This window comes from Mastigoproctus giganteus, chromosome 2 (assembly GCF_048544385.1).
Source record: "Mastigoproctus giganteus isolate SK-2022 chromosome 2, ASM4854438v1, whole genome shotgun sequence".
NCBI classification, from domain to species: Eukaryota; Metazoa; Arthropoda; class Arachnida; order Uropygi; family Thelyphonidae; genus Mastigoproctus; species Mastigoproctus giganteus.
In genome coordinates, this window is record NC_143576.1 from 230,352,156 (window position 1) to 230,496,334 (window position 144,179).

The following is a 144,179-nucleotide window of genomic DNA, read 5'->3' on the forward strand; positions in this document are numbered from 1 at the left end:
GTTATGAACAATGTTCTCAGTGGAATTATTAAGCTTCCTAGTAAGCGAAACAAACTGCCCCTTGTTGATGAATAAGTCTCTGTCATGTATGAAGAGTACCTTTGTATATCATCTAGAATAGGAAGAAGCTTCTTTTTTCGTCCAAGTCCCAATAATTCTAGGGAGGTGACTGGAATGTTACTTCTGGGCAGGTATTTACAGATTTCACAGGTGGTGGTAATCTGAGTGGGAGTCTCTTGTTTCAATTGGGCACCTGCTGTTTGGAAGGATGTCAGAGAGAAACGTGATGAAATTTCCATGTCAACTCAGTCTTGTAGCTATGTAGGCACATCAACAGCCATGAGAGCTTCTTCCGTAAAATGCAGAAGCTTAGTAACAGATGTGAATGTGGGTTTTAGCAGTTTCTTTATAAAGACCGACAAGCATGCTCAAACGACCCAGAAATACTTGTGATGCTAAATGAGAAATTGTTGGGAATCTCTGTGATTTTTGAAAATGACTGAATGCTGAGAATTAAGTCTGATGGTTCGGTATTGAGTTCCTAGACAGAACAAATTTTGAGAGGGAAGACGCATACACACACACACAGACATTGATCTTTCTGTGATGGTTCCCTTTATTGAATATATCGTCAATTTTAAAACTGTCTTTTGTCTAGTGAATGAGATCATATATTATGAACAGGGTTTGAAGCCCATATCGAATTCAGGCAGAGGTAAAACTTTTAGAAATTCAACGTGGGGAAACTGCAGAAACCTATATTTCTTTTCCGAACAGCAGTAAACTATCGTTTCTATGGGCGGTGAGATCAGTCGCCTGCTATTATTTATAAGAAACAAGACAAACGTATTTTTATGGACTGAGTACCGCCCGAGATTAGACACGAAGGGATGGAAGAACATGTTCAAATTGACGGGAACATTTATTGTTTTTCACAGAAATATCTGAAAGGAAAAGTATGGGAATCTTCCCCAACTACGTGTTTCTTAAATGTGTACCTGAATCTTTTTGTTACTGATGATTCTGGAAGACAGCGAGTCCATTCCTCGAAATTGACTGAAAATGGTACTGGAACAGTGACACCAACGGCTTTACCCTTTAAAGCCAAAGTCATCATCATCATCATCATCATCAGCCATTTTCAATCCACTGCAGGATGAAGGCCTCTCCAGCAACTTTCCAGTTGCTTCTGTTTTGAGCACTGGACATCTATTTACTACCCACAAACTCATGAATTTCATCTATCCATCTCCGCCTTTGTCTTCCAGGTTTTCTTCTAGCTCCTCTTGGATACATTCTGTTATTTTCTTAGTCCATCTGTCATCATGTCTTCGAGCTATGTGTCCTGCCCAAGACCATTTTAGTTCTTTAGTTTTGATAAGAATGTCCTTTACTTGAGTTTGTTGTCTAATCCATGTGTTTCTCTTCTTATCTAACAGTCTTATTCCCAATATGATTCGTTCCATTCTTCGCTGTGTGGTTCTCAGCTTCTCTTCCATTCTTTTGGTGAGTGCCCAAGTTTCACTTCCATAAGTCATGGTGGGGAGTATACATTGGTCCATTATTTTACGTTTCAGACAAACTGGGATATTGCTCTTCAGTATGTGACTATATTTCCTGAATGCTATCCATCCAAAATTTATTCTTCTCTTGACTTCCAGCCATTTATCATTATTACAGCTAATAACTTGTCCCAGATAAGTATATGACTCCACCTTTTCAATTACTGCTCCTTCAATCATTATGTCTCTTTCTGTGGCATACTTGTTCATCATTACTTTTGTTTTAGCCATATTCATCTTTAGTCCAAAATCCTTACTAGCTGTGCATAACTGATTAAGATTTTCCTCTAATTCTTTGGGATCGTGGCTTATGACCACAATGTCATCTGCAAACCGTAAATGGTTTAGGTACTCTCCGTTCACATTGACTCATTTCTGCGACCAGTCTAATCTTCTGAAAGCTTCCTCAAGGGCAGCAGTAAACAGCTTCGGAGATATTGTGTCTCCTTGTCGAACTCCTTTCTCAATTTTAAATTTCCTACTGTCTTTGTCTAGTCTAATAAAGGAGGTAGCACTATCGTATATTTTATTCAAAATCATAATATATGGGGTATCAATGCCTTGTCTTTCCAGTGCCCGAAACATTGCCTTATGCTGTATGGAGTCAAATGCCTTGTCATAATCCACAAATGCCAGGCATAATGGTGTTTTATATTCATTTGCTTTCTCCATTAGCTGTGATATTACATGAAGGTGATCCATAGTTGAGAATCCTGTCCTAAAGCCAGCTTGCTCTTTCGGTTGATTCTCATCCAGTATTTTTTGTAATCTGTTAGTAATGACCCTTGTGAACAACTTGTAGATGTGGGATAACAAGCTAATTGGTCTATAATTTCCAATTTCTGATTTATCTCCTTTCTTATGCAGCAAAACTATGATTGCATTATTCCACTGCTTAGGCATCACACCTTTTCTAATGCACTTTGTGAAGAGTCTTGCCAGTTTTTGTGTTATGTCTCTTCCTCCCAATTTTAACAACTCTACAGTAACTTCATCTTCCCCCGGAGCTTTCTGATTCTTCGTTTTCTTCAATGCATGTTCTACCTCATCAGGAAGAATATCGGGTATGTCGTATGTGTTGCTACTTTGCAATCCATCTTCCCCACTGCTGGTATCATTCCCTCGCTCCTTGTATAATTCTCTATAGTAGTCTTCTGCTATTTGAATTATGCCTTCTCTGCTGTTTATAAGTACACCATCGCTATTCTTCAGTTTCAGTATCATTTGTCTTTCTGTATTACTGCTCATGGCTGCTGATTTAAATCCTTTGTTTTCCCTTAATGCTTGTTCTACTTTTCTTGTGTTAAATCTTCTTATGTCCTCTCTGAGTCTCTTTCTAATGGCTTTGCATAACTCAGTATACTCAATTTTCTCCCTGTCAGTGTTTTTCTTGCTTTTCATTTGTCGTCTTCGGTTCATCATGACAAGTGTTTCTTGACTAATTTTTTCTTCTTTGGATTTCTTTTTCCCTATAGGTTTCTTGGGCTTTATCACTTTCAAAAAGTTGTAATATTCCTCGTCGATATCTTGGTCCTCAGCAGTCTGCAGAAGCTCATACTTGTTCTTAAGTTCCAGTACATACTGCTTTTTCTCCTCTTCTGTTATCTCAAAGACCTTTGTATTATTTACTCGAGTCAGTTTTTTCCTTTCCTTTCCTACATCTATATCAAGTGTACATCTTACCATTCTGTGATCACTTCCAACATTTACCTTATTCAGGACGGTGACATCATTCACAATATATCTTCTATTAGTGAGGATGAAGTCGATTTCATTAGTAGTTAATCCATTTGGACTCTTCCATGTCCACTTTCTGTTCACCCTTTTCTTGAAAAAAGTGTTCATTACTGACAGTCCTTGAGATTCTGCAAATTCCACAAGTCTTTCACCTCTTTCATTTCTTTCACCAATTCCAAAATTTCCTATAGTTCCCCTTTCTGTGCTGTTTTGTCTTTTTCCAACCTTAGCATTGAAGTCTCCCATAATAATAGTGTAGTGGGTTTTCTGCTCATCTAGAAGACTCTCAATTTCAGTGTACATTTCTTCAACCTCTTCATCATCATGGCTCGATGTTGGTGCATAAATCATTATAATCTTTAGCTTGTATCTCTTAGATATCTTTAGTATTAGTCTTGACACTCTTGGTGATGTACTTTTGAATTCCAAAATGTTGTTTTTAAAATCTTTATGGACCAGAAACCCAACTCCACCTTCACTCCTTTCACTGTTTCCATTGGTGTACAGCAGATTTCCACTTGATAAACTTATAAGTGATTCATTTCTTCTTCTTGTTTCAGCCAAACCGATGATATTCCAATTCACATTTTCTAATTCCTTTTCCAGCTCTAATATCCTGTCTTCACCGATGAGTGTTCTTACGTTATAACAGGCCAAGTTCAGTTTCCGTGCATGGCAGCCTGGCCGTACCCAGAGATTTTTAGCACCCTCTGCTTCCACTCTAATCCTCTCGCTGCCGTAAGAGGGAGAGTGAAAGCTGCTGGGGACTGAGGGCCATTTGTTTCGTCGTGCTTTCATATTGCTGGAGGGGTTGGTCTTTTCCTCTTCATGCTGACCAGGCATCTTGAAGAGAACCACTCTACACGTTCGTTGCCACCTAAGTGACGTAACAGGGCTTACCATCGAGAAGGTGTGCATGAGTGGATTTTAGGGAGGCAGGCCAACCGGACTTCTCCTAAATCTTCTGTAATAGAGAGATATTGGATCCATCAGTGTTTTAGGCTGAGTGTCTGATAACACACAGGATACCTGTTCCCCTCTAAGCCCCAAGCCAAAGTCATTACATCCAAATTTACTAATGAGTTTTTGTTGACATATAAAGTTGTGCCATTGCATTTTGTCACTGTTTTTCCTCTTCTGGTCCTGTAGGAATATGATTTGGAGCCCGAAGTTGCCAATTTAATAATAACGTGCGATGGAATTATAGAATTCCATTCTCCCATAGGATGCAACGAAGGAGCCAATGATGGCATTTCCTTTCCTGTAGAGAGGTTCTGTTTTGTCCACAGCACTAGGTTCTTAATATTTTGGTTTCTGTGACCAGTCTTGCCTCATGAATAATTTCGGTTTTATCAAGGAAAAGTTTCACAACACCCCGTATGTCAAACAGACTATGGTGTTCATGCCGTTCGTTAACATAGCCAGGCACCCCACAAGGAGTTTAAATTTGGTTTGGCCAATACACGTTTTGATAGATTTTTCCTGATTTGGCTAATATATAATGTGACCTCCATTGTGCCGAAACTCTTCGATGTAAGTCTCGGGGTCAAGATTCTGGGGCCAGCCTGAAGCCTTTTGTTTCATTTCCAATAAGGCATCGATGTAACGACAAAATAAAGATTTATGCTTTTCTTCAAAGTGTCAAACTTGGAAATCTTCAACAACTTTGTATCTGTGGTCAAGACTAACTCCAGGGTACATCATACTGCCCTGAAATTCGTGTCCTTGCGATTGCACAGAAGTGACTGCTCGTGAGCACAGGCTCTGCGCAGTGAAAAAATTAATTTGCCATTGCATGTTATTGGCAGAATGGGCAGAAATAACTTCTTGGAAGCCCACACATCACCAAATTCAAATTTTTACACTACACGTGCCCGTTTATATATGGTGTCCTAAATTGCGTGTGTTCTCTGGTCGATTTGCCTGTTTTGCTAGAGGAAAAAACCCCAGTGTCTGTGGAAAACCTTGCTATCTATGCCTGAGACCGACGAACTCAGCCTCAGACTCTCTACGAGAAACTTACAAAAGCAAAGAGATGAGAGAAGCAAAGATTTTTCGATTCATTATTGCCAGATTTTTGAATTCCAGGTTTTTGGTTGTAAAAAAATATTTCGAATTAAAGATGAAGCGAAGCAACTGTTACAAGATTTAAATGCTTTTAATAAATTCCGTTAAGTTTTAAATATTTTTGTAGTTAATAATGCATTTTTACTGCGTTTCCTGAATATGCTCATATTTACCCTAAGCAGACATTCACGAGGTACTATAAACGACTTTTGGCCATTTTGAACAGCCTCCAATCGACTAAGTAACATGATCGCTACAATGCAGAGTCACTATTTATCATCAAAATATGTATTAAAGAGATGAATAATGGCAAAATAGACAGGCAAAAGGCAAGGTCACTGTGTTTGATTACATATATTATTAAGAGACGCGTATCGTTTTGCTTTTCGTAAGAAGACAGCGTGGAGCACTACCGTTTTCGCATTTCTGGTGTAGCCTGTCTGCTGTGGTGAGCTTAAAGATGGGAGAGACAAAGATCTCTAAGTGTTTGATGGTTACGGCGTGTTTTCTTATTATGTTCTTCTGTATTGGATTAATAAGAACGGGTGCAGTCCTGTTTGTAGCAACTATGGGAGTTTTCAATGAATCCAGAGAAAAATCAGTCTGGCCATTTAGTCTTTATATGGTGATGTTTCATATAACATGTAAGTGGTTCTCTTTTCGAAACATTTTATCACAATCTTTCAGTGCTCTCCTAAACCGTGTGTTTGTGGAACCAATATTGGTGACCGCTGATTCATATTTATTCTTTCATAAAATCGTACAAAAATAGGTTTACAAAATCCGGAAAAGATTCACGTGCACAAGATATGAGAAAAACAACGAGCGTAAAATTTCAGATATCGATTGTAAAATTGCTTGCCTCTAGACTCTTGATTTTCCAATGTTAAATTGTTTTCAGTTCTGAAGACATTTTATAACTTGGTGTGCGATATTATAGATCTAAATGTTTACAAGTGCCCCGGTGGGTAGCACAACTGATAGACTCGCCTTCCTCCCACCACCCGGTGAATTTTCGTGGACCATTTCCACAACGTGGTTGAATTAATCATGTCTCAGGCGAGGGTAACGTGGTTTTTTCTCCCGGAAACTCGAGTTCTTCATTCGGCAGAGAGAAAATTGATCACAGAACACACGAAATTTACAGACAGTGTACACGGTGCAATATGGCCTTAGTCGCTGATTCTCCTAAAACCCTACAACATAACAACCACCGTGAACTTGGTACCAGTACCCAACACGGGGTGGAACCACCATCAGGGAGAAATAATATGTAAGAACAATAATAACAATAAGACCGAGTGTAAATAGTAATAATAAATGAATGACGAATCATGTTTTGAATGATGTTTTCTACATTTTCAATGAATGCAGTGGAAATTCTTTATTCTTACAGGTTTGCTCGGAGGAATGTTGACGCATAACTTCGGTACTCGAAAGGTAGCATTGGCTGGCAGTTTTACTTCAGTGATTGGACTAACAGCGTGTGCCCTGGCGAAAAGCATATTGTGGTTGACGATATTATACGGATTCGCCCTTGGTAAGTTTAAATGTTTATTGCGGTCCAATAATACGAAATTTTATTGCCTGATAGCCAGGGGTTTTATATCAAAAACTGATTTAAGTTTAGAGGGCAGACATCGAAATCTTGAGTCTTTTGGTGTCAAAATTTGTCAAAATATTAGGTAAATTAGAGATAGACAATTAACAGATTAATTATTACCGTAATTATACTACTACTACATAAGTAAAAATTAAGATAAAATTATAGAAATTTAGAAAGAGTTGTCAGCAGTTAGTAGCCAAGTGAGCGGGAGTGCAGTAGCACACGCTCTTTAGTATTAGTAATGGCCACATGGGGTAAGAAAGCCTATGGCTTATGCTGCACCATAAGCCAAAAAAAAAAACGAACAAAATAATGATAAAAACAAAATAAATAAATAATAATAATTAATAAAAGAAAAGGATATTAAACTTATCATCCTATGCGCTTCCCTCATCCGAAGGTGCTATCCAGATGACCTTTGAATTTCCAAAAACTGTCAGCCTCTGCCACCCATGTAGGCAACTTATTCCAGTTATTTATAACTCGTTGGCTAAAATAAAACTTCCTGCAATCCAATCTAAACATTTCTCCCCGTAACTTGAATTCATGTCCCCTAGTTCTAGCATCATTTATAATCTTGAAAATTTCGTCCTCATTCATTTTACTGATGCCTCTCAGAGCCTTAAACACCTCAATCAAATCTCCTCCAAGGTGCTAGTTTCCAAACTCTGCAACCCACATATTCCAAGTCTTTCTTCATAAGGACGCCCTTTTGCCGATCTCACCAAGCAAGTTACCCGTTTTTGCCCCCTTTCAAGAAGCTCGATGTCTTTCTTTAGGTGCGGTCTCCATACTTGACACAGTATTCCAAGTGTGGTCTAACAAAAGCCTTATATAATGGGATTATCACATCCCTATCTCTACTTGCAAAGGTTCGATAGATCATCGATAGGACACCATGGGCCTTCCTTGCAACCTGTTTACAATGCTCAGAGAATTTCATGTCTGACCGTATCGTAACACCCAAGTCCCTTTCCTCCAGTACTGGGTTTAGTTGAACTCCACCAAGTGAATAAATTATTTGGGGATTACTGTTTCCCAGGGGTAATACCTCACACTTTGTTGGATTAAAGCATAGCTACCATTTTTCTGACCATTCCTGAAGTCTATCTAGGTCTCTCTGAAGAAGTTCAGCTTCACAGTGATCATTAACTACTCTACCAATTTTAACATCATCTGAAAATTTAGACATCACGCCCTCTATCCCTCCATCGATGTCGTTTATGAAAATTAAACACAACAGTGGTCCTAATACTGATCCTTGGGGAACCCCACTTCTTACATCAACCCAATCTGAGGAATAGCCATTTATCACAACCCTCTGCCTCCTGCCCTGAAGCCATCCTTCTATCCATCTAAGGATTTTCCCAGTGATTCCAACCTGTTCCAGCTTATAAAGCAACCGTTCATGTGGGACTGAGTCAAAAGCTTTGCTGAAATCTAAATAAACAATGTCGAAATTATTCCCTAAATCCAGTTCGTGAGTGACCCTTTCAAAAAAACCAGATTTGTTAAACATGATTTTCCCTTTACAAAACCATGCTGAGTATCCTCGAGAATTTCAATTCGATCGAAATGATCCTGAATAACACCCTTTATCATTGCCTCAATGATTTTCTCTACCACTGAAGTCAGACTGACAGGTCGATAATTTCCCACTTCACTCTTAGAGCCACTCTTATGTATAGGAGATATATTTGCACTTTTTAAATCCAAGGGAATCTTTCCAGAGTCTAGTGATGCTCGCATAATTAGCCTCAATGGTTCAATGCACTCACTTGCCGCCTCCCTAAAGATTATAGGGTATATTCCATCAACTGCAGAAGCCTTACTGGCCTATAGGCTCGAAAGTTTTTCATTAAATAATTTTGCGAAATTTCCATATCATTAATTACATGTTTTTCAACTTCGTTCCCCCAATTTCCCATTGTCACAAAAGGTTTTTCATCTGTAAATATCGATGCAAAATAACTGTTGAGTTCATCTGCAATGGCAACTGGTGTATTTAATACTATCCCCTTTCCCTTAAGTAAAGATCCGATCTGGTTTGTCCTGCTCTTCTTGGCATTTATATATGTGAAGAATTCCTTGTCCCCCGTCTTTGCTCTGTTTGCTAGTGATTTCTCATAAACTGCCTTTGCCTGTCGAACCTTTTCTATGGCTCTATTACAGATCATCTAGGGCTGTTATATGCTTCAGTAGGCGCCTCCGTAGCCAGGTGGGCAGAAGCAGCAGTGCGTAGCACATGCTTCTTGATTAGACCGGGGTTCGAGCCCGTGATCTACCAAATACGGAAGATGCGGAAAGGTCAGGGAATGACCACCGCATATCCCCGGAGCAATATGGACTTAGTTGCTAATGCTCCTAAAAAAACAACAACAACAATAGGCTTCAGTACTTTTTATTTCTCTGTAACTTTTCCATGCCACATTTTTCTGCTCAAGTAATGTGGCAACTTCAGTATTCATCCAACATGGAACCCTCCTCGTGGAGTATTTTTTTAATGGTATATACGCATTCAAGGCATCTGTGATTAATGTTTTAAAGGTATACCATACTTCAATTGTATTCGTTCTCTATGAGGTATCTACCCAGTTAATAGAGGCCATGTAGTACTTTCCCTGACATGTTGATACAAATAACTGTCATCTAGTTGATTTAAAGATTTTGTTTCCCATGTCGTGTTTCCTTCCCATTTACTCCAATCAATTACAAGCAAATTGAAATCACCCATAATAAGACATTGACGCTTGCTTGCCCATTCCATTTGCATGTAGAGGCTTTTGTCATAATCTTCACAATCACCTGGTCTGTAGATTACTCCTACTCGCATTATACATTTGTTTCCAACTACCTCACACCATACAGATTCTGTACTAACATGTGAAATGTCGGAATCCGGGAAAGCTATCGTCGCACTCAGGCTGCTTCTGATAAGAAGCATTACCCCACCACCCCTTCTATCTAACCTATCCTTCCTAAATACATTATACAAGCCGTACTGAAACTCATCATCCCCAATTTCCGGGTGGCACCACGTCTCTGTAAGCCCTATTATGTCCGCGTTACTTGTTTTAACCAGCAGTTCGAATTCGCTCATTTTATTGACGACACTTCTAACATTACTGTATAAACAATTAAGATTTACTGTTCTTGTATATTTAACAACCCTAACACAACCCTTGAAGTTTTTTAGGCTCTCTTCCCTGGCATTAGCTACCCACTCACTTGAAACCTTTCTGCCTCCAGAACACCAGATAATACGTCCAGTTGGGGTAACAGATAAGAACTCTTAAGGTATGTGCAAGAGTTACTTTGACCAATATTATCAGATAAACGCGTGTCAGTATTACCCACATCCCCCCTAACTAGCAGTTTCCCTGAGCCTTTAAGGTATCCTCAATAATACTGGCAAAAACGTTTGCACCACCTTTGTTTAAGTGTATCCCGTCTCTACAAAACAAATTCCTTCTACCTACAAGTGTGGGCCATGGTGATAGAAATTTACCCCCTAAAGACTTGCAGAGTCCTTCAAGTCTTGAGTTAATCCACAAGGCTTTTAGCCGACCGGGCTAGCCGAGTGGGTAAAGTACCTGCCCGGCAACCCAAAGGTCGCGGGTTCGATTCTCGCCTCGGGCTTGGATCAAAGTACTGCAAAAACCTTGGGAGGTGCAATATGGCCACAGAAGCCGATGCGCCAACAACTACCAAATCAAAAAAAAAAAAAAAACAAGGCTTTTAACATATAATCCCTCCTATCGTGTCTGGGCAGAATTGCAGACACATAGACATTGTGGCCTCGCTTGCGGCATATTCTCAGCATGGTCCTGTATTTTTCCAACAAATCGTCAGATCGTGTAAGTTTAATGTCATTAGTCCCCACGTGAATAATAATATTCTCTCAACCCCCGTTAAAATCTGACAATCTGTTGGTGACATCATTAATAGTTGCTCCCGGCAGACACACCCTGGTTCTACTCCACCTATCCTTATTATAAAAAATATTCCCCGTTTACCTGACAATGGAGTCTCCTAATAAAACAATGTCCTTTTGAACCAGAATAATTTGCACTTGATTTTATTGTTTGGGGGCCGGAATCGGGTGTGCATCGCTTGGTAGATTGCTGGGGTCTTCAGCCCCTGACGAGCTCCCAGATGCATTATTCTCGAGGGTAAGCACCAGTTTTTTCAGTGACTCAAATTGTTCCATCAGTGCACCAAATTGTAATTTAAGATCGGTGCACTCCTTACATCCATCACAAAGAACAGAATACCCAGGTGAGCTATGGTTAGTCACCAGGTCGACCTTGGAAAACATTCCACAGATTCGTCAATGGATTAAAAATGACTCACCCGTAAATCGGCATCGGCAATTTCCGTGTGAGTCACGATACCCTGTGAAGTGTTTAAGGCAGATCTTGTAACTACCATTATAAAATTAAATAAATATCAATGAAAGTAACTTTAAAAAATTATATCTATAATATTATTAAAATCAATCTGTTACAGGAAAACCTATAACAAAATAATCCAACAATATCTAAATAAATCAAATATTGAAAAGCGCTAATCATCAGTAATCCAATCCACTTAACTGAGGAGCCCTGACGAAGCGCGTCCGCTCATCTCGAATGCCAAAACTGGCATTCTTTGAGAAGACCGAAGTTCAAGCCACTGACTGGTAAATACGGTCGATCTGTCAACCAGCACTGAACCAGAGTGGTAGATAATGGTCCATTTCCCTCGACATGAATGGTTGAGGAGACTTTCATCCTACAGTGGATTGATAATGGCTTCGAGTTTTTTACTTTTTGTTGTTTTTTGACTTAGGAATTTCCCAAACACGGCCTAATACACGGCCAAACACGGCCAAAGAAGGCCTAATAACATATAGTGATTAACAACGTGCATGATTTGGAGACAGAAGACATTTGTTGACACTACACTTGAATTTCTGTAGATTGAAAGTTTCAGGAAATATACGCGAACGAAATTTGCCTCAAAGAACAGAAGTAGAAGGAATAAATGAAAAATGGAAAAAGTTGTTTCTGCGAGTTTCAATTCGGACCGTGTATGGTTGCTTGACTGGTTATTAGTATTAGTATTAGTAATGGCCACATGGTCAAAGAAGACTATGGCGTATGCTGCACCAGCCAAAAAAAAAAAAAAAATAATATATATATATATATATATATAATAAATAAATAAAAATAAAAATAATAAAAAAAACAAAAAAAATAATAAAAAAAACAAAAAAAAATAAAATAATAATAATAATAAAAAATAAATAAATAACAATAATAATAAAATAAATAAAATAATTAGAATAAAAAATTAATAATAATAATAATAAAAAAAATAAATAAGAGAAAAGGAAATAAACAACCTATGCGTTTTCCTCCTCCCGTAGGTAACTATGCAGATGATCTTCGAATTTCGCCAGACTGTCAGTCTCAACAACCCATTTAAGTAACTTATTCCAGTAATTTATAACTCTCTGGCTAAAATAAAACTTCCTGCAATCCAGTCTAAACTTCTCCCCCCGTAACTTGAAATTATGCTCCCTTGTTCTAGAATCTTTTATGACCGTGAAAATTTCGTCCTCATTCATTTTACTGATGCCTCTCAGAGTCTTAAACGCCTCAATCAAGTCACCTCTAAGGTGTCTAGTTTCCAAGCTCTGCAACCCACATAATTGAAGTCTTTCCTCATATAGACGCCCTTTTGCCGATGTCACCAGGCGAGTTACTCGTCTCTGGACCCTTTCAAGAAGAAGAATGTCTTTCTTTAGGTGCGGTCTCCATATTTGAACATATTATTCCAAGTGTGGTCTAACAATAGCCTTATACAACGGGATTATAACGTCCTTAACTCTACTAGCAATTATTCGATACATCATCGACAGGACACCATGGGCCTTCCTTGCAACCTGTCTACAATGCTCGGAGAGCTTAAAGTCTAACCGTATCGTAAAACCCAAGTCCATTTCGTCCACTTCTGGCTTTAGTTCATCTCCGCCAAGTGCATAAGTTACTTTGGGGGTTACTGTTCAACAGGTGTAATACCTTACTTTTTTCTGGATTAAAAACATAGCTGTCATTTTTCTGACCATCCCTGACGTCTATCTAGGTTATTCGGAAGAAAGTCTGCTTGGCGGCGATCATTAACTCCTCTACCAATCTTTACATCATCTGCAAATTTATACATCACGCCCTCTATTCCTTCATCGATGTCATTTATGAAAATCAAAAACAACAGTGATCCTAATACTGATCCTTGGGGAACCCCACTTCTTACATAAACCCAATCTAAGGTAATAACCATTTATCACAACCCTCTGCCTCCTGCCTTGACGCCATCCATCTAAGGATTTTCCCTGTGATTCCAACTTGCTCCAGCTAATAAAGTAACCGCTCACGGGGGACCGAGTCAAATGCTTTGCTAAAATCCAAATTAATAATATCGAAATTATTCCCAAAGTCCAGCTCTTGAGTGACCCTATCAAAATAGCTAACCAAATTACTTCAACGAGATTTTCCCTTTACAAAACCATGCTGAGTATCCTTCAGAATTCCATTTCCATCTAAATCAGGGGTGTGCAACTTTTTTTCGTCAGCGGGCCGAATGAAATTTTCGTATCATGATGCGGGCCGAATGAAATTTTCGCATCATGATGCGGGCCGGAATAGATCAAACGATTTAATAAAAAAAATCAGAACCTAAAAAATGTTGTATTACTTGAATTACCAAATTATTATTGTATTTTTAAAAAAAATATATCTGAATGTCCAATTATCATTGAAAATGCGGCATTCTGCATCAATTTTCTTTTTTTTTTAATTGGCTTATTTTATGGGCTATAAATTATATTAAATTAAAAATTGTAATAATTAGAAAAGGCATAAAACATAAAATATCTCGCACCAATATTATTTTTATCAATAAGAAGTCAAACCCAAAGGAACTTCGTTCGATCGATGCTACAATAATAATTAGGAAATAACTCTTTGACGCTGCGTAGAATCACTTGGTTACTGTTGTACTGGCCGCGATTCCCGATTGAACCGAATTAAGCCGAACGTTTACGGCGAGTGTAGTCAGGTATGGATTTTCTATATTTATGCATTTACCGAGGGGGCCGGATTCAACATCGTCGCGGGCCGGCTGTTGCCCACCCCTGATCTAAATGATTCTGAATTCCAACTTTGATCATTGTTTCCATGATTTTCCCTACTGCTGAAGTTAGACTAACCGGCCGGTAATTTCCCACTTTACTCTTAGAACCGCCCTTATATATTGGAGACACATTGGCACTTTTCCAATCCAACTGAATCATTCCCGAGTCCAGTGATGCTCGCATAATTACCCTCAATGATTCAATTCACTCACTTGCTGCTTCCCTAAAGATATTAGGGTATATGCCATCAACCGCAGGAGCCTTACTGGCCTGTAGACTCGAACGTTTTTTATTAAATAAACAAGTCAAATTTCAACATCATTAATTACATTTTTTGCAATTTTACTCCAAGAAATTCTCATTGACGTGAATGGTTTTGCTTCGGTAAATATCGAAGGAAAGTAACTGTTGAGTTTATCTGCAAGGGAGCGTTGGAATTACGGATGCGGATTATGGAAGTATCTATAGAAAAAGGCATCCAACCCTTTTCTGTAGATTTGGTGATTTGGAACGCTGGGTAGTCGCTAACAGAAAGATGGGGTCTTGTCTAGAAATTTGATAAAGAGGAATGTCGTCTAAGGTGACCATAGAAACAATTGAAAATTTTGCGATTATTAAGACAGGACTGGGTCTCATAAAACAGAAATAAGAGACGATTTTAGAAGGATTGAACTTAACTAAGCTTTCTTCTTCCCATTGGAGAATAACCAGGAGAGCGAAATTTAAGGAATTGATGGTGAATATTCGAGAAGAGCAAGCTGTTTGTGCAAGGAAAGGTTTCTTAAACTGGAAGGTGGAATGAAAGGTACTGTCATCAGCAATCTATGGATAAATTTGACACTCAAGGAAAAAGTCATTAGTATACAAGAGGAAAAGAGTTGTAAGAAGGTCTGAATATTGAATAACACCAGCATTAGTGAATATGTTAGAAGAGAGAGAGCCATCTCTCTCTTAAAACTAGACATCCAATTGGAAAAAAAAACCGTTGGCAGCCCATAAGGCAACCTTGTTTGACCATTTTGTTGGATTCAAAAAGTGGTCACAATGGTATTGGATGCAAAAAATTAATTTGACATCATCATCTCGGATTTCAGGAAAGGTTTTGATCCTGTTGCACATAACTGACTGCTGTACAAATTGGAGCAGTGCGGCATTAATGGTAAGTTACTGCTGTGGATAAAGGGATGGTTGAATAGGAGAAGACAGAGAATTGTTATCAATGGGCTCTTCTCATGTTGGACTGATGTTATCAGTGGAGTCTCCCAGGGTTCGGTGCTGAGCTCATTTTTTGTTTTCTCTATTTATTAATGATATTGATGAAAGGTATATAGGCTTAATATCTAAGTTTGCAAATAATTCGAAGGTTGGAAGGATGGATAATAGCTGTAATGACTGTACCAATAAGTAGATTGCAACAATAAGTAGAAAAATTAGGTGGGATGAGAACTGGTAGTTGAGGTTTTAACATTGATAATTGAAAGCATATCATAACGGCTAACGTTCCAACAGTGTGGTTTTTCATTTGACCCTCAAGGAAGTGGAAAATGAAAAAGACTTAAGGGTAATTGGGGTAGTCAGATTTGAAGTTCTTTTAGCAATGCAGACAGACTGTAAAAATAAGTCATGGGATTTTGTCTATGATATACGAAGTTTGCTAGTAGGGATAAGGAGAATTATTCTGTTGTTTATGGCAAAGGTCAGGCTTCACCTTCAGTACTGCGTGCAGGTCTGGTGGCCTCATTTTAGGAAGCATATAGAGCTACTGGAATGAGTACAGAGAAGGGAAGCGAGGTTGGTGAATGGAACAAAGAGGAGCTCTTACCAAGAAATGTTTCAGTTCTGCTTATTGCAGTGTCTGGATGCTAGGCACTTGCGAGGCGACATGATTGCGATGTTTAAAGCCGTGAATGGACAGGTCAAGCTGAGTGGTGATGGAATTCTCCATAAATGCACAAATTCACACTGACCGAGGATGGTTGCAGCCTTCAGCCAATGGGTAATTCATTGCAGCAACAGGTTTCCATCCGGGGATGGATAGGTGAACGAGAAGGGTTTTTTTTTTGGATGATGCTGTGTAAGCCTGTTTTCTTGCACCAGTTGTATTTTGTACGTTAATATTAGTAATCCTAATACAAACGTCAGAAATAAAACATTGACAATTTATCTTTTGTATTATTATTAAGTAAATACTGTTGGTTCACTGACAGAGTTCTTTGCTTAGTTAACGTAATAATTATTAGCTTTAGTTATCTTTTAGACTTTGAAAGAAGTTATGAAGCTGTAACTTCCCAACTTCTTTCCTTAGGTCACATCTTCTTGATGTTCATTCAGGATATCCTAGATTTCCCCAAATTTCATTACACAATTTTTTATATTTCTTTAAGAATATTACTTTTCTACCCTTCCTCTTTATCAAATTTTCTTTAACTGGTTTATTGAACCTAACTCTGTTTGCAGGGAACATTCTCTCTAGATTATTCATTAATTTAATTTAATTTCAGTTTCTTTTCTGCATCTCGTGTTTCTTTCTCTGGACATATGATTCTTTGCTAATTGACATATGCCACCTAGGTCTGGTGCGCCAATATATAAATTGTTTTGCTAGGGTAAAAAAAAGGTAAACTGCAGCCATTATCAACCCACTGCAGGATGGAAGCTTCCTCAACGATTAATGTTGAGGGAACGGACCATAATCTGCCACGCTGCTCCAGTGCGGGTTGGCAGATCGACGGTATTTAGCAGTGAGAGGCTTGAACCCCGGTCTACTCAAAGAGTGTGTACTACTGCACTCCTGCTAATGAACAATCGGCTACGGAGGTTCTTATCTTTATTTCTTGTAATCTATATTTCCACGGTTAAAGGTTGAGGTTAATGCACAACATCGGTCTCGACCTTGTGTTTGGTTTGTGTGTCACTTTGTTCAGCCATTTGAATGCCATCTGGACCACATAAATCTGTCCATGTTCACCCGATGTCCATATACATGATCCATAAATAGCAACTGGATAAAGGCATTTCTGTATGGAACTGTTAATTGAGGTATCGTGTGACTTGTTGCTCCTTGTTCGACAACCACCAGAATTTCTGTAAATTTCGCTTTAATTTCTCTAGAGTCTATATGATTGCTGAAAGAAGGTTTAGGGTTCCAGTTAAGCTCAGATCCTTATAGTATTGAATTCTGTTAAAAAGTTTTCCATTGACTGCTATTTGAAGGTGTGCTTGCTTCTTAATTTGTGTAAATGTTAATAAGACCAACTTTCGTGAGTTGATTTTTAGATTTAATAATCTTAGGTAGATTTCGTCGCTTTGGATAGAATTGCATGCTCCTTTCTTCTTCCACTCCCTATGCTTTTGAACTGATTGCTTTCAACACATTAGTGGTTTCCTGTATTTTCTCAATTGTGTCCTGTACGATTCGTGTCCCAGCAATAACAGCTTTTGTAAATCGGAAAGATCACCTGTTTATGGAGCCCCAGGAAAGCGTACAGTTTTTATCCTGTACCAAATAACTGATCATACCATGTGGCAAACTTGCATTTACATATTGTAGTTTTAATTAAGTGTTGACACCAATTGATAAAGATTTCTAATTTTTTTTAGCAGTCAGTGTATATTTAACAGTAAACGTCGAATGAAAGAAACTGCTTCAGTTTAAATGGAATATATTTTATGATTTGTACAATAATATGTATTGTATAATAATATACAATAAGGATTTTGTTTTAATTTACGTAATAGACGTGAGAGAACGGTCTGTCAATCGAAAACATGTTTAGAATGGGCATTACCCTGCCTAGATTGATTTTTGATTAAAAGAAATTCAGTTTCTTCTTTTATGTCATTAAACTGTGTTTGGGAGTCTTTCTGTACGCACAATCCTCTGGTGTAACTTTCTTGTGTAAACGTGTAACTCTTGAATCGATTATACTGTCTAAACATGTAATGCTAAAAATAAAAACAACAAAAAATAATACCTAAATAAATACTGTTTAATGTGTAATGAGAGTTGCTGTAGTAGGGTTTAGGAGCATCGGCAACTAAGGCCATATTGGTCCATGTATACTGTCTGTAAATTGGGTGTGTTATGAGGTCGATTTTCTGTTTGCTGGACGGAAAACCAGAGTTTCCAGGTTAAAAAAAAACAGATGTAAGTTTTCAGTTTCCAGGTGTAAGGACCAGATTATTTATGCAGCAGTAGTAGTTGTTGTAGTAGAACAATAGCAATCAATGAAGCTTATATTCCATCGGCCAAAACAAACAAACAAAAAACCTACTACACATTTCACTCATCCGTCTCTCCAAGAATTTGTCTAGTTCTTCCATGACATTCATTCAACCGACCCCCTTCCACTAGAACAAGAACAGATGGAAGCCTTTTCCGACAATCCATCACCCGCTGACTGAAGGAAACTTCCGTCATCTATGATGCAACCATCCTTCCTCAACTTGAATTTATGTCCTCTCATGTGTGCATCTCAGCAAATGGAAAAATATCATTAATATTCAGCTTGCTCGATCCATTCACGGCTTTAAGCATTTAATTCATATCTCTCTGCATGGTCACGAAACACTGCAATGTGCAGAATTGAAGTCTTTCTAGGTGAGAGCACCCTTTTGTTCCAATCTGGTTGCCCTTCTCTGCACCCGTTCTAGAAGATCTAGGTCATTCCTAAAGTGAGGCCTCCAAGCCTATATACAGTACTCAAGATAAACCCTAACCATGGCCTTACACATAGCAATGATCACCTCCTCATCCCCGGTAGCAAAGTTTCTGTATATCATTGACCCTTAGAGCTGTTCTGGAAGCATATCTCCACTGCCCAGAGAATTTCATGTCTGACTGCACAATTACCCACAGGATTTTTTTTCATCTCCACTACACTCCAACTCTAGCTTTTCATCTAGGAAACAGATACACAGACATAGCATAGACACAATTTAGAGAGAGGGCCAAATGCTACTGAGGCCAAATGCTTTTAGTTGTCTTACCGCAAAATTAAAGACACCAAACAACAACAAATAAATCTATTCCAGCTGATTTTACATATTACGATTACGAACCTGATATATACTTTTTTTTTCTTTTCACAGGTCTTGGAATGGGTTTGCTGTATCCGACAGTTTCTGTCACAATCAGCCAACACTTCAAAACTACGAAATCTGTGGTATTTGGGATCGTTTTCTCGGCAAATGGGTTCGGAGGTCTAATTTTACCGGCTATTACGGAAAGATTGATTGAATTTTATGGATTGCGTGGGTCGTTTATAATTCTAGGTGCTCTTCTGATGAACATTATTATTTCTGGAATCGTAATGGGAGAGCCTTCTGTTAAATCTCCAAAAATTCATCATGATAACAGTGATCGAAAAGAAACTTCTTCACGTGCCCAGTGTCATGATTCTAAATCATATGGAACGCCAGAAATTACTCAAAATATGAATGTGTTATCCATAGAAACACCATCTAGTTCCAAAGAAAAAACATCGCATCGGGAAGTAATTGACAAAGAAGAAAATTACTCTTTTAAGTTCTTTAATGGTACTTTGTCTACGATAAAAATAACAGCATCTTTGTTGGCGACTCCAATATTTTTGGTAATTACCTTTGGATTAGTTGTATTTACCATTTCTGGCCTTATTTTTCACACTATTATAATAGATTTTGTCATTGACAATGGAGTCAGTATGACGGACAGTGTTTATATTGTAATTTGTATTGCTGTGTCAGGTATTATCTTCCAGAACGTTGGTGGATGGGTCACCAATAAGGGATTTATAACAAAGCAAATTGTCGTTATAATTCTCATGTTAACGATGGGCCTTAACATGGCTTGCATTCCTTCAGCTCGAAGTTATATTCCACTGATGATAAACTCCGTTGTTTCAGGATTATGCTCATGTCTTCACCCCTTCTATCAAGTTTTATTCGAAGAGTATCTGGGACTGGAAATCTTCGCACTGTCAACTGGATTGTCAAGGTTTATTGTTGGATGTTTTAGTATTCTTATACCAGTTATTATTGGTAAGTTTTATCACTTGTTATTCTTTACTTTCGCATTGGATTTTTTATGTGATTAGTATTAGACAAAATATATAACAAACCAAGCTAATACAGAATCGGCCAAAAAAAAAAAAAAACTTCCCCCTTCACTTGTCCATCCCTTCCAGTAGATTTTCTTGGTCTTCCTTGAATTGTTTCAAACATATTATTTCCCCAACAACACATGTAAGGGTTTTACATCAATCAACCTCCAGTTGGCTAATGGAAAACTTCCACACATCTATTCTGTAACCATTCTTTCACAATTTGAATTTATGTTCCACCCATAGTGCAATCCATTGCCTTATAAAATGGGACAATCATCTTCCAATCTCTGTTAGCAAAATTCCCGTATATTAGTGAAAATATCCCATGAGCTGTTCTGGCATCCTGTTAGCACTGCTCAGAGAAATTAATATCTCATTGCACATTTACTCCAGGTATTTTTTTATTTGCCAACCCCTGAGTGTAGTACCACACAGTTGGTACAATAATCTGGGATTATTGCAACTAATATGCAATACCCAATATTTGTGTATGCTAAACCTCATCTGCCATTTCTCAAATAATCTGCAATTTTTTTTATATTTGCAGTAGGTTACAATGATTACTGCCATTAACAAACCAAACTATTATTTTTAGGCCACTCGAATAATAAAATTCATCGGCCGTGCTGTGTGTGGTGTTATGTCTGTTAATTGCTTGTCTATTTGTCTGTTTTGCTGGACGAAAAATCCCAGTTTCTGGGGCAGACCATTGCTATCTTCGCCTGAGACCGACTAAGTGAGCCACAGAGTGAAAAAAAAGCCCATTTCCGGTTCCTCGCGTCATCGACGGGATTCGAACCTGGGCCTTTTCCACCCGGTGTGGGGAAGACCGTGTCGGTACCACTGTGCTACCCGCGCAGAGTCATTAGCCAACCAGCCAACCTTTATATCATCTGAAAATTTAAATAAGCCTGATATGCCTTCATCAATACCATTAATAAATACAGAAAACAACATTGGCGTCGCACGAAATCGTTGGGAAATTCCCTAATAACATTAGTCCATGAAGAGCGGTGTCCATTAATAACCAATCCCTGTCTTCTCCACTCAACCATCCCTTTATCTAGAGTAGCAACTTGCCGTCAATGCCACACTGTTCCAATTTATACAGCAGTCTTTTATCTGAAGGTATGAAAAGTATTCCTGAAATCCAAGTACATGATATCAAAATGTTTTTTTTAATCTATGTCCTTTGTTACTGCATCATATTATCCAATCAAATTAGTCAGAAAGGTGAGCCTGCAGTAAAACTGTATTAATCAATACAGTATGACATAAGCACAGAAAAATAATAACATAAGCACACAAATAACGTGAGCACTGAATCTTGCATTATTTCTTAAACCAGTGACTTCATTAACTTCCTTGCAATAGACGCTAAACTAAAAGGTCTGTAATCACATTTTGATTCCATTTAGTGAATTGGAGATACTGTCCCAAATCTCCAGTCCACTGAATCTAAAGATACTCTCATAATTATGGCTCAGTGTTTGGTTACCTCCTTTGATGCTTTGTTTAATGCAACTGGATAGATCCTATCTAACCCATCATGTTTACTTTCAACAATTTCTCTTCCACTCTTAGTTATTGCAATGGGACGATAATTGGATGGGAGGGATTTGTCACCCTTTTTAGGAACTGGCTGTATATAAGCAAATTTACAAGCAGTACTCCACCAATGAATTTTTCAAGAGTGTATCGGGAATATGCTATTTCCGGAAGTCTGTGTCATCAATATTTAATGAACCCGCACTTACTGCTACAATAAAAGGAAACAAAGAAATTCAATACCGGGCTCATTGCCTTCAAGATTTATATAGAACCTCCACAAGCATCGGTCCTGAATGCTTTGGCGCTAAACTCCTTGGTAGACATATTTTCCCACTGCATTACTCCAACCTCGCTAACCCTAGGACCCCCCGTCATCCCTGGCGAAAACTTCACAGTGCCTGCTATACGTAGTGAGATAATCATCATCATCCACGGACCCTCTCTGTGGAAGATGATGATGCTATTTTGCTCGTGACAGTGCCCTTCTCGATCGTGGGTCAGTTGAAGTGCTATTAATCCGTCTTCTTTATTTTTTGTCACTCTCTTCTGGGAGAGAAAGCGTCCTACTCTTTCCCCTATCTTTAAATTCTACATCCCTCCCACTAGCCCAGCTATGTTTATAGCTTTCCTCTCCTCCAGCTTTCTCAGAATCCACTCTGTAACTTATGTCTTTTACATCACTTTTCTTGCTTCTAAATGTAAATGAAATGCTTTAATATTTTAATCATTCTGCTAAATTGAATAGTTCAGGAATAGACACCGAGCATTAATTAACTCAGAAAATCGCTATTCCATCTTTCGATATGTACTCTAACACAATTTATGCAGTGCTCTGGAATGACATCGATTATTATATAGGTATTCTCCATATCAGGTGATGATATGTGAAATCAGTGTAGAGCTTAAACTATTCTTAAAATTATCACAACTTGTTAAGTGTCTGGACAGCTTTTCAAATATTTTGATATCGCAAACAATAAATATTAAATAATTCGGATTTGGATGGCGAACTGCCCAGTATTTTAACCGATACATGCCACAGTACAATGGATATTCACCAAAGACCACATTTCAAGGTATTGGCAGTTACAAGGAGTAACGAGAGACCTTTTGTGTATTAGGAAAATCACTGTAGATTTTGATGTTACTTGTGGAAACATTTTCTAAAGTTCATTTCTTATTTTATTATTTTTTTCAGGTTACTTCCGAGATACCCTGCAGAGTTACGATGGTCTTTTCTATTCACTTAGTGCCAGTCTCTTTGTTGGAGGACTGTCGATCATTTGTCTAAAGAAATTGAAGAAGGATAAAGAAATACAGTAAATCAATTATTGCTCGTATCACGAGTAGAAATAATTGTGCATATCGTAGGGATATTTAAAAATTGTCACTACCTATATTTAAGTAATAGATTATCAATCTCATAAGACGATAATTTTTCTTTTATTTTGGTAATTGTATTATAGATTAATTTAGTAATAGTAATAGAAGTAGTAATGATAACAGTATTCGTTATATAGTATAGGAAAGCCACAGGCTTTTGCTTCAGCAGAAAAGGGAAAAAAAAAACAACCAAGTAGATAACAAAACACAAATTAAATTCCTCCTTCCTCAAACACGTAAGTATCCAGTTGACCTTTGAATTTATACAAACCGTCAGCCTCAACTAGCTGCGAGTGCAATTCGTTCCAACAATAAACGACTCGCTGTCTAAAAGAAATCTCGCCATTAGAGTTATCCGTCTTTGGGTCCTTTTAAGAAGCTCGATGTCTTTTTACAGATGAGGTCTCCATATTTGAACCCAGTATTCACAACTGGGTTCACAACCTAACCTGTCCAAGCTTATTCAGTAACTTCTCATTACGGACCGAGTAATGTTTCCCAATAGCCTTTTAAGTTAGTTAAGCATAATGTACCCCTAAAAAGCCGTGTTATGTGTCCTTCAGAATGCCATATCTATCAAAATGTCTCTGGATTGAACGCTTAAGTGCTGCCTCTTAAGATTTTTTCTACTACTGAAGTCAGACTAACTGGCTTGTAGTTACAAACTTCCTTCATACAACCTCATTTATGTGCTGGAGATCTCCCCTGAATCCAAAGATGCCCATAATTAACCTCAATGATTTAATACACTCCCTCGCGCTCACCTTTAATCTATTAATCTTCTTAATAATTTAATATGCTTTAAAAATTACACACAATACAAATATACCCTGGATTTTGGCATGCTTCAACGAGACAAACCCAACAATGCACTCTGTAATGAAAGGTAAAACCTTTCATGGAATACAGAAGATTGATTTTCCAGTAGCTGAATGAGCTGTTCATTCAGCCCATATTGCTAGTTGTAGAGCTGCGTGAAAACTAGGATTCACAGAGCTGACCATCTTCAGAGACCAATTTACAATAAAGAAGCTATTTCTAAAGTAAATAGTAGTATCAAATGGATATAGGCTCTTCGTTCCTCAACTATGTAGTATTTATATAGTTGATACTTTCGGCCTATTTTCAGTGAAATCCTTCCTATCGAGGATCCTGCAGAAATTTTGACGTCATATCCCTTGCGACCTATATTAACGTAAGTATCCCAAGAGACCAAAGAACTTCAGGCCCAACCCCATTAAATGCGGCATCCCGAAATCTTTTGAGGTCACTCAATGATGGTAACTTCAACGACAGGCCTCTACAGCTAATGAATGTATTAAAAGTTAGGTCTACCAAAACCAGCCTTCTGGACCAATCATCCAGCAGATGGCTCAAAAGAAATGTTTCGGCATGGGTAATTCTAGTCCACGATTTCCAGTCTGTAAATGGTAGACTGAATTCGCCCTCAATCAGACAACCACACGCGCGTGCCTATTCGGATTACTTAGAGATTTCTCTATCAGTGGTTGTCATCAACTGTAGTTAGAAAACCGTCAGATCGACATCAACATGACTGCAGGCCATCAAGATTTACAAAAGTTAAAGAGACGCTGGAAATCGTAAAGCAAAGTGAAGTTGCTTTTATTGAAGACACAATCCGATTATATCCGAAAAATGGTAATACATTTAAGGGTAGTTGAAAGGTTTTGTGAAGCTTCGATGAAGAGAACCTCGCTCCCAACATGGTTTCCTTGCAACTCAATCTAAGGTGAATGAAAATGAAAGGAGTGTTTTAAAGAAGAGAAATGATTTGGGCTATTTCGTTCATTGCATAGATAAGATTGGTGCAGGCCTCCGTAGCCGAGTGGGCAGGAGCGGGAGTGCAGTAGCACACGCTCTTTGAGTAGACCGGGGTTCAAGCCCCTGCCTGCTGAATACGGTCGATCTGCCAACCCGCACTGGACCAGCGTGGCAGATTATGGTCCATTTCCCTCAGCATGAATTGTTGAGGAGGCTTCCACCCTGCAGTGGGTTGATAATGGCTGCACTTTACTTTTACTTTTTTTTTTTTATTTCATGCAATGCGACCTACCAAAATGGTGAGGTACTACAGAAGGATCTAAAAAGAAAAAGATGAATAAAAAAGTACTGAAGAGGCATTTAGGCAAGAACTAGGTTAATTTCTTGATATGAGAGAGAAAGGATGACCAGACGACCCCATTTTCCGAGATTTTTTCCCCCTATTTTCAAAATTTTGTTCAAGTGTCCGGAAAGTTTTTTCGGAAGGCATAAAGGACCTGGAGTTTCGAAATTTTAAACGTAATGGTTTACCAAAGAAGTTTTTATCATCTTAATTTGCAGGCATTTATTTTCAGTCTCAAATAGATTTACTATACAAGACTTAAAAAAGGCATTCACATTTCTACTGCAGGAAAATATATTTAGGCACGCATGTTCACCAAAAGGTGATTCTAAGACATTTAGGATGTTAACTCGTTGTCTATAATGTTTCCCTTCTATTTGTTGTACCTTAATGGTCTTAACAGTGGAGATTTTGAATAGTTGAATTGTTTTATCTTGCAGATAATCCTCCTCTGAACAAAAAGGCAAAATTCCAATAGATAGTAGACAGAAATCTGTCTTTCAACCACCACTGATCTTGCCCAAGGAGGAGCTGTTATTCGCCGATGCTCATAAACCCTACTAAAGCAACTCTCATTACACAATAAAGAGTATTTATTTATTATATTATTATACAATACATATTATTGAACATATCATAAAATATATTCAATTTAAACCGAAGCAGCTTCTTTCATTCGCCGTTTACTGATAAATATACACTGACTGCTAAAAAAATTAGAAATCTTTAGCAATTGGTGTCAACACTTAATTAAAACTACGATATGTAAAATACAAGTTTGCCACATGGTATGATCAGTTATTTGGTACAGAATAAATACTGTACGCTTTCCTGGGGCTCCTTAGACAGGTGATCTGTCCGATTTTCAAAAGCTGTTATTGTTGGGACACGAATCGTAGAGGACACAATTGAGAAAATACAGGAACCCACTAGTGTGTTGAAAGCAATCATCTGAAAAGCATAGAGAGTGGAAGACGAAAGGAGCATGCAATTCTATCCAAAGCGACGAAATCTACCTAAGATTATTAAATCTAAAAATCAACTCACAAAAGTCGGTGTTATTAACATTTACACAAATTAAGAAGCAAGCACTCCTTCAAGTAGCAGTCAATGGAGAAAATTTTAATAGGATTCAATACTATAAGGATCTGAGCTTAACTGAAACCCTAAACCTTCTTTCAGAAATCATATAGACTCTAGAGGAATTAAAGAGAAATTTACAGAAATCCTGTGCGTTGTCGACAAGGAGCAACAAGTCACACGATACCTCAATTAACAGCTCCATACAGAGATGTCTTTATTCAGTTGCTATTTATGGATCAGGTATATGGACATCGGGTGAACATGGACAGATTTATGTGGGCCAGATGGCATTCAAATGGTTGAACAAAGTGACACACAAACCAAACACAAGGTCGAGACTGACGTTGTGCATTAACCTCAACCTTTAACCGTGGAAATATAGATTACAAGAAATAAAGATAAGTGCCTCCGTAGCCGATTGTTCATTAGCAGGAGTGCAGTAGCACGTACTCTTTGAGTAGACCGGGGCTCAAGCCTCTGACTGCTAAATACCGTCGATCTGCCAACCCACACTGGAGCAGCGTGGCAGATTATGGTCCGTTCCCTCAACATGAATCGTTGAGGAAGCTTCTATCTTGCAGTGGGTTGATAATGGCTGCAGTTTACCTTTTTTTGTTTTTTTTTACATTAGCAAAACAATTTACGTATTGGCGCACCAGACCTAAGTGGCAGAAGTCAATTAACAAAGAATCACATGTCCAGAGAAAGAAACACGAGATGCAGAAAACAAACTGAAATTAAATTAAAGGAATGAATGATGTAGGGAGAATGTTCCTCTGCAAATACAGTTAGGTTCAATAAACAAATTAAAGAAAATTTGGTAAAGAGGAAGGGTAGAAAAGGAATATGCTTAAAGAAATATACAAAGTTATATAATGAAATTTGGGGAACTCTAGGATATCCTGAATGAACATCAAGAAGATGTGACCTAAGGAAAGAATTTGGGAAGTTACAGCTTCATAACTTCTTTCCTTCATAATCTTGGAAAGTCCTTCTATTTAAAGGGTTTTCAAAGTTTAAAAGATAATTAAGCTAATAATTATTATGTTAACTAAGCAAAGAACTCTGTCACTGAACCAACAGTATTCACATAATAATAATGCAAAAGATAAATTGTCTATGTTTTATTTCTGACGTTAGTATTAGAATTACTAATTACTAATTACTTATTAGAATTACTAATACTAACGTAAAAAATACAACTGGTGCAAGAAAACAGGCTTCTTCTCCTTCACCTATCCATTCCCAAATGGAAAGATGTTCCAGCAATGAACTACCCATTGGCTGAAGGCTGCAACCATCCTCGCTCAGTGTGAATTTGTGCCTTTATGGCCACTCTAATGCATAGTCTGAGCAAGAGGAAGAATTCCACCACCACTGAGCTTGATCTGTCCATTCAAGGCCTTAAACACCGCAATCAGGTCGCCTCGCAAGTGTCTTGTATCCAGACACTGCAATACGTAGAACTGAAACTTTTCTGGGTAAGAGCTCCCCTTTGTTCCGCTCACCAACCTCGCTTCCCTTCTCTGTACTCATTCCAGTAGCTCTACAACCTTCCTAAAATGAGGCCACCAGACTTGCACGCAGTACTCATGGTGAAGCCTGATATTTGCCATATACAACAGAATAATTCTCCTTATCCCGACTAGCAAAATTCCTATATCATAGACAAAATCCCATGACTTATTTTTACAGTCTGTCTGCATTGCTCAGAGAACTTCAAATCTGACTGTCCCAATTACCCCTAAGTCTTTTTCATTTTCCACTTTTTTGTGTGGAAAATGAAAAGCCACAAAGTTAGTATCTCCCTTCCTTGAGGGTCAAATGAAAAACCACACTGTTGGAACGTTAACCGTTATTCTATACTTTGAATTATCAATGTTAAAACCTGAACTACCAGTTCTCACCTTAACTAATTTTTCTACTTATTGTGGCAATAGAGTATAGTCATTACAGCTATTATCCATCCTTCCAACCTTCGAATTATCTGCAAACATAGATATTAAGCCTATATACCTTTCATCAATATCATTAATAAATAGAGAAAACAAAAATGAGCTCAGCACCGAACCCTGGGAAACTCCAATGATAACATCAGTCCAACATGAGAAGAGCCCATTGATAACAATTCTCTGTCTTCTCCTATTCAACCATCCCTTTATCCACAGCAGTAACCTACCCTTAATGCCACACTGCTCCAATTTGTACAGCAGTCAGTTATGTGCAGCAACAGTATCAAAACCTTTCCTGAAATCCGAGATTATGATATCAAAATAATTTTTTGCATCCAATACCATTGTGACCACAGTTTGCATCCTATAAAGGTGGTCACAAAAAGGTTGCCCTATGGGCTGCCAACGGTTTTTTTTTCCAATTGAATGTCTAGTTTTATCTCCGACGGCTCACGGCGAGTAATGGCAGATAGCTCTCTCTCTTCTAACTTCTTCACTAATGCTGGTCTTCTCCAATATTCAGACCTTTCTTCAACTATTTTCCTCTTGTATACTATTGACTTTTTCCTTGAGTGTTAAACTTATCCATAGATTGCTGGTGACAGTACATTTCATTCCACCTTCCAGTTTAAGAAACCTTTCCCTACACAAACAGCTTGTCCCTCTCGAATATTCACCATCAATTCCTTAAATTTCGCTCTCCTGGTAATTCTCCGATGGGACGAAGAAAGCTTAGTTAAGTTCAATCCTTCTAAAATCATCTCTTATTTCTGCTTTATAAGACCCAGTCCTGTCTTAATAATCGCAAAATTTTCAATTGTTTCTATGGTCATCCTCGACGACATTCCTCTTTATCAAATTTCTAGACAAGACCACATCTTTCTGTTAGCGACTACCCAGCGTTACAAATCCCCAAATTTACAGAAAAGGGTTGGATGCCTTTTTCTGTAGATACGTTCTGAACCGCATCCGTAATTCCAACGGTCCCGTGCAAATGAACTCAACAGTTACTTTGCCTCGATATTTACCGAAGAAAAACCCTTCACGTCAATGAGAAATTCTTGGAGTGAAATTGAAAAAAAATGTAATTAATGATGTTGAAATTTCACATGTTTATTTAATAAAAAAACTTTCGAGTCTACAGGCCAGTAAGGCTCCTGCTGTTGATGGCATATTCCCTATAATCTTAAGGGAAGCAGCAAGTGAGTGAATTGAATCATTAAGGGTAATTATGCGAGCATCACTGGACTCGGGAATGATTTCATTGGATTGGAAAAGTGCCAATGTGTCTCCAATACATAAGGGCAGTTCTAAGAGTGAAGTGGGAAATTATCGGCCGGTTAATCTAACTTCAGCAGTAGGGAAAATCGTGGAGACAATGATCCAAGTTGGAATTCAGAATCATTTAGATAGAAATGGAATTCTGAAGGATACTCAGCATGGTTTTGTAAAGGAAAAATCATGTTTAACTAATTTGGTTAGCTATTTTGACAGGGTTACTCAAAAGCTGAACTTTGGGAATGATTTCGATATTATTAATTTGGATTTCCGCAAAGCATTTGACACGGTCCCACGTGAGCGGTTACTTTATTAGCTGGAGCAGGTTGGAATCACAGGGAAAATCCTTTGATGGATGGCTTCAAGGCCGGAGGCAGAGGGTTGTGATAAATGGTTATTACCTTAGATTGGGTTCATGTAAGAAGTGAGGTTCCCCAAGGATCAGTATTAGGATCACTGTTGTTTTTGATTTTTAAAAATGACATCGATGAAGGGATAGAGGGCGTGATGTCTAAATTTGCAGATGATATAAAGATTGGTAGAATAGTTAATGATTGCCGCCAAGCAGAGTTTATTCAGAATAACCTAGATAGACTTGAGGGATGTTCAGAAAAATGACAGCTATAATTTTAATCCAGTAAAGAGTAAGGTATTACACCTGTTGAACAGTAACCCCCAAGTAACTTATACACTTGGCGGAGTTGAACTAAAGCCGGTAGTGGACGAAATGGACTTGGGTTTTGCGATACGGTTAGACTTTAAGTTCTGTGAGCATTGTAGACAGGTTGCAAGGAAGGCCCATAGTGTCCTGTCGATGATGTATCGAATAATTGCTAGTAGAGATAAGGATGTTATAATTCCATTGTATAAGGCTATTGTTAGACCACACTTGGAATAATATGTTCAAATATGGAGACGGCACCTAAAGAAAGAATTATTATTCTTGAAAGGGTCCAGAGATGAGTAACTCGCCTAGTGAGATCGGCAAAAGGGTGTCCATATGAGGAAATACTTCGAATATTTGGGTTGTAGAGCTTGGAAACTAGGCACCTTAGAGGAGATTTGATTGAGGGGTTTAAGGCTCTGAGAGGCAAAAGTAAAATTAATGAGGACGAAATTTTCACGGGTATAAAAGATTATAGAACAAGGGACCATAATTTCAAGTTACGGGGGAGTTGTTTATACTGGATTGCAGGAAGGTGTATTTTAGCCGGACAGTTATAAATTATTGGAATAAGTTACCTGCATAAGTGGTTGAGGCTGACAGTCTGTGAAAATTCAAAAGGTCCTATAGATATATCACAAACCAAATGTCATGAACGAAGTAAAAATAAAGGAGAGACACAGAAGAATCAAAGTAAGAGCAAAAGAATAAAATCTCAGCATGAAGAAATAGACATGCCATTTGAAACTGAAGAGATCTGCGCAGAGCTATTCCTCCTGGGAGAGACCAAAGCAAGAATCCTGCGGCCAATCATCTCTGACTTGATACAAACGCGCCACAACGAAATTCCTGAAAATGATGAAAACTGGAATGACATCAGAACTAGAGTGCCATCTGGCTATCAAATCTCGCACCTGCGAGATTTCTTTAAAACCCTAATCCCTGGTGGGGGGAGACACACGCTCCCTTCCACCTTGCCAACCCTATTTCCCTCTGGTGGGGCATGGGCCCACTGAAAAATTGGGGGGTCACCTTCCCTATCGACCCCTCTGCTTCCTATTTCACCCCCCTAGGCTTTTGTCTCCCCACCCAAACTGTCATCTCATACAGCGATTAGCCCTACATCAAAATTCTAAGCCACACCAAAATTCCTGCCCGGCCCAATTAGCCTTTTATCAAGACTTTCAGCGTAAAACCCCAAACAGTGCTCCTAAAGCAAAACCCCAAATTTGCAATAAAACATCCTCGCGACTATTTATTTTTCTAATTTTTATTTTATTTATTTTGGTCCTAGCCACTGAAATCCCACGTAAGTAGGTGGCAGGACCTGCCAGAGTACTGATTCAATCACCTGTAACACCCGATCGGCCTCCCCGAGGTTGGTATTGGTAACGTCGGGCCCCACTAGGGGCCCGGCAGCTAACAGGCCGGATGAACAATGGGCACAACATACTACATATCCCACACACTTTTAAATCTCTGGCTTGACCGATACAGAGAACATACGCGGAGATGGGAGAAATCCCAGGAACAGTTAGACCCTCAACATACCAAATACCTACGGGAGGAGGGAAACGCATAGGTTGTCTATTTCCTTTTCTCTTATTTATTATTATTATTAATTTGTTTTATTCTAATCATTTTATTTATTTTATTATTTTATTTATTATTTTTATTTTTATTTAATTAATTTATTATTATTATTATTTTTTTGGCTGGTGCAGCATACGCCATAGTCTTCTTTGACCATGTGGCCATTACTAATACTAATAACAAGTCAAGCAACCATTCACTGTCCGAATTGAAACTCGCAGAACCAACTTTTTCCATTTTTCATTTATTCCTTGTACTTCTGTTCTTTGAGGTTCGCGTATATTTCCTGAAACTTTCAATCTACAGAAATTCAAGTGTGGTGTCAAGAACTGTCTTCTGTCTTCAAGTCATGTACATTACTAATCACTATAGGTTATTAGGCCTTTCGTGTTTGGGAAATTCCTAACTCAAAAAACGAAAAAAAATAAAAACCTCGAAGCCGTTATCAATCCACTGCAGGATGGAAGTTTCCTCAACGATTCATGTCGAGGGAAATGGACCATAATCTGCCACTCTGGTTCTCAGATCGACCGTATTTAGCAGTCAGTGGCTTGAACCTCTGTCTACTCAAAGAGCGTGTGCTACTGCACTCCCGCTCACTTGGCTGCTACCTGCTGATACCTCTTTCTAAATTTCTATAATTTTATCTTAATTTATACTTATGTAGTAGTATAATTAATCTTTTAATAGTCTATCTCTAATTTACCTAATGTTTTGACACTTAAAGCCAAAAGAATCAAGATTTCGATGTCTGTCCCCTAAACTTAATTCAGTTTTTGATATAAAACCCCTGGCTATTAGCCAATAAAATTTCGTATTATTGGACCGCAATAAACATTTAAACTTACCAAGGACGAATCCGTATAATATCGTCAACCACAGTATGCTTTTCGCCAGGGCACACGCTGTTAGTCCAATCACCGAAGTAAAACTGCCAGCCAATGCTACCTTTCGAGTACCGAAGTTATGCGTCAACATTCCTCCAAGCAAACCTGTAAGAATAAAGAATTTCCACTGCATTCATTGAAAATGTAGAAAACATCATTCGAAACATGATTCGTCATTCATTTATTATTTTTATTTACACTCAGTCTTGTTGTTATTATCGTTCTTACATATTATTTCTCCCTGATGGTGGTTCCACCCCGTGTTGGGTACTGATACGAAATTCACTGGGTGGTTGTTATGGTGTTGTAGGGTTTTATGAGAATCAGCGACAAAGGCCATATTGCGCCGTGTACACTGTCTGTAAATTTCGTGTGTTTTGTGATCAATTTTCTCTCTGATGGATGAAGAACTGCAGTTTCCGGGAGAAAAAACCACGTTACCCTCGCCTGAGACGTGATTAATTCAGCCACGTTGTGGAAATGGTCCACGAAAATTCACCGGGTGTGGGGTGGACGGCGAGTCTATCAGTTGTGCTACCCACCGGGGCACTTGTAAACATTTACATCTATATTATCACACAGCAAGTTATAAAATATCTTCAGAACTGAAAACAGTTTAACATTGGAAAATCAAGAGTCTAGAGGCAAGCAATTTTACAATCGATATCTGAAATTTTACGCTCGTTGTTATATCGCTCATACCTTGTGAACGTGAATCTTTTCGGGATTTTGTAAACCTATTTTTGTACGATTTTATGAAAGAATAAATATGAATCAGGGGTCACCAATATTGGTTCTACAAACACACGGTTTACGAGAGCACTGAGAGATTGTGATCAAATGTTTCTAAAAGAGAACCACATACATGTTATATGAAACATCGCCACATAAAGAATAAATGGCCAGACTTAATTTTTCTGTGGCTTCATTAAAAATCCCACAGTTGCTACAAACAGAACTGCACCCGTTCTTATTAATGATAACAATGAAATGACCAAAGTGTCAGTTTATTTTTATTATTATTATTGTTTTTTCGCAGAAAAGGCTGAAATTCAGCATACGGCACCCCTCGTGGTACGCTACGTAACGAACAGAAGGTTGCGCAAAGGTGTGAACTGAGGAAAAAAAAAACACACTTATTAGAGGGTAATGTTTTTAATCGATTTTTATTTTTGTTTAGGGAAAAAAGGTTTGGTTTTTTTCTGAGATATAATAATAATTCATACTTCCTTTAACAATAAAAACAATAGAAATTAAACACATTTGATCTTACACAGTTCTTGGCGCCGGCTACTATAAGAGGTCAAGCCTAATATTCCATAACCTACCAGGCATCCAGCTCCAGCCTAGCAATTTCCAATTCCAATCGGATCACCTGCCAATTGCACGTCAATTATTCATACACAATTATTCCCTGAGTTACCAGATGAGTACGCCGCTGAACTGCCTGGATTTGCCTTCTGTACTAAATATCTGAAGCAGGACATCGTTTAAGAGTGTTGAACGGATTTGACTGGGGACACCTATATTCTGAGTCCACAGATGATATCATCACTGTTATCCGAGCAATTAAAGTTAATTGCACTCCGTGGTGCAACCAAGATGGTCACAATTTGTAGCAGATCGAATCAGTGTTTTAATAAGAAAACTAAGCAGGCCTTCATCAGGAAGCAGAAGGCCTACCGGAAATGAAGAAATGACAATTTTCCCCAGACCCTACCATCTTTAAGAAAGAAAGAGATTACTTTCTGAAAAAGAAAAGGCAAGTTCTAAACCAAGTTATTTTCGATCAGTTGAAGACGGGTAGAAGGATTCTTTCACATCATACAAATCATCATGTCATTGATCAAAAGCTAGTAGAGGAATGGACATAGTGCAGCTTCCTGCACGCAGATTGTTCCGATCCAGTTTCCTCTCTCTCACAGGAGGACTTGGTTACTTGGGCGCGGATGAATGACACAGAAATATCTAGAGATACCCCGATTGATGTCATTAACAAATTACCCAATAAAGCTACTGGGACCAGATGGTTTCCCACTATTCATAGTAAAAATGTGTAGCACATACATAGTTGACCTTATACTTCACATTTTCAAACGAATCCTACAATATGGAATCGTTCCATCAGTTTGGAGATCGTACCATGTCAAGCCCATTCTAAAGATTAGGAAACCTAAATCTCCGAAAGATCTGCGACCAATTGCCATCAGTTCTCTTTATTTCAAATCTTTGAAAAAGCGATTCAGCCAGCAATTGACCAGCACTGCTTGGTCACAAGCCCTAGTACCTTCATACCATTTTGCAAAAGTGATCAATAACCACACATCTTCTAGATACTCTCTTCAGAATCGAACAAGCCCTCAGAAGCAAATCTCAGACCGATATCATCTTCCTGGACATTAAATCGGCATATGACAGAATATACCTACCAGGACTGTTTACCATACTTAAGCACTACTTCGGTCTGGCAGATACCTTGCTACAAATCTTGAAGTCAATTCTACTACCCAGACATCTGTCATTTACCGTGAACGACATCCAGGTAACTTTCGATGTCACAAGAAGAATCCTTCAGGGGAGTGTGTTTCAATTGTCCTCTTCGCAGCTGTTTTGGAACCTTTCCTAGAATGTAACTCTAACTTTTTTTCTTATGTCGACGATCTGAAGTTCTAGGTTAGTTCAAATCGTCCTCATCAGATTTTTCATTATCAACCACCATGCCTTTACACAGAAAACGATACTGGAAAACTGTCTAGCCGCAGCTGAACCCTTTCAAATCTCCTCAAGCTGATAACCAAAAAAAAAAAAAAAAAAAAAAAGAGTCAAAAATGACGTTCAAATCTTTTAGCGGTGAAAGGGTGCAAAGGGTAACTTCCCACACAGACCTAGGCCTCACCTTGGATGTTCGACTCATCTTTCAACCTCATTTTGCCAGGATGAGACAGAAGACGTACGCGATACTTTGAGCAGTGCGTCAGAAGCTCGTTAGTGTGCATCAGCCAGCGCTATTTGCTATTTGTTCGGCACATCGTTAGGTGCATTACCCCTATCTCTCTCAACGCATCTGAAATTTGGTCATCTGCTCCTGCCTCCAACCTAAAAAAGTACCTCAGTCTGGAATATTGGTTGCTTAGATGGATGAACAAGGTGGTGTGTTATCCTTTTACTATCTCCAGATCCATCCTCCAAGCTAATCTAGGGACCACTCCCTGGAGAATTCTCATTACAAAAAGAAATATACTCACGCTAGCTCGGCTTATCACAGGTTAAATTAATGCTCCATCTATATCTCCATTAATCTCTGGGTCAAAGAAGACAAGAGGAGAACATCGCGATTCCTGCCTCTCTCTGCGGCTTACAAACATTGATCCCTTGGGACATATTCCCGGCCAATTGCCTTCAGATCTACAATAAATTAGGCATCCACCCTGATGAGTTCTATGAGGACAAGTTGTACAGAAAGGAAATACTTAAGAATTGTTACAAGCTATTGAATCTATGACGTTCACCCACACCTGAACGTTTTTGACTGCTGCATTTATCTTGCTGTTTATTACAAACTTTGCTTTTATTTCGAACTCTTGTAAGTTCATCTCTGTAAATATGTCAGGTCGAGTACCACGTGCTGTTGTACATTATACGTGTGATTCCTCGCCCCTTATTATGTGAATTTCGCACTCTCCTGGCACATTGCTGTCGAGGGGTGGCCCACAATTTCCTGGGGTAATAAATTGATAATAATAATAAATAAAATAATTAAATATATTTTTCTGCTGAGTGAATTTTTCTTAATAATTCTTCCTTATTTGCTATTTCTTCGTAAAAGTCTTCACAAGAATTAGCAAAATTGCACTTAACTTGTTATATTGCTTTCAGCGTTTCTACGGTCAGCTGTGTTGTTTTTGTTGACGTCCTCAGCGTATTTACTATCGAATAAACTCTTTCCGTTGTACTACTCGTTCCTGGCAAACATAATGCAAATCATTTGCATTATGTTTGCCAGTACATATGGAGGTTACAAGTCCAATCCGCGACATTTTCCGGGACAGTTTGTAATGCGGGGAAAATGACTGAAATCCGGGACGTCTGGTCACTTTAATCATATGCTTCCACTTTGAAACAGTCTTCTCCATTCCCGCCTCCCTGGGCCCCAGGCACATTGCAATTATCAAAACATGTCAGGGTAGCATGCTGGGCAGCAGTGAAGAAGCTAAATCGAAGTCACCAAACTACGATTAACTAACATTAAGGTAAAAGCAATTGGGACAATCAGTAACAGGGGCATTGTTATGAAAGTCGCATCCAGGGAGAATACTCCACAGGAAAGATAGTATATTCATGGGTTGGAATCTCCCACAAATTCATGGAATTTTCCTCCATGTACAAGTGCCATGGTTACCGCTACACATCTGCCAAATGCATTCGCAAACAACCAGTTTTTTGCACACTTCATGGAGGAAGAGGAAGATCACATCTATAGAGAGTGCCAAAATAGTCCCATACTCGCTAAATATGCCAACGGTAAATTTTTCAATAGACCAAGTGAACACTCAGTCAGGTATGGTCAAGCCATCAAACAAGCGTCCCATGGTGGACTCCGGAACTCACCTCTCTCCGGAAACAATTAAGTACTCAAGAAAACGACTTAAAAGAGTCCGTCTAGCGGGCAGGCACAAACTACGGATCACTACCTCTCTCGAAGAATTTAAATCCCTTGAAAGAGTGTAGGTAAACAGAATTGCTCGTGAGAAGCGGAAAGATTGGCACCATACTAGTACAAACTAAGGATAACAGAGATCCTGCGACCTTATAATATGGCCTTAGTCGCTGATGCTCCTAAAATATTACTCTAACTACATTGTTTCTGCTACTTAACACAACTCACACTCATTTGGCTTTGCAGATTCTTAAACATTCACAGCGCCAACTTTTTATGGAAAAACAACTGGCGTCGCCCGAAAAGCCCACTGTCTGCTATGATAAGAGAAGGAGATAATTTCCAAAATTTACTTATTTATTATGTACGTGTGACACTTTATTGTTTATTGGCAACTATATAACTTAAATGCCTACAACTGTTTTCATTTTTTCTGGTCTCTGTTGAAACTGATTAATGATACACGCATTATCTTCACCAAAATTAATATACAAAGTTCAAAAAGCTTAATTGAATTCTCTTAAAAAACGTATTTTATTTACACAATTTTGACATCCGAACATAACTAATTTCGACATCCAAACATTACCTAGTTAAGTTGTGTTAATTGCAACTGAATAGCAGGTTAAAATTATAAGAGTGAAATAAATTTAAATTTTTAAAAAGATGCTAAATTTTAGGTCCGGAGAGAAGGTTATTATTATTTTTTTTTGTGTGGAAGGATCAATAAAAATTAGAATCAACTAGAAAGATAATGGAGATGAAGAATGGAGTTTTTAAGTTTAATAATTTACAAAAAAGTTTAAGAAATGTTTAAATTTCATATTTTATTTGAAAATCGAGAATATCTATAGTAACAAATATGTACATTGAGACACACAATGTACATATTTGTACATATAACTGGGTCATTTTAAGCGAACGCTTCGCAGTAGTTCTTGATAAACTGTTTTTTGAGTTGCCTTTTTAAAGGACAATCCTTACTAGAAGACGCACCCTTGAATTCTTCTGCTTCTGATGCTTGAAAAGATCCATCGCTTTCACCCACTTTACTAGCGTCAACTACATCGATATGAGAAGGTGCAAGATCATTATGTCACTTATAATTAATTTACAGAACAGTTTGTTTATTTAAAAAATCTCCCAAAGAAGGAAACTGTACAGTTTACATATTTTTTGCATTATTTATTAATAATATTACAATATATCAAAGATACGTTAATAGTTATTACACCACCATAATTCTGTTTGTGTGTGTTTGGTGGTATATACATTTAAATGTGTACACTTATATGGCTTTGCATTGGAAACAACCTCTTGTTTAGAAATGGACTTATGCAGCTGCCAGTATCTCGGCCACATTCAACATGGTTAAGCGCTCCCATTCTGTGATGGCACGAGTCCACCATGACTGACACAGCAGCGGACGAAGTAACATCACACATGGAACAGTCATATGTGTCGAGGGTAGTGATGAGCATTGCATGTCTCTGGTAACATTGCAGTGACGAAATACAGTGGCACAGCTATGCACCCAGTACAAATTTGGAAAGCAAGACCAATATCCATATGGACTTCATGCCGGACATTTGCTCATAGGCTGTGGCAATCGACGGTCATCACGAATACCGATGCTCTCTGCAAGATAAAAGAATCTGCGCCTTATATGGGTGGAATCGCGTTTCCAACTCTGAGAATATCTACATTTAGAGAATTTAAAATAAGGCTATTACATTCGGAGCATTATTGGTTCTGTAGGCTGCAGATGGTGGTGTAAGGACCGTTTTCAATGCATGCCATGGGTTCTCTGATTACTGTTAATTAAAGGCTCCATGCCTGCCTTTCTGTCGTCGCCGACAAAGTGCACCTCTTAATGATGACAATGCATCCAGAAAACTACGGCATCTGTCAACAAGATAACGCGCCATACCACAAGGTTCTTGAGGTTGCTTGCTGAGGCTTATTTTATGCTCGTTTCATGTCGTTTTTCGTGGCTGACTCAAAGCCACTCAACTCATTTGATCTCAATCCAATTAAGCAAGTTTTGGACGTACTGGAAAAGAACTCTCGATGCTATAACCAAGCACTAACAATGTTGTGTGTAACTAGACACACTATACAATGTATGGGTTGGACTTTGCAACAAGTGGTGGATTCCACGCCAGGTGTTGCTAATGCAAAGCCAATTGGGTATTTCTCTAAGCCGTCTTAAAATGTTTAAGGCAAAGCAGTAACAGCCCTGCGATAAACAAAAAGACACTTGTGCTATAGAAAAGTCCATCGTAGCTCTTTAAGGTATCACGGAAGTAACCTGTGAAAATATAATATAGATGGAAGTTAGCAAATCTTTCTACAAATAACGAAAATCAATCACAGTAGTTTCAGCAAGAGAAAGCACTACGGGTATAGTTATATTCTAATTTAATCTGGTAATGTTAATTTAACTGAATTTAATTAGCTGTGATGTATTCAATTTCCGTTACTCTATAAACAATTTTTATGGCAGCGCAATTTCATCGATAACAAGTCTGTTTGGCTGCATTAGAATTGTGCAGTTAAGAGGTAGAAACATTGATACAACGCCAGTGCTCATCCCTTTGCTATTCATTTACGTTTGCAGGACTTGGAGCTTTTTTCAAAATTGTCAGAACCTTTTCTGTCATCTTCATTTCTTTGCAGATAGAAAAAAATTCTGAGTGAAACTATTCAGCGAACAATTTTCTATTTCCGCTACATTTCTGTGTTCTGTGTAGATTAATTGATTGGTTTATGTAGTATTTTAAGCACAAGAACAACAACCTAAGTGCACGGAAGAGTGCAAGGAAGCATAGGGTTTTTCTGAACCAGCCAACAAAGTGCAAAAAGGAGATAAACAAAAAAGAATTACGCGCTTCATTCTCTCATCTAGGTAACTAACCAGTTGATTTGAATTCCTTAAAATAGTCAGCTTCTGCTACTTGCAGAAGCCACTTGTTCCAATAATCAGCAACTCTCTGGGTGAAATAAAATTTCTACAATCTATTCGAAGTATTTTCCTCTGTAATGTGAATTTATTGCCCCTGGTTACAGGAATCTTTGTTACAGTGGAAATTCCCTTCATTCATTTTATTAACCTTTCTCAGAGCCTTATAACCCTCACTTAGGTTCCCCTCTAATCTGTTTGGTTGTCAATGTCTTTAGCATTTTGCTCAAAATGTCAGAAGCATTTCAATAACCTGCAATCACTCTTGTTCATCGAGGAATTTGGGATTATTTGTCTTACAGAAACCTGGATGTCTTCCAATATACAGCTTGATACCCCCTAATGAGTACCTCATCTTATCACGCAGCTACCAATGATCGTACGGGAAGAGGAGGAGGTGTTATAATTATTTAACATCGTAAGTGTTCACTTTCCTGCCTAAAATCAGCAGTTCAGAACACTTTGAAGTTTTATATGCCAATGTTACATATAGAAATCGCCTAATCTAAATTTGTCTAATTTATATTCCACCTGATCATACACAAGACTCCAAGGATGAAGTGTAGTCACGGCGTGCGACCCATTTTACCCCTGATAAACCAACCTTTCTTACAGGGGACTTCAATATGCCTACCACAAAAGACTCTGAAACTAGACGAGACTTCATTATCTTCATCGAGAATTTGTGGCTGGATTTCCTTGAATCACAGCCTACAAGAGACAACCAGGCTTTAGACCTAGTATTTCATCGTACTGAAGATTTGACGCCCACAATTCCGACCTTTGCATTTAATTCTGACCACAAATCACTAACCTTTGACTTTACGTTCCCGTCGATGCATTCGGATGATGATGTCCTCACCACAACCATTATTTCAGTTAATTTCATCACGCAAGATGTCATTATGAGTTTTCTCAGCTCAACCAACTGGGATGCTCTTTCCACCGATGAAGCCCCTAATGGCCTTGCTTCTAACCTGACAGCAATAGTTATTCAAGGAGTTTCAAAAACTATCAAAATCTCCAAATGGACAAAACCATGGGTCTCAAGAAACCTGAAGCCCGCCTTTCTAGATAAGCAGTGTGCCTTCAGAAAATGGAAGAGTTCAGGAACCACACACGATTTTATTAACTTTAAAAAGAAACGTGTATCTTTTCTGAAGCAAAAACGACAAGCCAACTATAGCTATATAGCTAACAGATGTTCGAGGGGCCATATGCAAAGCACTGCAAGAATTTTAAGATGGATGAGAGCTTCTTCATAGAATGGGCAGACAGTACTTTTGGTGACGGTTGCGTAAAGGAATAATCTAACCGTCTCTTTTCCATCCCCTTACGCGGTCTGTCTCCCCTGTCTACACTTAATATCACAAAGGGAAATTTGTTGAAAGTAATAAACGAGTTACCGAACAAAGCTGCCGTCCGGTCTGATAGATTTCCTTTGTTCATCATTGAAACATCCTGTGTCTTCATTGTGGATGTTCTTTCATATATCGTTAATGAATTTTGCGAACACCTTCGGTGCCTCAAGTTTGAACACTCTACTTTGTGAAACCCATTGCGAAGAATTCGAGGCCTAAAACTGCGAAGGATTTTCGTCCGAATTCAGTGGGCTCTTCGCTCCTTAAAGTTTTTGAAAAGACAATCCTAGCGCAACTTATTGAGCACTGTTTTCAGCACAGGCCATGTCACCTTCACAATGTTGTCCCTGGAAGATCTACTACTACCACCAATCTTCTTCAAACGCTGTTTCACATACAGGAAGCTTTGAATTCTCGAACGCAGCTCGACTTAATTTTGCTTGACGTTTAATCTGCATATGATAGGATTTCCATCACATATTTGCTTAACATCTTGAAGAACTACTTGAGCGTCTCCGATAAGCTCCTCAGTGTACTCAAAAAATATTTCAGGAAAGACGGCTCCAACGGTCTCTCACGATCCTTTGCTGTCTTCAGAGGGGTTCCACAAGGTGGCATTTTGTCAGCAGCGCTGTTCGCAGCAGCTTTCGAACCTCTGATAGCAAATTTCCAAAACATGATATCGTACGCTGACGATCTGAAGCTCTTCATTCATTGAGATCAGCCGGAGCAAGCGCTCTCTGTCCAAAGAACAGCAACAAAACAAATCTCTCAAATAAGCACATTTCTTCAGTACATTGGTCTTCAGCTAAATGCCGAAAAATCTGCCCAGATGACGTTTGCAAAGAGAAGAATAAATCCAATGCGCATTTCTATTAAAGACATCAAATTAAACTTGTCAACTCTCACAAGCACCTAGGTTTGGTCTGGGGTTTGAACCTGTCTTTTCTGGAGCACTTGAAGGAAGCAAGAAAAATTCTTCGCAGCCCTTTGGTCTGATCGACAGGAATTGGTTGGTTACGGATATAAGAAGCTAGTAACTAGGTTTATCCGAACTTGTGTGGTACCGATGGCACTCTACGCATCGGAAATCTGGTCCTCTGCCCTACTTGCGACAGTTCTTGAGGATCGAGTATTGGCTTCTGCGATCCGTCAATACGACTTTGGGATATCGCCTTACTATCTCTAGGGGGATACCACATTCGCTACATGGAATGACCCCTCAGAAGCAAATCATCACCACCCGCAACTTAATTAACCTCTCCAAATTCATTTCGGATAGATTAGATGCTCCTAACATCGATAGCCTTATCATCCTGCCCACGAAGAGCACCCGAATAAGTAACCGGCAAGCATCTTTGATCAGACTTTCCATCAACCAAATCAATTCGCTGAGCCAGATGTCCCCCAGAAAACACGATGGGACTCCTAATGAGCTGAATGTCAACCCTCAGACGATTTGCTTTGACAAAGCCTACAGATCAAAAGTTTTAGCTGATACACACAATCCTGCAATTTTAAATCTTTCATGTCACCATCGCTTTACGTGGGTACTGTGTTGAAGGATGATATGCGCTCCTTCTCCTCTTCCTGGCAGCATCTTGTCGGCAACCCCGCACTTTTCTTGGACAGACGCTGAATGTATTTAGAGTGTTATGTCGAACCTAATGTGTCTTAACTTCTGTAATTAATTCGGTAATTGTAGATTTCTTAAAATACCATTTATAGTTGACTCAATGTGATAGCATAGCTTAATTTATTATGGTACTCACCTTTTTTTTTATAATCTGCAATTGATGTTTGAATAGGGTGGATGATAATTTTAATTGGGAGTAAATAAGTTGGGGTTTTAAAAACAGAAGTTAAAATATGCGCAAGGAAGTAGAAGTGCACGTCTTCGTCCTTGGTTGCCATTATTAAAGTTGAAAACAAATGGTTAACACTGGAGGCCAATAGCATAACAAGTGGCTTTCGTTATCCACCTCTTCAGTTGGCAATGATGAGTTGAGAGTAAACGCGTGTATTTAAGAAAGCTAAATTCCCGTGATGCTCCTGGTTACGTATGGAAATCTCAGGTGCATGAGATTCCAAGCCAGTGCAATGTTGTAAGGTAGTTTGGTTTTTAAGACTTGGAGATTGGAATGGCGGCGGCGGCGGATCCATTCTATGAGAGGCTTTCATATTGGAAAATTTTAAAACTGCATTTTAATTTGATAATGGGAATGGCTGAGTCTACTAAGGGGGTAGATATGGTTTTAAGAGAAATAGTTCAACAGAGGATACCCCAGATATGTCAACAGATGATACTTTGAGATTTAATTATAAAAATATTAAGTGGGATAAATTTAAAGGTGCTGTGTTGGATAGTTTTTCAATTTATACTAGTGAAAATTTAAATTCATTAACTGCTTCTGAATATGCATTTTTTGTTCAATCCTCTATTTTTAATGCTTTAAATTTGGCTGCTAAGAGAAGAAAACAGAGAGGTTATAAAGTACCTTGGTGGTCTTTGGAGCTATCAGTATTAAGGAGGGAAGTGTTTAGAATGAGGAAGCTTTTTCAGAGGGTTAGGAGTAGAAGTAATAATGAAGCACTAAGGTATAAAGAAATGTATAAAATTAAGAGGAGAGAATACCATAAGGCAATCTCTGAACACAAATTTAATGCATGGAAAGAATTGGTTTGTACTGCTAGAAATAGTGAGCCATGGGGATTGTTGTTTAAGTTAACTAGAAACAAGTTGAATGTTAATAATTTAATTAATACTGTGTATTCAAATGATGCTGAGTCTACTGATTGGTATTCTACAATTGCTACTGTTACTAGCACTTTATTTTTGAATGACAATTGTGGGGAAGATAGTGTACAGCAGCGACAAATTAGACAGGGGAATGAACAATACACTGGATCATCTGAGATGGAATTCTTTAATATTGATGAAGTGAAATTTGTATGTTCTAAGGTTGGGGATACTAAAACACCAGGTTTAGACTTGATTGAAAATAATTGTGTTAAAAGTTGTGTCCAGAAATAATGGTTAATACGTATAATAAGTGTTTATTGAAAGGAGTTTTTCCAGGATTTTGGAAAATTGCTCTGTTAAAATTATTACAAAAACCTGGCAAATTGTTGACTGATCCTAGGGGTTATAGACCCATTTCTTTGTTAGCAAATTTGGGTAAAATATTGGAAAGATTGTTGTTGTTAAGGCTAGAGAAATTGTTCAATGAAGAAAATCTTCATTTTAAATATCAATATGGTTTTAAGAGAAATAGTTCAACAGAGGATGCCCTACACGATTTGATTAATTTTAGTGTAAATTCTGGTGAGAAATATGTGTTAGCATTATTTATAGATTTTGAAGGAGCATTTGATACTGTATGGTATCAAAGTGTGCTTTTTTCATTAAGAGAATTAAATTGTCCCAATTTGTTATCCCAAATTATTAAAAGTTATTTAATGGATAGACAGATTATTATAAGATCCCAACATTTAACTTTTAATAGAATTATTGATCGCGGTTGTCCACAAGGATCTGTGTTGGGTCCTATTTTATGGAATCTGGTCTTAAACCAGTGGTTAATTAGAACAGTCCCTAATTGTTATAAGGTGGCTTATGCTGATGATTTGGTTTTGTGCGTGACAGGAAGAGCTAGAGCAGTATTAGAAAGTAGAATGGAGGTTATTGTTCAGGATTTGACTGATTGGGCTACATTAAATAAACTAAAAATTTCATCTTCTGAAACTGTCATCATGTTATTAAAAGGAAAATTAGACTACAACAGACCACCTCGATTATTAGTAAACAGTAAACAAATTCCTCTTGTTTCCCAGGTAAAATATTTAGGGGTTATCTTGGATGACAAGTTATTATTTTTCCAACATTTGAATTATTTAAGTAGGAAAATAAAAAATTACACTGCTTCTATAGTTAGGGTTACCAGAAAAGATTGGGGATTAGGTAAACGCATTTTGTATCTATATTATAAAGCTATTTTTATTCCGATTGTGTCGTATGCTGCATCAATTTGGTATGTTCGAACTGTCAATGTAAAATTTAAACAAAAACTATTATCAATACAAAGAATAATGTTGTTAACTATTTTTCGTGTTTGTAAGACTGTTTCGACTCATGCTCTACAGGTGATTGCGGGGGTATTGCCTTTGGATTTAACAGTCGTGTATAGAGCTTTTTGTTATTTTATAAGAAAAGGAATACAAATTACATTTCTGGGGATTACTAATGAAGTTTCTTCTGCAGTCAGCAAACAGAAGAAAGAAATTTTGGTGAAATTAATTAAATTATGGCAGGACCGTTGGGATTCCAGTAGTACTGGTAGAGTAACTTATTTATTTATACCTAGTGTTGAATTTAATTTTAATAACAAATTGCATCGCTGGTTTTATCCAATTATGGAATGCTCATATTTGATTACGGTTTAAAAAGTAAGTTGCATCAGTTTAGTTTAGTGGAAGATCCTTACTGCGTTTGTGAAAGGTTGGAAACATGGGATCATATCTTATATGAATGCAATTTGTATGATGAATTTAGATTAGACTTATTTAATTTGGTACCTAATTTTATTAGGGGTTCTGAATTAATTTGGCTGTCTAATGAAAGGAATTTTGTAGAATTTCAACGGTTTTGCAGGTTGACATTTAATAAAAGGAGGAGTATACATGTTGTTACTAATACTGACTAAAGACCTGGTTTTTTTTTTTTTTTTTCCCTCCTCTGGATGGATAGGCATTCTGTCTTGGAGGCAGGGATAAATTTTAATTTTTTTTTTTTTTTTTTTTTTTTGGCTGGCCTTGTGGAATGACCATGAGGCGGGATTGTTGCACTCACTAGTAAGATGTATTCTCCTAGTTGGTGCATTTTTTTTTTTTTTTTATTTATTTATTTTATTTTATTATTATTATTATTATTATTTTTTTTGCTGGCTCTTGGGTGTGGGCACCCCAGGAGCGGGACTGCTGGCACCCACCAGTCTTGCACCCTTACTGGTGGGTGCGGGATTTAGGTGCAATATGCACAGCCAGAGTTAATAGATCCAGGCATAGCTCCTCGTGCCAGGGATGGGCACCAGGTGGTAATTGCCCAATGGACTATCACCTGGTGGCAGAGTAGCCTGTTTGACTTATAACACATTACACACACGTGTACACACACTTACACTAACAGGCCATTATGAGAATATGATATTAGATGATAAATTGGTGGAGATGGATATATGTCCGGGTGCCACCCTTCGACAGTTAAATACATACATACATACATACATACATCTACTAAGGGGGTGTGATTGTGAGATTGAACTGTGATGCTAGTTCTGTGTTAGTTTGGCCTGTCCTAAAACTATTGTAGTGGTAGTAGCCGCGTGTGTTTGATGTTTTAATAGAACCATATTTTGAAGTTGTGCTACCAATGTAACATGCATTGCTGTTAGGTTGACATTTTGTTAGGTGAATAATATTGTTCATATCGCTGATATGATATTTTGTGTGTCTTTGTATGAATTAAATGATGAGCTAAGTTTATTACAAGTTGCGAATGTGAGGGTGATGTCAGTACCTTTGAATATGCTGCCGAACTGATCGCAAAAATTACTATGGTAAGGTAGGATAATACGTAAATTATTATTAGAGGTGTGTTTGAGTGGGTTGTTAATATTATTTTGGACGGTGAAAATGGTTTGTTGAAATAATTGAGTGGGGTACCTTCTAGTTATGACTTTTGTTGTAAGATATTGAAGTTCATGGTTAAGATCGTTTTGTGTAGAACTGTATTTTATAGCATTGTAAATTTGATTATAAAGAACGGCTTTTTTATGTTAAGGGGCGGTGCGAATCAAAATGTAGGTACTTTCCAGTATGGGTATTTTTTCTAAAAATTCTGCTTCCTAGTTTGGTATCATTCCTTTGTATGGTGAAGTTCAGAAAATTAATTTGTCCGCTTTCTTCGAGTTCTAGGGTGTATTTTAATTTATTGTGTACTGAGTTAAATTTGATGAAAAGTTCGTCTATTGTGGATTTTGGTCCTATTAAAAGGATGTCATCTGCATATCTTATAAATAATTTTACATCTGGGGGGGGAGGGTATGGTTGCAGTACATAGTTTTCTATTGAAACTAGGTAAATTTCAGAGAGGTGGGGCTGAGATCCCTAATCCCATAGGTAATCCGTATGCTTGCTGGTATATCTGATTGAGAAATAGAAAATATCTAGCATCTAATAAAATGTTTCTAAGTTCTAGTATTCTATTAATTGAAAGGGAAGTGCGATTTGGTAAGGTATTGTCATCAGTTAAGAAATTACGTAGAGTTTGTAATGTTGAAGGTAAATGTACATTAGTGTACAATGGGACTACATCGAAAGATGCTATTATGTCATTTTTTTTAGAGATTATAATGGTTCCGCCGCCATTCCAATCTCCAAGTATTAAATACCAAACTACCTTACAACATCGCACCGGCTTGGAATCTCATGCACCTGAGATTTCCACATTTAACCAGGAGCATTACGGGAACTTAGCTTTCTTAAATACACGCGTTTACTCTCAACCCATCATTGCCAACTGAAGATGTGGATAACGAAAGCCACTTGTTATGGCTATTGGCCTCCAGTGTTAACCATTTGTTTTCAACTTTAATATTGGCAACCAAGGACGAAGACTTGCACTTCTACTTCCTTGCGCATATTTTAACGTCTGTTTTTTTTTAAACCCCAACTTACTTACTCCCAGTTTAAATTATCATCCACCCTATTCAAACATCAATTGCAGAATATAAAAAAAAGGTGAGTACCATAATAAATTAAGCTATGCTATCATATTGACTTCTGTAATTAATTATTGACTTGATCTCTGTATGTTTTATTCATTTCTATAATTCTGTTTAACCTCCTAGCATTTGATTGCTGTCAAGGGATTGATGTAATTTACTTTTCTTTAGCTGATTAAATAAATAAATAATAATCGAAATCATTCCGGAATGGTCGGCTTTTTCCTATCTCAACCTGTGATTTGCCCATCCTTCGATCCTTTCACGAAGCTCAATGTCTTTTTTTCAGCTGAGCCTCCATACTTAAGCACAGTAATCCAAATGCAGTCTTAGAATACCTTACAGAGTGAAAGAATGAGTGGTCATTCTCTCTGAAGAATACATTCATTATTTAAAAGAATTAGTGAACTAGCTGAATCCTAAATAAAACAATATTATTACTCATGAAAGCAAACGCAGGAATTTTGCAATCGCTGTAAAGACTCAACAACGTAAAGACCTGAAACATACTGTACATTGGTTTAAGGATCGCATTACTATACCACTTGAATAGTCAAGTAATGACTATAGGAGCAGCAGTTTTCCAAGGAAGCAATTTTAAGTAAAATCAATGAAATAAGAATCCCTTTCCCTTGAGATTGGTAGGAAACAAGAAGAAATCACACGAGGCTAAGTCCGATGAATAAGGGGAATGTGGTATGGTTCACTGCCTGCATAATATTAGACGTATGGAGCCTGGCATTGTCTTGATAAGGAAACAACTTCACACCAGAATATGGCCGTCCTACCAAGACACTCATTACCATACGCTTCATTCATCTCTTTAACTGTTTCCGATGCATTTAAGTCCCTTCTGACCCAATACCGAATTACATATAGCTGTTCAATCTGTTTCTCCGACATGATACTTGCTTTAAAACGATCGCCAGTGGCACGCGACTAGAAAAAAAAAAAAAACAAATCTTCATGCAACAGTGGCTCGACAAGTACATTGCAAGTTTCACGATAAGCTGCGAACATTACTCAGCCTTGAAACTGTCGTTCTTGGATGCAGAATTCGAGAGGAGGATAACTGACAACATTTTATGCAAACAAACGTTACACTTTCTCATACTGGCACATGAAAATTTTATGCGAAAATAAAGGATAATAAATATGGAATACTTACCAATAAGAGTTGGGATAAAAATACAGAAACATCCAGCAATAAACCTTGACAAACCAGTTGAGAGTGCGAGTAAATTCAGTCCGACATACTCTTCATACAACAGTTGGTAGAATGGTTGAAGACACATGGATAATCCCACAACAATGGCGTTAACTATTAGGGCTACAAATTTGTTAGCCGAAGGAAGGCAAGCCATGTTCACTCCACTTGTTACCATGAGGACTATAACAACGGTTTGTTTTTTTATTAATCCCTTATCGACCACCCACCCCACAATCAGCTGGAAGAAAAAAGCTGACAGAGAAGCAGAAAATAAGAGAAAAACACTGTCCGCCAGACTGACTCCTTGATCAATAGCGAAATCTACTATAGTGAGGTGAAAGATGGTATTATGATACACAAATACACATAAGCCAAAGGTAATTACAATGAATTTTGGAGTAACTAACAAAACTGCTGTAAGCTTTAGTGTAGACAAAATAGCTTTGTAGGGGTGAGAGGGGTCGTTTCTTTCTTTTTCAATTTCTCCAAGAGGCGATCTTCTTTCTTGGGGATCTAACACTGTGTCTTGAAAATCCTCATTGACTTTTGGAGTCTTACCTGCGTCTCCATCGGACGTATTATGATGACATTGTGCGATTGCAGAAAAAGTAGCTTTTTGTTTATCATTATCAAGACGAATTGCTGAAGACTTAAAGGAAGGCTGTCCCATTACAATTACTGAAATAAAAAGGTTCATCAGAATTGCCCCAAGAATTAGAAAGGAACCCCGTAATCCATAAACCTCGATCAATCTTTCCGTAATGGGTGGGAAAACCATTCCTCCGAACGCACCTGCAGAGAATACGATTCCAAATATCGTAGATTTCATGGTTTTGAAGTGTTGACTGATTGTGACGGAAACTGTCGGAAAGAGCAGACCTGATCCAAGACCTAAAGAAAGAAAATCCATAATAAATACGTAATCATAATAATAAAGCGAAAAAATCAAATGAAACTGATTTATTGTTGTTGTTTTTGTTTAGAATTTTCTCCAGAACAAGAAAGGCCATGAGGCGTTACTGTTGTTGTCACACATAGTGATAATGGCACGTAGTAGTAGCCGTACGGTACTAGGAAGCCAGAACTTTTTTCTGCATTGGCCGAAAATAAATGAGTAGATAAGGAAATACAAATTATTTGCCTCCAAACTCACAGAGAACCCTCCAGTTCAGCTGTGAATTTGTTGGAACTATCAGCGGCAACTACCCCTGAACACAACAATTTCCAGCAATCAAAGACTTCCACCAATGTAGTATAACATCTTCCTATGTAATTTCAATTTATGCTGAAGAGATATGGAATTCTCTATAGCAGCGAAAATTCCGCCTTGCTTCATTTTACCAACCCCATCTGAGAGTCTTGTAAACCTCAGTCACTTTTGAAATGGCTGATTACAAGATGTGTAGCCACATATTCGGAGACTTTCCTCGTATGTTTGTCAATTTCAAGAAGCGCAGTGTCTTCTTTGAGGTCTCTATACTTGAACTCAGCATTCCAAATGTGGTCTTACAATTGCCTTATACGGTGCGACTATAACCTCCATATCTCTACAAGTAAAGTTTGATAAATCATCAATAGAAAACCATGAACTTCCTGGTTGCCAGTTTAGACTGCTCAGAAAAGTTGATATCTGGCCGTATTGTAGCTCCCAGATTCCTTTTTTCTCGACAGTTTTTAATTCAACCCCGCCAAGTGTAAAATTTATTTTGGGTTTCTGTTTCAACGAGTGTAAGACCTTTAATTTGTTGCATTTAGCTGCTACATTTCTGAATATTCTTGAAGCCTGTTCAAATCATCCTGAAGAAGCTGGACTAATCATTAACTACTCTACCAATTTTTAAGTCATCGACGATGGGATTGAAGGTTTGACATGAAACCTTCTATCCCATCGTTGATGTCGTTTATGAAAATCTGAAAGAGTGATCCAAGAACCGATTCCTGGGAGATCCTATTAACACCACTGACTTAACACCACTCTGAAGAATATTTTTTCCTATTTCAAACTAACCGGTCTGTAGTCGCTTATTTTGCTCGTAAAGCCGCCTTTGTCTATTGGTGATACGTTGAGACGTCTCCAGTCCAAAGGATTCTCTCCATAATCCAAAGATGCCCTCATAATTAACACCTTGTTTCAATATACTCTTTGACGACCTCCCTCAAAATTACTGGGCATATGCCATCAATTCCAGCAACTTTAATTGGCTTTATGTTCGAAATTCGAAAGGCTTTCTAATACACAGTCATCTGTAATTTCGAAATCACTAATTTAATATGACTCAGGCTCACTTGCAGAGCCTCTTCTCACTATGAAGGGTCTTTCTTCAGTAAAAACAGATGCAAGTTACCCGTTCAATTCATGTGCAACATCAGCTGGGCTGTCTAAGACTTTCCTACACCCAGTGCATAAGGGATCAATTTGATTCGATATTTCTCAGTATTTACATAAATTCCTTCTTCCCATTCTTTGCTCTTTTTGGTCAGTTCTTTCTCATACGCAGCCTTGTCCTTTCTAACTTTATCTGTGCTCTTATACTGTTCCAAATCAACTTGTAGTAGGCTCCAGCGCTATGTAACTGTCCCATGCTATCCTATCTCTTTCTGCTCTATATGAGTGGCCAGCTCTGCATTCATCCATTTTGGGATCCGCCTGCTGCAATATTTTCTAGTTAGTATGTATGCGTTCATTGCAATTTCCCTGGACCCTTGAGGTATCCTCGGTGATACTGGCAAAAGTTCTTGCTTCACCTTTGTTCAAATGAATACCATCTTTACAAAGATTCTTTCTGCCTACAAGTGCTGGTCACGCTGATATAAATTTCCACCGTAGAATCTTACAGATTCCCTCACGTCTTCAGTAATACACTAGGCTTTTAGCATATAATACCTCTGGTAAGTGTCAGTCTCCGATGTAAACAATAATCACACCAATTTGTTCCATATGATATACTGTATATACGTATAATCCAAGTTTGTAATACATGCGTAAAAAAATATTATACATTCTCTATAATTATCTGATTTAATTCCGAAACGATTAAAGTAAATCATAGCGAAATAGTTATATTTAAATGATATATAGTCAGCATACCTGTAATTGTCCTTAAAAATGTTTGCTACTAAGGGATTTTCTCTTGTATTTCTGCTTACTCTCCCTCACAAGGAACCAGCAGTAATTCCCCATCATTACATGATCCCAGAGACCTTGTTAGACCTCGTGAACATATCTTGATGAAACCACTCCCCTTGTTCATCACTCACGTCTCCCAGGTAAGGTTTCGGAAGAAAATTGGAGATGGGAATGGTGAAAATGAATTTTCAACGACATTCGACAGCCCGCGTTTTTGCAGCACTCGAGTAAATTAGACACCAACATTTCATAGAGTTTTCTTCTTTCGTATAACCCAAACAAAACCATGTGCATAACCACATAACCCAAACAAAACCTTTAACTGGCTTTCCAATACATCGTCTTTCAGGAGTTTCTTAATTTGGGGTCCTACGGAAATTCCTTGCTTAAGTTTGGCATATATTAAATTACGAAACACATTTCTAAATCCATTACCTTCTTTATCTAGTCCCTTCACGAAATTTCTCATCAATCCAGTCTTGATGTCCGGGATTGGAAGAAGAACTTTGATTGCAATAAAGGAATATTTTACCTTACATTGCCCTGGTATGAACTCGTCCCGCTTGTCCTAATGTTGCACAACATAATGTCCTTATGTCGCCTAGCTGTCCCCTCAATACAAAAAGCAAACATTTTGTGACCCCCCCCCTGAAAACCAACGAACAGGCCAATGATGTTAAGATCGCTGCATATGTTCCAACCATAATCCTGGTATTTTAGAGCATGTAGAACCTTAGACATGCTTTCATAACTTTCTTCAAGTCCAGCTGAATAAAACGCAGGAACTGATGGTGGAAATTCGTTGCCATTATGAAGCAAAACTGCTTTTAAACTTAATTTTGAGGCATCTGAGAATAAACGCCATTCATCTGAGTTATGCACGACACCTAGTTGTTCTTTCAGAAGTCCAATAATGTCTTTTCAAAAACACACGCTGTCCTCCGTAGCAAAATATTTCAAAACGTTTTCATGTCTTTTTCGTAAACTGAAATCTTTCTTACTGCTGCGAGTAAATTCCACTGCTGTAACTTAGAACATAACAGTTCAGCTTGTTCTTTGGGCAAGTTAAAAATGCCTTATCCAAGATGTCCCAGGTGATGGACAGTTTAGCGGCCGCATATACTGTTGCCATTTTTTATTTTCAAACGGGCATTCGATACTGGGCGCGAGCGTACTACGTTGCATTAGACCTGCTGAACACTCTCAGAACTCCATCATTGTCTGAACAGCTATTTGTCTCAAGCGAAAAACCATCATAAAGACTAAATTGCACAGTATCGCTTCTTCTGTTACCAGACACTGCCCTTGGGGTTCTAACCTGAATCCACAGGTCTGTAGTAGGGTGCTGGGTGACGGGCTTTCAATGACTAGTCAGAACACAATCTTAATATTGTACCCAGACCAACTTGTAATATTTCTAGAAATTCCATCGATTTCGCTGGTACGGTAAGCCAGATCCGATCTCTCTGCCTTGGCGGAATAGTCCAGCACTTACAAGGTTACTGTTTCCACTGAAAATTTAGGATTCTTACGTTCAAGGATAAGCACAAGGTGAACGGCCCACCCACCATACACTATAAAGACTATTCACCTGTTAATCACCGATCAGTCAAGTAAGTGGGGATAAATCTTGATGACAGTAAATCATTTCTTCCACACCGCAACCATATTGTGGACAAGATCAAGCAATATATTGTGGTGCCAGGAAGGGGTAAAGAGAACCTAGACTCCCATATGATCAAATTAATGTTTTACTGCTACATGATGATTAAAGCTTAATGATTCTTCGAATGATTCTGCTTTCACCCTTTCCCTCCTGTGTAGCACAGTTTGTAGGGTCGTCATCCTCCTCACACTGTGTGGAAAAGATTTCAGTTCAAGTCCTTAGAGGCGCAGGCAGGAACCCTGCGTCTGCTATACAAGTTAGTTTTTATTCCCATTGAAACTTACGGTGCTGTAGGTGCTGCAGTGTGATTTCAACTTTGCAGAGGCAACTTAATAAAATACTTCGGTTATAAATTCTGCAAATGACTATGGTTCCAGTCTTCTGAAAAATTGAAACCATATTGTGCATGAATGCATTATATAATAACTCAATCTAAGAACCAAACTCATTACTACAAATATATCGATTATATACAATTGTGAATTTTGCAAATAATGTGTTTTGCGCTGCATTGTAGGTTGCAGAAATGTTCGAAATTCATTTCTTAGATGGGATATATACCTCTCTGAATGAAATCCAATAAAATGACTCCACACGATACTTAATTGCCATAAATATCTTCCCAAAGGGTAAAATGCATAATTAATGGAAACATGAGAAATCATGCAAATGGCAATCATGACAACCGAACTCATTTTATTGCATTTACTTGTACAGACTGAAATGACAAGTTAACATAATTGTATTATGTCCTGTAAATCAGCAAAATAAGTCCTCAATATTTTGTTGTTCCTCCTCGAGCTGCAATTACAGCTTTGTAACGATCTGGCATTGAGTTATCAACTTCTGGATATTCAGTTGCCCAATATTGTGGTACCACACCCTTACAATGCTCTCCTGCAGCTGAATCGTACTTGTTCGCTTCTTCTGAGGAATTTTAGACGACATTATGTACCAGAAATGTTCAATAGGGTTCAAATCTCGACTGTTGCCGGGCCAGTCCAACACTGTAATGCCAGCATTTCGGAGGGATGACTGCACCTTAAGCGAGAAAAACGAGAGAAAACTTTGGTGTAAGTATGTTTTAAGGCTTGTGAGATAAGAAGACAGACTCATCATTAAATCAGTATAGCATAAAACGGACCAATTTTGCTCTGTGGCACGGTGCTGAATCCTGTTCAAAATGCGGTTGTGGACATCTGTGTGGTATCCCTAATAAAGGGTTTCAGGCACTCCTCCAAGATAGCAGCGTAGGTTTCTGCATTCACCGTTCCGTTATAAACTTAATTCGCCCCACCCTTTTGCTTGTTATGCATCCCTAGACCATCTGAGCGGCGGTGAACTTTACAGTCGGTGTAATGCCGTCAGGATGGTATGCATCCGATTTTCGTCTTCTGACATATCGCTTCCCATCCGAGCCATGCAGATTCAATTTCAATTCGTCAGAAAAGATGACGGTGTCCCTTTGCTCTTTTGTCCACGAAACATGCATTTTAGCCCAAGAAAGTCGCTTCTTCCTCATTTATGGGTTCCATAAAGGCTTCTTCTTGGGCCGACAGGCATTCTGAAAGCCGTCTTTGGATAGCTCGTGCACTTGTTTCAACCCCAGAGGCCATCTCAAAGTCCAGTTTTACATCAGATGCACTAGCATGGCGATTAAGAAGTTTCAAATATCGATCTTGGGAAGACGCAGTCACTCTCTTAAGCCCTGATCGAGGTCCTCTGTTCACATCAGCGGTTTCACTCTTTAATTTCAGCACCAGGGATACTGCCGACAGGGCTAGCCAGGTGGGTAAAGTGCCTGCCTGGCAACCTAAAGGTCGCGGGTTCGAATCCCGCCTCGGGATTCTATCAAAGTACTGCAAAAACCTTGGGAAGTGCACTATGGCCAAGAAGCCGATGCGCCAACAACTATAAAAAAAACCAAAACAAAAAACCCGGGATACTGTTGACTGGTAGCAGCTTATTTTATCCGCGAAAGCCCTTCCTGGGACAGAGCAACAGCTACATGTTTTTTTCTTGGTGTCAACTGTAACATATTGAGCCATGCTTACACCTCCACAAAACAGGGTACTAATGAGCGTGTATACCCTACCAACGCCCTATTTATAGAAACGGCTGATGCAAATACTGCCTTGCACTTACTGTTTAATGCAATAGAAGCTTCAGCTGACGGAAAACCTTTGCTTTGCAACAAAAGAAATGACTGTAACCAAACAATATCTTATACGTTCCACTACAAATGTTACTTTTTTAAGGTGATTCAGTTTTTTTGTCCATCACTGTAGATAAATCGATGTTTATAAGGAACGCTTCCTCATCCGAGAGATGACTCCTGTTACTTATTTCTGAGTATTCTCTAAAGGGGAAACGATATTTATTTCATGTAGGAGGGCAACTCGTCGTGAGGGATTTCATAATATGAGGTATTTCAATAATTATGCCGGTGTACAAACTTCAGTTTGTCTAAGAAATTCGACTGTGTAGTAATAATGCAAATGCACTAACCAATGTCACAGGTAGAATTTTACCTAGTTTCAAGCTTTCTGCCCCCAAATATTATTAGTAGTTTCTAGAGATAAAAACTTGGGACGGAATCTCCAAAAACTGTTTTTTTTTTGTGTGTTCAGATAACGGCACTTCCAATCCTTCTCTGACCTCCTAACACCCACTTTTTTGTCACCACAGGTATACTGCGTACTTCAAATTCGATGTGCAACTTTTCAAAACAATTCTACGGATATAAAGAGCGCGAAATAACTCCTCTAATTCAATTTTTCGTCACTAAAAAAAGCAATTTTAGTTAAGATGTTGACTAACCAAAAATTATAAATTCAGAACTTGAAAAGAGGGGAGGCGCTTGGATAGTTCACTAGCACTGTATTTACAAGGCATTCACCTCTGTTATCGCCATACTTCCTAGTTCACTAGCATGTTCACAAGGCATTCACCTCTATTATCGCCATACTTACCGACGGCAAATCCATAGGAGATCACCAGCCACTGTACGCTTTTAGCAAATGCAGACGCTGTTACTCCAACCACCGAAGTAAAACTGCCAGCCAATGCTACTTTACGAGTACCAAAGTTATGTGTCAACATCCCTCCAAGCAACGCTGTAAGAATAAAGAAATTTCACTGCATTCATAGCATTTTAAAAACGTAATTCTAATTAGCTTATACACCTCGAAATAGTTATTTGTTATAGCGAATGTAAGTGTGCTTTACGTTGATTCATAAAGACAGAACTGGAAATTTAATGATTATCTCCAGCGTAATCCAAGAATGGAAAATTATTAGAGACTATAATACCCTGGAACTATGTGCGAGTTGAAGAGACTGAAGGCATTTGTTAACCTTGAATTTCGATAACTGTTCGTTTTATGTTCGTTTTAATCTAAATGAATACAAATAATTGAATAATAATCGTAGAGAAATAAAATGCAAGTTTATTCCGAGGCAGGAAGAAGTGGTTTTTGTTTCTTATCTTTAAAATTACAGATTCAGTAAAGCTTTTTCTACAAGACATTTCATATGAGGAAAAGAAATTTGTTATACACATGAATATTTTGGAATTTTACACATCTGCTTTATACGGTTTTATAATTAAATATAGAAGGAAGGGCAATATAATCAGTCAGGGTAAAGAGCAATGTAATGAAAAATATTTAAAACAATTATGCTTCTAATATACTTCTATGATTTCGGTGCAATATTATGCCCATAAATAATGTGGATTATAACATCGAAAGAGTATTCGTTTAGAAAAGAAACACTTACATGTAAACTGGAACATCACTGCCGAAAGGGTGAATGGCCAGATGGAATTTTCTCTAGATTCACCGAAAGCACTCATGACGGACACAAACAGAATTCCGATCGATTTCATTAGTCCAAAAATAAAAAACATGATAAGAAAGCACCCAAATACTATCAGGCATTTAGAAATGTTAGGAAGTCCCATGTTAGAACTCATTCATGCGAAAACGGTAACACTTTAACTCTAGCGAAAAGGGGAAGTGATACTACAGTTGTTTAAAACTATAAATACTGACCTGCAGCTATCATTTTGTGTCGTCACACGTTGGTAAGAATTTATGACTTGCTGAGGAAAAAAAATTCTTTGGAGATGGAATTACTGATTTAATAATATTGAACTTTAGACTGCATGTTTGGACCTTCCTAGGGAAGAGTTATGACCCCTAACAAATTAAGTTATGCAGCTGGCGAAGGAGGGGGAACATTACACGACACAATGCTCCATAAAAGTGCACAATTTATGGGGCGAATTTGATTAATTAATTATATAACAAAGGTAGAGGACTCATCAAAGCTGTTGCTAAGAACATTTGGTGTGAGGGGCTGAAGAGTGGTTGTCCAAAACCTGGGCTTCTGGTTTATTAGTGATATTGAGTGTTTTTCTTTTAACTCGAATTTTTTGCATGGCCCCGAAATATGCTGGAATACTGCATCTGATGTCTGGCAACTTTCTTGCATGTTCTTAATCCTAAAGTAAGTTATTTTCTAATTCTTTAACGACTATATAAGTATATTTGCTGATGAACTAAGAAAGACAGAGCGTGAGAAATTCTGAAAGGACTGAAAGAAAGTAGAAGAGGAAATGAAGACAGATTCCGAATGAAGACAATGAAAACAGCAAAGACAAAGTTTTGAGTTGGAAAGGAGAAAATAGGCAAGTTTAAAATTGAAGGAACCATGTCCTGTTAAAAGAAAGCTGAAAAACATTTTAGGAGAAAAACATTTACAAGTGTTTTTATTAACAAATGTAACTTCTGTACTAAATAATTTTGTAATTAAACCTTTTTGGGAATCAGACCAGAGAAGTTGCCAACGGTCATGAAGAATTTTTAATATTCGTTGCTTTTCTTGTTTACGACACGTCAATTTGAATTCCATTGAATTCTGCAGGGGGCCCTTACGATTGAAGTAAGAAAGCCCAGTTAAATACAAGTCTAAAGGTAGTGAACTAGAGAGAACTTGTAGGACATAGGTGGATAGACAGCTGCACATGTCCTAACTCGTACTAGGAGGAAATTGCGCTGGATGGAACCAAGCTTGGACTGAACTGTAAGAAATTTAGTGATTCTAAAGTAGGCCGCAGCAGCATAAGTGGTAACTGGTAAAATAAGAGCTTCGTATAGTGTATGCAGAATCTTATGGTTCAGATGCGAATTTGAAAGACAAATTTTCTCACTTTGTCAGACAGATGATTGATGGGGAGAAAAGTAAGGTCATTCAATCAATCAGTAATCCAAGGAATTTTGTGGCAGTTACAAAAGGGAGAGATTTGCCATTAATTTTTATGAGAGGAGAACGAGTTGGAAAAAGAGTGCCTTTGAAGACAACCATACAAGTTTTACTGTGACAAATGCTAAGCCTTGACCAATCAGAAAGTTGTTGTAGTTTTCTTCTTATGAATGGCTAGAATTTCCATAGAAAGGACTAAATCATCAGCGTATGCAAGTGATGAATAAATTTAGAAACCTTTAGCAACCATTGGTTGAGAGGAAGCTTCCAAAAGAAGGTTCCAAGAATAGACCCTTGCGGACATCCACGAAAGACTTTCCGAAAAACTGTGTGGAAATTTGATGTAACCTTAACAGATCTATTTTTAAAATAATTCCTAATAAGACTGTAAAAGTTTAGCAGGTCAGTTCAGAGTTCCAAGACTTTCGAGGGCACTTTCCCACCAAAGAGAGTCAAAGGCACCCTCGAAGTCGATAAAAATTGCGAGGACATATTTAGAAGACGATTCATTAATGAAATTCAGAAGTACCAAGGGCATCTTCAACACCAAATCCAGAAAGAAAATCATTTTGATTACTAGAATAGCTGACTGTCCTGAAGCAAAGCCAGAATTCTATTTGAGATCAAATGTTCTAGGATCTTACCAAAATTATATAACAAAGCAATAGGTCTGTAAGACCGAGGAAGATTAGAAGACTTGCCATGTTTCAAGATAATTCTTAACATGGCAGATTTCCAGGAATTTGGGAAAACAAACCCTTGTGGCCATTTATTATATAAACGTAGAAGAACATTTGTACATCAGGAATGAAGTTTTATCAAGAACTCCCTTTGGATAAGATCTTAGCCACGACACCAATTAGGTTTAATCCTGGCGATGACAGAAGATAATTCAACAAGGGTAAAAGGAACAGCAACCGAGGAAGTAAAGTAAATATAATTAAGTGATCGAATATCTATCTGTATGACATGGCAGGGAAGTAGCTAGGTGGCGTGCAGTTATTGAATTCAGTGCTCCGCTAAAATATTCAAATATCAAAGTAAACCTAAAAGGATTATACACGAATTACATATTGACAGAGAGCTTATGATGACCGGAATCTGGATATAGAGTCCGCTAAAGGAATCCTGGAGAGGTAATATGTTAATATTTAATTTTTAGGCATGTATGCTTCGATGTTTTGTTGTAATGAACAGTTGTAAGACACAGTCTTCAAGTAAAATTAAATATCGATATAATTAAAGAAAGAATGCTAGATAGAGTGATATTATAGACCTTACAAGAAAACACTTAAAATCACAAATATTGTCTAAGATAATGGGTCTCACGCTAATGGAATTAATTTAAGAGAAGGTTAAATTTAATGTACAAGCAAATATACCGTGAAAATAAACATTAGAAAGAAATATACGATCAGCGCCCACTACCTGAAGCAGCAAGTGTAGATAACAAGACGGAACAGTGGGGGGTTAATTGATGGCATGGAAAAAGGGACGGACTGTTCCAGAGATTACAATAGGGGTACCAGGTGTAAGCGTTTTTGTTTACTCCAAACAGAGCGGGTGTGGTCATTTTAAAATAAGGCGAGACGAATCAAGTAAATGGACGCAGATGTTTTCCGGATGGGTTCCGAGCTCCAGAAATTTCTGGTCATTTGTAGAAGGATCGAGAATTCTCTGGAAACGGAAGTTCTTTGTACACCAGAAGGAGCTCGACCGTCCTGTCATGTGGAATAGGCTAATGAGAATGGAGATGATGATGGTCAGATAGAAATGATTGGTTGAGAAAGGGAGGGGTGTTACGAAATTTTGGGAAATAAAAAGGCAAGAGCGCGCGAGGTAAAGGTGTTATGAAGTTTTTTCCGAGAGGTATGTTTTAGAAGGAGTGATGAAAGTTTTTTTCGGACGTGTGATTAAAGTTTTTTTCGGAGGTAGGCTCGGGAAACAGTCCCCGGAAGTAATCCACCAGTAGAACCAGTTATGGTGAGTTGACTAACTTCTCTGGAAACGGAAGTTCTTTGCACACCGGAAGGAGCTCGACCGTCCTGTCATGTGGAATAGGCTAATGAGAATGGAGATGATGATGGTCAGATAGAAATGATTGGTTGAGAAAGGGAGGGGTGTTACGAAATTTTGGGAAATAAAGTGATAAAGCCCAAGAAACCTATAGGGAAACAGAAATCCAAAGAAGAAAAAATTAGTCAAGAAACACTTGTCATGATGAACCAAAGACGACAAATGAAGAGCAAGAAAAACACTGACAGGGAGAAAATTGAGTATACTGAGTTATGCAAAGCCATTAGAAAGAGACTCAGAGAGGACATAAGAAGATTTAACACAAGAAAAGTAGAACCAGCATTAAGGGAAAACAAAGGATTGAAATCAGCAGCTATGAGCAGTAATACAGAAAGACAAATGATACTGAAACTGAAGAATAGCGATGGTGTACTTATAAACAGCAGAGAAGGCATAATTCAAATAGTAGAAGACTACTATAGAGAATTATACAAGCAGCGAGGGAATGATACCAGCAGTGGGGAAGATGGATTGCAAAGTAGCAACACATACGACATACCCGATATTCTTCCTGATGAGGTAGAACATGCATTGAAGAAAATGAAGAATCAGAAAGCCCCGGGGGAAGATGAAGTTACTGTAGAGTTGTTAAAATTGGGAGGAAGAGACATAACACAAAAACTGGCAAGGCTCTTCACAAAGTGCATTAGAAAAGGTGTGATGCCTAAGCAGTGGAATAATGCAATCATAGTTTTGCTGCATAAGAAAGGAGATAAATCAGAAATTGGAAATTATAGACCAATTAGCTTGTTATCCCATATCTACAAGTTGTTCACAAGGGTCATTACTAACAGATTAGAAAGAATACTTGATGAGAATCAACCGAAAGAGCAAGCTGGCTTTAGGACAGGATTCTCAACTATGGATCACCTTCACGTAATATCACAGCTAATGGAGAAAGCAAATGAATATAAAACACCATTATGCCTGGCATTTGTGGATTATGAAAAGGCATTTGACTCCATACAGCATAAGGCAATGTTTTGGACACTGGAAAGACAAGGCATAGATACTCCATATATTATGATTTTGAAGAAAATATATGAGAGTGCTACATCCTTTATTAGACTAGACAAAGACAGTAGGAAATTTAAAATCGAGAAAGGAGTTCGACAAGGAGACACAATATCTCCGGAGCTGTTTACTGCTGCCCTTGAGGAAGCTTTCAGAAGATTAGACTGGTCGCAGAAAGGAGTCAATGTGAACGGAGAGTACCTAAACCAATTACGATTTGCAGATGACATTGTAGTCATAAGCCACGATCCCAAAGAATTAGAGGAAAATCTTAATCAGTTATGTACAGTTAGTAAGGATTTTGGACTAAAGATGAATATGGCTAAAACAAAAGTAATGATGAACAGGTATGCCACGGAAAGGGAAATAATGATTGAAGGAGCAGTAATTGAAAAGGTGGAGTCATATACTTATCTGGGACAAGTTATTAGCTGTAATAATGATAAATGGCTGGAAGTCAAGAGAAGAATAAATTTTGGATGGATAGCATTCAGGAAATATAGTCACATACTGAAGAGCAATATCCCAGTTTGTCTGAAACGTAAAATAATGAATCAATGTATACTCCCCACCATGACTTATGGAAGTGAAACTTGGGCACTCACCAAAAGAATGGAAGAGAAGCTAAGAACTACACAGCGAAGAATGGAACGAATTATATTGGGAATTAGACTGTTAGATAAGAAGAGAAACACATGGATTAGGCAGCAAACTCAAGTAAAGGACATTCTTATCAAAACTAAAGAACTAAAATGGTCTTGGGCAGGACACATAGCTAGAAGACATGATGACAGATGGACTAAGAAAATAACAGAATGGTACCCAAGAGGAGCTAGAAGAAAACCTGGAAGACATAGGCGGAGATGGATAGATGAAATTCATGAGTTTTTGAGTAGTAAATGGATGGCCAGTGCTCAAAACAGAAGGAACTGGAAAGTTGCTGGAGAGGCCTTCATCCTGCAGTGGATTGAAAATGGCTGATGATGATGATGATGATGATGACTAAGTTCGGATAGTGTTAGTAAAGTATAGCTAAGTTACTGTAAAGGGAACTTTCTCGAGATGGAAATTAGAAGTCCGAAAGCGTCCACCGAGAGATATTTTTAGAAGGAGGACAGCGAGACAATGCTTATGGAAGAACACCGGACCGTCTTGTAGCCTACAGAAAGTAATAAAGTAATGGGAAGCGACTCCTATTGAATGACCCGGCACAGCAAAGAAGGATATGATCGGCAAAGCGAATAGTGTTCCTGGCAGAAGTAAGCAGTCCGGAATCGGAGAAGAGCGTTTCCAAACCAATGGTGGACCCCAATGCAGAGCGGAAAGTCACAGGCCAAACATTGTATTAGCGGTAGGATTCAAATCCCCAGAAGTAAGTGATTAAACAACGTATATACCCCTACGTAATTGCAAAGGACTGCAGGGAAGATTAGATAAATATTAAGTGAGATTTAGGGAAACATACAGTTAACTCAGTGCATGTTGTATAGATAAGCAAAGAAATATTGTAGAATTAGTTTAACGAAGGATTGATTATAGTTATGGTTTATTTGCTAATTAATTAATGGAAGGAAGTTAATAATGTTGGACGGGTTAACCTATAAAGCGGGTACAGTGGTATGTTACTTATATAATATTAGTGAAGTAGAGAAATTAGTCGCTAAATGCTGAAGTTTACCTGAGAGGATGAAGAAATAAATAAACCAATGTATATTTCATTAACATGTAATTTTAATGTGTTAGGGTGAGAATAGAACAGAATAATGTGTAAAGTGAACATTAAATTCCAGAAGAAGAATTGTGTTAACCATGAAGAAGAACGTAGGATTGTGCTAGATAAGTATGATTAATAAATAAAAAAATGTCAATTGTATTTAAGAAAGAGTTAGGTGAAACTGATCGTAGGAATGTGTTAGTCGCCGAATATTAAGAAGATGATGATAGGAGAGCCTAATGACCAGGAACGTCATCCATGCCATGTACCTATATTTGAAGAGAATAATGTGTAATGAATTGCTTGATCTTTTATTTGTAATTATAATAAACTAAGTGTATCTAACTTAATGCAAATAGTGTTTGGTCATTTCTGAACACACAGCAAAGAAAAAAATTCCAAAGGAGGAGTGCACTAATATAGGAACTCCCACAGGACCGGAATTCTTCTGTGAGATAACTAGTCAGATGCAAAGTGGGGATTTTTAAGAATATAAATAATAATAAATACTATAGTAATAATATAAACAACAAAAAATATAATAAATATATATAAAACGCCACCTCCACACAGTCATTCTATAGTTGACTCAGCAGCGGAATGCAGCAATAGTCGCTTAAGACAATACGGTGCTTTCAAGGTCAAGGACAACGTTACGTGGCGACAAAGTTAGAGATTAAACCCTCCCCACCCCAACTGTACTTTTCTTATATTATTCTCACAGGCAATAAGTTGCTTTGCTGTGAGATATTTTAGGAATCTGTGGCCTTTTGGGTGCCTTAAGGGACAAACTTTAGCTGGAAGACATCTGAAGCGGATATAACTAAACTGCATTTAGTTCGTGTATTTTATTTAACTCGCTTAAACCAACACATGGATGACAAACAACTTCCTAATACTGAGGAGTTTCTTTCGTCAGTATCTACGGCTGAAAGTTCTGGGTTATTAAATCCACATGTTGCCCTCGAGGGATCGGATGATTCTGAGTCTTCGCAAGATGAAACTTTTCGTCAGAAATCTCTTTCCTCTGAGCAGATTGAATTGGATGGCTCATTGCAGGACCTGGCAACGCAAAAAACACTGGCTAAAAATATACAGTCAGAGTTGGATAGTGATATCGCAAAGGGGGAGCCAACGAATGACAAGTTGGATACAGGAAGAAGGTGAATTGAACTTACAAACAAAGCCAAATAAAATGGACGCACCTGTCATTCTGGGAACCACATCGAAACTGCATAATGATTTTTCTGGGTTTCTCTCCCAAGAGGGAAACAAGATTACTAAAACAGCTGGTAACATCCTAAGAGAAAAGTGGCATAATTTGGAAACCGTGACAATGTCACTTCTCATTGAAAACGAAAAACTAAAGGCACTTAATCAGGAGGTACAAAACAGAACAGATCTCCTTGATAGGATTATAAATACCTGCCTGGCCTTTGTGATGAACTCAGATGCGACCAGACGAGAGAAATCAAAGGATCTGATGGGATCCGAGGTTATCGGAGCCAGACCTGTCATGTTCAGAACCTAATCATTCTGGGTTACTACCTGCTTCTCCTGTTCCTAGATCATATGCAGACACTGTTCGAATTTCGGTACAAAAGACTGGACAACCGAAAGTTAAAACTGATAATGTGATTATTCTTCGAGCTTCAGACACCAGTGGGTGCAAAACAAGTGGCGATGTTAAAAATCTCGTTACTAAGACCCTCAAGTCTGATCTTAAGACTGTTAAAATTAAGTCCCTACGCATGATACGAAATAAAGGAGTTATTACAGAAACTGCTACCAAGACAGACAGACTTATAAAATTTATCTGCTTCTGAGTCACTTACTTCGGCTGGCGTCTCTCTCGGTCGCCCTTGCAATGGAAACCCATCTTTGCTTCTTTATGACATTCCAAAAGATTTAACTAAAGAAGAAATAATCGAAAATCTTCATGTGAAAAACTTGGCTGACAATGGATTTTCCTTAGAGGAATGTAAACAGGAAATTGCTCTCAGATTTACTACTCGTGCAAGATCGTCGTCACTTTCTGAATTGGGTAATAAGCTTCCCGCCAAGAATGTACAAACGCCTTCTGTCACAAGAAAGGATTTTCTTATCTTGGAGTTCTCACAAATTCCGTCGGTTTACAATTGTAACCAAGTGTTACCTCTGCTTAGGATATGGGCACACTACACAGTTTTGTTCCCACGAATCCCCATCGTGCGGTCACTGTGCCCGCAGTGGTCATGTTTTCTCTGAGTGCCCTCATAAGGAAAAAGCGGTCTGCTGCGCAAACTGCAAGCGACGTAAACGGGAGTACAGCCATTCTGTAAAGGACAGTGAATGTCCTGAATATAAAAGAGCATTAGAAACCGCTAGAATAAGGACCGCTTATGAGTAATTTGACTCTTCACTCTCTACATAATGTAAACAACACTACCTCTCTAAACGGTTCTACGCCAGTTTCGTCTGTGATGGAGAAAGGCCGTCTGAGGATTTTGCAGATAAACGGGCAGCGATCTCGGCCAGTAGCTGACGAGATTAGGCTTTCTGCCGAGACAAATTGTATTGACATTGCCTGCGTTCTTGTCACACACCCAGTAATGAATTTTTACTTAATTTCTCTCTACTGCCCTCCATCGGAGGACTTTAATCACTCTCTTGCTTACCTCGAGACTGTGATAAATACTTTGGGACCGAATAGCAATATATTGATCTCATCGGACGTCAACGCAAAATCAAACTTTTGGCACAGCTCTTCTACAGATGCACGTGGCCTTCTCTTGGAGGAGTTCATAATTAATCATTGTGTTTTAATTCACAACAAGCCTAATCACCCTCATACTTTCTCAAGTTATGCAGGAGAATCTGATATAGATATAACGATGACAAACTCTCACTTCGATTTGCGGCTTACTGACTGGACTGTGTATACGGACTGGTGCACCAGTGACCACAGAGTCATCTTTTATATGCTTTCCCCTGATTCTGCCGTTCCATCTTCACACACTTTCTCACAGCCAGAATTAATAAGATTTTCCATCAAAAATATTGACTGGAATGCTTTTGACTCTTCCATTCTTCTGGACCTTGACGAACAGAAACTTGCTTCTTTTGAAACCTCACCTATTTCTCATCAAGTGAACTATATTCAAAATGCTATAATAAAAGCGTCATATAAGTCTTCTAGGAAAAAGAGGGTTAATCAGAAGACGTGTTCATGGTGGACGCAGGAGTTATCCCAGTTAAGAAGGGAAGTTCATCGAGCCCGTAGGTACTACCAAAGGCATAGAGACTGGCCCCAAGCCGACGTTAATCGTTTTTACCAGCAGTATTCTTCATTGAGGAAAAGCTGCGTGAAGGCCATTGCCTCTCGAAAGCGGGAAACGTGGATGAATTTCGTTCACACCTCTGGAAATGTTAACCCTTGGGGTCTTCTATACAAGATTGTAAGAGGAAAAACCTCTGGTTCTAACATATTTGGCTCAATTGTGGCGGACTCCGTGGAAACACTGAACTGGCATGATTCTGAAAATGCAATCTTAGATGCTCTTTTTCTCCTTGGATGATCCTACTTCAGACTTAGCTGTTCATTCTAAAATCCGATCAGACAATGAATTTTATGTATCCTCAACAACCACCGAACCTTTTACGTTGGATGAACTGCAGGCTGTCTCACATAAAGTTAATGTTCAGAAGTGCCCAGGACTAGATCTTGTAGAAAACATTTTTATTATCAGAGTCTTGAAATTAAAACCTTCTGTTCTTCTAAACTTATTCAACAGATGCCTTCAGGAGGAAACTTTTCCGGAAATTTGGAAAGTCGCTCTAGTTAAGTTGATCAGAAAGCCGGATAAGCCTTCTGGAGCGGCTAGATCGTACAGGCCGATCGCTCTGCTGGCTAATTTGGGTAAATTGCTAGAGCGACTAATGGCCATTAGATTGAATACCCTACTGGTAGAACAGGATCTGCTTTCAAGGAGTCAATATGGGTTCTGTCCCGGACGTTCCTGCGAGGATGCTCTTGTGAACTTTGTCTCTTCAGTTCAAAACTCGGTACATAAATATACCCTGGCCGTTTTCATCGACTTTGAGGGCGCCTTCGACTCCCTTTGGTGGGAGAGCGTCCTGGAGCGTCTGCGATCGGCTAGGTGCTCCAACCACCTTTACCTTTTAATCCGTAATTACTTTGCCAATAGAACCATAATAGTCAAGGCTAAACATAGCCAAGTATCAAGATCAGTATCTAGAGGGTGCCCACAGGGCTCTATATTGGGTCCTTTTACATGGAACATGGTGCTGCAGCAGTGGCTCTCCCGATCTTTCGATAACGTCAAAATAATGGCGTATGCAGGCGATCTCACCATCTTGGTAAATGGTAACTCTAGGGCCGATCTTGAAACTACCGCAAATTTTGTTCTCCGGGATCTCTATGATTGGACTGTGGCCAATAAGCTTAAAATCAGCTTGTCAAAAACAAAGATGATGATTCTTTGATCAAAGTTGGACATCTCCGCCCTCCGTTGGTCAAGATCAACAACATTCGTCTCCCCATAGTTAAAGAGTACAAGGTTCTAGGAGTGGTAATTGATTCCAGTCTCAATTTTATTCCTCACTTGACAAACTTATCATCTACAAAATACGTAGATTTACTGGTGCAATTGTTAGGGTGTCCCGTGTTGAATGGGGGCTCTCCAGAAAAACTTTAAGGATCTATTACAATGCAGTTTTCCTCCCTCTAATCACGTATGCTGCCGGTGCATGGTTTCACAGGGCACGGCTCAAACACTTCAAAGCAAAACTCGCCTCATTGCAGAGAACCATTTTGCGGTGTTTAGTTAAGGCATGCAGGACAGTCTCGACGCAAGCTCTGCAAGTACTAGCCGGAACATTACCTTTAGACTTGCAAGTTACTTATAGAGGATTTTTATACAGACTGAAAAATCAGACTAAGACCGAATTTCTTGGAATAACCATCAACCTTCAAGATGAGGCTAAAAGAGAAAGAAGGAGACTGTGGAACGAGTTAGTTAACATCTGGCAGTCTCGATGGGATACAGCTCCCGTTGGTGCAACAAGGAGAAAATTTATAGCACAAGTTTCATTTCTCCTTGATAAGCGTGTTCGATTGTGGTTCTGCATGGACATATTCACGTCCTACCTGTTGACAGGACATGGATCGATGAACCAGAGTCTTCTTAGGTTCAATTTATCACAAACAGACCTCCGTTTGTGTGGATCACCAGAGAATTGGGATCACATCTTGTTTCACTGCTCCCTGTATGACGATCTCAGACTTCCTCTTTAAGCACTTAATAATTTTCAACCAGGACAGGAGTCGTCTCTGCTTCAAAGCTCGGAGTCATATCAGATTCTTCAGGCTTTCGCTCAAGGCGTATTTCTTCAAAGGCGTTCAGTGCCGACAGATCTCAACAGAATGCAACACAACGGTCCTGTTGATGCATAGCTGGTTAGATCTCCTTTAATAATATATAAACTCAAATCCTCAAGAAGTGAAATTTTTCCTTGGCCTGCAGACAAAATTAAGTGCTTTCTTTCTTTTATGCATTTATATATTATCATATATATATATATATATATATATATTTTTTTTTTTTTTTTTCTGTTTACTAATTTTTTTTATTTTATTTTATTAATTTATTTATTTTTATTTTTATTTTTATTTTTATAAATGTTTTATTTTAATAATTTCGGTTCCAAATCCAGCACCATGGGTGATCGTTTTTTTCCCCCTCTGGAATGGGCCCCCAGAGGATCCTGGCCTACCTTCTGACAACATTAGATGGATCAGAGTCTCTCTTGAGACAGTACGTGCTTTACATGGACTGGCCCACCTTCCCGTGGTGTGGACGAGTACCCAGAATCATCTGTCCAGGTGACTGATGCTTCTGGGTAGCCAAGCGGTCAGAACAGAACAACAGAACACATGCATAATACACACAAACTGACGTCACACACATATCTGGCCCATTTATAGTGATTCTGTTCTTCACAGAGATACGAGGCGGAGTTGAACAAACGTTCTAGGAGCCGTCCTTTACATATACACATGTTCACATGTATGACATGGCATGGGAAATCTTTGCTATAGAGGACAGGTTAGAACAGACAATGTGAAACCAAAGGTTGTGAAGTGTAAAATTAATAATACTTTGATATTGCGAGCTGAGGAAGGCTCATCATATGGTACTAGTCAGGAAGTTACGGAAGTTGTGGCGGAGCCCCTGAGACAGAACTTTAAGGAAGTTAAAGTTAGGAACCTACGTACTGTTAAAAATAAAGGGGTTCCGATAGAGACAGAGAAATTGGAGGATTTAAACAGAATAGCCAGTCTGGAGCAATTTCACGATAAAGGTATTAAAGCAGGAAAGGTAAAGCTGACAAACCCAACTACATTAATTTTCGATATACCCAAAGAAATCAGTAAAGAGGAAATGCTCCAGGATCTGTATTACAAGAATTTAGTTGACTATGGCTTTAGTGAACAGGAACTGAAAGAAGGAATAACCTTTAGGTTTAACATTGGCTTAAAACCTAAAGTAACCAATTGTGTCATTAGATTATCATCAAAAATGTATAAGTATTTACACAGTGCTGCCACTTTATTAGGTACATATCTAGTAGCGTGTTTAGCCTCCTTTATCCTTCAAAACAGCGTGAATTCGTCTAGGCATGGAGTGAACAAGATGCTGAAAATGTTGTTCATGAATATAGTACCATGCAGGCAAGAGTGTGTTACGCAGTTCCTTGAGATTCGACTGAGATGTTGGCCTGCAGCGAACAGCCCTTTCCAGCCCATTCCAAAGATGTTCAATAGGAATGAGATCCGTGGACTGAGCGGGCCACTGCAAGCAAATAAAAGTCATTGTCATGTTCATGGAACCATTCCATAGTGATTCGAGCTTTGAGCACCAGCACAATCTGAGTGAGGATAAACTGTTAATATGAACGGATGCACTTGGTGCAACGATGTCTAGGTACGATGTGGCATTCAGACGTGAATCTATGAGTATCAGTGGACCCAACGTGTGCCAAGAAAACATTCCCCACACCACAACGCTGCCTCCCACCTTGCATAGTAGTTGCCAGACATGACGGGTCCATGGAATCATGTTGTTTTCGCTAAATTCTCAGCCTTCCATCAACACGATGCACCAGGAACTTCGACTCGTCAGACCAAGCAACTGTTTTCCAATCCTCGATAGTCCAGTGTTTGTGTTGCTGTGCCCACAGGAGGCGCACTCTCTTGTTCTTCATTGATAACAAAGGTACGCGATGTGGCCGGCGGCAGTTGTAGCCCATTCGCGACAAAGTGCGACTAGTGGTCCTTTGCGATATTTTGTTATGCCCACCAAGGTTGTATTTTGATGTGATGTGCAACATTGTGGCCCGTCTGTTTGCTTGCACAATTCTAGCCATCCTCCTTTGACCTCTCTCATCAACAAGCGAGTCGACCAGGCTAGCCGGGTGGGTAAAGTGCCTGCCTGGCAACCCAAAGGTCGCTGGTTCGAATCCCGCCTCGGGCTTGGATCAAAGTACTGCAAAAACCTTGGGGGGTGCATGATGGCCACAGAAGCCGATGCGCCAAGAACTACCAAAAAAAAAAAAAAAAAAAAAATCAACAAGCGAGATTTTCTTCCACCGGAGTGCCGTTGAGAGGATGTTTTCAGTTCGTTGCACCATTCTTGATACAGTTTGTACGCTTAACCTATACTAGAAAGGTGTTTCTTCTGCATTTATATCCATAACTGTGGTCATGTGACTTGCAACGTTGTGGGACAAACCATTTTTGTGCACAGCAGGGGTGTACCTAATAAAACATCAGCACAGTGTCGTTCTTGTTTATAATAATACATGGGTTAAAAAGGGTTATGTTTTGCAGAGGATGTGCACCAGGAAACAAATAAGTATACATACTCGAGTACATTTATGATTCCTTGCATAAACATAAACAGTCAGTTGTCACTTTATAGTACATATTTGAAAATACCTAACGAAATTATGCCCTTATGAATCAATTGAAAACTTTCTTTTCGTTTTAGAACATCAGAAAGCATAACCCTTCTTTATAATTCGGAAAACTAAATTACTGACAGACTAAAAGATTAACAGTAGCCGCAGGCAGAGGTGAAAGTGATTGTTGCACTGCTTCTATTGGAATGAGCAACAGCCTTGAAAGGAAGGTGCTGCGGATTTCAAGAACTGCACGGAGTCTTCATGGAATACGTAAATACGTAGACTGCGTTAGGGTAAATAAGAGTAAGAACAAGTTCATGTATAAAAGCAGGCTATCTGCTTTGTCGCATTAGCCCATACATTCCTCACACATTGAGATGTTTTAAGTGCCAGAAGTATGGCCACTCTTGAACAGCGTGCAGAGCAAACAAAGTTTGTTCTAATTGTGGGTCCTCGACCACACCCAAAGTGACTGCTTGGCAAAAGAAATGACTTACCTCAACTATAAAGGAAACTATCCTGCTTACTTAAGCACATGTGATAGGCGGAAAACTGAAAAGCAAATCGTTAAATGTAACATCGAAAATAAAGTAATCTTTCAAGAAGCACGGAAATTAATTGTCCTCAGTATAAATAAACGTGCGTACGCTAATATTGCGCAAAAATATCAATAAGTGGCCATGCAAACTGATGTTACAGTCCCTTCAAACACCTCAATCTCTGACTGGGCTCAGACTGTTCTCTCTCAGGAACAGTCCAATGTCCCGAAACAGTTGAACCAGGCAAGTAATACTGCACCAACAGTACCAGTTACATCTCCTTCTCCTCCCCCAGTGATTGCTTCTACATCGAATAATCGAAGCTCAAATTTAAAAAAGAATATCCAAGAAAGGTCTATGGATACAATTGACTCATCCAGACAAGAAGACCAAATCCTAGAATTATATGTGGAAGTAGATATGGATACTAGTCTGCCATTCTTCTCAAAAAAAGACAAATAAAAGCCTTAACGCCATAAGCCAGCCACATTAAAGAAACAGTCAGATACAGCTTCTTCTAATAAACACCAGTAATGCCGTACATTCTACAATGGAATTGTGGAGGATATCGTAGTAACATTAATGATATTGAAGTCTTTATTAGCCACTACTCACCAGTTGGTTTCTGTCTACAAGAAACCTACCTAACGTCTGAAATTTCTACCAACATAAAGAACTATTCTATCTATTCACAAGATCGTAATACTTGAAATGCGGCCCGTGGGGACGTGGCCATATTGGTCAGTACAAAGATCCCGACCAAACAAATTGTTTCGCAAACTGATATTGATGTTGATGCCTTATGTTTGATAGCCCAGATTGCATTAACACTAGTATCAATCTATTTCCCACCAAGTCATACCTTGTCTTACCAGATCTTGAAAATCTTCAAATGCAGTTGCATTGCCCTGTCTGTCTCTCGGAGGATTTCAATGGCTACCACTCCTAATGGGGATCGACTAAATTAGATAGGCATAGCCGACTAATAGAAACCTTTGTTTAGAAGCAAACCCTACTGTTCTTAATACTGGTGCACCCACATACAATTCTTAATACTGGTGCACTGTTCTTAATACTGGTGCACCCACACTCACATACAATTACCAACTGGACAAACTTCTGCAATCGATCTATCAATATGCTCGATCTATCAAAATAATCGATCTATCAAAACCTGGAAGACATAGGCGGAGATGGATAGATGAAATTCATGAGTTTTTGAGTAGTAAATGGATGGCCAGTGCTCAAAACAGAAGGAACTGGAAAGTTGCTGGAGAGGCCTTCATCCTGCAGTGGATTGAAAATGGCTGATGATGATGATGATGATGATGACTAAGTTCGGATAGTGTTAGTAAAGTATAGCTAAGTTACTGTAAAGGGAACTTTCTCGAGATGGAAATTAGAAGTCCGAAAGCGTCCACCGAGAGATATTTTTAGAAGGAGGACAGCGAGACAATGCTTATGGAAGAACACCGGACCGTCTTGTAGCCTACAGAAAGTAATAAAGTAATGGGAAGCGACTCCTATTGAATGACCCGGCACAGCAAAGAAGGATATGATCGGCAAAGCGAATAGTGTTCCTGGCAGAAGTAAGCAGTCCGGAATCGGAGAAGAGCGTTTCCAAACCAATGGTGGACCCCAATGCAGAGCGGAAAGTCACAGGCCAAACATTGTATTAGCGGTAGGATTCAAATCCCCAGAAGTAAGTGATTAAACAACGTATATACCCCTACGTAATTGCAAAGGACTGCAGGGAAGATTAGATAAATATTAAGTGAGATTTAGGGAAACATACAGTTAACTCAGTGCATGTTGTATAGATAAGCAAAGAAATATTGTAGAATTAGTTTAACGAAGGATTGATTATAGTTATGGTTTATTTGCTAATTAATTAATGGAAGGAAGTTAATAATGTTGGACGGGTTAACCTATAAAGCGGGTACAGTGGTATGTTACTTATATAATATTAGTGAAGTAGAGAAATTAGTCGCTAAATGCTGAAGTTTACCTGAGAGGATGAAGAAATAAATAAACCAATGTATATTTCATTAACATGTAATTTTAATGTGTTAGGGTGAGAATAGAACAGAATAATGTGTAAAGTGAACATTAAATTCCAGAAGAAGAATTGTGTTAACCATGAAGAAGAACGTAGGATTGTGCTAGATAAGTATGATTAATAAATAAAAAAATGTCAATTGTATTTAAGAAAGAGTTAGGTGAAACTGATCGTAGGAATGTGTTAGTCGCCGAATATTAAGAAGATGATGATAGGAGAGCCTAATGACCAGGAACGTCATCCATGCCATGTACCTATATTTGAAGAGAATAATGTGTAATGAATTGCTTGATCTTTTATTTGTAATTATAATAAACTAAGTGTATCTAACTTAATGCAAATAGTGTTTGGTCATTTCTGAACACACAGCAAAGAAAAAAATTCCAAAGGAGGAGTGCACTAATATAGGAACTCCCACAGGACCGGAATTCTTCTGTGAGATAACTAGTCAGATGCAAAGTGGGGATTTTTAAGAATATAAATAATAATAAATACTATAGTAATAATATAAACAACAAAAAATATAATAAATATATATAAAACGCCACCTCCACACAGTCATTCTATAGTTGACTCAGCAGCGGAATGCAGCAATAGTCGCTTAAGACAATACGGTGCTTTCAAGGTCAAGGACAACGTTACGTGGCGACAAAGTTAGAGATTAAACCCTCCCCACCCCAACTGTACTTTTCTTATATTATTCTCACAGGCAATAAGTTGCTTTGCTGTGAGATATTTTAGGAATCTGTGGCCTTTTGGGTGCCTTAAGGGACAAACTTTAGCTGGAAGACATCTGAAGCGGATATAACTAAACTGCATTTAGTTCGTGTATTTTATTTAACTCGCTTAAACCAACACATGGATGACAAACAACTTCCTAATACTGAGGAGTTTCTTTCGTCAGTATCTACGGCTGAAAGTTCTGGGTTATTAAATCCACATGTTGCCCTCGAGGGATCGGATGATTCTGAGTCTTCGCAAGATGAAACTTTTCGTCAGAAATCTCTTTCCTCTGAGCAGATTGAATTGGATGGCTCATTGCAGGACCTGGCAACGCAAAAAACACTGGCTAAAAATATACAGTCAGAGTTGGATAGTGATATCGCAAAGGGGGAGCCAACGAATGACAAGTTGGATACAGGAAGAAGGTGAATTGAACTTACAAACAAAGCCAAATAAAATGGACGCACCTGTCATTCTGGGAACCACATCGAAACTGCATAATGATTTTTCTGGGTTTCTCTCCCAAGAGGGAAACAAGATTACTAAAACAGCTGGTAACATCCTAAGAGAAAAGTGGCATAATTTGGAAACCGTGACAATGTCACTTCTCATTGAAAACGAAAAACTAAAGGCACTTAATCAGGAGGTACAAAACAGAACAGATCTCCTTGATAGGATTATAAATACCTGCCTGGCCTTTGTGATGAACTCAGATGCGACCAGACGAGAGAAATCAAAGGATCTGATGGGATCCGAGGTTATCGGAGCCAGACCTGTCATGTTCAGAACCTAATCATTCTGGGTTACTACCTGCTTCTCCTGTTCCTAGATCATATGCAGACACTGTTCGAATTTCGGTACAAAAGACTGGACAACCGAAAGTTAAAACTGATAATGTGATTATTCTTCGAGCTTCAGACACCAGTGGGTGCAAAACAAGTGGCGATGTTAAAAATCTCGTTACTAAGACCCTCAAGTCTGATCTTAAGACTGTTAAAATTAAGTCCCTACGCATGATACGAAATAAAGGAGTTATTACAGAAACTGCTACCAAGACAGACAGACTTATAAAATTTATCTGCTTCTGAGTCACTTACTTCGGCTGGCGTCTCTCTCGGTCGCCCTTGCAATGGAAACCCATCTTTGCTTCTTTATGACATTCCAAAAGATTTAACTAAAGAAGAAATAATCGAAAATCTTCATGTGAAAAACTTGGCTGACAATGGATTTTCCTTAGAGGAATGTAAACAGGAAATTGCTCTCAGATTTACTACTCGTGCAAGATCGTCGTCACTTTCTGAATTGGGTAATAAGCTTCCCGCCAAGAATGTACAAACGCCTTCTGTCACAAGAAAGGATTTTCTTATCTTGGAGTTCTCACAAATTCCGTCGGTTTACAATTGTAACCAAGTGTTACCTCTGCTTAGGATATGGGCACACTACACAGTTTTGTTCCCACGAATCCCCATCGTGCGGTCACTGTGCCCGCAGTGGTCATGTTTTCTCTGAGTGCCCTCATAAGGAAAAAGCGGTCTGCTGCGCAAACTGCAAGCGACGTAAACGGGAGTACAGCCATTCTGTAAAGGACAGTGAATGTCCTGAATATAAAAGAGCATTAGAAACCGCTAGAATAAGGACCGCTTATGAGTAATTTGACTCTTCACTCTCTACATAATGTAAACAACACTACCTCTCTAAACGGTTCTACGCCAGTTTCGTCTGTGATGGAGAAAGGCCGTCTGAGGATTTTGCAGATAAACGGGCAGCGATCTCGGCCAGTAGCTGACGAGATTAGGCTTTCTGCCGAGACAAATTGTATTGACATTGCCTGCGTTCTTGTCACACACCCAGTAATGAATTTTTACTTAATTTCTCTCTACTGCCCTCCATCGGAGGACTTTAATCACTCTCTTGCTTACCTCGAGACTGTGATAAATACTTTGGGACCGAATAGCAATATATTGATCTCATCGGACGTCAACGCAAAATCAAACTTTTGGCACAGCTCTTCTACAGATGCACGTGGCCTTCTCTTGGAGGAGTTCATAATTAATCATTGTGTTTTAATTCACAACAAGCCTAATCACCCTCATACTTTCTCAAGTTATGCAGGAGAATCTGATATAGATATAACGATGACAAACTCTCACTTCGATTTGCGGCTTACTGACTGGACTGTGTATACGGACTGGTGCACCAGTGACCACAGAGTCATCTTTTATATGCTTTCCCCTGATTCTGCCGTTCCATCTTCACACACTTTCTCACAGCCAGAATTAATAAGATTTTCCATCAAAAATATTGACTGGAATGCTTTTGACTCTTCCATTCTTCTGGACCTTGACGAACAGAAACTTGCTTCTTTTGAAACCTCACCTATTTCTCATCAAGTGAACTATATTCAAAATGCTATAATAAAAGCGTCATATAAGTCTTCTAGGAAAAAGAGGGTTAATCAGAAGACGTGTTCATGGTGGACGCAGGAGTTATCCCAGTTAAGAAGGGAAGTTCATCGAGCCCGTAGGTACTACCAAAGGCATAGAGACTGGCCCCAAGCCGACGTTAATCGTTTTTACCAGCAGTATTCTTCATTGAGGAAAAGCTGCGTGAAGGCCATTGCCTCTCGAAAGCGGGAAACGTGGATGAATTTCGTTCACACCTCTGGAAATGTTAACCCTTGGGGTCTTCTATACAAGATTGTAAGAGGAAAAACCTCTGGTTCTAACATATTTGGCTCAATTGTGGCGGACTCCGTGGAAACACTGAACTGGCATGATTCTGAAAATGCAATCTTAGATGCTCTTTTTCTCCTTGGATGATCCTACTTCAGACTTAGCTGTTCATTCTAAAATCCGATCAGACAATGAATTTTATGTATCCTCAACAACCACCGAACCTTTTACGTTGGATGAACTGCAGGCTGTCTCACATAAAGTTAATGTTCAGAAGTGCCCAGGACTAGATCTTGTAGAAAACATTTTTATTATCAGAGTCTTGAAATTAAAACCTTCTGTTCTTCTAAACTTATTCAACAGATGCCTTCAGGAGGAAACTTTTCCGGAAATTTGGAAAGTCGCTCTAGTTAAGTTGATCAGAAAGCCGGATAAGCCTTCTGGAGCGGCTAGATCGTACAGGCCGATCGCTCTGCTGGCTAATTTGGGTAAATTGCTAGAGCGACTAATGGCCATTAGATTGAATACCCTACTGGTAGAACAGGATCTGCTTTCAAGGAGTCAATATGGGTTCTGTCCCGGACGTTCCTGCGAGGATGCTCTTGTGAACTTTGTCTCTTCAGTTCAAAACTCGGTACATAAATATACCCTGGCCGTTTTCATCGACTTTGAGGGCGCCTTCGACTCCCTTTGGTGGGAGAGCGTCCTGGAGCGTCTGCGATCGGCTAGGTGCTCCAACCACCTTTACCTTTTAATCCGTAATTACTTTGCCAATAGAACCATAATAGTCAAGGCTAAACATAGCCAAGTATCAAGATCAGTATCTAGAGGGTGCCCACAGGGCTCTATATTGGGTCCTTTTACATGGAACATGGTGCTGCAGCAGTGGCTCTCCCGATCTTTCGATAACGTCAAAATAATGGCGTATGCAGGCGATCTCACCATCTTGGTAAATGGTAACTCTAGGGCCGATCTTGAAACTACCGCAAATTTTGTTCTCCGGGATCTCTATGATTGGACTGTGGCCAATAAGCTTAAAATCAGCTTGTCAAAAACAAAGATGATGATTCTTTGATCAAAGTTGGACATCTCCGCCCTCCGTTGGTCAAGATCAACAACATTCGTCTCCCCATAGTTAAAGAGTACAAGGTTCTAGGAGTGGTAATTGATTCCAGTCTCAATTTTATTCCTCACTTGACAAACTTATCATCTACAAAATACGTAGATTTACTGGTGCAATTGTTAGGGTGTCCCGTGTTGAATGGGGGCTCTCCAGAAAAACTTTAAGGATCTATTACAATGCAGTTTTCCTCCCTCTAATCACGTATGCTGCCGGTGCATGGTTTCACAGGGCACGGCTCAAACACTTCAAAGCAAAACTCGCCTCATTGCAGAGAACCATTTTGCGGTGTTTAGTTAAGGCATGCAGGACAGTCTCGACGCAAGCTCTGCAAGTACTAGCCGGAACATTACCTTTAGACTTGCAAGTTACTTATAGAGGATTTTTATACAGACTGAAAAATCAGACTAAGACCGAATTTCTTGGAATAACCATCAACCTTCAAGATGAGGCTAAAAGAGAAAGAAGGAGACTGTGGAACGAGTTAGTTAACATCTGGCAGTCTCGATGGGATACAGCTCCCGTTGGTGCAACAAGGAGAAAATTTATAGCACAAGTTTCATTTCTCCTTGATAAGCGTGTTCGATTGTGGTTCTGCATGGACATATTCACGTCCTACCTGTTGACAGGACATGGATCGATGAACCAGAGTCTTCTTAGGTTCAATTTATCACAAACAGACCTCCGTTTGTGTGGATCACCAGAGAATTGGGATCACATCTTGTTTCACTGCTCCCTGTATGACGATCTCAGACTTCCTCTTTAAGCACTTAATAATTTTCAACCAGGACAGGAGTCGTCTCTGCTTCAAAGCTCGGAGTCATATCAGATTCTTCAGGCTTTCGCTCAAGGCGTATTTCTTCAAAGGCGTTCAGTGCCGACAGATCTCAACAGAATGCAACACAACGGTCCTGTTGATGCATAGCTGGTTAGATCTCCTTTAATAATATATAAACTCAAATCCTCAAGAAGTGAAATTTTTCCTTGGCCTGCAGACAAAATTAAGTGCTTTCTTTCTTTTATGCATTTATATATTATCATATATATATATATATATATATATATTTTTTTTTTTTTTTTTCTGTTTACTAATTTTTTTTATTTTATTTTATTAATTTATTTATTTTTATTTTTATTTTTATTTTTATAAATGTTTTATTTTAATAATTTCGGTTCCAAATCCAGCACCATGGGTGATCGTTTTTTTCCCCCTCTGGAATGGGCCCCCAGAGGATCCTGGCCTACCTTCTGACAACATTAGATGGATCAGAGTCTCTCTTGAGACAGTACGTGCTTTACATGGACTGGCCCACCTTCCCGTGGTGTGGACGAGTACCCAGAATCATCTGTCCAGGTGACTGATGCTTCTGGGTAGCCAAGCGGTCAGAACAGAACAACAGAACACATGCATAATACACACAAACTGACGTCACACACATATCTGGCCCATTTATAGTGATTCTGTTCTTCACAGAGATACGAGGCGGAGTTGAACAAACGTTCTAGGAGCCGTCCTTTACATATACACATGTTCACATGTATGACATGGCATGGGAAATCTTTGCTATAGAGGACAGGTTAGAACAGACAATGTGAAACCAAAGGTTGTGAAGTGTAAAATTAATAATACTTTGATATTGCGAGCTGAGGAAGGCTCATCATATGGTACTAGTCAGGAAGTTACGGAAGTTGTGGCGGAGCCCCTGAGACAGAACTTTAAGGAAGTTAAAGTTAGGAACCTACGTACTGTTAAAAATAAAGGGGTTCCGATAGAGACAGAGAAATTGGAGGATTTAAACAGAATAGCCAGTCTGGAGCAATTTCACGATAAAGGTATTAAAGCAGGAAAGGTAAAGCTGACAAACCCAACTACATTAATTTTCGATATACCCAAAGAAATCAGTAAAGAGGAAATGCTCCAGGATCTGTATTACAAGAATTTAGTTGACTATGGCTTTAGTGAACAGGAACTGAAAGAAGGAATAACCTTTAGGTTTAACATTGGCTTAAAACCTAAAGTAACCAATTGTGTCATTAGATTATCATCAAAAATGTATAAGTATTTACACAGTGCTGCCACTTTATTAGGTACATATCTAGTAGCGTGTTTAGCCTCCTTTATCCTTCAAAACAGCGTGAATTCGTCTAGGCATGGAGTGAACAAGATGCTGAAAATGTTGTTCATGAATATAGTACCATGCAGGCAAGAGTGTGTTACGCAGTTCCTTGAGATTCGACTGAGATGTTGGCCTGCAGCGAACAGCCCTTTCCAGCCCATTCCAAAGATGTTCAATAGGAATGAGATCCGTGGACTGAGCGGGCCACTGCAAGCAAATAAAAGTCATTGTCATGTTCATGGAACCATTCCATAGTGATTCGAGCTTTGAGCACCAGCACAATCTGAGTGAGGATAAACTGTTAATATGAACGGATGCACTTGGTGCAACGATGTCTAGGTACGATGTGGCATTCAGACGTGAATCTATGAGTATCAGTGGACCCAACGTGTGCCAAGAAAACATTCCCCACACCACAACGCTGCCTCCCACCTTGCATAGTAGTTGCCAGACATGACGGGTCCATGGAATCATGTTGTTTTCGCTAAATTCTCAGCCTTCCATCAACACGATGCACCAGGAACTTCGACTCGTCAGACCAAGCAACTGTTTTCCAATCCTCGATAGTCCAGTGTTTGTGTTGCTGTGCCCACAGGAGGCGCACTCTCTTGTTCTTCATTGATAACAAAGGTACGCGATGTGGCCGGCGGCAGTTGTAGCCCATTCGCGACAAAGTGCGACTAGTGGTCCTTTGCGATATTTTGTTATGCCCACCAAGGTTGTATTTTGATGTGATGTGCAACATTGTGGCCCGTCTGTTTGCTTGCACAATTCTAGCCATCCTCCTTTGACCTCTCTCATCAACAAGCGAGTCGACCAGGCTAGCCGGGTGGGTAAAGTGCCTGCCTGGCAACCCAAAGGTCGCTGGTTCGAATCCCGCCTCGGGCTTGGATCAAAGTACTGCAAAAACCTTGGGGGGTGCATGATGGCCACAGAAGCCGATGCGCCAAGAACTACCAAAAAAAAAAAAAAAAAAAAAATCAACAAGCGAGATTTTCTTCCACCGGAGTGCCGTTGAGAGGATGTTTTCAGTTCGTTGCACCATTCTTGATACAGTTTGTACGCTTAACCTATACTAGAAAGGTGTTTCTTCTGCATTTATATCCATAACTGTGGTCATGTGACTTGCAACGTTGTGGGACAAACCATTTTTGTGCACAGCAGGGGTGTACCTAATAAAACATCAGCACAGTGTCGTTCTTGTTTATAATAATACATGGGTTAAAAAGGGTTATGTTTTGCAGAGGATGTGCACCAGGAAACAAATAAGTATACATACTCGAGTACATTTATGATTCCTTGCATAAACATAAACAGTCAGTTGTCACTTTATAGTACATATTTGAAAATACCTAACGAAATTATGCCCTTATGAATCAATTGAAAACTTTCTTTTCGTTTTAGAACATCAGAAAGCATAACCCTTCTTTATAATTCGGAAAACTAAATTACTGACAGACTAAAAGATTAACAGTAGCCGCAGGCAGAGGTGAAAGTGATTGTTGCACTGCTTCTATTGGAATGAGCAACAGCCTTGAAAGGAAGGTGCTGCGGATTTCAAGAACTGCACGGAGTCTTCATGGAATACGTAAATACGTAGACTGCGTTAGGGTAAATAAGAGTAAGAACAAGTTCATGTATAAAAGCAGGCTATCTGCTTTGTCGCATTAGCCCATACATTCCTCACACATTGAGATGTTTTAAGTGCCAGAAGTATGGCCACTCTTGAACAGCGTGCAGAGCAAACAAAGTTTGTTCTAATTGTGGGTCCTCGACCACACCCAAAGTGACTGCTTGGCAAAAGAAATGACTTACCTCAACTATAAAGGAAACTATCCTGCTTACTTAAGCACATGTGATAGGCGGAAAACTGAAAAGCAAATCGTTAAATGTAACATCGAAAATAAAGTAATCTTTCAAGAAGCACGGAAATTAATTGTCCTCAGTATAAATAAACGTGCGTACGCTAATATTGCGCAAAAATATCAATAAGTGGCCATGCAAACTGATGTTACAGTCCCTTCAAACACCTCAATCTCTGACTGGGCTCAGACTGTTCTCTCTCAGGAACAGTCCAATGTCCCGAAACAGTTGAACCAGGCAAGTAATACTGCACCAACAGTACCAGTTACATCTCCTTCTCCTCCCCCAGTGATTGCTTCTACATCGAATAATCGAAGCTCAAATTTAAAAAAGAATATCCAAGAAAGGTCTATGGATACAATTGACTCATCCAGACAAGAAGACCAAATCCTAGAATTATATGTGGAAGTAGATATGGATACTAGTCTGCCATTCTTCTCAAAAAAAGACAAATAAAAGCCTTAACGCCATAAGCCAGCCACATTAAAGAAACAGTCAGATACAGCTTCTTCTAATAAACACCAGTAATGCCGTACATTCTACAATGGAATTGTGGAGGATATCGTAGTAACATTAATGATATTGAAGTCTTTATTAGCCACTACTCACCAGTTGGTTTCTGTCTACAAGAAACCTACCTAACGTCTGAAATTTCTACCAACATAAAGAACTATTCTATCTATTCACAAGATCGTAATACTTGAAATGCGGCCCGTGGGGACGTGGCCATATTGGTCAGTACAAAGATCCCGACCAAACAAATTGTTTCGCAAACTGATATTGATGTTGATGCCTTATGTTTGATAGCCCAGATTGCATTAACACTAGTATCAATCTATTTCCCACCAAGTCATACCTTGTCTTACCAGATCTTGAAAATCTTCAAATGCAGTTGCATTGCCCTGTCTGTCTCTCGGAGGATTTCAATGGCTACCACTCCTAATGGGGATCGACTAAATTAGATAGGCATAGCCGACTAATAGAAACCTTTGTTTAGAAGCAAACCCTACTGTTCTTAATACTGGTGCACCCACATACAATTCTTAATACTGGTGCACTGTTCTTAATACTGGTGCACCCACACTCACATACAATTACCAACTGGACAAACTTCTGCAATCGATCTATCAATATGCTCCCCGATTCTGTTTCCAATCATGGAATGGTCCGCTCTAGATGATCCCATGGGAAGTCACCATTTTCCGATCGTTTACGAGCTGCTCACTACCGACCTACCATTATCACAGCCTTGTAGGAAATGGAAATTCTCTCAAGCCAACTTGGTCAAATTTCAATCAGCTATCAGTCTGATTAAGAAATTTATACCAACACAGCCGATAGATGAAGTCACAGATTATATCACGTCACACCTATTATCTGCAACTAAATGCTAAATTCCATTGTCAAATCCTTCTTCTCGACGGCACCATAATTATTGGTGGAATGAAGCATCCACAAAAAAAAAGTTAAAAAATAAAGCGTGGACTTCTTTTCGTAGATCTCCAACCACGGTTAATCTTATTAACTATAGGAAACTGAGGGCAAAAGCACGTCTCACACAACGACAAGCCAAAAAGAATTCCTGGATTCGGTTTGCCTCTACCGTAAACAAAAACACTAAATCCAGTTTAATATGGAAGAAAATTAGCCAGATTTTGGGCAAATTTTCAACCACCCCTTGCCCAATTCTTTCGTGGAATGGACAAGAGCTCTCTGCTCCAAAAGACATTGCAAATGCCTTGGGCACAACCTTTGCTTAAGTTTCGGCGGCATCAACTTACTCTGTGGATTTCCAGAAAATGAAGAGCATGTGTGAACAGCGATCCATCAACTATCGAACCTCTGTATTCCTTCCATATAATCAGCCATTTCAATATTCTGAACTACTTCATGCTATCAAAACAACACGCAATAGTGCTTCTGGGCCAGACGGAATATATTATATAATTAACTACATCTTGAAGAAAAAATTTTAAAAATACTGCTGGTCTTCTATTACCGAATCTTTCTTGTAAAACTTTACCCCACCTCTTGGCGCCATGCCACATTTCTGGCCTTTTCGAAACCTGGAAAAGATCCTACCAATCCGTACGGTTACAGAACATTTCTCTGTCCAGTTGCCTCGGCAAGTTACTTGAAAAAATAATCCACAATCGACTTGTTTGGATCATAGAAACGCACCATCCTTTGAGTAATAATCAGCATGGATTTGGAAAGAAGAGGTCCTCTTTAGATCTCATGATCAAAGCTGAGTGTGCAATTCGTAATGCCTTTGTAAAAAATGAACACCTTGTTATGGTTTCCATAGATATGGAGAAGGGGCGTTTGACACTATCTGGCGTCATGGCATTCTCAGGGACTTCCATGCTCTCGGTCTACCAGGTAACCTGCTTATATTCATCAGCAACTTCCTCCAGAACCGTTCGTTCGACGTTCGATACCACAACTCGCTTTCTATGACATTTTTACGGGAAGAAGGAGTACTGCACAGGGGTCTGTACTGAGTGCAACCCTTTTTGCCATTAGAATCCATTCCATCACAAAAGAACTCGCAAATACTGTTCAGACCTACCTTTACGCTGATGATCTCTCTCCGTTTCTTGCCGTTCTCAGAACATGAAATCCATTGAACGGCAATTACAGATATCCCTGATTTTTTTTTTTTTATGTAGACCCGAAACATGAGAGGTATTAGAACCTATAGTACTTTTTACCATGCTTGGGCTGGAGGTTGAGAAGACGAAAGAAGATATTTTTTGACATTGGACTTGAACTTCTGTAGATTGTAATTTTCATGAAATACGTATGAAGGAAGGTTGTTCCAGAAAACAGAAGTCGAATGAATAAAAGGAAGATGAAAAGTTGGTTCTGTGAGTTTGAAGTTGGACAGTAAATGGATGTTGGCTTGTGGCTGCACGTGTTCGGACTGTTTTGAAAGCGAGAGCGGGAATTATAGAAGCCAATTCAGAAGAACAGTGCTCATGGAAATATCTGTAGGAGAGGCATGAAGCAGAAACAGTATGTCTATGAGACAGCGAGTGGAGAGACTCCGTTAGAGATGAATCATTAATTAACCTTAATAAACTGCCCTCTTCTGAATGGAATCAAGAAGCCAGAGAGAGGTTTTGGGGGGCACCACCCCAGATGTGGGAACAATATTCCATGGCTGGGCGGATTTGCGATTTATACGGAGTGAGCAGCTATTTGGAAGGAAAGTAACGCCGAGAGCGAAAGAGAAATCCAAGTTTTTCAGATGCAGAGGAAACAATATTAGTAATGTGCTTGTGCCAAGAGAGATTAGAAGTAAGGGTAATCCCCAAAAGAGATACATCATTTTGCCTAGAACTCGGAGTGTCACCAAAGATAAGCATAGGAGCAGAAGAATCCTTTTTGCGAGATATAAAACAAGACTCAGTTTAGAAGGGTTGAAATCAACTAAGATGTCTTTGCCCCACTGGAGAATTACCTAAAGATTGGCATTTAAGGAATTGTTAGCAGCAGAGTTTCGAGACCTTGAAGCTGATTGAGCAGAACAAGGTTTCTCAAAATGGAAAGTGAAATGCAATGGGCTATTATCCGGAAAACTATGGATAGGATTTCCAGTCAATGGAAGAAGGTCATTAATATACAAGAGGAGAATAGTGGGGGAAAGAACTGAACTTTGGGGGAAACCGGCATTAGTGGAGAAGTTAGAAGACAAAAAGCCATCTACCATCACCCTCAGTGAGCGATCAGAGAGAAAACTGGATAACCAATTAATAAAAACAGTTGGCAAACTATAAGATGGAAGCTTGTTCAGACGACCTTTATGCCAAACACGATCGAAAGCCTTTGAGATGTCAAGAGCAACTACTTTTGTGTCACCGAACCTTTCCATTGAATTAGTCCATAAATGACATCAGCCAGAATATCACCAGTGGATCGACACTGGTGGAATCAATAATGGCGATCGTTGATCAGGCGGAAGGTTTCTAAGTAATTTCAGAGTTGGCGGTTAATTGATTTCTCCATTACTTTAGAAAGTGTAGAAGTAATTTCAATGGGACGATAATTGGATGGGAGGGATTTGTCACTCTTTTTAGGAACTGGCTGGATATGACCAAATTTCCAAGCAGAAGAAAAACCACCTTTGGAATAAGAAAGTGAAAAAATGCGGCAAAGAATAGGAGTAAATTCAGCATCACAGGTTTTGAGAACAAGTGGAGAAATAATGGACCTGAAGCTTTCTTAGCATCAAGATTCGTCAAAATCCTTCTGACATCCTTTTGACGGAAGGCCACAGGACGCATTGAATGGAGAGTGTTCGGAATGGTGGGAGGTGTTTTACGAAGATCATTAATACATGAGTTGGAAGAAAAATGGGATGCTAGCAGGTCAGCTTTATCTTTGGCTGAAATCTGGTTTGGACAGAGGTGGGAGCAGAGATGGGCAAAAGTTGCGGCCAATAGCTTGGGCAAGAGACCAGAATGCTCGGCTACCATTAGGGCAAGAAGCAAGTTTTCTACACTTAGGCTGTTCAAACTCTAGTTTGGACTGATTAATAACTGCTTTAGAATTGTTGCGAACTTTGGTGTAGGCAGAAAATGAAACTGAAGAATTAGAAACAAGCCAATTACGACATGCATCATTCTTCTCTTGAACAGCCTTAGCACATTTATTGGAAAACCAAGGTTTAGACAAAGGACGAGATTTTAAAATGGAGTGTGGGATAAAGGATTCCATTCCTACAAGAATAATTTCACTGACACGATCTGAGCAGGCGTTGACATCAGAAGTTTTGAAACAGTAATCCGACCAAGGAAAAGAAGAAAAGAAATCTCGCGGGTCATCCCATTTTGCATTCTTGTAATGCCAAACAATACGAGGTTGGGAATAGCCATGAGATAAAGGCTCCATTGGAGAAGAGACTCACCATGTTGTGATCTGAAATGCCTAAAGGACCTCTCACTTCGACCGTGTACTCAGAAGGGTTGTTTGTGAGAAAAAGATCAAGCATGTTGGTTGTATGTTTAGGATTGTTCGGTATTCTTGTAGGTAAATGAACAAGGTCATTAGTAATTGCAAAAGCCTCAGTATCTCGAACAGCTGGATCGGTGTGGCTAGAAAACGAAAGCCAGCTGGAGTTGTAAACATTAAAATCACCAAGGAAAATTACCTCACTGTTAGGAAAGTTGGAGTGGAGAAGGCCAAGTTGTAAAGTATCACCTTTGAGGAGAAAAGAATCATACAGCGAATAATTTGGGCATCTGAGATGGGCAGTAGTTAAATCAACTGATAACTGAGATTCTGTCAGAAAAAGTACATGGGGTTTGACAGACTGCAAGTGGAAATGGACATCGTTGAGATTACAATTGAGACCACGTATATTTGTGAAATGAATTAGGAAGTGCTTGGGAGGTTTAGATCTTTTCACAGATAATCTTACTGTATTAGTTTGACAAATCATGGTGTATTCAATAGTAAGAAAAAGTGGGTGAGACATGCTGTATGAAGTAATGATAATTTTGGATATGTCGTACACGTGATAAGAATATACCCAGATCCTTGACATAATGTGGCCTCGACAATGCCCCCCACATACACACTACTTGGACTCCCCCCAATCACTATCTGGCAGAGTAAAGGTATCAAGATTATACACTAGCTGATCCGGAAGCCTCCTAGAGAGTTATCAATAGGTTCGGTCCGGTGTACCAACTAGCGGCCGGCCTGTGAACACCATTTTAGAGCTGTACCCTCGAAATGTAAGGAATAGTGGATCTCGCCACGATGTTCATGATTATCTCAAAAGTCATCAATCATATTGCATGATGGAAGAGATAGGGAAGGGTTGACCAGAACTATGCTCTAGAGACTAAACATGGGTTCCACCACTTCAAGCCTCCAATAAGTATAGTGGTGGTTTTGCACCGGTTGATGAGAATCATCTACCACCTAGTACTGCCTGCTAACGTAGAGGGGCGGCATTCCTCTATGTGGTGTGGGCGCCCCACCTCGACCCCCTGCTTACGTTGGTTGACACCTGGGTGGTCACTAACGATGTACTTGTGCATGGAAGTCATACCCTGGAGTAGTAGCAGTCCCACCATCGTGAAGGTGCAAGCAGAGGATTTGGCTGTCACAGATCGTCCGGACTTCGCCGAAATTGGGTCCAATCGGCTTGAGTGTCACCATCAGCGTTTTAGACTCCCAGGTAGCAAGTACAGCTTCTCTGGCATATCTGAGAGAATGTCTGTGACAACCTCAAGGACCAAGGAATAAAGTCCAATGGTGGGCAGTGTGCAATGGCTATCGTCTGTCACAGCAGAAAACCGTTGCAATTCACTTTTGCCATGAACGTAAATTGCATACAGATCCTGAAATTCAGATATCAAACTCTACCATTCCAGTGACTGACAAGGTGAGATACTTGGGATTAATTCTTGAGAAGACGTTAAATTACTTTGAGCACGTTAAATTTGTGCGTAATACCTGCCTCAGAAAGCTGAATATATTAAAAGCTTTATCTACCCTGTCTTAGGGAACAGACCGTTTATCTTTGCTGCTCCTATATAGAGCATTGATCAGATCCCGTTTGGATTATGGGGCTCCAATCTATGATTCTGCCCGAAAGATTCCAGTCTGCTCCGCTGGCTGGAACCTATACAGCATAGTGCATTGAGGATTGCTCTTGGTGTTTTCAGGACATCTCGTACCCATAGTTTATATGTTGAAGCTCATGAGCCCCCTCTTTGCCTCCTCAAAAAAACACCACTTCTTAAGTATGCAGCCCGAATACAAAGGCTGTTATCAGCATCCTATTGAGCCATACCTCTTGAATCCACCACTACAAAACCTATATAGAAATACATCCAGTAAAATAAGATCGGCAAGCTTACGCCTTATTGAATTAATGCAGAGTTGGAATGTTCCAATTTTCAACAGGAAACAATTAATGAATTACTCCCAACCGCCATGGATTCCCCCCTCATTAGTTATCTTTCGATACTTACCTTCACAAGTGGGGAAAGAATCGTCTACCGACACTCAATGTGAAACAACTCCATGCAAGCCATATTCAGAAATACGCTGATTTTTTGCCAATATATACTGATGGCTCCAAATCACATTCAGCCATTGGAGCAGCGGCAGTATTTCCCTCTACTATCATTTTGGCTGCCGACCGGGCTAGCCGGGTGGGTAAAGTACCTGCCTAGCAACCCAAAGGTCGCCGGTTCGAATCCCGCCTCGGGCTTGGATCAAAGTACTGCAAAAACCTTGGGAGGTGCATTATGGCCACAGAAGCCGATGCGCCAACAACTACAAAAAAAAAAAAAAAAAAAAAAAAATCAAATCATTTCGCCTGCCCTTCCATCTGAGTATAGCAGCTTCTCTGCAGAACGTCATGCAATAAAATTAGCTTTAGACAACTTGAATCTGTACCCATCTCTAAAATATGTTGTATATACGGATTCTCTCAGCTCAATTACAGCAATACAAAACTCCTACAAGATTCACCCTGTGTTAAAACAAATCGGAAGACTCCTATTACAAATTGAAGAATGTCATCAATCAGTGAACTTTTGCCCGGATCTCAGCACATTCGGGGACAAAGGGGAACGAATTGCTGATTAAACTGCTAAAAATCCATCAACTTTTGATTTAACCTCCATTCCGGTTCCAGACTCTGACTACAGTCACATCATTCAAAGAGCATGTTTCGTGCAGTGGAAGGAGCTATGGCACATCCAAACCAATAATATACTCTACCAGTTGGAACACGATCCAAAGCGTTGGCACTCTAGCACCAAAACAATGCGAAGAGAAGTGGTTCTTGCACGGGCAAGTATCAAACACGCATATCTGACCCGTCTCCCTCTGCTCAGAGACGAAGATCCTCCTCAGTGTCCATACTGTTCAAAAAATGTAACAGTAAAACTTATTCTGATTGACTGCCCTCACTATCAACAGGACAGAACATCCGTCCCGTTTTCCTTGAGAAATCTACGAGAACCAATCACATTACAAAATATTATTGGAGATGATGCAAACATCAACGAGTTTTTTTCTTATCTGAAAATAATTGGACTATATGATAATTTCTAAAATATCTCTGTACACTCAACCAAGTTGTTATGCCTAAATTTTGTTTTTAGCATTTTCTTGTGAATAGGCGCATTATAGCCACAGCAGTTTATGCGCCGTTAAACCCCCATAACACACACACATGCACACGCACACAATCCTTGTCCTAGGTATGTGATAATATCTTTATCACATATCTACGACTGCAGGCCTAGTGACTTTATCACGTATCTAGGACGTGTCTAGTTCGTCCGAAAGATGTTGTTAGGTTGAGAACACTGTTCTATGCTGACCTCTGTAATGTTCTGTCTTTCTCAAAGATTGTTCAGAACTTTTCGTGTTTGGAATGAAGTCGTTGACGTGCCAGTTACTTTTATAAACCAAAATATTTAGCAATTTTTAATTCCAATTTTCCAGTCACAGGTATATTCTGAATAGTGACGTGGTAGCTGTTTTGTACTGTCATAAATTTTGAGAATTATTTGAGAATAACTCATTTCTTTTTCTTGCAAGAACAAGAACACTTTCAAAAAGTGTAGAATTGCTTTACAGAAGTTGTATTGTACAGTGATAACCTTTTATTGAAAAACAACTCTTCATACATGATTTTTTGTTATTAATTCAGCTGTGGTTCAATTTTCCTTATTGATAAAACAATTTAGACCGTGGAAATGTTTTCTTATAACTTTATTTCATTTTAAACAGAACCTAAATCATTTTAAACAGAAAATCTGTAATGTGGACCTGATAAATAAAAAGATAGCTAAGAAATAAGAAGACAAAAGCGCAATTTTGAAAAGGAATAGGAGGGAGGAAAATTTTTTTTTTTTTTTTTTTAAAGTTAAGTTCGTAAGCTAAGTCAAGTGTATAAATGATTTTTGTATAGGAAAGAATAAAAGCATATATAAGAGAGATAGGTTTGTGAGTGTAGTATGTTGTTTATGTCAGGTCACTTTGCCATCAGAAAGCAGCTGGACTTTTCAACTGCAATCTGATGCCCGTCCCTGGCACGAGGAGCCGGACCTGGTACTATATTTAAAAGCTGGAGCGCCGAAGCACAATTGAACACTCAACAGAGAAAGTGCAATACTATTGAGTGCCAGCTGTCCAGACTTGGGCCGCCCAAACCCAAGAACTGAACAAAAAAAAAAAAAAAAAAAAAAAAAAACCACTGCAGTGGTCCATGCCCAGGAGCCCCAGACCCGACCAAAGGCTTCCAGGTCTGAAGCTCCCAAGCCCAGATGCAATCAATGAAGATTCTTGTTGTAAACAGCCAATTCAATGTCCGTATGGTTTCTTATTATACATCTTCTGGAAAACACAGCATTTGCATACACCTGTGAGGCCTGAAAGTTGTTAACTCCTTGCACCAATGTATGTATATTATCTTCATCAAGATTAGATATCTGTTCTTTCAAAAGACGCCTTTCAACATTATAGTAAGGACAAGAAAATAGAATGTGTTGCCAAGTCTACCACTCCACAAGAACACCATGGATCTGGCTCCAACCCCCTAGAATACAATTTATCCCGGAACGACCCGTGCCCTGTTAGCAGAAAATTGGTATACATAGTAGGGCAAAACCATGACGACACTGGTTTAGAAATAGCGAAATCTGCCTCTGGAATAATCTTTCTAGTTATCGCTCCCACCTCAGAAGAACTCCATCGGGCTCTCCATATTCCAACCAAACCAGTCCAAATTCGAAGTTTCTCTTCCTTAACGGTAGCCGTCAGATGTAAAGACATCCCTAGATATTGGGCAGGGATACCCTTCCTCATCGCGTACAACATTCCTCGGTAAACCACATATAAATCCAGAGGTAACAAGCCAGCTATCACTTGTAGCGCAACCGTAGACACAGTCCGTGGCGCATTCAAATAAGTCAGCATCATTGATCGCTGCAGCGACATTAACTTACGTTGAGTTTTGATCTTAAACACAGCCTCCACCCACACGCCAGCAGCATAAGCGATAACTGGCAGAAAGATCGTTTTGTAATACAAGCTCATAGTTTTTTTGCTAAGTCCCCATTCTCGCCTTGAAATTCTTATAACTGAGCAGATAAACTTCTTAATTTTATCGTTAAGGTGTGAAACGTGCAGATGAAAACCCATCCTGTCATCCAGAATTATCCCTAAATACTTGATATTAGACACAAAAGGAATTTGTTTCCCGTTTAACACAACTCTAGGTGGGCGGTTATAATCAAAATGTCCGCATATGCCACTTGTATGCAGTTTATAGCTTGAGACTTATTTAATCACTGGTCCAGCACGGCATTCCAAAATATTGGACCCAGAACTGATCCCTGTGGACATCCACGACCTACGTATTTACTGTACATCAAGTGCTTCGCACATACCAGTCTGTCCCTAAAGTATGAACGTATAGCTCCGTATAAATAACTGTCACAACCAGACCTCCTCAAAACATTCATAACGCTCTCCCAACACACAGTATCAAAAGCACCTTCAAAATCCACAAACACAACCAAAACATACTTCTCAGGAGAAGACCTCACATAATTAATTAAGGTCAATATCGCCTCCTCGGTTGAATGACCCTTCTTAAAGCCAAACTGAAAATCCGACATAGCATGACCAGCAGTCAGGACCTCAACTATTCTAGGAAGCAATAACCTCTCAAACAGCTTACCCAGGTTAGACAGAAGCGAAATTGGCCTGTAAGCTCGAGGACTCTCACGAGGCTTACCCGGCTTGTGTAAAATCTTGAGAAGAGCTACTTTCCACGATCTCGGAAATACACGCTCCAACAAACATTTATTAAACATATTTAACAAGACATCTGGGCAAATCTCGAAAAACTTCAATAGTATTTTGTTTTCTAGCAAATCCAAACCTGGACATTTTTTAGTGTTCAACCTCGCAATAGCCATACCGAGCTCCAACCTCGAAAACAAACCTATCTCCGACGAACCATCATATTCCAAATTATTCCGACATATTCTAGCCTGATCATCTGTATCCAACTGTGGCTCATCTTCTGGAAAAAGCTCCCCAACTATCCGCTGAACAGTACTATACCAATCATGTCTCTTCCCCGCGGGTCACCACGGTATTGTAGATTTCACCATGTACTAACTTATCCCGTGATAATCTGTAAATCAGACCACAAGGGTCCGAATTACTCACCTCCTTTACCAATTTCTGCCAGCATTCCATCTTGGCGCGAGCAATTTCTCTATGATACTGTCGTCTCAAAGAACGATAACTCTCAGCGAGCAACTCTACATCATGTCCAGACAAATGCCTGCCTCGCTGCAACATTTTTCTAGCCCTCATCACCCTTGACCTCGAAGCAGACAATTCTACTGACCACCAAGGCACCGGAACCACTTTAGACTGTTTTTTTTAGCACTATGTAGCATAGCTTGAAATAAATGGTATTCAACATGAGCTACCAACTCATCCGCATTCAAGTTATTTAAAGATAATACAAAATCATCATTATATACTGATTTTAAATAATTACCAAATTTATCCCATTTAACTCTTTCCATAGAAAATCTCAAATTACCAATTCCAAAATCCTTCTGCCCAGGGTTAGGAGCAATACAAAAAGTAATAGCGTTATGATCGCTGTTTATCAGATCAGAATGCACGTCCCAATTCAATATTCTCTCAGCATACCCGGAAGAAACAATAGTCGTATCAATATTAGACTGTCCATGACAGGTAGAGAATGTAAAAGGCTTATCAGGCAGATTCTGTACGCTTAAATTATGTGATAGGATCAAGTCTTCCAAAAGAGATCCACGAGAATCAACTACACCGCTATGCCAAAAATGAGATTTAGCATTCAAATCCGCAGATAATACCAATCCACCTTCAGCATATCTCGAGCAAATCCTATCCAGACGATACAAACAAACCAGAAAGTCTGCCAGAGGAGAACAATACGCAGAAATCACACAAAAAGAAAAGTCCCTCAACGCCACAATTGCACATACTATATCTGCAGAACATTCACTAGTAATAACAGTCAACACAATATCCCGATTTAGAACTACAATTGCTGACTTTGGAGGAGCATCCGAAGCAGCAAGAACTCTGCATGATGACGGATATCCCACAACCTTATATACAAGTCCTCCCACTTGGGCTGTATAATAAGGCTCCTGTATGCACACTAAATCAAAATTACCCTCAAAAGCTGCAACTCGAATTTTGTCAGCTACAACACGAGACCGCTGTCCATTTATCTGTAAAACTTTTAAACCTTTACCATAATTTAAGATCTCTGTGTTAGATTGCAAATAATTATTAAATTCATTATATGTTCTTCTGTCTGTCATCTCTACAACTCTGATATATTCTGGACATTTACTATCTCGCACTGAGTGATCATATCCTCTACCTCTCCTCTTACAGTTGATACATTTAGGGGGACTATCCTTGTTGGGACACTCGGCATAAATATGACCACTATTAGCACAGTGGCCACATGTCACTGCATTATGTGAACAATTCTGCGAAGAGTGACCATAGCCAAGGCAGCGAAAACACTTGCCGACCACAGTAAATTTTCTAAAACGGTGTGATCCAAAGCCCAAAAAGATTCTGTTGTTCTTAAACAAACATTTATAAAGACGTGGGCTGAATCCAATGATCCAGTTTATGACATTAGTTCCAGAGCCCGAACTAAACCGAAAGGAAACTTCTTGATTAACCTCCTCCTGAGTGACATTATAATCCTGAAAGTTTTTGTAATACAAATCCTCCAAAATATCCTGTTTAGTAAAATCCTTGGAAACTCCATAAATTAAGACAGTTGGATTGGAAAATTTTGGTTTCTCAACCGACAAACCTACGTGTTTAAAAGTTAAATTCTCAGTTATCTTACTTACATATTCTTGGCAAGTTGTCTCCAAAAGTACTGCTTTATTTCGCAAGAGACAAATACTTTTAATTTTCATGTTTTTATATTCTTTTTTAATCTCCTCAGTCTGTCGATTTTACGCTCTGACTCGAGTCAATCTCAGAACCCTCGGTTGGACGAAAAATAACAATATTATTAGGATCAGACTGAGATTCAGGAGTTCTAAAAGCAGGTCCGCGAGTACACTCACGATCCCCTGCTGACTTCAACAAAACCTGTTCATCCGCCACAGGCAAACCATCTCCAACAGCCTTTGCAAACGTTTTATACCTAGGATTCAAACTCCCAGCCACAGTTTGCGTCTTCACCAAATTGTTAAAAAGATCAACACGAGTCTCAAGCTCCGCAGAGCGAACCTTCAAACGTTCATTATCTACAAGAAAAGCCGTGGTCACAGCCTCCAAGTCCGCCCAGAAACCCAAGATACGACTAGAAGCAGCTCCCGTGACCCCACAGGAATCAGAAAACAAAAAATCTGTGAGAGCTTTTTAACTTTAGATACCGCGGAACATATTCCTAAGACTTCCGAAACCTGTCCTGAAACAAGATCATCATCAAATGGGGAACTCAATATCGATTCCCATCTCTGAGTCGCTCCCACACCCCGATTCTTTTCAGATGCAAGCGATTTCAAAGAAGCACACACGGCAACCTCCTCAAGCTCCACTGAAGCGGATGATTCCACAAGAAGCTTCGGGGGGGGCAAACCACATTGTCTCTGTCTGTATTACTATTTTTATCCTTGTCTCCATGAACCACAACCCTAGGAGTCAAGGGAACCTTACGACCTTTTAATGTTTTAAACACCTCAGGAGATTTAATCAAAGATGACTCCGAGTCAGAAGAGGTATCTCCCTCAGAATCATTTTTACTTTGATCCTTTTCAGTAGAAACAGATTTTTTGCGTTTGTTCTTACTCTTATCACCCTTAGAACTTCCCTTAAGCGATTCGACTGCATTTTTACCCTTATGTTTCTTAGGGGGTTCTGGTTTATCCCCAGACTCACCCGAGAAGACCCCCTCTGCATCCGAAACCCGTACAGTGTCTCTATTAAATTCTGTGTCCATAATGTGTTTAAATTTAAAGAAAACAGTACCAAAAATTTTCCTTAAGTTCTAAAAATATCCTCTTCTTCCTGTAATAAAATATCTTTATTTATGAAATCCTCTTCTTCTTGACTGTCCTGTTATTACTTACACTTACCTCACTCCTAAAGAAAAAATCAGATTCAATTTGAACATGCATTATCCTCACCAAAATTAATATACAAAGTTGAAAAAGCTTTAGTTGAATTCTCTTAAAAAATGTATTTTATTTACACAATATCGACATCCGAACATAACCTAGTTAAGTTGCGTTAATTGCAATTGAATTAGCAGGTTAAAATTATAACAGTGAAATAAATTAAAAATTTTAAAAAGTTGCTATATTTTAGGTCCCGAGAGAAGATTAATATTTTTTATTTATTTTTTTTTATGTGGAAAGATCAATAAAAATTAGAATCAACTACAAAGGTAATGGGAATGAATAATGAAGTTTTTAAGTTTAATAATTACAAAAGATGTTCATGTTTTATTTGAAAATCGAGAATATCTAGTGTAACAAATATGTACATTGATACACTCAATGTACATATTTGTAAACATAACTAGGTCATTTTAAGCGAAGGGTTCGCAGTAGTTCTTGATAAACTGTTTCTTGAGTTGCCTTTTTTAAAGGACAATCCTTACTAGAAGACGCACCCTTGAATTCTTCTAATGCCTGAAAAGATCCACCGCTTTCACCCACTTTACTAGCGTCAACTACATCGATATGAGAAGGTGCAAGGTCATTATGTCACTTATAATTAATTTACAGAACAGTTTCTTTATCTACGAAAATCTCCCAAAGAAGGAAACTGCACAGTTTACATATTTTTTGCATTATTTATTAATAATATTACAATATATCAAAGATACGTTAATAACTATTACATCACCTGGCCTTATTAAGCCCATAATTCTGTTTGTGTGTGTTTGGTGGTATATACACGTAAATGTGTAAACTTATATGGCTTTGCATTGGAAACAACCGCTTGTTTAGAAATGGACTTATGCAGGTGCCAGTATCTCGGCCACATTCAACATGGTTAAGCGCTCCCGTTCTGTGATGGCACGAGTCCACCATGACTGACACAGCAGCGGATGAAGTAACACCACACATGGAACAGTCATATGTGTCGAGGGCCGTGAAGAGCATTGTATATCTCGTCTGGTATCATTGCAGTGACGAAATACAGTGGCACAGCTATGCACCCAGTACAAATCTGGAAAGAAAGACCAATATCCATATGGACTTCATGACATTTGCTCATAGGCTGTGGCAATCGACGGTCATCACGAATACCGATGCTCTCTGCAAGATAAAAGAATCTGCGCCTTAAATGTGTGGAGTCGGTTTCCAACTCTGAGAATATCTGTATTTAGAGAATTTAAAATAAGGCTATTACATTCGGAGCATTATTGGTTCTGTAGGCTGCAGATTGTGGTGTAAGGACTGTTCTCAATGCATGCCATGGGTTCTCTGATTACTGTTAATGAAAGGCTCCATGTGACGCCTGCCTTTCTGTCGCCGCCGACAAAGTGCACCTCTTAATGATGACAATGTATTCAGAAAACTACGGCGTCTGTCAACAAGATAACGCGCCATACCACAAGGTTCTTGAGGTTGCTTGCTGAGGCTTATTTTATGCTCGTTTCATGTCGTTTTTCGTGGCTGACTCAAAGCCACTCAACTCATTTGATCTCAATCCAATTAAGCAAGTTTTGGACGTACTGGAAAAGAACTTTCGATGCTATAACCAAGCACTAACAATGTTCTGCGTTACTAGACACACTGTACAACGCATGGGTTGGACTACCACACAATGCAACAAGTGGTGGATTCCACGCCAGGTGCTGCTAATGCAAAGCCAATTGAGTGCATTTCTCTAATGTTTAAGGCAAAGCACCAACAGTCCTGCGATGAACAAAAAGACACTTGTGGTATAGAAAAGTCCATCGTAGCTCTTTAAGGTATCACGGAAGTAACCTGTGAAAATATAATACAGATGTAAGTTAGCAAATCTTTGGAGAAATAACGAAAATCAATCACAGTAGTTTCAGCAAGAGAAAGCACCACGGTTATAGTTATATTCTAATTTAATTTGGTAATGTTAATTTAACTGAATTTAATTAGGTGTGATGTGTTCAATTTCCGTTACTCTATAAACAATTTTTAGGGCAGAGCAATTTTATCGACAACAGGTCTGTTTGGCTGCATTAGAATTGTGCAGTTAAGAGGAAGGAACATCGATATAACGCCAGTGCTCATCTTTTTGCTATTCATTTGCAGGACTTGGAGCTTTTTTCAAATTTTGCAGAACCTTTTCTGTCATCTTCATTTCTTTGCCCATAGAAAAAAATTCTGAGTGAATTTTTTGTGCGTTCAGTGAAGTTTTCTATTTCCGCTACATGTCTGTGTTCTGTTTAGATTTATTGATTGGTTTATGTAGTATTTAAGCACAAGAACAACGACTTAAGTGCAAGGAAGCACAGGGTTTTCCTGCACCAGCCAACAAAGTGCAAAAAGGAGATAAACAAAAAGAATTACCCGCTTCATTCTCTCATCTAGGTAACTAACCAGTTGACTTGAATTCCTTAAAATTGTGAGCTTCTGCTACTTGCAGAAGCCACTTGTTCCGATAATCAACAACTCTCTGGGTGAAATAAAATTTCTACAATGTATTCGAAGTTTTTTCCTCTGTAATGTGAATTTATTGCCCCTGGTTACAGGATTGTTTGTTACAGTGGAAATTCTCTTCACTCATTTTATTAACCATTCTCAGAGCCTTATAACCCACACTTAGGTCCCCCTCTAATCTGTTTGTTTGTCAATGTCTTTAGCATTTTGCTCAAAACGTCAGAAGCATCTCAATAACCTGCAATCACATTTCTTCTTCATCGACGAATTTGTGATTATTTGTCTTACAGAAACCTGGATGTCTTCCAATATACAGCTTGATAAGCTAATGAGCACCTCATCTTATCACGCAGCTACCAATGATCGTACGGGAAGAAGAGGAGGAGGTGTTATGATTATTTAACATCGTAATTTTTCACTTTCCTGCCTAAAAATCAGCAGTTCAGAACACTTTGAAGCTTTATATGCCAATGTTACATGTAGAAATCACCTAATCTAAATTTGTCTTATTTATCTTCCACCTGATCATACACAAGACTCCAAGGATGAACTACAGTCACGGCTCGCGACCCATTTTACCCCTGATAAACCAACCTTTCTTACAGGGGACTTCAATATGCCTACCACAAAACACTCTGAAACTAGACGAGATTTCATTATCTTCATCGCGTTTTGGGGCTGGATTTCGTTGATCACGGCCTATAAGGGGCAACCAGGCTTTAGACCTAGTATTTCATCGTACTGCAGATTTGACGCCCACAACCCGACCTTTGCCTTTAATTCAGACCACACACCACTAACCTTTGCCTTTACGTTCCCGTCAATTCATTCTGATGATGATGTCCTCACCAAAACCATTATTTCAGTTAATTTCATCACGCGAGATGTCATTATGAGCTTTCTCACCTCAACGAAGTGGGATGCTTTTTACACCGATGAAGCCTCTAATGGCCTTGCTTCCCACCTGACAGCAATAGCTATTCAAGGAGTTTCAAAAACCATCAAAATCTCCAAATGGACAAAACCATGGGTCTCAAGAAACCTGAAGCTCGCCTTTCTAGATAAGCAGTGTGCCTTCAGAAAATGGAAGAGTTCAGGAACAACACAAGATTTTATTAACTTTAAAAAGAAACGTGCATCTTTTCTGAAGCAAAAACGACAAGTCAACTATAGCTACAAGTTGATTCACTACCAGTGCGACAAACTTGCATGAGCTGTAGGGCGCACAAAGACAAATCGGAATCGCATAGCATTGCAGGGTCCGAAATGCCTTCGTCATGCGGTAGAAGACGTTGAACGAGAGGTCGCGTGAACAGCGATCCCGCTGGAAGTCAGCATTTGGCAATCGTTTCTTTTGAAGAAACTAAGTAGCAAAAGTCCTCCAGAGTGGATAATCCGCAGGCTCCAATAATTGGACGCGTTGCAGATGGTATGAACCGATTTGGTTTGTTGACAGTATCAGTACGAGTATCCTCGAGTACTCGTACTTGGATTGCCATCTGCAAGACGTAGGACATTCTCCTCATTGTCTGGCGTCCTCGTCGATAGGCCTCGTCGATAGATTCATGGTACCTCTCGTGAACCAACCAGTCTCATGTAACCTTCTCATCATACGATTTTAATCGTACGATGAGAAGCACGCCTGTGCGGGAATGTTCCTGGTTGAAGCGCAGATCGGCGCGCCCGTTACAGTCCGCAGCTCCATACGCGAGTTACATGTCGGCCAGTTCAACGTTTGAATACTCATCCATCCTACTTCCTCGGGAAAAGGGTCGCAAATGCTGACTTCCAGGGGGATCGCTGTTCACGCGACCTCCCGCTCAACGTCCTCCACCGCATGACGAAGGCATTTCGGACCCTGCAATGCTATGTGATTGCGATTCGTCTTTGTGCCCCCTACACCTCCTGCAAGTTTGTCGCACTGGTAGTGAATCACCCTGTATATATCTTACAGATTAAGCTATATAGCTAACTGATGTTCGAAGCGGCCATTTGCAAAACACTGCATGAATTTTCAGATGGACGAGAACTTCTTCATAGAATGGGCAGACAGTACATTTGGTAAGAGTTGCGTAAAGGAAGAATCTAATCGTCCCTTTCCATCCCCTTACGCGGTTTGACTCCCCTGTCTACACTTAATATCACAAAGGAAAATCTGTTGAAAGTAATAAAAGAGTTACCGAACAAAGCTACTGTCCGGCCTGATATATTTCCTTTGTTCATCATTAAAATATGCTGTGTCTTCATTGTGGATGTTCTTTTACATATCGTTAATGAAATTTTTCGAACACCTTCGGGGCCTCAAATTTGAACACTCTACTGCGTCAAATCCATTCCGAAGAATTCGAGGCCTAAAACTGCGAAGGATTTTCGTCCGATTTCAGTGGGCTCTTCGCTCTTTAAATTTTTTGAAAAGACCATCCTAGCGCAACTTATTGATCACTGTTTCAGCACAGACCATGTCACCTTCACAATGTTGTCCCTGGGAGTTCTACTACCACTAATCCTCTTCAAATGCTGGTTCACGTACAGGAAGCTCTGAATTCTCGAACGCAGCTCGACATAATTTTTCTTCACGTTAAATCTGCATATGACAGGATTTGCATCACATCTTTACTTAACATATTGAAGAACTACTTGAGCGTCTCCGATAAGCTCCTCACTGTACTTAAAAACATTTTTCAGGAAAGACGGCTCCTTGTTGAGCACAACAGTCTTTCACGATCCTTTACTGTCCTCAGAGGGGTTCCACAGGGTGGCGTTTTGTCAGCAGCGCTGTTTGCAGCAGCTTTCGAACAGCTGCTACCAAATTTCCAAAACATGATATCGTACGGTGACGATCTGAAGCTCTTCATTCATTCAGATCAGCCGGAGAAAGCGCTCTCTGTCCAAAGAACAGCATCAAAACATATCTCTCAAATAAGCACATTTCTTCAGTACATTGGTCTTCAGCTAAATGCCGAAAAATCTGCCCAGATGACGTTTATAAAGAGAAGAAGAAGAATAAATCCAATGAGCATCTCTATAAGTGGACATCAAATTAAACTTGTCAACTCTCACAAGCACCTAGGTTTGGTCTGGGAGTTGAACCTGTCTTTTCTGGAGCACTTGAAGGAAGCAAGAAACAAATTTTCGCAGCCCTTTGGTCTACTCGACAGTAACTGATTGGTTACGGAAATAAGAAGCTAATAACTAGGTTTGTCCGAACTTGTTTGGTACCGATGGCACTCTACGCATCGGAAATCTTGTCCTCTGCCCCTCCAACCTACCTCCGACAGTTCTTGAGGATTGAGTATTGACTTCTCCGATCCCTTAATAGGACTTTCGGACATCCCCTTACTATCTGTAGGGATATACTACATTCGCTACATGGAAAGACCCCATAGAAGCAAATCATCACCACTCGCAACATAATTAACCTCATCAAACTCATTTCGGGTAGATTGGATGCTCGTACCATCGATAGCCTTATCATCCTGCCCACGAAGAACACCAGAATAAGTAACCGGCAAGCATCTTTGATCAGACCTGCACTCAGCCAAATCAGCTGGCTCAGCCATATGTTCTCACAAAACACGATTGGACTCCACAACTACCTGAATATCAACCCCGAGACGATTTGCGTCGACAAAGCCTACAGATCAAAAGTTTTAGCTGATACACACAGTCTAAACAGTCCTGCAATTTTAGATCTTTCATGTCACTATCGCTTTACGTGGCTACTTTGTTGGAGGATGATATGCGCTCCATCTCCTGTTCCTGAGAGCCTGCAGCATCTTGCCGGCAACCCCGCACTTTTCTTGGACAGACGCTGAATGTATTTAGAGGTTAACCTAACCTAACCAAAGTGTCTTAACTTCTGTAGTTAATTCGATAATAGTAGATTTCTTAAAATACTATTTATAATTGACTCAATGTGAGAGCATAGCTTAATTTATTATGGTACTCACCTTTTTTTATAATCTGCAATTGATGTTTGAATAGGGTGGATGATAATTTTAATTTAAATTGGGAGTAAGTTGGGGCTTTAAAAACAGAAGTTAAAATATGCTCAAGGAAGTAGAAGTGCACGTCTTCGTCCTTGGTTGCCAATATTAAAGTTGAAAACAAATGGTTAACACTGGAGGATTTGATTTTGATTTTATTGGCGCATTAGGTACTAAGGCTATAATGCGCACACTGGAGGCCAATAGCATAACAAGTGGCTTTCCTTATCCACCTCTTCAGTTGGCAATGATGGGTTGAGAGTAAACGCGTGTATTTAAGAAAGCTACGTTCCCGTGATGCTCCTGGTTACACATGGAAATCTCAGGTGCATCAGATTCCAAGCCGGTGCAATGTTGTAAGGTAGTTTGGTATTTAATACTTGGAGATTGGAATGGCGGCGGATCCATTATATGAGAGGCTTTCATATTGGAAAATTTTAAAATTGGATTTTAATTTGATAATGGGAATGGCTGAGTCTACGAAGGGGGTCTGATTGTGTGATTGAACATGTGATGCTAGTTCTGTGTTGGTTTGGCCTCTCCTAAAACTATTGTAGTGGTAGTAGGCGCGTGTGTTTGATGTTTTAATAGAACCATATTTTGAAGTTGTGCTACCAATGTAACATGCATTGCTGTTAGGTTGACATTTTGGTAGGTAAATAATATTCTTCATATCGCTGATATGATATTTTGTGTGTCTTTGTATGAATTAAATGATGAGCCAAGTTTATTACAAGTTGCGAAGTGAGGGCGATGTCAGTACCTTTGAATATGCTGCCGAACTGATCGCAAAAATTACTATGGTAAGGTGGGATAATACGTAAATTATTATTAGAGGTGTGTTTGAGTGGGTTGTTAATATTATTTTGGACGGTGAAAATGGTTTGTTGAAATAATTGAGTGGGGTACCTTCTAGTTATGAATTTTGTTGTAAGATATTGAAGTTCATGGTTAAGATCGTTTTGTGTAGAACGGTATTTTATAGCATTGTAAATCTGATTATTAAGAACGGCTTTTTTATATTAAGGGGCGGTGCGAATCAAAATGTAGATACTTTCCAGTATGATTATTTTTTCGAAAAATTCTTCTTCCTAGTTTGGTGTTATTCCTATATATGGCGAGATTCAGAAAATTAATTTGTTCGTTTCTGCGAGTTCTAGGCTGTATTTTAATCTATTGTGTACTGAGTTAAATTTTATGAAAAGATCGTCTCTCGACTATGAAAAGATCGTCTCGATTGACGCTAGGTAAATTTCAGAGAGGGATTGCTGAGATCCCTAATCCCATAGGTAATCCGTATGCTTGCTGGTATATTTGATTGAGAAATCGAAAACATCTAGCATCTAATAAAAAGGTTGTAAGTTCTAGTATTCTATTAATTGAAAGGGAAGTGCGATTGGATAATGTATTGCCATCAGTTAAGAAATTACGTAGAATTTGTAATGTTGAAAGTAAATGTACATTAGTGTACAATGAGACCACATCGAACGATGCTATTATGTCATTTTTTGGATATTGGAATGGTTCCGCCGCCATTCCAATCTCCAAGTATTAAATACCAAACTACCTTACAACATCGCACCGGCTTGGAATCTCATGCACTTGAGAATTCCACATTTAACAAGGACAATCACGGGAACTTAGCTTTCTTAAATACACGCGTTTACTTTCAACCCATCATTGCTAACTGAAGAGGATTTTTTTTTTTTTTTGATTTGGTAGTTGTTGGCGCATCGGCGTCTGTGGCCATATTGCACCTCCCAAGGTTTTTGCAGTACTTTGATCCAAGCCCGAGGCGAGAATCGAACCCGCGACCTTTGGGTTGCCGGGAAGGTACTTTACCCACTCGGCTAGCCCGGTCGGCGACTGAAGAGGTGGATAACGAAAGCCACTTGTTATGCTATTGGCCTCCAGTGTTAACCATTTGTTTTCAACTTTAATATTGGCAACCAAGGACGAAGACGTGCACTTCTACTTCCTTGCCCATATTTTAACTTCTGTTTTTAAAACCCCAAATTACTTACTCCCACTTTAAATTAAAATTATTATCCACCCTATTCAAACATCAATTGCAGATTATAAAAAAAGGTGAGTACCATAATAAATTAAGCTGTGCTGTCATATTGACTTCTGTAATTAATTATTGACTTGATCTCTGTATATTTTATTCATTTCTATAATTCTGTTTACCCTCCTGGCATTTGATTGCTGTCAGTGGGTAGATGTAACTTACTTTTCTTTACCCGATTAAATAAATAATAACCGAAATTATTCCAGAATGGTCGGCTTTTTCCTATCTCAACCTGTGATTTGCCCATCCTTCGATCCTTTCAGCTCAATGTCTTTTTTTCAGCTGAGCCACCGTACTTAAGCACAGTAATCCAATTGTAGTCTTAGAATACCTTACAGAGTGAAAGAATGAGTGGTCATTCACTCTGAAGAATACATTCATTATTTAAAAGTATTCGTGAACTAGCTGAATCCTGAATAAAACAATATTATTACTCATTAAAGGAAACGCAGGAACTTTTCAATCGCTGTAAAGACTCAAAAACGTACATTGATTTAAGGATCGCATTACTATACCACTTGAGCACTCAAGTAATGACTATAGGAGCAGCAGTTTTCCTAGGAAGCAGTTTTAGGTAGAATCAATGAAATAAGAATCCCTTTCCCTTGAGGTTAGTAGGAAACAAGAAGAAATCACACGAGGCTAAGTCCGGTGAATAAGGGGAATGAGGTATGGTTCACTGCCTGCATAATATTAGACGTATGGGGCCTGGCATTGTCTTGATAAGGAAACAACTTCACACCAGAATATGGCCGTCCTACTCATTACCATAAACTTCATTCATCTCTTTAACTGTTTCCGATGCATTTAAGTCCCTCCTGACCCAATACTGAATTACATATAGCTGTTCAATCTGTTTCTCCGACATGATATTTGCTTTAAAACGATCGTCAGTGGCACGCGACTAAAAAAAAACTCTTCACGCAACAGTGGCTCGACAAATGTATTGCAAGTTTCACGATAAGCTGTGAACATTACTCAGCCTTGAAACTGTCGTTCTTGGATGGGGAATTTGAGAGTAAGATGGCTCACAACATTTTATGCAAACAAACTTGACACTTTCTCATACTGGCACACGAAAATTTTATGCGAAAATAAAGGATAATAAATATGGAATACTTACCAATAAGAGTTGGGATAAAAATACAAAAACATCCAGTAATAAACCTTGACAAACCAGTTGAGAGTGCGAGTAAATTCAGTCCGACATACTCTTCATACAACATTTGGTAGAATGATTGAAGACATATGGATAATCCGACAACAAAGGAGTTAACTATTAGGGCTACAAATTTTTTAGCCGAAGGAATGCAAGCCATATTTACTGCACTTGTTACCATGAGGACTATTACAACCGTTGGTTTTTTTATTAATCCCTTATCGGCCACCCACCCCACAATCAGCTGGAAGAAAAAAGCTGACAGAGAAGTAGAAAATAAGAGAAAAACACTGTCCGCCAGACTGACTCCTTGATCAATAGCGAAATCTACTATAGTGAGGTGAAAGATGGCATTATAAATCACAAATACACATAAGCCAAAGGTAATTATAATGAATTTTGGAGTAACTAACAAAACTGCTGTAAGCTTTACTGTAGACAAAATAGCTTTGCAGGGTTTAGAAGGGTCGTTTCTTTCTTTTTCAATTTCTTCAAGAGGCGATCTTCTTTCTTGGGGATTCAGCACTGTGTCTTCAGAAACACCATCGACATTTGGAGTCTTACCTTCGTCTCCATCGGACGTATTAGGATGACATTGTGCGATTGCAGAAAAAGTAGCTTTTTGTTTATCGTTATCAAGACGAATTGCTGCAGACTTAAAGGAAGGCTGTCCCATTAAAATTACTGAAATAAAAAGGTTCATCAGAATTGCCCCAAGAATTAGAAAGGAACCCCGTAATCCATAAACTTCGACCAATCTTTCCGTAATGGCTGATAAAACCATTCCTCCGAACGCAGCTGCAGAGAATACGATTCCAAATATCGTAGATTTCTTCGTTTTGAAGTGTTGGCTGATTGTGACGGGAACTGTCGGATAGAGCAGACCTGTTCCAAGACCTAAAGAAAGAAAATCCATAATAAATACGTAATAATATTCAGAATAATAAAGCTAAAAAATCAAATGAAACTGATTTACTGTTGTTGTTTTTGTTTCGAATTTACTCCAGAACAAGTAACGCCATGAGACGTTACTGTTGTTGTGACACATAGTGATAATGTCACGTTGTAAGAGTAGTAGCCGTACAGTGCTAAGAAGCCAGAACTTTGTTCTGCATTGGCCGAAAAAAATGGGTAGATAAGAAAATACAAATTTTTTGCCTCCAAACTCACAGAGAACCAGCCAGTTGAACTGTGAATTTGTTGGAACTATCAGCCGCAACTACCCCTGAACGCAACATTTTCCAGCAATCAAAGACTTCCTACAATGTAGTATAACCTCTTCCTATGTAATTTTAATTTATGCTGAAGAGTTTTGGAATTGTCTATAACAGTGAAAATTCCGCCTTGGTTCATTTTACCAACCCCCTCTCAGAGTCTTTTTAAACCTCAATCACTTTTGAAATGGCTGATTACAAGATGTGTAGCCACATATTCGGAGTGTTTCCTCGTATGTTTGTCAATTTCAAGAAGCGCAGTGTCTTCTTTGAGGTCTCTATACTTGAACTCAGCATTCCAAATGTGGTCTTACAATTGCCTTATACAGTGGGACTATAACCTCCATATCTGTACAAGTAAAGTTTGATAAATCATCAATAGAATACCATGAACTTCCTGGCTGCCAGTTGAGACTGCTCAGAAAATTTAATATCTGTCCGTATTGTAGCTTTCAGATTCCTTTTTTCTCGACAGTCTTTACTTCAACCCCGCCAAGTGTAAAATTTATTTTGGGGTTTCTGTGAAGACCTTGAATTTGTTGCATTTAGCTGCTACATTTCTGAATATTCTTTAAGCCTGTTTAAGATTTAAACCTAAATGTTCCTGAAGAAGCTGGACTGATCATTAACTACTCTACCAATTTTTACGTTATCTACAAATTTTGACATCAATCCTTCTATCCCATCGTCGATGTCGTTTATGAAAATCTGAAACAACAGTGGTACAAGAACCGATTCCTGAGAGATCCTATTTCTGACTTAACACCACTCTGAAGTATATCCATTAATCACAACCCTCTGATTTCTGTCCTGCAGCAATCCATCTTAAATTTTTTCCAGCAATCCTAGCATGTTCAAGCTTATTAAATAACCTCTCAACGATTACCGAGTCAAATCCATTGCTAGAATCCAAAATACGTTACGTCGAAATTGTTCGCTAGATCAAGTTCTTGAGACCCGTGTCAAAATAGCTGACTAAGTTAGTTAAACATGATTTTCCCTTAACAAAACCACGTTGCGTGTCATTCGGAATGCAATATCTATGAAAATGTCCCTGGATTGCCCTCTTAATCATTGTTTCTAAGATTTTTCCTATTTCAAACTAACCTGTCCGTTGTCGCTTATTTCGATCTTAGAGCCGCCTTCGTCTATTGGTGATACGTTGAGACGTCTCCAATCCAAAGGAATCTCTCCATAATTAACACCTCGTTTCAATACACTCTTTGCCGACCTCGCTTAAAATTACTGGGCATATGCCATCAACTCCAGGAAGCCTACTTGCCTTTATGTTCGAAGTTCGAAAGGCTTTCTAATATACAGTCATCTGTAATTTCTAAATCACTAATTTAATATGACTCAGGCTCACTTGCAGAGCCTCTTCTCAGTAGGAAGGGTCTTTCTTCAGTAAAAACGGATGCAATTTACCCGTTCAATTCATCTGCAACATCGGCTGGGCTGTCTAAGACTTTCCTACACCCAGTGCACAAGGGATCAATCTGGTTCGATATTTTTCAGTATTAACATACATAAAAAATTCCTTCTTCCCATTCTTTGCTCTTTTTGGTCAGTTTTTTCTCATACGCAGTCTTGGCCTCTCTATCTTTATCTGTGCTGTGATACTGTTCCAAATCAACTTGTAGTAGGCTCCAGCGCTATGTAACTGTCCCATGCTATCCTATCTCTTTCTGCTCTATATGAGTAACCAGCTCTGCATTCATCCAATTTGGGATCCTGCTACAATATTTTCGTGTTGTTATCTTTGCGTTCATCGCAATTTCAATGGATCCTTGAGGTGTCCTCGGTGATACTGGCAAAATATTATACGTTCTCTATAATTATCTGAATTAACTCCGAAACGATTAACGTGATAATAGCGAAATAGTTATATATAAATGATATATAGTCAGCATACCTGTAATTGTCCTTAAAAATGTTTGCTACTAAGGGATTTTCTCTGGTATTCCTGCTTACTCTCCCTCACAAGGAACCAGCGGTAATTCTCCCATCATTACCGGATCCCAGAAACGTTGGTACCGCTGTTCCATGGTGAAAATATCTTGATGAAACCACTCCCCTTGTTCATCATTCATATCTCCCAGGTAAGTTTTCGGAAGAAAATTCGAGATGGCAATGGAGAAAATGAATTTTCAACGACATTCGGCAGTCCGTGTTTTTGCAGCACTCGAGTAAATTAGACACCAACATTTCATATAGTTTTCTTCTTTCGTATAACCCAAACAAAACCATGTGCTGCAGCCTTAAATAATCGCTGCCAATTCAACCTCCTTTAACTGGCTTTCCAATACATAATCTTTCACAAGTTTCCTAATTTGGGGTCCTATGAAAATTGCTTCCTTAAGTTTAGCATATATTAAATTACAAAACACACTTCTCAATCCGTTACCTTCTTTACCTAGTCCCTTCACGAAATTTCTCATCAATCTAATCTTGATGTGCGGGTTTGGAAGAGGAACTTTGTTTGATTGCAATAAAGGAATATATTTTACATTACATTGTCCTGGTATGAACTCGTCCCGCTTGTCCTAACGCTGCACAACATAATGTTCTTCTGTCGCACAGCTGTTCCACAAATACAAAAAAAAAAAAAAAAAACCAAAACAAAGATATTTTGTGATCCACTCCCCTGAAAACCAACGAGCAGACCAATGATCTTAAGATCACTGCATATGTACCAACCATAATCCTGGTAATTTACAGCATGTAGAACCTTAGACATGCTTTCATAACTTTCTTTAAGTCCAACTGAATAAAACACAAGAACTGATAGTGGAAATTCGTTGCCATTATGAAGCAAAACTGCTTTTAAACTTAATTTTGAAACATCTGAGAATAAACGCCATTCATCTGAGAATAAACGCCATTCATCTGAGTTATGCACGACACCTAGTTGTTCTTTCAGAAGTCCAATAATGTCTTTTCAAAAACACACACTGTCCTCCGTAGCAAAATATTTCAAAAAGTTTTCATGTCTTTTTCGTAAACTGAAATCTTTGTTCCTGCTGCGAGTACATTTCACTGCTGTAACCTAGAACATAACAGTTCAGCTTGTTCTTTGGGCAAATTATAGATGCCTTATCCAAGATCTCCCAGGTAATGGACAGCTTAGCGGCCGCATATACTGTTGCCATTTTTTATTTTCAAACGGGCATTCGATACTGTGCGCGAGAGTACTACGTTGCATTAGACTTGCCGAACACTCTCAGAACTCCATCATTGTCTGAACAGCTATTTGTCTCAAACGAAAAACCATCATAAAGACTAAATTCCACAGTATCGCTTCTTCAGTTACCAGACACTGCCCTTGGGGTTCTAACCTGAATCCACGAGTCTGTAGTATGGTGCTGGGTGACGGCTTTCAATGACTAGTCAGAACACAATCTTAATATTGTACGCAGACCACCTTGTTATACTTCTAGAAATTCCATCGATTGAGCTGGAACAGTAAGCCAGATCCGATCTCTCTGCCCCGGCGGAATAGTCCAGCACTTACAGGGTTACTGTTGCCACTGAAAATGTAGGATTCTTAGGTTCAAGGATAAGAACAATAAATAAATAGATAAGAACAACAATAAACAAAAAATTGTCTTTATAGTGTATGGTGGGTGGACCCACCATACACTATAAAGACAATTCACCTGTTAATCACCGATCAGTCAAGTAAGTGGGGATAAATCTTGATGACAGTAAATCATTTCTTCCACACCGCAACAACGTTGTGGACAAGATCAAGTAATATATTGTGTTGCCAGGAAGGGGTAAAGAGAACGTAGCCTCCCATATGATCAAATTAATGTTTTACTGCTACATGATGATTAAAGCTTAATGATTCTTCGAATGATTCTGCTTTCACACTTTCCCTTCTGGGTAGCACAGTTAGTAGGGTCTTCATCCTCTTCACACCCAGTGGAAAAGACTTGAGTTCAAGTCCTTAGAGCCGCAGGCAGGAACCCTGTGTCTGCTATACAAGTTAGTTTTTATTCCCGTTGTAACCTACGGCGCTGCAGTGTGATATCAACTTTGCAGAGGCAACTTAACAAAACATAACGGTTGTAACTTCTGCAAATGACAATGGTTCCAGTCTTCTGAAAGATTGAAACCATATTCTGCATGAATGCATCATATAACTGAATCTAAGAACGAAACTCATTACTACAAATAGATCGATTATATACAGTGGCGGACAAAAAAAGTACATCACTTGTGAATTTTGCAAATAATGTGTTTTGCGCTGCATTGTGGGTTGCAGAAATGTTCGAAATGCATTTCTGAGATGGGTTGTTGTTTGTTTGTTATTTGGTTTTTAGGAGCATTAGCAACTAAGGCCATATTGTTCCTGGAATATGCGGTGGTCATTCCCTGACCTTTCCGCATCTTCCGTATTTGGTGGTCACGAACTCGAACCCCGGTTTAATCAAGAAGCGTGTGCTACGCTCTGCTGCTTCTGCACACCTGGCTACGGAGGCGCCTCTTTTATGGGATATATATATATCTCTGTGAATAAAATCCAATAAAAATACTTCACCTGATATGTCTAATTACCATAAATATCTTCCCAAAGGGTAAAATGCGTAATTAATGGAAATATGAGAAATCATGGAAATGGCAATCGTGACAACCAAACATACATTTTGTTGCATTGACGTGTACAGACTGAAATAACAAGTTGACGTAATTGTATTATGTACTGTAATTCAGCAAAATAAGTCCTCAATAATTTGTTGTTCCTCCTCAAGCTGCAATTAGAGCCTTGCAACGATCTGGCATAGAGTTATCAACTTCTGGATATTCGGTTGCCCAATTTTGTAGTACCACGCCTTTACAATGCTTTCCTGCGGCTGAATCTTACTTGTTGGCTTCTTCTGAGCAATTTCAGACGACATTATATACCAGCAATTTTCAATAGAATTCAAATCTGGACTGTTGCCGCCCCAGCTCAATAGTATAATGCCAGCATTTTGGAAGTATCACTGCACCTTAAGCGAGAAAAAACGGGGGAAAACATTGGTGTAGGTATGTTTTAAGGCTTGTGAGACAAGAAGACAAAGTCATCATTAAATGTATATAGCATAAAACGGACCAATTTTGTTCTGTGGCAAGGAGCTGAGTCCTGTTTAAAAATGCAGTTGTGGACGTCTGTGTGGTATCCCTAATAACGGGATTCAGGCACTCCTCCAAGATAGCAGCGTAGGTTTCTGCATTCACCGTTCCGTTAATAAACTTAATTCGCCCCACCCCTTTGCTTGTTATGCATCCCCAGACCATCTGAGCGGCGGAGAACTTTACAGTCGGTGTAATGCTGTCAGAATGGTATGCCTCCGATTTTCGTCTTCTGACATATCGCTTCCCATCCGAGCCATGCAGATTGAATTCGATTCGTCAGAAAAGATGACGGTGTCCCAGTGCTCTTTTGTCCACGAAACATGCATTTTAGCCCAAGAAAGTCGCTTCTTCCTCATTTGTGGGTTCCACAAAGGCTTCTTCTTGGGTCGACAGGCACTTGTTTCAACACCAGAGGCCATCTCAAAGTCCAGTTTTAGATCAGGTGCACTAGCATGGAGATTAAGAAGTTTCAAATATCTATCTTGGGAAGACGCAGTCACTCTCTTAAGGCCGGATCGAGGCCCTCTCTTCACATCACCGGTTTCACGCTTTGATTTCAGCACCCAGGATACTGTTGACTGGTGGCAGCCTATTTTATCCGCGAAAGACCTTCCTGGGACAGAGCAACAGCTACACGTTGTTTTCTTGGTGTCAACTGAACAAATATGAGCCATGCTTGCACCTCCACAAAACAGGATACTAATGAGCATGTATACCCTACCAACGCCCTATTTATAGAAACGGCTGATGCAATTACTGCCTTGCAGTTACTGTCTAATGCAATAGAAGCCTCGTTTGACGCAATACCTTTGCTCTGCGAATAACAAATTGACTGTAATCAAACGCTATCTTATACGTTTCACTACAAATGTTACTTTTTAAGGTGATGCAGTTTTTTTGTCCGTCACTGTAGATAAATCGATGTATATAAGGAACGCTTCCTCATCAGAGAGAAGACTCCTGTTACTTATTTCTGAGTATTCTCTAAAGGGGAAGCGATACTTATTTCATGTAGGAGGGCAACTCGTCGTGAGGGATTTCAATAACTATGCCGGTGTACAAATTTCAGTTTGTCTAAAATATTCGACTGTGTAGTAATAATGCAAATACAGTAACCCAATGTCACAGGTAGAATTTTACCTAGTTTCAAGCGTTCTGCCCCCAAATGTTATTAGTAGCCTCTAGAGATAAAAACTTGGAACAGAATCTCAAAAACTAATTTTTTTTTGTGATCAGATAACGGCACTTCCATTCCTTTTCTGACCACCTAACACCTACTTTTTTCTCAGCACAGGTATACTGCGAACTTCAAATTCGATATTGAACTTTTCAAAACAATTCTACAGATATAAAGAGCGGGAAATAGCTCCTTTAATTCACTTTTTCGACACTAAAAATAGCAATTTTAGTTAAGATGTTGACTAACCTAAAATTGTAAATTCAGAACTTGAAAAGAGGGGAGGTGCTTGCATAGTCCACTAACATGTATTAACAAGGTATTCACCTCTGTTATCGCCATACTTCCTAGTTCATTAGCGTGTATTTAGAAGGCATTTAACTCTGTTATCCCATACTTACCGACGACAAATCCATAGGAGATCACCAGCCACTGTACGCTTTCAGCAAATGCAGACGCTGTTACTCCAACCACAGAAGTAAAACTGCCAGCCAATGCTACTTTACGAGTACCAAAGTTATGTGTCAACATCCCTCCAAGCAACGCTGTAAGAATAAAGAAATTTCACTGCATTCATAGCATTTTAAAAACGTAATTCTAATTAGCTTATACACCTCGAAGATAGTTATTTGTTATAGCGAATGTAAGTGTGCTTTACGTTGATTCATAAAGACAGAACTGGAAATTTTATGATTATCTCCAGCGTAATCCAAGAATGGAAAATTATTAGAGACTATAATACCCTGGAACTATGTGCGAGTTGAAGAGACTGAAAGCATTTGTTAACCTTGAATTTCGATAACTGTTCGTTTTAATCTAAATAAATACAAATAATTGAATAATAATCGTAGAGAAATAAAATGCAAGTTTATTCCGAGGCAGGAAGGAGTGGTCTTTTGTTTCTTATCTCTAAAATTACAGATTCAGTGAAGGTTTTTCTACAAAACATTTCATATGAGGAAAAGAAATTTTTTATACACATGAATATTTTGGAATTTTACACATCTGCTTTGTACGGTTTTATAATTAAATGTAGAAGGAAGAGCAATATAATCAGTCAATGTAATGTAAAATATTTTAAAAAATTTCTTTTATGATTTCGGTGCAATATTATGCCCAAAAATAATGTGAATTATAACATCGAAAGGGTATTAGTTTAGAAAAGAAACACTTACATGTAAACTGGAACATCACTGTCGAAAGGGTGAATGGCCAGATGGAATTTTCTCTTGATTCACCGAAAGCACTCATGACGGACACAAACAGAATTCCGATCGATTTCATTAGTCCAAAAATAAAAAACATGATAAGAAAGCACGCAAATACCATCAAGCATTTAGAAATGTTAGGCAGTCCCATGTTAGAACTCGTCATGGGGGAAATGTTCCAGACATGCGAAAACGGCAACACTTTAAATCATATCTCTTGCGAGAAGGAGAAGAGATACTACAGTCTTTTAAAACTGTAAATGCTGATAAATACTGACCTGGAGTTATCATTTTGTGTGCGTCACACGATGGTAAGAATTTATGACTTGCTGAGGAAAAAAATTCTTTGGAGATGGAATTAATGATTTGATCATATTGAACTTTAGACTGCATCTTTGGACCTTCCTAGCGAAGGGTTATGACCGCTCACAAATTATGTTATGCAGCTGGCAGAGGAGAGGCAACATTACCCGACACAATACTCCGTAAAAGTGCACAATTTATGGAGCGAATTTGATTAATTCATTATATAACAAAGGTAGAGGACTCATCAAAACTGTTGCTAAGAACATTTGTTGTGAGGGGCTATAGAGTGCTGTCCAAAACATCAAATTGTGTGCGGTGGGTCACGTTCTTTTTGGGCTCCTGGTTTATAAGTGATATTAAGTGTTTTTCTTTGAACTCGAACTTTTTGCATGGTCCTGAAAATATTCTCATGCTGGAATACTGCATCTGATGTCTGAGAACCTTCTTGCATGTTCTTGATCCTAAAGTAAGTTATTTTTTAATTCTTTAACGACTATATAAGTATATGTGCTGATGCATTAAGAAAGACAGAACGTGAGAAATTCTGAAAGGACTGAAAGAAAGTAGAAAAGGAAATGAAGGAAGATTCCAGTGTCAGAGAGTAACTGTCAACGAAATTCATCGTAAATGGGACAAAAGAAAAGACCGTGAGTAGAATCCTCGACAGAAACGCAAAGACAAAGTTTTGAGTTGGAAAGGATAAATTGGCAAGTTTAAAATTGAAGGAACCGTGTCCTGTTAAAAGAAAGCTGATAAACATGCTAGAAGAAAAATACTTACGAGGGTTTTTATTAACAATTATTTTCTTTACAATTATTTATTAATAATTATTTTCTGGAATAAATAATTTTGTAATTAAACCTTTTTGGGAATCAGACCAGAGAAGTTTCCAAAGGCCATGAAGAATTTTTTAAAATTCGTTGTTTTTCTTGTTTACGACACATCATTTTGAATTCCATTGAATTCTGCGGGGGGCCCTTACGATTGAATTAAAAAAGCCCAGTTAAATACAAGTCTAAAGGTAGTGAACCAGATAAAACTTGTAGGACGTAGGTGGATAGACAGCTCTACATGTCCTAACTCGTAATAGGAGGAAATTGCGCTGGATGGAACCAAGCTTGGTCTGAACTGTAAACAATTTAGTGATTCTAAACTAGGCCGCAGCAGGATAAGTGGTAACTAATAGCTTCGTATAGTTTACTCAGAATCTTATGGTTCAGATGCGAATTTGAAAGACAAATTTTCTCAATTTGTCAGACATATGATTGAGGTGGGAGAAAGGTAAGGTGATTCAATCAGTCAGTAATCCAAGGAATTTTGTGGCAGTTACAAAAGGGAGAGATTTACCATTAATTTTTATGAGAGGAGGACGAGTTGGCGAAAGGGTGCCTTTGAAGACAATCATACAAGTTTTATTGTGACAAATGCTAAGCCTTGACCAATCAGAAAGTTGGTGACGAATAGAATTAGCGTTTTCTTCTGATGAATGGCTAGAATTTCCATAAAAAGGACTAAATCATCCGCGTATGCAAGTGATCAATAATTTCGGAAACCTTTAGCAACCATTAGTTGAGAGCAAGATTCCAAAACAAGGGTCCAAGAATAGACTTTGCGGACATCGACGAAAGACTTTCCGAAAAACTGTGTGAAAATTTGGTGTAACGTTAACAGATCTATTTGAAAAATAATTGCTAATAAGACTTTAAACGTTAGCAGGTCAATTCAGAGTTCCAAGACTTTCGAGGGCACTTTCCGACCAAAGAGAGTCAAAGGCGCCCTCGAAGTCGATAAAAATTGCCAGGACGAATTTAGGAGACGATTCACTAATGCAATTCAAAGGTAACAAGGGCATCTTCAACACCAGCTCGAGAACGAAAATCATTTTTATTACTAGAATAGCTGTCTGTGTCCTGAAGCAAAGCCAGGATTCTATTTGAAATCAAATGTTCTAGGATCTTACCATAATTATATAACAAAGCAATAGATCTGTAAGACCCAAGAAGATTAGAAGACTTTCCAGGTTTCAACATAATTCTTAAGATGGCAGATTTTCCAGGAATTTGAGAAAACAGACCCTTGTGGCCATTTATTATTATTATTATTATTATTATTATTATTAATATCAATTTATTTTCCGAAGAAATGTCCCTTTACAGCTATGCAGCTAGAGGACATGAGTTACATACAGAGATAATACATAAAATACAGACAAATACATTGTATACAGAGCCAGATACAATATACGGCCTTAAACAGCCACTGGTGAAGATACAAAATCATACAGTTACAAAAAATACAAAAACATAAAGTTACAACAAATACAAAAACATAAAGTTACAACAAATACAAAAACATAAAGTTACAACAAATACAAAAACATAAAGTTACAACAAATAAAAGTGCATACGGATACATCGGAGCGTGGATAGTGCGGCATCACAGAGAGTCCACCTAGAACATGACTAAGGAATACATGTCTGCAAGAATGGAAGCTCGGATGTTCTGTCCTTGCAAAGTTTCTCAACGTCTATGGCTAATCTATTAAATATCTGGAAGGAGTTGTGTGGAAACATGTTGTCCAGGGAGGACATGCTACGCAGCTTTGATCTGTATGGGGAGGTGTTGGACTGGCATCTTCTCCTGTCGGACAGTCTGGCGATGATATCCCAAATATCGGGTGACCTCAGTTTTCCGGATAGAAGCTGAGAGAGGGTAAGAAGGTTCCTAGAGATGATGAGATACCTCCAAGGAAGCGTATTAAGATTGGTGACCAGAACAGATTTTGAGATTGTAGGTGTTAGCGCGGCAACCCTATTTAGCCATTTCAAGATCCAGAATTCCAAGGAGAGGAACCTGGCTTGGTATGATGAGGGTGCTGAGGATCATATAGTCGAGGCATATAAAGGAATTGGGAAAATGCAACGAAGAATGTATTTGATGATAAGGTCCGGGTTATGGAAGTTGGAGATCTCTTGTTTTAGTGCCCATAAAGCCGAATATGTTTTCGTTCGAGTGGCATTAAAGTGAGGCAAGAAGGTGAGGTCTTTGTCCCAGATGATACCCAAATCTTTATGTTGGGTGACTTTTTTAACTGGAGAGTTCGCTATAATGATGTTTACATCGTTGGTATTTTTCTTCTTGGTGATAGAGAGTTGTGCAGTTTTCTCTTTATTAATGGAGAGCCCAATCGCATGAAGGTAGTTTTCCAGTTCATGTAGCTGTCGGTTGGAGCTCACGGTAATAAACTGGACAGACGGGGTATTTTGTGATGATGAAGAACTTAATATCATCTGCGTAGGTAGTAAAATTAGTACGGTTTGATAGGAAGGGTTCTAAAGATGCGGCGAAGAGGGCGGCAGAGAGAACGCCCCTTTGTGGGAGCCCTCTGGAGCAGAAAATGTGGTGATAATGGTTTTGATTTCTGATCCATAGGGTCCTGGACTGAAGTAGTTTCCTAAGGAGAACTAGGATGTTGCCAGAGATTTTGAAGTAGTTGCACAGTATGGTACATAATGCATGGGTGGACAGATTGTCAAAGGCCGCCTTAATGTCGAGGAACACAATATCCAGTTGCTCTTTGTTGCTTAAGGTACTTTCAATTCTGAACAGTGTGTCCAAGAGGTTGGTGATCGTGGAACGTCCAGGTAGAACACTATGGAGGTATGGAGGTTTGTGGCTGAACATGTGATGGGTGAGAGCAGGAAGTATGGCTTTTTTCAAGATTTTGAGGAAAGTGCATCCTACGGAAATTGGTCTGTAGTCATTAGACGATTATGGGTTAGACTTTTTTGGAACGGGAGAAACATAATATGTGTTCCAGATAGCAGGGTACACTCCTGTTACGAGGACGGAATTGAATGCATCAAGCAAGAAGTCAATGATATATACACTACATATTTTAATCATGAAAATAGGGAATCCATCCGGGCCAGTGGTAGACTTGTTGGGAAGACTGCTGACGACCTCAGTAAGGCGTTCCTTTGTGATGACAATTTTATCCAGTGATGTCTGGTTAGCTGGTAGATTAACTGGAATAAAGGGGTTTGGAGCAGATAGGGGCTTAGTTACGAGCGAGTTAGCCCATGCGTGGAAGATGTCAGTGGTCATGGGGGACTGTTGGTTCTTGTTGTTGAAGATGCGCCTTCCTCCGAATGCGTAGGAAGCGTGCCGGATGTTTTTTATAGAGTTGGTAGTCGGCTAGATCCCGTATTCTTTGCCACTTCCTGTATAGTTTCTGTTTGATGATGAAGGCGAGTTTTGCGTCGCTGGTAAACCAGTTCTTGGTTCTGGAAGACTGGCGTACAGATTTGGAGGCCCCTTCACAGGCGATGTCTTTTAACAAGTTAGCTAAATTGGTAAGTGTTTTATCAGGATGGCTAGCAGCAATTTTTGTCCAGTCTGTAGCTTTTAGTCTTTGTAGGATGATTTGAGGTTGCATATATTTTAATGATATAAACTTACAAGAACATTTGTACATCAGAAATTAAGTTTTATCAAGAACTCCCATTGGATAAGATCTTCACCAGGACACCGATGAGGTTTAATCCTGGCAATGACAGAAGATAATACAACAGGGGATAAAGGAACAGCAATCGAGGAAGAAAAGTAATTAAGATTAAGTAATCGAATATCTAACTGTATGCCATGGCAGTCTGCGCGCACAGTGGTATCGTCACCGTCCTCCCCACACCGGGTGGAAAAGGCCTGGGTTCGAATCCCGTCGATGGCGCGAGGAACTTTAATGGGCTTTTTTCACTCCGTGGCTGAGTTAGTCGGTCTCAGGCGTAGATAGCAAGGTTTTTCTCCCCAGTAACTGGGTTTTTTCGTCCAGCAAAACAGGCAAATCAACCATAGAACATACGCAATTTACAGACACAAATACGGGATAATGTATTTAATTACCGGCAACCCTAAAATAATAATAATTTGTATGACATGGCATCGGAAATCTTTGCTACGGAGGACATGTTAGAACAGACAATGTGAAACCAAAGGTTGTGAAATGTAAAATTAATAATACTTTGATATTGCGAGCTGAGAAAGGCTCATCATATGGTACTAGTCAGGAAGTCACGGAAGTTGTGGTGGAGTCCCTTAGACAGAACTTTAAGGAACTTACAGTTAGGAACCTAGGTTCTGTTAAAAATAAAGGGGTTCTGTTAGAGACAGAGAAATTGGAGGATTTAAACAGAATAGCCAGTCTGGAGAAATTTCATGATAAAGGTATTAAAGCAGAAATGGTAAAGTTGACAAACCCAACTAAATTAATTTTATTTTTGATGTACCCAAAGAAATCAGTAAAGAGGAAATGCTCCAGGATCTGTAGTGCAAGAATTTAGTTGACTATGGTTTTAGTGAGCAGGAGGTGAAAGAAGGAATAACCTTTAGGTTTAACATTGGTTTAAAACCTAAATTAACGAATTGGTTCATTAGTTTACCATCAAAAATGTATAAGTATTTACACTGTGCTGCTACTTTATTAGGTACACATACCTAGTATAGTGTTGAGTCTCCTTCAGCCTTCAAAACAGCCTGAATTCGTCTAGGCATGGAGTAAACAAGATGCTGAAAATGATGTGCAGGAATGGAGTACTATGCAGAAAAGAGTGTCAAGCAGTTCCCTGAGATTTGACAGAGGTAGACTTGCAGCGAACAGCCCATTCCAAAGATGTTCAATACGATTGAGATCCATGGTCTGAGCGGGCCACTGCAGCAAACAAAAGGCATTGTCATGTTCCTGGAATCATTCCGTAGTGATTCGGGCTTTGTGCGCCTGCACATTATCCAGCTGGAAGTAACCATCTTAGTGAGGATAAACTGTCGACATGAACGGATGCACTTGATCAGCAACGATGTCTAGGTACGATGTCGCATTGATACGTGAATCTATGGGTATCAATGAACTCAACGTGTGTCAAGAAAACATTTCCAACGCCATAACACTGCCTCCCACCTTGCACAGTAATAGTCATACACGACGGGTCCATGGATTCGTGTTGTTTTCGCTAAATTCTGAGCCTTCCATCAACACGATGCACCAGGAACTTCGACTCGTCAGACCAAGCAACTGTTTTCCAATCCTCGATAGTCCAGTGCTGGTGTTGCTGTGCCTACAGGAGGCGTGCTCTCTTGTTCTTCATTGATAAAAAAGGTACGCGATGTGCCCGTCGGCCGTTGTAGCCCATTTGCGACAAAGTGCGACTACTGGTCCTTTGCGATATTTTGTTCTGCGTTCCAAGGTTGTATTCTGATGTGATGTGCGACATTGTGGCCCGTCTGTTTGCGTGCTCAATTCTAGCCATACTCCTCTGCACTCCTCTGACCGACAAAGGAGACTTCTCCATACTTGATCCCTCCCAAGAACAAACCCCCAACGTGGAAGAAAATACAGGCGCCACTAATTTGTCGGTAAACACCGATGAGTTTCCACCCCTCGTTTCTTCACAGGAACAAAGTAAGACAAGGGAAACTACAAGTGTAACCGCTCCTAAGGCTAAATCAGAACATCTTGAATCTTCAAGCAAAGTACCAAATTCTACGACCACAAATATCGTTACTGATTCTTCACAAATAAAACATTTTAGTCCGGACATGTTGACTAGGGCTGCTACTGCAACTGCCAGGAAAATTAAAATACCAAACGTCGGGACTATTTTACTTTCAGATCTTTCCCCTGTCGATGCACTTACTTTCCTGCGAGAAGAAATTGAAACTTATTTATTAAACGACAATAGTAAGGTTACAAAAACTGCCATCAAAGCTATTCTTCATTCTTGGAGCGGTCTTGAATTAGTTGTGAATGGCTTGATTACAGAAAACGAAGCTCTTAAGATGAAAATAAAGATGCGGCAGATAAGAAGTGATGACTCAAAAACTATGCCCACACCTCTCTCATATGCTTCTGTGGCAAAATCTTCAACTTCTACAGAATTAGTTGATACTTCTTTGAACGTAGTTTCTCCTGAAAACTTTTCTGAGGCTACTGCACAATCCCTTGCAAAAAATTCTATTAACCAAACAGACAGTCTGCAATCCGCTAATGTTAAAACTACTTCAACCAGAAAACCACATTTATTACTCCTAAAGGCATCCGAGAGTTCTACTCTTACTACGAGCACTGATGTTAAAGAACGTGTAGTTAAAACCTTAAAGCAAGAATTGAAAGAAGTCAAAGTTAAAGCTCTCCGTCTTATTAAAAACAAAGGCGTAATTTTAGAAACTGATTCACGTAAAGATTTGGATACCATCTCTTCCTCAAAAATCCTGTCTGATGTTGGAATCACCCCTGAGATACCTAAGAAATTGAATCCAACCTTACTGGTATATAATATTGATAATGATTTAACCAAAGAGGAAATACTTGATGATTTCTACTTCAAAAACCTGAAAGAATTTAAATTCACACGTGAAGAAATCTCACAAGAGATCACTTTCCGATTTAAAACTAGCTCCAAATCAAAGAATACTTCGAATTGGGTGTTTGACTTTACCCCACGTATTTTTTCGGCTATCTCTACTTTAGACAGGTTATTTATTGGGTGGACCTCTCACCGATTTAAGCCGTTCACTGTTGTGACGAAGTGCTATTGTTGTCTTGCTTTCGGACACACTTCAAGTATGTGTAAACAAGAAAGACCTTCTTGTGGACATTGTGGCAAATTAGGCCATATCTTTGCTGAGTGCCCCAGCAAGGATCAACCGCCTGTCTGCATTAATTGCAAGAGGCACAAACATGATGCTAATCATTCGGTCAGAGATATCAACTGTCCTGAATACATAAAGGCTCAAGACACAGTAAGGCAACGAACAATTCCCTTTTAATATCACAGTCTTATCGAGTTCAAGCGCTTCCCAGCCAAATATTTCGACTGTAAACTTAAAATTTCTGCAAGCCAATGCTCACCATTCACGCACCGTGGCAGATGAGCTACGTCGTGTATCTGAGGAGGAACTCATTGACATTCTCATTCTTCAAGAACCATATCATAAAAAAGGACGAATTGTCGGATATCCTTGCTCTTCTCGGATTTTACAACCGACTCATACAGATCCTAAGGTAGCCATCGTAATATTTAATAAAAATGTTGACGTTTTACTCTTGTCCTGTTTAACATCACAGCATGCTATTTGCATTCAAGTCTTGAGTCCTAATCACTCGACTTATGTTATCTCAATGTATTGCCCCCCGTCATCTGACTTGACTCCTCACTTACACTATATTGATTCCGTATTCAGTTTATTAGGCCCTATTCCTCTGCTAATTTTACTCGACTCAAACTCCAAGTCTGCATTGTGGCATAGTTCTTTCACAGATGCGCGGGGATTACTGCTTGAGGATACCATCTTCTCCCATCAACTTACCGTCTTGAATCAACCAAACCAGCCATGTACCTTTTCCAATTCCCTGGGTGAATCAAACATAGACATCTCTCTGGCTACAGCCCGTATTGCTCCTTATATTATTGACTGGCACGTAGAAACTGACCTAACGACAAGTGACCATCGCTCCATCGTCTTCCTGCTGGGATCAACTCTTGCTCCTCAACAACCTCTTCGTAATCTCATACGTTACTCTCTTAGAAACATAAAATGGGAACGTTTTAATCGTTCCGTTCTCTCTCAATTGCCTGAAGACAACCTAGAAAATTTTAAATCTCTTACCACCGAACAACTAGCACTGCAGATTCAAAACATTATCATCACTGCAATTCAGAAATCTACGCATAAAAAGAAACTAAAAACTAACTGCACACCTTGGTGGAATAACGAACTATCCTCTACTCGGAAACTTGTACATAAAGCCAGAAGAAATTTTCAGCGTAAACGGCGTACTTGGCCTCAAGAAGAAGTCAACAGATTACATGAAGAATACAAAACTCTCAAAAGAAAATACGTAAAATTGATTTATGAAAGCAAATTGCAATCCTGGCACAATTTTGTCCGTACGTCTGGTAATAATAATCCTTGGGGCGTCATCTATAAAATTGCTAAAAATAAAATGATCTTGGGTGACATTTTTAACTCCGTTACCTCCAACAGTATGGAAACTATTACACTAACAGACTCCATAAATGCCATCTTGGACCAACTGCTGCCTAACGATGATCTCACTATTGACACTTCACACCATCTATCTATTCGTGATTTAAACCAAAAATACCTTCCTTTAGAAGAAACAAGTCCATTCACTGCAGAAGAACTTACTTCAATCTTGAATAAAATTCAGTCAAACAAATGTCCTGGCGATGACCTGATTGACAACATATTTATCAAACACTTTTATGACCTAAGGCCCAAAGTTCTACTTAAATTATTCAACAACTGCTTAAATACTGGAACGTTTCCCAAACCGTGGAAACACGCCATTCTTAAGATTTTACACAAACCTGGTAAGCCACTAGATAATGCGAGATCCTACCGCCCCATAGCCTTGCTCTCTCACCTGGGAAAAGTGTTAGAGAGATTAATTGCCAATAAAATAACCACACTGCAGGGAGCCACAAGCTCCACATCCTCTCTTCAATACGGATTTAGGCAAGGGCTTGGATGCGAAGACGCCTTATTAGAACTCCACCACCTCATTGACTGCTCCACTTCCAAGTACGTTATGGCAATCTTTATCGATTTTGAGGGCGCTTTTGATAATTTATGGTGGGAAAGTGCCCTCAGCAGACTCCGTTCCAATCACTGCTCTCTTCAGCTTTATAAACTTGTTAGAAACTATTTTGCTGATCGCACCGTCGCCGTCATCACTAAAAGCACGAAGATTAACAGATCTGTCTCCCGTGGTTGCCCCCAAGGATCTATTTTAGGTCCCTTGATTTGGAACCTAGTTCTCGATGATTGGCTGCTTAGGACTCCTGAATTTCAAAATGTGCGACAACTTGCGTATGCAGATGACATTATCATTTTAGTGAATGGAAACTCAAGATCTGAATTAGAACTCTATGCCAATAAAGTACTCTTTGAACTATCGTCCTGGTCCTCTAAGAACAAATTAAAATTATCCCCAACAAAATCGAAGATCATGATTTTTAAACACAAATTAGACTATCGCAGACCACCAGTTGTAAAACTTGACAAGAAATCACTTCCACTTGTCCGAAGCACCAAATTTTTAGGAGTCATCATCGACGACCGCTTTTCCTTTACTGAGCATATTCAACATCTGTCTGTCAAAGTTAAGAGTTTTACCGCGATGCTGCTCCAAATTACCAGACATGACTGGGGACTGAACACTAAAACCCTACATCTATTTTACAATGCTGCCATAATCCCAATTACAACCTACGCTGCCAGCCTTTGGTTTAGACGTACTGCACTCAAAACAGTACAAACCAAGTTATCCACTATTCAACGTTGCTTTCTCCTCAGCCTACTTCACGTTTGCCGAACAGTATCAACTCCAGCTTTACAGACTCTTGCAGGCACCATACCACTTGACTTGCATGTTGTGTTTAGAGGGCTTTGCTTTTACATCCGCAAAGGCATTTCCGTGGAATTTCAGGGAATCATTGTTAACCCTCAGACTGATCCCAAAACTGAGCGAACCAGATGCTGGAATTTGTTAGTGAATACCTGGCAGAATAGATACAATTCTACCGAAAAAGGAGCTATCACCAAAAACTTCGTTCCCGACGTAACTGCACTACTTGCATCATCCACCAGAAAATGGTTTTCACCCTCACTGTTTACCTCCTACATACTAACTGGGCATGGTTCGCTTAACGCAAAACTCTACCAATTCAGACTTTCCAATACAGTCTCCTGTCGATGTGGGCTACCGGAAGACTCTCCTCACGTACTTTTTGAATGCTCCCTTTACGATGATCTAAGATCGGCCCTTAAGGCAACAGTACCAAACTTGTGTCCCGGAGGTGAGAAGATACTCATTTCTGTCAACAATTTCCAGGCCCTTCAAACCTTCTGCAATGCTGCTTTTAATCGCAGGAAGGCTCTCAACCTCAATGTTAATTCAAGAAATGAAACTGAAAATGCATCATAAATCATAATACAACTGTGCGCTGCCTCGTCGTCCTGATGACGTCATATACAAAATTGTTGTGGCTTTCAAGAACACGCAAAGATTTTAACAGATGCTGCACTTCTCTGACTCATCCTTTATCAAGACTCTCTTCAACTAAACCTCTGCTCAGTGATACCGTCATCTACCAGAGACTTCTGACACCACTCCAGTTTAACAGAATTCAGAATTATATCTAGAACTTGTTCCTGCCGATCATGATTGAATGACATTACTACTTCTGTTTGACAATACACCTTTTCTCTTTGTGGACCACTTTGGGCAGCACTGCATACAGATGTGGGCAAGAAATGGATAACGATTTTATTTTTCTTTTTTTTTTTTTTTTTTTTTACTTTATGCTATTCTCATCCTTATTTCTTCGTCTTCTGCTGTCCTTTCTCCTGGGAGTGTGTGTGTGTGTGTGTGTGTGTGTGTGTGTGTGTGTGTGTGTGTGTGTGTGTGTGTGTGTGTGTGTGTGTGTGTGTGCGTGCGTGCGCGCGCTGTTGCCGGCTTGCTGGCGCGGGGTTCTTTTGAATGGCTCCAAATCCTCTTTGGACATTCAGTACGTGACTGTTGAGGTTGGCCATGGTTCTTGCGCAGTTGTGGCCTACCTCCCCGTGGTGTAGACGGACACTGGGCAGGCTTTCCAGGTGATCGCCTGCCTGGTGACAAAACGGCCAGAAACAACTAAACAACTGTTATACTGGGGGGGGGGGTTTATTATTCTTCTCGCTTGCTTATTAATTACTTACTTTCGTTCGTTCGGACTTCTCTGGACAACACATCTGTATGGCGGGACACTTTCCTTCCTTAATCATTTGTTCAATGATAACCCCAGTATACTCATGTGATTGTCTAGTGGTTTTTCATATTAGGACAATGATCTCGGCCCTCGGTAAACTATTCAAGGGAATAGGAACTGCAGCTTCGATCAGGCGTTGTGAAAATACTCAAACTCTTTCCAATTATAGGTAGAAATTCGAGTACCCGCGGTATCAGTTCTATTATATAATTCTTTGCTTACTCATTCGTGTGAATAGAGGATAGGCCTGAGGCATATGTTTAAAACAAAATATAGTTTAATATACTCCACTATAGAATTGATACATGTATGAAAATTACTGCCCTAGCGGCAGTGACAAGCAAATCCTAAATCATTTGGTTACAATAATATGAACTGACTTTATGGAAGTATTTAGGAGTTCTTAGCATTTATTGATGTTTTGGAAATTAATGGGTTCTTCACATAGGTGTTCTTCGTGTGGATACTTCATCTCAGGCAAGGACTAGCATATGACATAATGGTTGTACAAACATGATGGGGTCAATACGAAAAATACTGCACTATTTAGGATAGCATGCTTAAGATACATCATTTACCTATTGTTAATTTGTGAAACTGACAATCTAAGTGATGCGCTATTTAAGATAGCGGTATTAGGACATTTTACAATTTATCAATGCTAACATAATTAATTGTATTACTGAGGAGTAAAGTTTATGCGTAACTGTAGGAAGTAATTAGAACTTACCGAAGTTAAGTTGACTCCCTCGGCCGAGTGCGGGGCTTGCAGTTCGCTCTTCCATCATTCTGCGTCTCTCTTCGTTCGTGATACTCTTTTACACTCTTCGCCAAACTTACTCTCTCTGACCACCAAAAAAACTTCCGTACTACACAACTGCTCTTTCTACAACAACCCCTTCTTCTCCACGTCTTTCGAGTATATGGTCCTTATCGCGTGAACTTTCGCCTCCTCCCCGGAGCTTGGTCTAGGGTGTGGCACTTTTCTCACGCGGTCAACATCAGACATACTGACCAGTATTTGTCAGGGAGAGCGAAGATCGTATTTTTCTCGACTAGAGAGCTCAACGTGTCCGTAGCGGCTCCTTATCTAGAGTCATCGTCATAGTGACCAGGGGAATTGGTACTATACAAGGGAACTATCCAAACATGCGAAAATTCAACCCTACCGACTTTTGGACTCTTATCGCTATTGCGGACTGGCAGTCCAGTTTGTCCCGTGAGTTGCTAGATATGTTTTCACTGGAATAACCCAAAAACAACTCTTCAGCACAAGGGGCACATCAAGGAAGGGGGGGGGGGAAATATGCAAAAAGGAAAATAAAATGTGTGCATTTTACACCCCTCATTACTGCCACTGAGGATCTCAGTCGAGGTACACAACTAAGACTGAAATTCTCGACGCTCCTCCGGGGCTTCTGACCCTTTTGTCGGGGGGGGGGCAAACATAAACGTTCCTCCTCTTACAGTATGTAAAAGAAACTTAATTACTAACATATATAGATATAATCAAATAAAATACAAGACATGCGAAACAAACAAAGCGTATAGCACTGAGTTCACAGAGTGGATATGATGAATTTTCACTTCTCAATGCTGTTCGCTCTCCACACGGAGGCCATTGTCTGCACTCATCTGTTGAGAAATTGTTTTTTTTTTCTCACCACTAAAGTCCGTGCTTCAGTTAACAGTTTCCCTGGTTTAAATAAGTGAGCATTTTGAAGCACAACAGGAAACGGATCTGGATTTCAAGCTGAGGCTGTCAGGCGGTAAAAGAAAAGTTCTTCCGGAGTTCATGATTCGGCGGTTATCCTTCGGCAAGCCAAGGAGATATACTGGGTGCTTCTCCTTCCAAGGAATGTTCTGGGCACTGCTTCTATCCATAGTCTTTACTTGGCTCACAGGCACGACATAAAACATAAACAATCATACAATTAGTAACTGTCCTTAGGTCATGGACACAAAATATCTGAAGTTAATCAAGCAAGACATTATAATTGTATACAGGTAGCTAGACATTACAATAATATGAACATACACTAATGACTAAAATGAATCATTGCAACATACATAAAAGGAATGTCATTCATGTAAAGTTGACAAGAATACCTAAGTTAGGTTTTTTTTTTTTTTTTTTTTTTTCGACAAAACTACTTTCCCCTTTTTTTTTTTTCAGACAGAACTACTGCTCCTTTTTTTTTCAATCATCCCACCATTCAGATTCGGATGGGCAATACCTCGTCTTCACAATACCTTCGTTTTCCAGCCATTGGGTGTACATCTTGGCCGCATACACCGCACAAAACCTCTTTGGGTGATCCCAATGGCATGTGAAACGTTCCTTTCCCCCCGGCGGTGCCAACGACTCCTTCCGGGGGCATGCAAAGTCATTGACATCTAGGATGACCTTATCCGGGAGGATTGTCTGCACAAAGCGCACTCGCTCTGTCCCCTCGGTGAAGATTGTTTGATAGGCCCTGGTGAGTGGCCTAATCCATGGGCTGAAAAACGTAGGCTTACACTCTCCGCGTCCCCACGGGAGGCCTAACCGCTGGTCACAGAGCCAGAGGTTCCATTGTTTAATGTGCTCCGGAAGTGATGAAAACCTTGTTGCTCCCTTCAAAACGATGTTTCGGTACAGTTCATCGCATCCGATGATAGCTGCTTCCTTTGGGGAGGGGAAGCCTTTCTCATCCATGCAGAACTGGATATCGATGAATGCCCAGTTCTTGAAGGGGACCAGTGGTGATGGGCGGGAGCTCCCTGTTGACGACATCTGGGTGAGCGAGGACCGGATTGTCGTAGGCTGGAAAGGATGCTCCCTGGCCGGCTCCTTGGTCGTTGTTATTTTCGAGGGAGTGGATTGGAGAGGGGTCGGGCAAAGGGATGGTCCTGCCGAGCCAATGTGAGCTGGGGCCACCCGGATTTCAAAGCGACTGTTGAGGAAATCTCTCCTCCTGTCCTCTGGCTCCTTCTCGAGTATTGGGAGAATGGACACGGTGCTTCTCTGAGTAGGGGTATCCAGGACGATAGCCCTGCGTTTTCGGGGCGGGGTGCAGAAGGACGGTCCTGTGGGTGGTGTCCGGGTCTCTCTGGGGAGGTGACTACGCCGGTGATGGCACTGGCGACAAAGATGCTGGGGGCGTCTCCCTGCCCTTTCGCTGGCGTTCTGGACGTCAGGTTGTTTTAGTACCTGAACCTCGGAGTCGATTGGAAAGGACGAGTCCTGCTTGGTGGCCATGGTTCCCTTAATCTCGTGCCACCAATGCATGGGGGCATGGAGGAAGGACCACAGCTTGAAAAGAAGTTCCCTCAGGAATCTAAGGGTAGACATATTGGCTGCTGCAAATAGTTAGAGAAATTAGTTCACGAGAGTATTAATCTCACACATTCGTCATTTTCCTCACACTTTCAGCCCTTTTTCCAGAACCTTCTCACTTGTATTCTTTTACTCTTTCCATTCGAAGGGTCATTTCATTCATACACCTCATTCATTCTCCTAGTTCTCCTTTCTTTCGCATCTTTCATACGTTGTTTTTTTTTTCCTTTTGTGTGGGGGGGTTTCACACAGTTCACTTCCGAAGACATGCCATACAGGAGGACACTATGAATAGTCCGACAAAAGTCGCTGAAAGAAGTATCATAGGTATTTTGACCCAAGAGGTGAATCCGTCGCCGATTATGTGGTGCAACCATGTCACCCATGGTGTCTGACCTGGTGAAAAACTGGATGAATGAGAATCTTGCGAAAAGTTTGGGTGGCTCACCTGTAGAGCGGGGTCTTCTAGGCAGAACTCTACGACGGTGCAGGCAGTAATGGTTCTGCCGATGAGGCACAGCTTTTCATTGTGGCACTTGGTGTCTGTCTTAAATTGTATGGTGAAGGAGGTGAGCTCTTGTGTTAGCTGTATGGATCTGGTGGATACAGATATATCTTGGAAGTTGACAGACACCCTTCCGGGAAGGCATGTTGAAAATGCTTGGAAGGTGAAGGTCGCCAATGTATCACACGCAAAACATCCTACGGGCGTGTTGATCTCTTCGCCAAACTTGGGGCACACGGTGTGGGTTTCTAAAAAGAACTCATAGCCTGAGAAGGATACGTCCAATGTTAATGGGGCTGATTGTAACATTTTTGAAGTAAGCCTTCCTGAAGGCTCCAACTCTAGTTGGTGGGAAACTTGAGTTTTTGGGAGCTTATTTACTTTGTTGGCTACCATCTGCTCTAGGTAAGATTCGCTTTTCTGACACCTAACCCTATCTTCATAGAAATTACATTGTATCATTCGGTCATCGAATATGAATTGCTTAGAGACACTATAGTTCGACTGTACATCACCGATTTCCCCATATTTGGGCCGGGATGCTAAGGCCGCCTGATCAAGGTAGGCCTCTGTGGTGTCTCCTACCCTCAGGATCAGATGGTGTTCAAGGATGTCGGTAGGTTGGTCCAACGCTCCCAGTACCTGTAGTTCGATGTTCTTTTGAGTGGTAGCGAAATTTCTTATAGCCAGCGTCTCAGTTGTTTCATTGGCATGGGTTTGCACTTCAACAATGTATTGGCACGACATTCCTTCAACTTTCCAAACCTCATAAACTTTTGTGAAGTCCGGGACTAACCAAGCTCGGTAATGTAAACAGGGCTGACTGTCAATGATGTGGCAACTCGAGCCGCTATCTCCCGCGATACAGTTTGTAATTCCTGGCCAACTCAGGGATTCCTTGGTAATTGCGGCAAACTTATAGCCCTGCTTGCAATGTCGCCCCCAACCACAGTAAGCATTTTGTGGACATGCAACCTGACTAATAAGATGAAGTTCTGTGGGGAAGGTGTAGTATATTCGCTTCGTCTGCCAGTGGCATCGGACTTGTTTGAAAGTGATTTTCATCTGGAAGAGAGTCTGTTGAGTGTCTGAAACAAACCATAGGCATTGTTTATATTCCAGGTTCAACAACGTTATACGGACCTTTGTTGACATTTTGCAAGGACGAGATAGGTCCGTCTGACACTCCTTTACCGTGGCATGTAGAATTTGATGGTTAGTGCATGTTGAGCTTACAACGAGCAAAAATGCTGCTAGACACAGGAGGATTTGCAAAGTAGTCACCTGCAAGATAGGTTTTGGTTCTAGGTGAGCATGCTCCTCTAGGTATCCCCGTACCTTTCCAGAGGTGGCTCTGAGTGCTGACCCTGTGGACACGCCGGCAAGGCCTGTCACACGCCAGGTGAACTTGAACGCCCTCCAGGTAAGGCTAATCAACATGATAAGTGCTCTGGTCGTCTGGGCAATTGATCCTAGGATTAGTTTGAAATACCATAATATCACGGCTGCAATAATTCCAAGAGCAATGTAGACACTGTATGGAATGATGGGGGGAAGACAGTGTCTATTCTTTATCAATTCCCAGCATAAAATGCAGCTCATTCTTTTACATTCGTCTCGACCTGTCAGGTGTATCGTCCCCTGTATCACTTTACCTAGTCGTGATATAAACAGGAAATTCAATGGGCCTGGAGTTAGTACAAATTCGCGAGGTACCTCCGCCTGTAATGGTTCTTCGTTAATCACGAATGTCTTCTCATTTCCGAACTTCCTTATGATTAGCGTACCTTTCTCTAGTGTAGTGAAAACAGGATCCGTGAACATCACTTCCAAGCCCTGTTCCTCAAAATGGGCCTGTTCGTCGGATAGCAAATGTCTCCCAAGCCCGACCTGTTTTAAAATATCTTGAGAAATAGCTGGGGAGTGTGTCTCCACGCACATCCTATATGAGAGAATGGGCGGATTTCTGATAGTCTCGGATGCGAACACTGCAAGCCAATATGTCTCTTATGCCTGCCTCTGACAAACACACGAGGACTCCTGGTCGCATTCTGCTTCATAGCAGTATTCCAGGCTACCTTTGCAGAGGTCTCTGCTGCACTCACACGGCTCCCCACTCCTTTCACACTGGTACACAACCGAAGTTCCACTCTCATTCAAGGTCTGCCTCAGGAGGAAATGACCTGGTGGGACCAAAGTGTTATTTGGCAGAAGGATCCTGGATATCCACTGCTTGACACATGTTCCACAATCCATTAGGGAACAACTGGTTTGGGGAATTGATTTGAGCAATGCTGCCTCAGGCTTGCGTATTTCACACTCATATGCGCCACGTTTTACCTGGCAAATCTCAATATCGGCCTGTGCTGATAAAATGAGAACCTCGAGCATCAAAACCTTTAGCAGTTTTCTTGAGACGAATGCCATGCTTATTGTCAGTCCAGGCTGTGAGTCTACAAAGATAAAGAGAAACCATCAGTGTTGATAGAAGCTGAAGGACCTTTTCACCTTACAAGTGTGGGTATACTTAAGAGCTTACAGCCGTGTGTTTTTTTTTTATTTTCAAACATTGGGGGGGGGAGTAACTCATCTCATTAATACCTCTCACTCACTCATTTGACCCTTTATCTCTTACAACTATCACTTTCCCGATCCCTTCTTATTCCTTTCTCAATTTTGCAAAGTTTTGAAAATTAGGTTCAATTAACCTCACCTACACATCAAAAAAGAATTTTTTTTTTTTTGAGAAAAAAAACAAAGACAAGCAGCGACTGGGAGGAACCAGCCGTCCCCAGGCCAATTGCCTTATCCTTTTTCCAAAAGGAAGTCAAGTATTATTTTCCTCTAGATTTTTTTTTGAATCTTCTCCTTTGACCAATAAAAAAAAATTCTTTTGGCATCCACTGAGAGAGAGAGAAAACAAAAGTAACTAGGGGATCCCGGGTATAACCTAGACTAAATGCCTCCTTTCTCCCTCCTATTTAATTTCGAATAATATTATCTTCACATTGGTATGCATAATATGTATATACACAAATATATTTTGTGCTAGGAAAGTGATAGGTGAAATAAAGCAGAAACTTTCTCAATGATCATATCAAGGTTTAAGCAGCAATGCTAACTAAATCCCCGATCATTCCTCACTCTCTCTTTAAAAAAAAGAACTCATGCACTCTCTTCACATCCGCCCTTCTAATTCTCAGTATTATTTGCTCCTTTCATCACATGTATCATTATGCAGGGGATGTGTATACATGTGTATATCCCTTCCTCCTCCGATTTAGCTATTAGATACAGATTCGGAATCGAACCCTTTGTACATTGAATGCCTTACAAGAATGCTAAAAAGATTTTTTTTTTTTTTTTTTTTTTTCCGTCTGCCAGTGGCATCCACTTTGCTAGTAGCTGTAATTATGGCTTGTTTCTCCTTGAAATCGATACACTTCACTATCCTCACTTTAGTCTCTCCAGGCATCTCTCAGAATACCTGCCAGATCAGAACTACTGCCATCGCTTGGTCGAAGGTATCTCTCAGCAAGATGTGGACCCAATATCCACTGAACTGCTCTTTCTAACCTATCTGGTGGCTCGCTTTGGCTTGTGTTTGCTTGAGTGTTGTTACTCTGATCTGGGGTGACACCTCTTTCTGCTTCAGCTACGTTGCTGGAAGTATCAACCACTGTATCTGCTCTTTCCACTGAAGCTGTCTCTGGTACTAATTCCTCAGTTTGTGACTGGGACACCACAGTTTCCTTTGGTGGGGCATGAGTTACTCGGTCGCGACTACGTAAATTATATCCGTGGGTCTGAGTAGGTGCTTGCACAGCTCCTTCTGGTCTTACTAACTGATCTGTCCTTGGTTGGCCCTCCTGATTTCTTTGTGGGAGGGATGACAATGGGATTGATATGGGTAAGCTTGTCGGTTTGGTCCTTGTTGGTCGGGGAATTATAGGTGGGATAAGATCACAATCCTCCACTAAAGGTTCATCAAAGATCCATGTCTCTTTGGGCACTGATGTAGTGCTTGTTTGGTCTGGTGAATTACTATCCTCTGATTCCCCTGACTCCTCTACTCTCAGTTCGGGAAACACTTTCCTGTCAATAACCTTTGTCAATCTGTCCACGTGCACAATTTGTTTATCTTTTGGGTTATACAGGTGCTGTATTTCATAATTCACTAATGATGGCTGACTGATCACACGGTAGGGACCTGTGCTCAATCGAGCCAATTTCTTTGTAGTGCCCGGTTTTATCTTAGGGGTAAAAAGATAAACAAGGCTTCCTACACGGATGTTTTTGTCTACTGCAACAGATGCTCTACGATCCTCTTGCCTCTGCACTGCCTCTTCCAGGTGCTGAGAGACGATTTCATAGGATCTGCGAAGGCGTGCACACAATAGTTCTGCATAGTTCTCCAAAGACGCATATGAATGTCTCTCTTTGGAATGCCATAAGTCAGATGGCAACACCAAATCTCTGCCATACATTAAAAAGTTTGGCGATTCCTGTGTGGAACTATGAGTTGCCGCATGGTATGCAGCGATTGCTAGTGGGGCCATGACATCCCAGTCCGATTGAGACTCGTTCACCACATGAGACAGGATGTTTGCCAAGGTGCGGTTTAGACGTTCGACCTTTGCATTGGCTTGGGGGTGGAAGGAACTCGTATGAAGCTGATGAATATCTAGCTTTTTACACACCTGTCGTAACAGTGATGACATGAAGTTAGTGCCCTGATCTGTTAGGATGTATTTAGGAATCCCATGTGTCGAGATCACATTGTTTATGAAAGCTGTGGCCACTTCCTCAGCCTTCTGGGTATAAAGCGGGCTTACTTCTGCGTAACGGGTAAAATTGTCTATTGCCATCAGTAAATATTTGTGCCCTTTCAAAGTCATTGGAAGGGGTCCCAAAATGTCCAAGGACACTCGGACCCAAGGTGAGTTCTCATTAGGAACTCTCATCAGGGCTGCTTTTGCCTTAGGGTTATACCCTCTACGCTCCAAACACGATGGACAAGTCTCCACATAATTCTTGACGTCGCCAAAAAGGCCTAGCCAGAAAAAGTGTTTTCTAACCTTCTCTAACGTCTTGTGTAGGGCCAGGTGGCCCCCGCTGAGAAAACTGTCGTGACAGGACTTCAACACTTCTGCTTTCAAGCTGGTTGGAACTACTAACTGTTCACAGGGCTCTGAGCGAGTAGCTCCATGGTCAGGTAAAGTGTAGTGATACAGTATCCTGTCCTCACTCAGATAGAAGGAATCTGGGACTTTGCTTGTTGCCTGTAGTGTTCCTTCTAATTGCTCAATTAACTCCTGCAAATTAGGGTCCTCTCTTTGGAGATTCCTAATCAAAGTTCTGGTTTGTTGTTGCGGCATGATCAGTGACTCTATGGTGGGATTTGCTGCTATAGGAGCAACTAATTCAGCAGTTTTGGATTTCTTAAGCCCCTTTTGTCTTTCCTCTTCCTCTAACACTGGCCTTGAAAGGAAATCGGCATTTGAGTGAAGTCGACCCGGCCTGTATATGATTTTGAAATTGTATTCTTGTAGAAGCATACTCCAGCGAGCTAATCTGGGGGATGGATTCTTTAAGTGAAGAAGATAGCTTAATGGTTGGTGGTCTGTTATTAGTGTGAAACTGGAGGCTATTAAGAATGGTCTGAACTGTGATACCGCAAAGACTATTGCCAAAGCTTCCTTTTCTGTGGTACTATACATAGTCTCTGCTTTCTTTAGTAGTCTGGAGGTGTAAGCGATTGGCTGTCTTTGATTTTCGTCAACTTGTTGCTCTAGCACAGCCGAGATTGCATAATTAGATGCGTCAGAGGACACAAAAAATGGTTTAGAAAAGTCAGGGTAAATCAATAGGGGTGGTGTGGTCAAAGCGACCTTCAGCTTGTCGAATGCCTCTTGGGCGGCACTGTTCCATAAAAAGGGGGTGTTCTTTTTTGTAAGTTGGGTTAGCGGCCTGACTATCTCTGCGTACTCTGGGACAAACTTTCTGTAAAATCCTGTCATCCCAAGAAACGATCGCACTTGCTTCATTGTTCTTGGCTCTCGACACTCTCGAACGGCCTTCACGTTCGCTGGATCGGGACGGACACCGTCCTTATCAATGAGATGACCTAAGTATTTTATTTGCTCTTTTAGGAACTCACACTTCTTTGGTTTCAGCTTCAGATCGTACTTTCTCAGGCGCTGGAAAACTTTCTCAAGCTTCGAAAGGTGTGAGGACCAAGATTTCGACACTATGATTATGTCATCTAAGTAAGCGAAAATGGAATCTCGTTGTAAATTATCCAAGACAAGCCCCATTGCTCTCACAAAACTAGATGGCGCGTTTTTTAACCCAAAAGGCATGCGCCGGTATTGTAGCAGCGATTCCCCTGTAGTAAAAGCTGTCTTGTGGCGGTCCGCGGGGTGCACTTCAATCTGGTGGAATCCGGCTTCGAGGTCCAAAGAGCTGAAGTAGCGCGCGCCTCCCAGAAGTTCAAGTATCTCACTCATGGAAGGGATCGGGTATGCGTCAGAGATCGTCTTGGCGTTAAGTTTCCTGAAGTCAATACATAACCTGTATCCCCCACCTCGCTTCTTCACCAGGACGATGGGCGCGGCATACGGAGAGCAGCTGGGTTCAATAATGTTTGAATCTAGAAGTTCTTGGACCTGGTTGCGAATCTCATCCTTTAGTAAAAAGGGGGTTCTATAAGCATTCTGTCTAACAGGAATGTTGTCTGTCAATTTAATTCTGTGTTGGATAACTTTTGAGTTGCCTAGTTGGGCTGGTGATTTGGCAAACACGTCCCAGTATTTGCGTAACAGGTCTGATAATTGGTGTCTTTGATCGGCAGTCAGGTGATCAAGCTTAAAGTCCTCTATGGTTACTGGAGAAACTTCCCTTTTGCCTCTTTCCTGGCTCTTAGGGTTAATTGATTGAGGATTCAGGTTCTCCAGACACGCAATACCCATGCCTTTTGGAAGATGCAGCGGTTCCGCTGTTAAATTGGCGACGAGCACAGATATTTTCCCACTTTCGTCTACCTGGTCTATCGAATATTTCACTGCTAAATCATCCCGGCTTAAGTTTGAATTTGGCCCTGCTAATACTAGTTGTTTGGGAGGAGCAGCAAGCTGGTCACAAGATACTGTTACCACCTGTTCTGTGCTTGCTGGGAGCACATGTTTACATGTAAGCTTAGCAACTGTGGGTGTGGAATCCACGAATTGTTGCCGAATATCCTCTTCCCTCAGGCAAATCCCTAATGGAACTGATCGTATGATCCCTTTACCTAAGTCTAGGCTGAATGAAAACTTCCTTAATATGTTCAAGCCGAGGATGATATCATATTTGCCACTAAAATTTTTTGAAGTAACCAGAATTTTCTCCCTAAAAGTTGCCTTATCTAATTTTATATTAGCAGTTACTGTAGTGTGTATTGGCACAATATTTCCCGAAACTCCGGTTACAGTTAATTCTGGAGGTCTGAAATCTAATGATTTGTCATTTTTAATTTTATTAAATAAATCTGCACTCATTAAGGTAATGCTAGCACCTGTGTCCAAAAGAAATCTAGTTCTAATGTTTTGTACTGATCCTAATACCACAGGTAATTTAGTATTATCCTCCAGAATGTAAATGCCATGTTGTGTTCTGATGTCCCTGACTTCTGGCCTACTAACTTTACTAAAGTTAGGGGTTGGCAAAAGGGTTTTATTACATCGCGAATCCTTCCTATTAAGTTTAGAACCCCTTTTTAGTCATAAATTTCTATCTCTATCTCGCCTGTAGCTTCCAGTATTTGTATAATTATTTTGTCTGCCCTGAAATGTTTTTGGCCGAATTTGCCCCTGAATATGCCCATTCCTATATGTTCCTCTCCTTATCCTAGAATAAGAGTCTATATTACTCCTATTATGATCATCATAATACATTCTATTGGCGACTTGATCCCGATTTTCATTAAAATTACAATTTTGATTGTTAGCATAGGACGTCCTAACTTTTGGGGATGCAGTGTACACATCCGTTTCGTAATTCGTGCACGGGCGGCTGCGGAACAGTTGGGTGGGTTGATGGAAGCTCGGACGGCCGTCAAAAATGCGTCTTTCCCTTCGTTCGCGATTGTTTACCATATTTCTGGCTGCCTGCTGCCGGCCGTAGTATGGCAAGATTATTCGTCTTTCCGGGCGGTCAACGACCTCTGGTCTGAAGGTCACGTTAGCGTCGGTTAGCGGATCTACTGCGCTGTCCGAGTGGAGGTAGGTAGAGCCTAATGCTGCTTGACCGTGGTTAGGGGAAAATTTGCCCACCTTCATAGTTTGCATCTGCTGACTCAGGGCGGCTATTTGTGTCTCTAAATTGTTGATTGTTGCGTGATTTACTGATAATGAACTTAACGATTGTTGTAAGTCGCGTATTTGATCTTGAATGGGTTCAAGAATGTGTTTGGGATTATTTTCCTGTCGCTCCCGTTCATTCTCGGCCTTTACAGGACTATTAATAACATGTACAGGGACAGTTTTTGTGTGAGTAAGTTGGTCATTAATTTCCTCTCTTTTCGAAATCTCAATTGCCTGTGAAAAAGTTAAAGGATTGTGTGTGAGCACCATTTTTCTAATTTTTCCAGATATGCCCCTAAGGAATTGGGCCAGCATTGCCTGGTCTAAAATGTTTAATACTTCAGGTGTCTCTCCCTGAATTTTGAAAGCTGCCCTTGCCAAATTCCTCACGCGCACGCTATAACTCGCAATGGTTTCCGAAGGTCCTTGCACAGCACTGGCGAACTGCTGAAGGGAAGTGATAATTGGTTCCATTTTTTCGAACTGAGCTAAAAAAGCATTCTTAAATATGTTGTAATTCTTTTCCCCGCGTAATTCAAAGGATTGGGCTAAAAAGTCCGCTGCCGAAGCGCGAAGTTTAGATTTCGAGACTGCCAAAAGTTCTCTGTGTCCCCAGAGTGCTAATTCTCCCACACTCTCCAAAGTTTCGAAAAACAATTGGACTGAAGGGCCTTCATCATTTTTGCCAAAGAATAATGGCACAAGGCTTAAAAATCCCGCGATATTTGCTGTATGCGATCTGTCTGGTTCTGGGGTGGGTGGTGGCTGTTGTGTTTGAGGTAGGGGGGATGATGTTCCTGTTGTTTGAGGAATGTGATCCTCCATTTTTTTTTTTTTTTTTTTTTTTTTTAATTCATTATGAATTGGGAAATTTAATTGCTAATTTTGGGCCCCTGTCTTCCAAAATAATGTGACTTACCTGTTGCTGAAACAAAATTATGATGTTAGTAATCACTTATTTAAAACAAGAGTGTGTTATAGTATGTAGTCATTTGTTTATTAAATTCAATTATAAGAATAGCAATAATTTATTAATTAGTGTAGATGTCCTGTGTTGTTGCAAAGGAGTAATGCCTCCTACCTATTCTCTTAGTGCACGAAATCAACAATCTTACTACTTATCAGTAATCCCTTTAGATTCTTTCTCTTTGCGACTTCTTCTTCTGTGTAGACAGTTTTTCATCCCGCAAAATATTTAATTCTGGTCACGGCACCAGTGTTATACTGGGGGGGGGGGTTTATTATTCTTCTCGCTTGCTTATTAATTACTTACTTTCGTTCGTTCGGACTTCTCTGGACAACACATCTGTATGGCGGGACACTTTCCTTCCTTAATCATTTGTTCAATGATAACCCCAGTATACTCATGTGATTGTCTAGTGGTTTTTCATATTAGGACAATGATCTCGGCCCTCGGTAAACTATTCAAGGGAATAGGAACTGCAGCTTCGATCAGGCGTTGTGAAAATACTCAAACTCTTTCCAATTATAGGTAGAAATTCGAGTACCCGCGGTATCAGTTCTATTATATAATTCTTTGCTTACTCATTCGTGTGAATAGAGGATAGGCCTGAGGCATATGTTTAAAACAAAATATAGTTTAATATACTCCACTATAGAATTGATACATGTATGAAAATTACTGCCCTAGCGGCAGTGACAAGCAAATCCTAAATCATTTGGTTACAATAATATGAACTGACTTTATGGAAGTATTTAGGAGTTCTTAGCATTTATTGATGTTTTGGAAATTAATGGGTTCTTCACATAGGTGTTCTTCGTGTGGATACTTCATCTCAGGCAAGGACTAGCATATGACATAATGGTTGTACAAACATGATGGGGTCAATACGAAAAATACTGCACTATTTAGGATAGCATGCTTAAGATACATCATTTACCTATTGTTAATTTGTGAAACTGACAATCTAAGTGATGCGCTATTTAAGATAGCGGTATTAGGACATTTTACAATTTATCAATGCTAACATAATTAATTGTATTACTGAGGAGTAAAGTTTATGCGTAACTGTAGGAAGTAATTAGAACTTACCGAAGTTAAGTTGACTCCCTCGGCCGAGTGCGGGGCTTGCAGTTCGCTCTTCCATCATTCTGCGTCTCTCTTCGTTCGTGATACTCTTTTACACTCTTCGCCAAACTTACTCTCTCTGACCACCAAAAAAACTTCCGTACTACACAACTGCTCTTTCTACAACAACCCCTTCTTCTCCACGTCTTTCGAGTATATGGTCCTTATCGCGTGAACTTTCGCCTCCTCCCCGGAGCTTGGTCTAGGGTGTGGCACTTTTCTCACGCGGTCAACATCAGACATACTGACCAGTATTTGTCAGGGAGAGCGAAGATCGTATTTTTCTCGACTAGAGAGCTCAACGTGTCCGTAGCGGCTCCTTATCTAGAGTCATCGTCATAGTGACCAGGGGAATTGGTACTATACAAGGGAACTATCCAAACATGCGAAAATTCAACCCTACCGACTTTTGGACTCTTATCGCTATTGCGGACTGGCAGTCCAGTTTGTCCCGTGAGTTGCTAGATATGTTTTCACTGGAATAACCCAAAAACAACTCTTCAGCACAAGGGGCACATCAAGGAAGGGGGGGGGAAATATGCAAAAAGGAAAATAAAATGTGTGCATTTTACACAACACAACAACACACACACTGCACGAACATAACGTTACACACATTTCTGGCCTGTTACAGTGCTTTCTGTAACCATCACAGTGTACAAAGACGGAGATGAACTTTCGTTCAGGTGCCGTCCTACATAAGATACTATACATGTCTACATGTCTACATACTCCTCTGACCTCTTTCATCAACAAGAACTTTCTACAGATCTCGCCTGCCAAAACGACTTCCATCTTGCTTAAGGGAACATTGGACATAAGGAGGCCACCGCAAATTAAAATAAATCGCGCTACAATCAAATTCGCCCAACAAATGAAATACCTCGGGATCATTTTTGACAACAAGCTCACATTCCAACCGCATCTCAGGCAACTCAGGACGAAGATTAGGAACTACTCAGGCCTGATTGCGCGAGTCTCACGCAAGGACTGGGGGCTGAGTAAACAAACCATGTTGCTATACTACAAGACTACTTTTCTCCCAGCGATCACATACGGTGCACCAATATGGTACCATAGAACCGGACTGACCACCAACAAAAGAATATTGGACTCAACACAACGAACAATATTGCTCAAAACAACCCGAGCCTGCAATACTGTGAGCACGGAGGAGCTCCAGGTTCTTACTGGATCCTTACCCCTGGATCTCGGAGTGATCAGATGCAGACTAGCATACTACATATCAAAAGGAATCTCTGTGACCTACTCGGGCTTTACGATTGAACCCACAAACAATATAAAAATGGAAAAGGCTCGGCTCTTGGCACACTTAAAACAGGAATGGCAAAACAGGTGGACAGACTCAACCAAAGGAGAGGTGACACGACGCTTCATACCTGATGTAGACAGGTTTTTCCCAAAACTACCTGTATGGTTCCACCCAGGCCTATATGCCACCTACTTATTGACGGGTCATGGCCCCTTCAATGAGAAACTAACATCTCTGGGCCTCCTCC

General features: G+C 39.6%; 2 protein-coding genes across 2 annotated transcripts; one reads left to right on the forward strand and one right to left on the reverse strand.

Annotated features, from left to right (window-relative positions):
• The first annotated feature begins 5,934 nt into the window (after positions 1 to 5,934).
• On the forward strand, positions 5,935 to 23,109 carry LOC150090228 (monocarboxylate transporter 9-like). Its single transcript, XM_090390215.1, has 4 exons — positions 5,935 to 6,010; positions 6,763 to 6,906; positions 19,241 to 20,170; positions 22,985 to 23,109. The coding sequence occupies exons 1-4, from the start codon at positions 5,935 to 5,937 to the stop codon at positions 23,107 to 23,109; spliced, it is 1,275 nt and encodes a 424-aa protein (XP_090246341.1).
• A 19,905-nt stretch (positions 23,110 to 43,014) lies between these two features.
• LOC150090229 (monocarboxylate transporter 12-like) lies at positions 43,015 to 58,457 on the reverse strand. The gene is given in 5 exon segments (XM_090390216.1): positions 43,015 to 43,205; positions 49,682 to 50,614; positions 57,489 to 57,632; positions 58,297 to 58,391; positions 58,393 to 58,457. Coding segments are annotated over 5 exon segments (1,428 nt in total).
• Positions 58,458 to 144,179: the final 85,722 nt, after the last annotated feature.

Excerpts from the sequence above, each read along its gene's own strand:
- LOC150090228 (XM_090390215.1), top strand. The coding sequence starts at position 5,935 with ATGGGAGTTTTCAATGAATCCAGAGAAAAATCAGTCTGGCCATTTAGT. Across the intron at positions 6,011-6,762 it reads GGTGATGTTTCATATAACAT|GTTTGCTCGGAGGAATGTTG; the intron begins GTAAGTGGTTCT and ends TTATTCTTACAG. Across the intron at positions 6,907-19,240 it reads ATTATACGGATTCGCCCTTG|GTCTTGGAATGGGTTTGCTG; the intron begins GTAAGTTTAAAT and ends TTCTTTTCACAG.